This window comes from Phyllobates terribilis, unplaced genomic scaffold (genome assembly GCF_046119375.1).
Source record: "Phyllobates terribilis strain yellow unplaced genomic scaffold, ASM4611937v1 Scaffold_7__3_contigs__length_470593459, whole genome shotgun sequence".
Taxonomy (NCBI): Eukaryota; Metazoa; Chordata; class Amphibia; order Anura; family Dendrobatidae; genus Phyllobates; species Phyllobates terribilis.
In genome coordinates, this window is record NW_027362767.1 from 257,462,446 (window position 1) to 257,606,624 (window position 144,179).

The 144,179-nt window shown below is 49.5% G+C and overlaps 3 protein-coding genes across 5 annotated transcripts; 2 read left to right on the forward strand and 1 right to left on the reverse strand.

The window, feature by feature from the left end:
* The first annotated feature begins 13,749 nt into the window (after positions 1–13,749).
* Positions 13,750–80,217, forward strand: HDAC6 (histone deacetylase 6). Of its 3 annotated transcripts, none has more exons than XM_073640434.1 (29): positions 13,750–13,886; positions 64,820–64,937; positions 65,081–65,206; positions 66,185–66,270; positions 66,752–66,836; positions 66,915–66,955; positions 67,039–67,135; positions 71,502–71,599; positions 72,011–72,115; positions 72,189–72,257; positions 72,519–72,645; positions 73,005–73,070; positions 73,167–73,226; positions 73,312–73,401; positions 74,038–74,144; positions 74,368–74,435; positions 74,624–74,816; positions 74,892–75,020; positions 75,191–75,359; positions 75,487–75,629; positions 76,477–76,545; positions 76,623–76,815; positions 76,904–77,053; positions 77,261–77,435; positions 77,503–78,062; positions 78,469–78,570; positions 78,637–78,783; positions 79,312–79,440; positions 79,668–80,217. In XM_073640434.1, the coding sequence occupies exons 2-29, from the start codon at positions 64,872–64,874 to the stop codon at positions 79,731–79,733; spliced, it is 3,516 nt and encodes a 1,171-aa protein (XP_073496535.1). In that variant the 5' UTR covers positions 13,750–13,886; positions 64,820–64,871; the 3' UTR covers positions 79,734–80,217. The 3 variants fall into 3 exon arrangements, with proteins under 3 accessions (XP_073496535.1, XP_073496538.1, XP_073496537.1); XM_073640437.1 differs by having other exon boundaries at positions 65,084–65,206; XM_073640436.1 differs by lacking the exon at positions 13,750–13,886 and adding an exon at positions 13,991–14,012.
* A 16,903-nt stretch (positions 80,218–97,120) lies between these two features.
* Positions 97,121–112,325, forward strand: LOC141153127 (LHFPL tetraspan subfamily member 3 protein-like). Its single transcript, XM_073637815.1, has 4 exons — positions 97,121–97,273; positions 101,570–101,956; positions 102,175–102,411; positions 112,185–112,325. The coding sequence occupies exons 2-4, from the start codon at positions 101,578–101,580 to the stop codon at positions 112,205–112,207; spliced, it is 639 nt and encodes a 212-aa protein (XP_073493916.1). The 5' UTR covers positions 97,121–97,273; positions 101,570–101,577; the 3' UTR covers positions 112,208–112,325.
* A 13,777-nt stretch (positions 112,326–126,102) lies between these two features.
* PCSK1N (proprotein convertase subtilisin/kexin type 1 inhibitor) lies at positions 126,103–134,703 on the reverse strand. The gene is made up of 3 exons (XM_073640438.1): positions 134,518–134,703; positions 128,331–128,917; positions 126,103–127,671 (listed from the first exon to the last, which is right to left on the reverse strand). The coding sequence occupies exons 1-3, from the start codon at positions 134,581–134,583 to the stop codon at positions 127,374–127,376; spliced, it is 951 nt and encodes a 316-aa protein (XP_073496539.1). The 5' UTR covers positions 134,584–134,703; the 3' UTR covers positions 126,103–127,373.
* Positions 134,704–144,179: the final 9,476 nt, after the last annotated feature.

Below are 144,179 nucleotides of genomic sequence, written 5' to 3' on the forward strand. Positions count from 1 at the left end.
AGGGTCCGCAGAGGCCTCCGCCACCATAGGGACCCAGTGCAAGAGAAAGTACACAACAGGGTCCGCAGAGGCCTCCACCACCATAGGAACCCAGTGTAATAGAAAGTACACCGTAGGGTCCGCAGAGGCCTCCGCCACCATAGGGACCCAGTGTAAGAGAGAGTACACCGCAGGCTCCGCAGAGGCCTCCGCCACCATAGGGACCCAGTGAAAGAGAGAGTACACCGCAGGGTCCGCAGAGGCCTCCGCCACCATAGGGACCTAGTCTAAGAGAGAGTACACCGCAGGCTCCGCAGAGGCCTCTGCCACCATAGGGACCCAGTGTAAGAGAGAGTACACCACAGGGTCCGCAGAGGCCTCCTCAACCATAGGGACTCAGTGTAAGAGAAAGTACACCGCAGGGTCCGCAGAGGCCTCCGCCACCATAGTGACCCAGTGTAAGAGAAAATACACCGCAGGGTCCGCAGAGGCCTCCGCCACCATAGGGACCCAGTGTAAGAGAAAGTGCTCCGCAGAGGCCTCCGCCACCATAGGGTCCCAGTGTAAGAGAAAGTACACCACAGGATCCACAGAAGCCTCCGCCACCATAGGGACCCAGTGTAAGAGAGAGTACACCGCAGGATCCGCAGAGGCCTCCGCCACCATATGGAACCAGTGTAAGAGAGAGTACACCGCAGGGTCCGCAGAGGCCTCCGCCACCATAGGGACCCAGTGTAAGAGAGAGTACACCGCAGGCTCCGCAGAGGCCTCTGCCACCATAGGGACCCAGTGTAAGAGAGAGTACACCACAGGGTCCGCAGAGGCCTCCTCAACCATAGGGACTCAGTGTAAGAGAAAGTACACCGCAGGGTCCGCAGAGGCCTCCACCACCATAGGGACCCAGTGTAAGAGAAAATACACCGCAGGGTCCGCAGAGGCCTCCGCCACCATAGGGACCCAGTGTAAGAGAAAGTGCTCCGCAGAGGCCTGCGCCACCATAGGGTCCCAGTGTAAGAGAAAGTACACCACAGGGTCCACAGAAGCCTCTGCCACCATAGGGACCCAGTGTAAGAGAGTACACCGCAGGGTCCGCAGAGGCCTCCGCCACCTTAGGGACTCAGTGTAAGAGAAAGTACACCGCAGGGTCCGCAGAGGCCTCCGCCACCATAGGGACCCAGGGTAAGAGAGAGTACACCGCAGGATCCGCAGAGGCCTCCGCCACCATAGGGACCCAGTGTAAGAGAGAGTACACCGCAGGGTCCTCAGAGGCCTCCGCCACCATATGTAACCAGTGTAAGAGAGAGTACACCGCAGGGTCCGCAGACGCCTCCGCCACCATAGGGACCCAGTGTAAGAGAAAGTACACCGCAGGGTCCGCAGAGGCCTCCGCCACTATAGGGACCTAGTGTAAGAGAAAGTGCTCCGCAGAGGCCTCCGCCACCATAGGGTCCCAGTGTAAGAGTAAGTACACCACAGGGTCCGCAGAGGCCTCCGCCACCATAGGGACCCAGTGTAAGAGAGAGTACACCGCAGGGTCCACAGAGGTCTCCGCCACCATAGGGACTCAGTGTAAGAGAAAGTACACCGCAGGGTCCGCCGAGGCCTCCGCCACCATAGGGACCCAGTGTAAGAGAGTACACCACAGGGTCCGCAGAGGCCTCCGCCACCATAGGGACTCAGTGTAAGAGAGAGTACACCGCAGGGTCCGCAGAGGCCTCCGCCACCATAGGGACCTAGTGTAAGATAGAATACACCGCAGGGTCCGCAGAGGCCTCCGCCACCATAGGGACCCACTGTAAGGGAAAGTGCTCCGCAGAGGCCTCCGCCACCATACGGAACCAGTGTAAGAGAAAGTACACCACAGGGTCTGCAGAGGCCTCCACCACCATAGTGACCCAGAGTAAGAGAGAGTACACCGCAGGGTCCGCAGAGGCCTCCGCCACCATAGGAACCCAGTGTAAGAGAAAGTACACCGCAGGGTCCGCAGAGGCCTCCGCCACCATAAAGACCCAGTGTAAGAGAAAGTACACCGCAGGGTCCGCAGAGGCCTCCGCCAACATAGGAACCCAGTGTAATAGAAAGTACACCGCAGTGTCCGCAGAGGCCTCCGCCACCATAGGGACCCAGTGTAAGAGAGAGTACACAGCAGGCTCCAGCAGAAGCCTCCGCCACCATAGGGACCCAGTGTAAGAGAGAGTACACCGCAGGCTCCGCAGAGGCCTCTGCCAACATAGGGACCCAGTGTAAGAGAGAGTACAGCACAGGGTCCGCAGAGGCCTCCTCAACCATAGGGACTCAGTTTAAGAGAAAGTACACCGCAGAGTCCGCAGAGGCCTCCACCACCATAGGGACCCAGTGTAAAAGAAAAAAGTATACGGCAGGGTCGGCAGAGGCATCCGCCACCATAAGGACCCAGTGTAAGAGAAAGTACACCGCAGGGTCCGCAGAGGTCTCCGCCACCATAGGAACCCAGTATAAAAGAAAGTACACCGCAGGCTCCGCAGAGGCTTCCGCCACCATGGGGACCCAGTGTAAGAGAGAGTACACCGCAGGCTCCGCAGAGGCTTCCGCCACCATAGGGACCCAGTGTAAGAGAGAGTACACCGCAGGGTCTGCAGAGGCTTCCGCCACCTAGGGACCCAGTGTAAGAGAAAGTACACCGCAGGGTCCGCAGAGGCCTCCGCCACCATAGGGACCCAGTGTAAGAGAGAGTACACCGCAGGGTCCGCAAAGGCCTCCGCCACCATAGGGACCCAGTTTAAGAGAGAGTACACCACAGGCTCCGCAGAGGCCTCCGCCACCATAGGGACCCAGTGTAAGAGAGAGTACACCGCAGGCTCCGCAGAGGCCTCCGCCACCATAGGGACCCAGTGTAAGAGAGAGTACACCGCAGGCTCCGCAGAGGCCTCCGCCACCCTAGGGACCCAGTGTAAAAGAGAGTACACCGCAGGTTCCGCAGAGGCCTCCTCAACCATAGGGACCCAGTGTAAGAGAAAGTACACCGCAGGGTCCGCAGAGGCCTTCGCCACCATAGGGACCCAGTGTAAGAGAAAGTACACCGCAGGGTCCGCAGAGGCCTCCGCCACCATTGGGACCCAGTGTAAGAGAGAGTACACCACAGGCTCCGCAGAGTCCTCCGCCACCATAGGGACCCAATGTAAGAGAAAGTACACCGCAGGGTCCGCAGAGGCCTCCGCTACCATAGGGACCCAGTGTAAGAGAGAGTACACCGCAGGCTCCGCAGAGTCCTCCGCCACCATAGGGACCCAGTGTAAGAGAGAGTACACCGCAGGCTCCGCAGAGGCCTCCACCACCATAGGGACCCAGTGTAAGAGAAAGTACACCGCAGGGTCCGCAGAGGCCTCTGCCACCATAGGGACCCAGTGTAAGAGAAAGTGCTCCGCAGAGGCCTCCGCCACCATAGGGACCCCGTGTAAGTGATAGTACACCGCAGGGTCTGCAGAGGCTTCCACCACCTAGGGACCCAGTGTAAGAGAAAGTACACCAAAGGGTCCGCAGAGGCCTCCGCCACCATAGGGACCCAGTGTTGGAGAGAGTACACCGCAGGGTCTGCAAAGGCCTCCGCCACCTAGGGACCCAGTGTAAGAGAAAGTACACCGCAGGGTCCGCAGAGGCCTCCGCCACCATAGGGATCCAGTGTAAGAGAGTGTACATCGCAGGGTCCGCAAAGGCCTCCGCCACCATAGGGACCCAGTTTAAGAGAGAGTACACCGCAGGCTCCGCAGAGGCCTCCGCCACCAGATAGACCCAGAGTAAGAGAGAGTACACCGCAGGCTCCGCAGAGGCCTCCGCCACCATAGGGACCCAGTGTAAGAGAGAGTACACCGCAGGCTCCGCAGAGGCCTCCACCACCATAGGGACCCAGTGTAAGAGAAAGTACACCGCAGGGTCCGCAGAGGCCTCTGCCACCATAGGGACCCAGTGTAAGAGAAAGTGCTCCGCAGAGGCCTCCGCCACCATACGGACCCAGTGTAAGAGAGAGTACACCGCAGGCTCCGCAGAGGCCTCCGCCACCATAGGGACCCAGTGTAAGAGAGAGTACACCGTAGGGTCCGCAGAGGCCTCCGCCACCATAGGGACCCAGTGTAAGAGAAAGTACACCGCAGGGTCCGAAGAGGCCTCCGCCACCATAGGGACCAAGTGTAAGACAGAGTACACCACAGGGTCCGCAGAGGCCTCCGCCACCATAGGGACCCAGTGTAAGAGAGAGTACACCGCAGGCTCCGCAGAGGCCTCCGCCACCCTCGGGACCCAGTGTAAGAGAGAGTACACCGCAGGCTCCGCAGAGGCCTCCGCCACCATAGGGACCCAGTGTAAGAGAAAGTACACCGCAGGGTCCGCAGAGGCCTCTGCCACCATAGGGACCCAGTGTAAGAGAAAGTACACCGCAGTGTCCGCAGAGGCCTCCGCGAATATAGGATCCCAGTGTAAGAGAGAGTACACCGCAGGTTCCGCAGAGGCCTCCTCCACCATAGGGACCCAGTGTAAGAGAGAGTACACCGCAGGCTCCGCAGAGGCCTCCTCCACCATAGGGACCCAGTGTAAGAGAGTACACCGCAGGCTCCGCAGAGGCTTCCGCCACCATAGGGACCCAGTGTAAGAGAGAGTACACCGCAGGGTCCGCAGAGGCCTCCGCCACCATAGGGACCCAGTGTAAGAGAGAGTACACCGCAGGGTCCGCAGAGGCCTCCGCCACCATAGGGACCCAGTGTAATAGAAAGTACACCGCAGGCTCTGCAGAGGCCTCCTCCACCATAGAGACCCAGTGTACGAGAGAGTACACCACAGGGTCCGCAGAGGCCTCCGCCACCATAGGGACCCAGTGTAAGAGAGAGTACACCGCAGGCTCCGCAGAGTCCTCCGCCACCATAGGGACCCAGTGTAAGAGAGAGTACACCGCAGGGTCCGCAGAGGCCTCCACCACCATAGGGACCCAGTGTAAGAGAAAGTACACCGCAGGGTCCGCAGAGGCCTCTGCCACCATAGGGACCCAGTGTAAGAGAAAGTACACCGCAGTGTCCGCAGAGGCCTCCGCGAATATAGGAACCCAGTGTAAGAGAGAGTACACCGCAGGTTCCGCAGAGGCCTCCTCCACCATAGGGACCCACTGTAAGAGAGAGTACACCGCAGGCTCCGCAGAGGCCTCCTCCACCATAGGGACCCAGTGTAAGAGAGTACACCGCAGGCTCCGCAGAGGCCTCCACCACCATAGGGACCCAGTGTAAGAGAGAGTACACCGCAGGGTCCGCAGAGGCCTCCGCCACCATAGGGACCCAGTGTACGAGAGAGTACACCACAGGGTCCGCAGAGGCCTCCGCCACCATAGGGACCCAGTGTAAGAGAGAGTACACCGCAGGCTCCGCAGAGTCCTCCGCCACCATAGGGACCCAGTGTAAGAGAGAGTACACCGCAGGGTCCGCAGAGGCCTCCACCACCATAGGGACCCAGTGTAAGAGAGAGTACACCGCAGGCTCCAGCAGAAGCCTCCGCCACCATAGGGACCCAGTGTAAGAGAGAGTACACCGCAGGCTCCGCAGAGGCCTCTGCCAACATAGGGACCCAGTGTAAGAGAGAGTACAGCACAGGGTCCGCAGAGGCCTCCTCAACCATAGGGACTCAGTTTAAGAGAAAGTACACCGCAGAGTCCGCAGAGGCCTCCACCACCATAGGGACCCAGTGTAAAAGAAAAAAGTATACGGCAGGGTCGGCAGAGGCATCCGCCACCATAAGGACCCAGTGTAAGAGAAAGTACACCGCAGGGTCCGCAGAGGTCTCCGCCACCATAGGAACCCAGTATAAAAGAAAGTACACCGCAGGCTCCGCAGAGGCTTCCGCCACCATGGGGACCCAGTGTAAGAGAGAGTACACCGCAGGCTCCGCAGAGGCTTCCGCCACCATAGGGACCCAGTGTAAGAGAGAGTACACCGCAGGGTCTGCAGAGGCTTCCGCCACCTAGGGACCCAGTGTAAGAGAAAGTACACCGCAGGGTCCGCAGAGGCCTCCGCCACCATAGGGACCCAGTGTAAGAGAGAGTACACCGCAGGGTCCGCAAAGGCCTCCGCCACCATAGGGACCCAGTTTAAGAGAGAGTACACCACAGGCTCCGCAGAGGCCTCCGCCACCATAGGGACCCAGTGTAAGAGAGAGTACACCGCAGGCTCCGCAGAGGCCTCCGCCACCATAGGGACCCAGTGTAAGAGAGAGTACACCGCAGGCTCCGCAGAGGCCTCCGCCACCCTAGGGACCCAGTGTAAGAGAGAGTACACCGCAGGTTCCGCAGAGGCCTCCTCAACCATAGGGACCCAGTGTAAGAGAAAGTACACCGCAGGGTCCGCAGAGGCCTTCGCCACCATAGGGACCCAGTGTAAGAGAAAGTACACCGCAGGGTCCGCAGAGGCCTCCGCCACCATTGGGACCCAGTGTAAGAGAGAGTACACCACAGGCTCCGCAGAGTCCTCCGCCACCATAGGGACCCAATGTAAGAGAAAGTACACCGCAGGGTCCGCAGAGGCCTCCGCTACCATAGGGACCCAGTGTAAGAGAGAGTACACCGCAGGCTCCGCAGAGTCCTCCGCCACCATAGGGACCCAGTGTAAGAGAGAGTACACCGCAGGCTCCGCAGAGGCCTCCACCACCATAGGGACCCAGTGTAAGAGAAAGTACACCGCAGGGTCCGCAGAGGCCTCTGCCACCATAGGGACCCAGTGTAAGAGAAAGTGCTCCGCAGAGGCCTCCGCCACCATAGGGACCCCGTGTAAGTGATAGTACACCGCAGGGTCTGCAGAGGCTTCCACCACCTAGGGACCCAGTGTAAGAGAAAGTACACCAAAGGGTCCGCAGAGGCCTCCGCCACCATAGGGACCCAGTGTTGGAGAGAGTACACCGCAGGGTCTGCAAAGGCCTCCGCCACCTAGGGACCCAGTGTAAGAGAAAGTACACCGCAGGGTCCGCAGAGGCCTCCGCCACCATAGGGATCCAGTGTAAGAGAGTGTACATCGCAGGGTCCGCAAAGGCCTCCGCCACCATAGGGACCCAGTTTAAGAGAGAGTACACCGCAGGCTCCGCAGAGGCCTCCGCCACCAGATAGACCCAGAGTAAGAGAGAGTACACCGCAGGCTCCGCAGAGGCCTCCGCCACCATAGGGACCCAGTGTAAGAGAGAGTACACCGCAGGCTCCGCAGAGGCCTCCACCACCATAGGGACCCAGTGTAAGAGAAAGTACACCGCAGGGTCCGCAGAGGCCTCTGCCACCATAGGGACCCAGTGTAAGAGAAAGTGCTCCGCAGAGGCCTCCGCCACCATACGGACCCAGTGTAAGAGAGAGTACACCGCAGGCTCCGCAGAGGCCTCCGCCACCATAGGGACCCAGTGTAAGAGAGAGTACACCGTAGGGTCCGCAGAGGCCTCCGCCACCATAGGGACCCAGTGTAAGAGAAAGTACACCGCAGGGTCCGCAGAGGCCTCCGCCACCATAGGGACCAAGTGTAAGACAGAGTACACCACAGGGTCCGCAGAGGCCTCCGCCACCATAGGGACCCAGTGTAAGAGAGAGTACACCGCAGGCTCCGCAGAGGCCTCCGCCACCCTCGGGACCCAGTGTAAGAGAGAGTACACCGCAGGCTCCGCAGAGGCCTCCGCCACCATAGGGACCCAGTGTAAGAGAAAGTACACCGCAGGGTCCGCAGAGGCCTCTGCCACCATAGGGACCCAGTGTAAGAGAAAGTACACCGCAGTGTCCGCAGAGGCCTCCGCGAATATAGGATCCCAGTGTAAGAGAGAGTACACCGCAGGTTCCGCAGAGGCCTCCTCCACCATAGGTACCCAGTGTAAGAGAGAGTACACCGCAGGCTCCGCAGAGGCCTCCTCCACCATAGGGACCCAGTGTAAGAGAGTACACCGCAGGCTCCGCAGAGGCTTCCGCCACCATAGGGACCCAGTGTAAGAGAGAGTACACCGCAGGGTCCGCAGAGGCCTCCGCCACCATAGGGACCCAGTGTAAGAGAGAGTACACCGCAGGGTCCGCAGAGGCCTCCGCCACCATAGGGACCCAGTGTAATAGAAAGTACACCGCAGGCTCTGCAGAGGCCTCCTCCACCATAGAGACCCAGTGTACGAGAGAGTACACCACAGGGTCCGCAGAGGCCTCCGCCACCATAGGGACCCAGTGTAAGAGAGAGTACACCGCAGGCTCCGCAGAGTCCTCCGCCACCATAGGGACCCAGTGTAAGAGAGAGTACACCGCAGGGTCCGCAGAGGCCTCCACCACCATAGGGACCCAGTGTAAGAGAAAGTACACCGCAGGGTCCGCAGAGGCCTCTGCCACCATAGGGACCCAGTGTAAGAGAAAGTACACCGCAGTGTCCGCAGAGGCCTCCGCGAATATAGGAACCCAGTGTAAGAGAGAGTACACCGCAGGTTCCGCAGAGGCCTCCTCCACCATAGGGACCCACTGTAAGAGAGAGTACACCGCAGGCTCCGCAGAGGCCTCCTCCACCATAGGGACCCAGTGTAAGAGAGTACACCGCAGGCTCCGCAGAGGCCTCCACCACCATAGGGACCCAGTGTAAGAGAGAGTACACCGCAGGGTCCGCAGAGGCCTCCGCCACCATAGGGACCCAGTGTACGAGAGAGTACACCACAGGGTCCGCAGAGGCCTCCGCCACCATAGGGACCCAGTGTAAGAGAGAGTACACCGCAGGCTCCGCAGAGTCCTCCGCCACCATAGGGACCCAGTGTAAGAGAGAGTACACCGCAGGGTCCGCAGAGGCCTCCACCACCATAGGGACCCAGTGTAAGAGAAAGTACACCGCAGGGTCCGCAGAGGCCTCTGCCACCATAGGGACCCAGTGTAAGAGAAAGTACACCGCAGTGTCCGCAGAGGCCTCCGCGAATATAGGAACCCAGTGTAAGAGAGAGTACACCGCACTTTCCGCAGAGGCCTCCTCCACCATAGGGACCCAGTGTAAGAGAGAGTACACCGCAGGCTCCGCAGAGGCCTCCTCCACCATAGGGACCCAGTGTAAGAGAGTACACCGCAGGCTCCGCAGAGGCCTCCGCCACCATAGGGACCCAGTGTAAGAGAGAGTACACCGCAGGGTCCGCAGAGGCCTCCGCCACCATAGGGACCCAGTGTAAGAGAGAGTACACCGCAGGGTCCGCAGAGGCCTCCGCCACCATAGGGACCCAGTGTAATAGAAAGTACACCGCAGGCTCTGCAGAGGCCTCCTCCACCATAGGGACCCAGTGTACGAGAGAGTACACCGCAGGGTCCGCAGAGGCCTCCGCGAATATAGGAACCCAGTGTAAGAGAGAGTACACCGCAGGCTCCGCCGAGGCCTCTGTACAGGAAAGAACCGTCTGTATGGTAAAACAAGGCAGTGGCACAGCGGCCAGACGGAGGCCAAAAGAGCCGATTCTGGTCTCCACCTGGTGAATGGGAACTTTGTGGTATACAGCTAGAAAAGCAGCCATCGCACGCTGCACAGTGTGAACTTAGCCTTAGATATAGAGCTCAGCAGACAGTATCATGCATGATAGGATTAGGTATGCAGCTCAGCAGACAGTATCACACAGGATAGGATGAGGAAACTGCTCAGTAGACATTATCACACAGGATAGGATTAGATACACTGCTCAGCAGACAGTATCACAAAGGATAGGATTAGATACACGGCTCAGCAGACAGTATCACATAGGATAGGATTAGATATACACAGCTCAGCAGACAGTATCACACAGGATAGGATTAGATACACAGCTCAGCAGACAGTATCACACAGGATAGGATTAGATACACAGCTCAGCAGACAGTATCACACAGGATAGGATTAGATACACAGCTCAGCAGACAGTATTATACAGGATAGGATAAGATACACGACTCAGCAGACAGTATCACACAGAATAGGATTAGATACACAGCTCAGCAGACAGTATCACACAGGATAGGATTAGATACACGGCTCAGCGGACAGTATCACACAGGATAGGATTAGATACATGGCTCAGCAGACAGTATCACACATGATAGGATTAGATACACGGCTCAGCAGACAGTATCACACAGGATAGGATTAGATACACGGCTCAGCAGACAGTATCACAAAGGATAGGATTAGATACACGGCTCAGCAGACAGTATCACACAGGATAGGATTAGATACACAGCTCAGCAGACAGTATCTTACAGGATAGGATTAGATACATAGTTCAGCAGACAGTATCACACAGGATAGGATTAGATACATGGCTCAGCAGACAGTATCACACAGGATAGGATTAGATACACGGCTCAGCAGACAGTATCACACAGGATAGGATTAGATACACGGCTCAGCAGACAGTATCACACAGGATAGGATTAGATACACGGCTCAGCATACAGTATCACATAGGATAGGATTAGATACACGGCTCAGCAGACAGTATCACACAGGATAGGATTAGATACACGGCTCAGCAGACTATCACACAGGATAGGATTAGATACACGGCTCAGCATACAGTATCACATAGGATAGGATTAGATACACGGCTCAGCAGACAGTATCGCACATGTAGGATTAGATACACAGCAGCCAATTAGTTCTCACTCGGTCCTGGGTACGAGGTATATACCGGAGGACAGCTGTGAATATTGAGCATTGCTGCAGTTATAACACACCGGACCGCGATCATCCCATAAAATGGGGTTTACTAATATGTCTATGGGCAGAGCGCGGTCCTGGAGTATTGGAGCTGCAGACCTGGTCCATATTCTCAGCCTTTCTCCATAATTCCTGGTGCTCAGCGTAAGGCCACGGCCCCACTATCAGTATTTGGTCAGTATTCGGTCAGTATTTTTTCTCAGAGTGGGAGCCAAAACCAGGAGTGGGAGATAAATGCAGAATTGGTGACTTGTTTCTATCACCCACTCCTGGTTTTGGCTCCCACTCCTGAGAAAAAATACTGACCGAATACTGACCGAATACTGATAGTGGGGCCGTGGCCTTACGCTCCAGCTGGTCACCAGAAGCAGGAATCCTGAGGTCTAGCACCACCATCACCACATGTGATATTAGGTGTGATTTCTCCATCACCTCCTCCCCGCAGCCCCTATTCTCTCTGCACTTTGATCAGTCACAGTGGGCAGCGCTCGTTCCCGTTTATATGTGACCTATTACAGATTTAGGAAAGTCCCGGGATTATACAGACACAAGGCAGTGCCGCCGCACACAGAGACGCTCGGAGTGTTTCCCACTAAACGTTTATTATAGGAGGGAGGATCAGAGCCCATATGTTCTGTATACGGACAGACGTACGGTATATATTACACTAACTGACCTGTAATGGAAACTGTCAGCAAACTGACGTATAACAGCAGCCCTTGCCCAGGAGAACAGAGCGGCCGGCAGCATCCTACCACATCCCACCCAAAATAATATACAGTGGCTTCCAAAAGAATTCACCCCCATGGCATTTTTTGTGTTTTGCTACCTCACAACCAGGAATTTCACCGTTTTTTGAGGGTTTTCATCAGTTCATGTAAAGAACATGCCTACAACTGTGAACATTTGCTTTTCTTTACTGTGAAGCAAACAACAAATAGGACAAAATAACTGAAAGCTTCAGTGTGCTTAACTATTCACCCCCCTAAAGTCAGTACTTTGTAGAGCCTCCTTTTGCGGCAATTACAGCTGCAGGTCGCTTTGTATAAGTCTCTATGAGCTTTCCACATCTTGCCACTGGGATTTTTGCCCATTCCGCAAGGCAAAACTGCTCCAGCTCCTTCAAGTTAGATGGTTTCTTCTGGTGAACACCAATCTTCAAGTCTGACCACAGATTATCATTCGGATTAAGGTCTGGACTTTGACTAGGCCACTCCAAAACATTTACACGTTTCCCCTTAAACCACTCGAGTGTTGCTTTAGCAGTATGTTTTGGGTCATTGTGCTGTTGGAAGATGAACCTCCGACCCAGTCTCAAATCACTGACAGACTGAAACAGGTTTTGCTCAAGAATATCCCTGTATTTCGCACCATCCATCTTCCCCTCGACTCAAGCCATTTTGCCTGTTCCTGCTGCTGAAAAACATCCCCACAGCAGGATGCTTCCACCATCATGTTTCACTGTGGGGATGGTGTTATTGGGGAGATGAGCTGTGTTGATTTGGCACCAGACATAGCGATTACTTTGGTGGCCAATAAGTTCAATTTTGGTCTCATCTGACCACAGCACCTTCCTTCATACATTTGGGGAGTATCCCACATGTCTTTTCAAAACAAGCCTTACAATTTTTATGTATAAGTAAAAGCTTTTTTTCTGCCCACTCTTCCATAAAGACCACCTCTATGGAGTGTACGGCTTATTGTGGTAGTATGGACAGATACTCCAGTCTCTGCTTGGGAACTCTGCAGCTCCTTCAGGGTTACCTTTGGTCTCTGTGCTGCCTCTCTGATTAATGCCCTCCTTGCCCAGGCTCAAAGTTTTGATGGGCGGCCCTCTCTTGGCAGGTTTGTTGTGGTACCATGTTCTTTCCATTTGATGATAATTGATTTGATGGTGCTCCGGGGAGATTGGGATTTTTTTTTTTATAACTTAACCTTGACTTGTTCTTCTCAACAACTTTGTCCCTGACTTGTTTGTAGATCTCCTTGGTCTTCATGGTGTTGTTTGGAGATCTCCTTGGTCTTCATGGTGTTGTTTGGAGATCTCCTTGGTCTTCATGGTGTTGTTTGGAGATCTCCTTGGTCTTCATGGTGTTGTTTGGAGATCTCCTTGGTCTTCATGGTGTTGTTTGGAGATCTCCTTGGTCTTCATGGTGTTGTTTGGAGATCTCCTTGGTCTTCATGGTGTTGTTTGGAGATCTCCTTGGTCTTCATGGTGTTGTTTGGAGGTCTCCTTGGTCTTCATGGTGTTGTTTGGAGATCTCCTTGGTCTTCTTGGTGTTTGGCTAGTGGTGCCTCTTGTTAATGGTGTTGCAGCCTCTGTGGCCTTTCAGAAAAGGTAAAGTGTATATACTGACAGACCATGTGACATTAGATTGCACACAGGTGGACGTCCTGTCACTAAGCATGGGACTTATGAAGGGAATTGCTTGCACCAGAAATGTTTAGGGGCTTATTCACAAAAGGGCTGAATACATATGCACATGACAATTTTTAGTTATTTGATCTCATAAATGTAATTTGTGCCTATATTTTTCTCACTTCACCAACTTAGACTATTTAGTGCTGATGCATCACACACAAATCGGATTACAAAAATATTTAAACACAGGTTGTAATGTAATAAAATAGGTAAAAAGCCAATGTGTGATATTGGATGAACAGAATCTCAGATATACGAGATAACACGCAATCACGTGTAATAATAGCCGGAATGATATAACCGGTATATACGAAAGTATGAGGTCATATATAGGAAATGACCTAGTATCAAACAATGATCGGCATATAATAATAATATAAGGGATAATAGGTCTGGTATATGATGATACCAGATAATAGATAATAATAGTAAATAATTTATCAGATAATACTTGATATGTGATAATATATAGTAATATATAAGCTATGAATAAATAAACAGCCCAGATATTTATATTATGATGTAAATGGGGCTGAATTTACACCAAATTTAACCAACTCCGAATAACTAGCTATGTAATACTGTATAACATGAGCTCATGTAATAACAGAACCCAGCAGATAACGTGTAATAATCTGAGGTGATATAACAGATGAGATCACGTGACACCATCATACGGAATCACAGACGATAACACAATAACATTTGGGAGTTGTCAGCCCGCGTGACGTCACCTCAGCACTGAAAGGGGTGTGGTTTGTATCACGTGCTCTGGAAGTGACGTCACCCACCGGCAGCGGAGGACTTTGAAACTATCGGTTAGTGAGTGCGCAGCTCGTAGCAACGGCCGCCGGAATCCGAGCTGCGGTACTGCCCTGCCGTCCGCCACTGTACAGACCTGGCAGCAGGACGTTAGTGGCATCGCTGCGCTGTCCTTCTACATAGTGAGGGTCTTGTCATGAAGGGTCAATCAGAAAAGACCATGGTGGAAATTTGTAAAATGTGCCAGCTGTGCTGCAGGGTAAAGCATGGTGGAGATAGATTTAGACTCCAACCGATCGATCGTACAGCTGAGCCTGTATCACTAATCATAGCTGTGTTCTGATACGGCATAGCTGCAGTGTAAAGTATGAGGGACAGTGAGATTTTGGTGAGTGCGGACGTGGATTCAGCCTATTGTAGAGGAGAAGACTGGGCCGCTATACAGGGTGAGAGGGGACACGGGCCATGAATAAGAGCTGTATACAGTGAGGTGTGCTCCTGCTATACAGGGTGAGAGGGGACACGGTCCAGGAATAAGAGCTGTATACAGTGAGGTGTGCGCCCGCTATACAGGGTGAGAGGGGACACGGTCCATGAATAAGAGCTGTATGCAGTGAGGTGTGCGCCCGCTATACAGGGTGAGAGGGGACACGGGCCATGAATAAGAGCTGTATACAGTGAGGTGTGCACCCGCTATACAGGGTGAGAGGGGACACGAGCCAGGAATAAGAGCTGTATACAGTGAGGTGTGCACCCGCTATACAGGGTGAGAGGGGACACGAGCCAGGAATAAGAGCTGTATACAGTGAGGTGTGCACCCGCTATACAGGGTGAGAGGGGACACGAGCCAGGAATAAGAGCTGTATACAGTGAGGTGTGCACCCGCTATACAGGGTGAGAGGGGACACGGGCCAGGAATAAGAGCTGTATACAGTGAGGTGTGCGCCCGCTATACAGGGTGAGAGGGGACACGGTCCATGAATAAGAGCTGTATACAGTGAGGTGTGTGCCCGCTATACAGGGTGAGAGGGGACACGAGCCAGGAATAAGAGCTGTATACAGTGAGGTGTGCGCCCGCTATACAGGGTGAGAGGGGACACGGGCCATGAATAAGAGCTGTATACAGTGAGGTGTGCGCCCGCTATACAGGGTGAGAGGGGACACGGGCCAGGAATAAGAGCTGTATACAGTGAGGTGTGCACCCGATATACAGGGTGAGAGGGGACACGAGCCAGGAATAAGAGCTGTATACAGTGAGGTGTGCGCCTGCTATACAGGGTGAGAAGGGACACGAGCCAGGAATAAGAGCTGTATACAGTGAGGTGTGCGCCTGCTATACAGGGTGAGAGGGGACACGAGCCAGGAATAAGAGCTGTATACAGTGAGGTGTGCGCCTGCTATACAGGGTGAGAGGGGACACGAGCCAGGAATAAGAGCTGTATACAGTGAGGTGTGCGCCTGCTATACAGGGTGAGAGGGGACACGAGCCAGGAATAAGAGCTGTATACAGTGAGGTGTGCACCCGCTATACAGGGTGAGAGGGGACACGAGCCAGGAATAAGAGCTGTATACAGTGAGGTGTGCTCCTGCTATACAGGGTGAGAGGGGACACGAGCCAGGAATAAGAGCTGTATACAGTGAGGTGTGCGCCTGCTATACAGGGTGAGAGGGGACACGGGCCAGGAATAAGAGCTGTATACAGTGAGGTGTGCACCCGCTATACAGGGTGAGAGGGGACACGAGCCAGGAATAAGAGCTGTATACAGTGAGGTGTGCGCCTGCTATACAGGGTGAGAGGGGACACGAGCCAGGAATAAGAGCTGTATACAGTGAGGTGTGCGCCCGCTATACAGGGTGAGAGGGGACACGAGCCAGGAATAAGAGCTGTATACAGTGAGGTGTACGCCCGCTATACAGGGTGAGAGGGGACACGAGCCAGGAATAAGAGCTGTATACAGTGAGGTGTGCACCCGCTATACAGGGTGAGAGGGGACACGAGCCAGGAATAAGAGCTGTATACAGTGAGGTGTGCGCCTGCTATACAGGGTGAGAGGGGACACGAGCCAGGAATAAGAGCTGTATACAGTGAGGTGTGCGCCCGCTATACAGGGTGAGAGGGGACACGAGCCAGGAATAAGAGCTGTATACAGTGAGGTGTGCGCCTGCTATACAGGGTGAGAGGGGACACGGGCCAGGAATAAGAGCTGTATACAGTGAGGTGTGCACCCGCTATACAGGGTGAGAGGGGACACGAGCCAGGAATAAGAACTGTATACAGTGAGGTGTGCGCCTGCTATACAGGGTGAGAGGGGACACGAGCCAGGAATAAGAGCTGTATACAGTGAGGTGTGCGCCCGCTATACAGGGTGAGAGGGGACACGAGCCAGGAATAAGAGCTGTATACAGTGAGGTGTGCGCCTGCTATACAGGGTGAGAGGGGACACGAGCCAGGAATAAGAGCTGTATACAGTGAGGTGTGCACCCGCTATACAGGGTGAGAGGGGACACGAGCCAGGAATAAGAGCTGTATACAGTGAGGTGTGTGCCCGCTATACAGGGTGAGAGGGGACACGAGCCAGGAATAAGAGCTGTATACAGTGAGGTGTGCGCCCGCTATACAGGGTGAGAGGGGACACGGGCCAGGAATAAGAGCTGTATACAGTGAGGTGTGCGCCCGCTATACAGGGTGAGAGGGGACACGAGCCAGGAATAAGAGCTGTATACAGTGAAGTGTGCGCCCGCTATACAGGGTGAGAGGGGACACGGGCCAGGAATAAGAGCTGTATACAGTGAGGTGTGCGCCCGCTATACAGGGTGAGAGGGGACACGATCCATGAATAAGAGCTGTATACAGTGAGGTGTGCGCCCGCTATACAGGGTGAGAGGGGACACGAGCCAGGAATAAGAGCTGTATACAGTGAGGTGTGCGCCTGCTATACAGGGTGAGAGGGGACACGGGCCAGGAATAAGAGCTGTATACAGTGAGGTGTGCGCCCGCTATACAGGGTGAGAGGGGACACGAGCCAGGAATAAGAGCTGTATACATTGAGGTGTGCGCCCGCTATACAGGGTGAGAGGGGACACGAGCCAGGAATAAGAGCTGTATACAGTGAGGTGTGCGCCCGCTATACAGGGTGAGAGGGGACACGAGCCAGGAATAAGAGCTGTATACAGTGAGGTGTGCGCCCGCTATACAGGGTGAGAGGGGACACGGGCCAGGAATAAGAGCTGTATACAGTGAGGTGTGCGCCCGCTATACAGGGTGAGAGGGGACACGGTCCATGAATAAGAGCTGTATACAGTGAGGTGTGCGCCCGCTGTACAGGGCGAGAGGGGACACGGGCCAGGAATATGAGCTGTATACAGTGAGGTGTGTGCCCGCTATACAGGGTGAGAGGGGACACGAGCCAGGAATAAGAGCTGTATACAGTGAGGTGTGCGCCCGCTGTACAGGGTGAGAGGGGACACGGGCCAGGAATATGAGCTGTATACAGTGAGGTGTGTGCCCGCTATACAGGGTGAGAGGGGACACGGGCCAGGAATATGAGCTGTATACAGTGAGGTGTGTGCCCGCTATACAGGGTGAGAGGGGACACGGGCCAGGAATATGAGCTGTATACAGTGAGGTGTGTGCCCGCTATACAGGGTGAGAGGGGACACGGGCCAGGAATAAGAGCTGTATGCAGTGAGGTGTGCGCCCGCTGTACAGGGCGAGAGGGGACACGGGCCAGGAATAAGAGCTGTATGCAGTGAGGTGTGCTCCCGCTGTGCAGGGTGAGAGGGGACACGGGCCAGGAATAAGAGCTGTATGCAGTGAGGTGTGCTCCCGCTATACAGGGTAAGAGGGGACACGGGCCAGGAATAAGAGCTGTATGCAGTGAGGTGTGCGCCCGCTATACAGGGTGAGAGGGGACATGGTCCATGAATAAGAGCTGTATACAGTGAGGTGTGCTCCCGCTGTACAGGGTGAGAGGGGACACGAGCCAGCAATAAGAGCTGTATACAGTGAGGTGTGCTCCCGCTATACAGGGTGAGAGGGGACACGGGCCATGAATAAGAGCTGTATACAGTGAGGTGTGCGCCCGCTATACAGGGTGAGAGGGGACACGGGCCATGAATAAGAGCTGTATACAGTGAGGTGTGCACCCGCTATACAGGGTGAGAGGGGACACGGGCCATGAATAAGAGCTGTATACAGTGAGGTGTGCGCCCGCTATACAGGGTGAGAGGGGACACGGGCCAGGAATAAGAGCTGTATACAGTGAGGTGTGCGCCCGCTATACAGGGTGAGAGGGGACACGCGCCATGAATAAGAGCTGTATACAGTGAGGTGTGCGCCCGCTATACAGGGTGAGAGGGGACACGGGCCATGAATAAGAGCTGTATACAGTGAGGTGTGCACCCGCTATACAGGGTGAGAGGGGACACGGGCCATGAATAAGAGCTGTATACAGTGAGGTGTGCGCCCGCTATACAGGGTGAGAGGGGACACGGGCCATGAATAAGAGCTGTATACAGTGAGGTGTGCGCCAGCTATACAGGGTGAGAGGGGACACGGGCCATGAATAAGAGCTGTATACAGTGAGGTGTGCGCCCGCTGTACAGGGTGAGAGGGGACACGGGCCATGAATAAGAGCTGTATACAGTGAGGTGTGCACCCGCTATACAGGGTGAGAGGGGACACGGGCCATGAATAAGAGCTGTATACAGTGAGGTGTGCGCCCGCTATACAGGGTGAGAGGGGACACGGGCCATGAATAAGAGCTGTATACAGTGAGGTGTGCACCCGCTATACAGGGTGAGAGGGGACACGGGCCAGGAATAAGAGCTGTATGCAGTGAGGTGTGCGCCCGCTATACAGGGTGAGAGGGGACACGGGCCAGGAATAAGAGCTGTATACAGTGAGGTGTGCGCCTGCTATACAGGGTGACAGGGGACACGGGCCATGAATAAGAGCTGTATACAGTGAGGTGTGCGCCCGCTATACCGGGTGAGAGGGGACACGGGCCATGAATAAGAGCTGTATACAGTGAGGTGTGCGCCCGCTATACAGGGTGAGAGGGGACACGGTCCATGAATAAGAGCTGTATGCATTGATGTGTGCGCCCGCTATACAGGGTGAGAGGGGACACGGGCCATGAATAAGAGCTGTATACAGTGAGGTGTACGCCCGCTATACAGGGTGAGAGGGGACACGGTCCATGAATAAGAGCTGTATACAGTGAGGTGTGCGCCCGCTATACAGGGTGAGAGGGGACACGGTCCAGGAATAAGAGCTGTATACAGTGAGGTGTGCGCCTGCTATACAGGGTGAGAGGGGACACGCGCCATGAATAAGAGCTGTATACAGTGAGGTGTGCGCCCGCTGTACAGGGTGAGAGGGGACACGGGCCATGAATAAGAGCTGTATACAGTGAGGTGTGCGCCTGCTATACAGGGTGAGAGGGGACACGGGCCATGAATAAGAGCTGTATACAGTGAGATGTGCGCCCGCTGTACAGGGTGAGAGGGGACACGCGCCATGAATAAGAGCTGTATACAGTGAGGTGTGCGCCTGCTATACAGGGTGAGAGGGGACACGGGCCATGAATAAGAGCTGTATACAGTGAGGTGTGCGCCCGCTATACAGGGTGAGAGGGGACACGCGCCATGAATAAGAGCTGTATACAGTGAGGTGTGCGCCCGCTATACAGGGTGAGAGGGGACACGAGCCAGGAATAAGAGCTGTATACAGTGAGGTGTGCGCCCGCTATACAGGGTGAGAGGGGACACGAGCCAGGAATAAGAGCTGTATACAGTGAGGTGTGCGCCCGCTATACAGGGTGAGAGGGGACACGGGCCAGGAATAAGAGCTGTATACAGTGAGGTGTGCGCCCGCTATACAGGGTGAGAGGGGACACGGTCCATGAATAAGAGCTGTATACAGTGAGGTGTGCGCCCGCTGTACAGGGCGAGAGGGGACACGGGCCAGGAATATGAGCTGTATACAGTGAGGTGTGTGCCCGCTATACAGGGTGAGAGGGGACACGAGCCAGGAATAAGAGCTGTATACAGTGAGGTGTGCGCCCGCTGTACAGGGTGAGAGGGGACACGGGCCAGGAATATGAGCTGTATACAGTGAGGTGTGTGCCCGCTATACAGGGTGAGAGGGGACACGGGCCAGGAATATGAGCTGTATACAGTGAGGTGTGTGCCCGCTATACAGGGTGAGAGGGGACACGGGCCAGGAATAAGAGCTGTATGCAGTGAGGTGTGCGCCCGCTGTACAGGGCGAGAGGGGACACGGGCCAGGAATAAGAGCTGTATGCAGTGAGGTGTGCTGCCGCTGTGCAGGGTGAGAGGGGACACGGGCCAGGAATAAGAGCTGTATGCAGTGAGATGTGCTCCCGCTATACAGGGTAAGAGGGGACACGGGCCAGGAATAAGAGCTGTATGCAGTGAGGTGTGCGCCCGCTATACAGGGTGAGAGGGGACATGGTCCATGAATAAGAGCTGTATACAGTGAGGTGTGCTCCCGCTGTACAGGGTGAGAGGGGACACGAGCCAGCAATAAGAGCTGTATACAGTGAGGTGTGCACCCGCTATACAGGGTGAGAGGGGACACGGGCCATGAATAAGAGCTGTATACAGTGAGGTGTGCTCCCGCTATACAGGGTGAGAGGGGACACGGGCCATGAATAAGAGCTGTATACAGTGAGGTGTGCGCCCGCTATACAGGGTGAGAGGGGACACGGGCCATGAATAAGAGCTGTATACAGTGAGGTGTGCACCCGCTATACAGGGTGAGAGGGGACACGGGCCATGAATAAGAGCTGTATACAGTGAGGTGTGCGCCCGCTATACAGGGTGAGAGGGGACACGGGCCAGGAATAAGAGCTGTATACAGTGAGGTGTGCGCCCGCTATACAGGGTGAGAGGGGACACGCGCCATGAATAAGAGCTGTATACAGTGAGGTGTGCGCCCGCTATACAGGGTGAGAGGGGACACGGGCCATGAATAAGAGCTGTATACAGTGAGGTGTGCACCCGCTATACAGGGTGAGAGGGGACACGGGCCATGAATAAGAGCTGTATACAGTGAGGTGTGCGCCTGCTATACAGGGTGAGAGGGGACACGGGCCATGAATAAGAGCTGTATACAGTGAGGTGTGCGCCAGCTATACAGGGTGAGAGGGGACACGGGCCATGAATAAGAGCTGTATGCAGTGAGGTGTGCGCCCGCTGTACAGGGTGAGAGGGGACACGGGCCATGAATAAGAGCTGTATACAGTGAGGTGTGCACCCGCTATACAGGGTGAGAGGGGACACGGGCCATGAATAAGAGCTGTATACAGTGAGGTGTGCGCCCGCTATACAGGGTGAGAGGGGACACGGGCCATGAATAAGAGCTGTATACAGTGAGGTGTGCACCCGCTATACAGGGTGAGAGGGGACACGGGCCAGGAATAAGAGCTGTATGCAGTGAGGTGTGCGCCCGCTATACAGGGTGAGAGGGGACACGGGCCAGGAATAAGAGCTGTATACAGTGAGGTGTGCGCCTGCTATACAGGGTGACAGGGGACACGGGCCATGAATAAGAGCTGTATACAGTGAGGTGTGCGCCCGCTATACCGGGTGAGAGGGGACACGGGCCATGAATAAGAGCTGTATACAGTGAGGTGTGCGCCCGCTATACAGGGTGAGAGGGGACACGGTCCATGAATAAGAGCTGTATGCAGTGATGTGTGCGCCCGCTATACAGGGTGAGAGGGGACACGGGCCATGAATAAGAGCTGTATACAGTGAGGTGTACGCCCGCTATACAGGGTGAGAGGGGACACGGTCCATGAATAAGAGCTGTATACAGTGAGGTGTGCGCCCGCTATACAGGGTGAGAGGGGACACGGTCCAGGAATAAGAGCTGTATACAGTGAGGTGTGCGCCTGCTATACAGGGTGAGAGGGGACACGCGCCATGAATAAGAGCTGTATACAGTGAGGTGTGCGCCCGCTGTACAGGGTGAGAGGGGACACGGGCCATGAATAAGAGCTGTATACAGTGAGGTGTGCGCCTGCTATACAGGGTGAGAGGGGACACGGGCCATGAATAAGAGCTGTATACAGTGAGGTGTGCGCCCGCTGTACAGGGTGAGAGGGGACACGCGCCATGAATAAGAGCTGTATACAGTGAGGTGTGCGCCTGCTATACAGGGTGAGAGGGGACACGGGCCATGAATAAGAGCTGTATACAGTGAGGTGTGCGCCCGCTATACAGGGTGAGAGGGGACACGCGCCATGAATAAGAGCTGTATACAGTGAGGTGTGCGCCCGCTATACAGGGTGAGAGGGGACACGAGCCAGGAATAAGAGCTGTATACAGTGAGCTGTGCGCCCGCTATACAGGGTGAGAGGGGACATGGGCCATGAATAAGAGCTGTATACAGTGAGGTGTGCGCCCGCTATACAGGGTGAGAGGGGACACGGTCCATGAATATGAGCTGTATACAGTGAGGTGTGCGCCCGCTATACAGGGTGAGAGGGGACACGGGCCAGGAATAAGAGCTGTATACAGTGAGGTGTGCGCCCGCTATACAGGGTGAGAGGGACACGGGCCAGGAATAAGAGCTGTATGCAGTGAGGTGTGCGCCTGCTATACAGGGTGAGAGGGGACACGGGCCAGGAATAAGAGCTGTATGCAGTGAGGTGTGCGCCTGCTATACAGGGTGAGAGGGGACACGGGCCAGGAATCAGAGCTGTATGCAGTGAGGTGTGCGCCTGCTATACAGGGTGAGAGGGGACACGCGCCATGAATAAGAGCTGTATACAGTGAGGTGTGCGCCCGCTATACAGGGTGAGAGGGGACACGGGCCATGAATAAGAGCTGTATACAGTGAGGTGTGCGCCCGCTATACAGGGTGAGAGGGGACACGGGCCATGAATAAGAGCTGTATACAGTGAGGTGTGCGCCCGCTATACAGGGTGAGAGGGGACACGGTCCATGAATAAGAGCTGTATACAGTGAGGTGTGCGCCCGCTATACAGGGTGAGAGGGGACACGGTCCAGGAATAAGAGCTGTATACAGTGAGGTGTGCGCCTGCTATACAGGGTGAGAGGGGACACGCGCCATGAATAAGAGCTGTATACAGTGAGGTGTGCGCCCGCTGTACAGGGTGAGAGGGGACACGGGCCATGAATAAGAGCTGTATACAGTGAGGTGTGCGCCTGCTATACAGGGTGAGAGGGGACACGGGCCATGAATAAGAGCTGTATACAGTGAGGTGTGCGCCCGCTGTACAGGGTGAGAGGGGACACGCGCCATGAATAAGAGCTGTATACAGTGAGGTGTGCGCCTGCTATACAGGGTGAGAGGGGACACGGGCCATGAATAAGAGCTGTATACAGTGAGGTGTGCGCCCGCTATACAGGGTGAGAGGGGACACGCGCCATGAATAAGAGCTGTATACAGTGAGGTGTGCGCCCGCTATACAGGGTGAGAGGGGACACGAGCCAGGAATAAGAGCTGTATACAGTGAGCTGTGCGCCCGCTATACAGGGTGAGAGGGGACATGGGCCATGAATAAGAGCTGTATACAGTGAGGTGTGCGCCCGCTATACAGGGTGAGAGGGGACACGGTCCATGAATATGAGCTGTATACAGTGAGGTGTGCGCCCGCTATACAGGGTGAGAGGGGACACGGGCCAGAAATAAGAGCTGTATACAGTGAGGTGTGCGCCCGCTATACAGGGTGAGAGGGACACGGGCCAGGAATAAGAGCTGTATGCAGTGAGGTGTGCGCCTGCTATACAGGGTGAGAGGGACACGGGCCAGGAATAAGAGCTGTATGCAGTGAGGTGTGCGCCTGCTATACAGGGTGAGAGGGGACACGGGCCAGGAATCAGAGCTGTATGCAGTGAGGTGTGCGCCTGCTATACAGGGTGAGAGGGGACACGCGCCATGAATAAAAGCTGTATACAGTGAGGTGTGCGCCCGCTATACAGGGTGAGAGGGGACACGGGCCATGAATAAGAGCTGTATACAGTGAGGTGTGCGCCCGCTATACAGGGTGAGAGGGGACACGGGCCATGAATAAGAGCTGTATACAGTGAGGTGTGCGCCCGCTATACAGGGTGAGAGGGGACACGGGCCATGAATAAGAGCTGTATACAGTGAGGTGTGCGCCCGCTATACAGGGTGAGAGGGGACACGGTCCATGAATAAGAGCTGTATACAGTGAGGTGTGCGCCTGCTATACAGGGTGAGAGGGGACACGAGCCAGGAATAAGAGCTGTATGCAGTGAGGTGTGCGCCCGCTATACAGGGTGAGAGGGGACACGAGCCATGAATAAGAGCTGTATACAGTGAGGTGTGCGCCCGCTATACAGGGTGAGAGGGGACACGGGCCATGAATAAGAGCTGTATACAGTGAGGTGTGCGCCTGCTATACAGGGTGAGCGGGGACACGAGCCAGGAATAAGAGCTGTATGCAGTGAGGTGTGCGCCCGCTATACAGGGTGAGAGGGGACACGAGCCATGAATAAGAGCTGTATACAGTGAGGTGTGCGCCCGCTATACAGGGTGAGAGGGGACACGAGCCAGGAATAAGAGCTGTATACAGTGAGGTGTGCACCCGCTATACAGGGTGAGAGGGGACATGGGCCATGAATAAGAGCTGTATGCAGTGAGGTGTGCGCCCGCTATATAGGGTGAGAGGGGACACAGGCCAGGAATAAGAGCTATATACAGTGATGTGTGCTCCCGCTATACAGGGTGAGAGGGGACACGCGCCATGAATAAGAGCTGTATACAGTGAGGTGTGCGCCCGCTATACAGGGTGAGAGGGGACACGCGCCATGAATAAGAGCTGTATACAGTGAGGTGTGCGCCCGCTATACAGGGTGAGAGGGGACACGGGCCATGAATAAGAGCTGTATGCAGTGAGGTGTGCGCCCGCTATACAGGGTGAGAGGGGACACGCGCCATGAATAAGAGCTGTATACAGTGAGGTGTGCGCCCGCTATACAGGGTGAGAGGGGACACGGGCCATGAATAAGAGCTGTATACAGTGAGGTGTGCGCCCGCTGTACAGGGTGAGAGGGGACACGCGCCATGAATAAGAGCTGTATACAGTGAGGTGTGCGCCTGCTATACAGGGTGAGAGGGGACACGGGCCATGAATAAGAGCTGTATACAGTGAGGTGTGCGCCCGCTATACAGGGTGAGAGGGGACACGCGCCATGAATAAGAGCTGTATACAGTGAGGTGTGCGCCCGCTATACAGGGTGAGAGGGGACACGAGCCAGGAATAAGAGCTGTATACAGTGAGCTGTGCGCCCGCTATACAGGGTGAGAGGGGACATGGGCCATGAATAAGAGCTGTATACAGTGAGGTGTGCGCCCGCTATACAGGGTGAGAGGGGACACGGTCCATGAATATGAGCTGTATACAGTGAGGTGTGCGCCCGCTATACAGGGTGAGAGGGGACACGGGCCAGGAATAAGAGCTGTATACAGTGAGGTGTGCGCCCGCTATACAGGGTGAGAGGGACACGGGCCAGGAATAAGAGCTGTATGCAGTGAGGTGTGCGCCTGCTATACAGGGTGAGAGGGGACACGGGCCAGGAATAAGAGCTGTATGCAGTGAGGTGTGCGCCTGCTATACAGGGTGAGAGGGGACACGGGCCAGGAATCAGAGCTGTATGCAGTGAGGTGTGCGCCTGCTATACAGGGTGAGAGGGGACACGCGCCATGAATAAGAGCTGTATACAGTGAGGTGTGCGCCCGCTATACAGGGTGAGAGGGGACACGGGCCATGAATAAGAGCTGTATACAGTGAGGTGTGCGCCCGCTATACAGGGTGAGAGGGGACACGGGCCATGAATAAGAGCTGTATACAGTGAGGTGTGCGCCCGCTATACAGGGTGAGAGGGGACACGGTCCATGAATAAGAGCTGTATACAGTGAGGTGTGCGCCCGCTATACAGGGTGAGAGGGGACACGGTCCAGGAATAAGAGCTGTATACAGTGAGGTGTGCGCCTGCTATACAGGGTGAGAGGGGACACGCGCCATGAATAAGAGCTGTATACAGTGAGGTGTGCGCCCGCTGTACAGGGTGAGAGGGGACACGGGCCATGAATAAGAGCTGTATACAGTGAGGTGTGCGCCTGCTATACAGGGTGAGAGGGGACACGGGCCATGAATAAGAGCTGTATACAGTGAGGTGTGCGCCCGCTGTACAGGGTGAGAGGGGACACGCGCCATGAATAAGAGCTGTATACAGTGAGGTGTGCGCCTGCTATACAGGGTGAGAGGGGACACGGGCCATGAATAAGAGCTGTATACAGTGAGGTGTGCGCCCGCTATACAGGGTGAGAGGGGACACGCGCCATGAATAAGAGCTGTATACAGTGAGGTGTGCGCCCGCTATACAGGGTGAGAGGGGACACGAGCCAGGAATAAGAGCTGTATACAGTGAGCTGTGCGCCCGCTATACAGGGTGAGAGGGGACATGGGCCATGAATAAGAGCTGTATACAGTGAGGTGTGCGCCCGCTATACAGGGTGAGAGGGGACACGGTCCATGAATATGAGCTGTATACAGTGAGGTGTGCGCCCGCTATACAGGGTGAGAGGGGACACGGGCCAGGAATAAGAGCTGTATACAGTGAGGTGTGCGCCCGCTATACAGGGTGAGAGGGACACGGGCCAGGAATAAGAGCTGTATGCAGTGAGGTGTGCGCCTGCTATACAGGGTGAGAGGGGACACGGGCCAGGAATAAGAGCTGTATGCAGTGAGGTGTGCGCCTGCTATACAGGGTGAGAGGGGACACGGGCCAGGAATCAGAGCTGTATGCAGTGAGGTGTGCGCCTGCTATACAGGGTGAGAGGGGACACGCGCCATGAATAAGAGCTGTATACAGTGAGGTGTGCGCCCGCTATACAGGGTGAGAGGGGACACGGGCCATGAATAAGAGCTGTATACAGTGAGGTGTGCGCCCGCTATACAGGGTGAGAGGGGACACGGGCCATGAATAAGAGCTGTATACAGTGAGGTGTGCGCCCGCTATACAGGGTGAGAGGGGACACGGTCCATGAATAAGAGCTGTATACAGTGAGGTGTGCGCCTGCTATACAGGGTGAGAGGGGACACGAGCCAGGAATAAGAGCTGTATGCAGTGAGGTGTGCGCCCGCTATACAGGGTGAGAGGGGACACGAGCCATGAATAAGAGCTGTATACAGTGAGGTGTGCGCCCGCTATACAGGGTGAGAGGGGACACGGGCCATGAATAAGAGCTGTATACAGTGAGGTGTGCGCCTGCTATACAGGGTGAGCGGGGACACGAGCCAGGAATAAGAGCTGTATGCAGTGAGGTGTGCGCCCGCTATACAGGGTGAGAGGGGACACGAGCCATGAATAAGAGCTGTATACAGTGAGGTGTGCGCTCGCTATACAGGGTGAGAGGGGACACGAGCCAGGAATAAGAGCTGTATACAGTGAGGTGTGCACCCGCTATACAGGGTGAGAGGGGACATGGGCCATGAATAAGAGCTGTATGCAGTGAGGTGTGCGCCCGCTATATAGGGTGAGAGGGGACACAGGCCAGGAATAAGAGCTATATACAGTGATGTGTGCTCCCGCTATACAGGGTGAGAGGGGACACGCGCCATGAATAAGAGCTGTATACAGTGAGGTGTGCGCCCGCTATACAGGGTGAGAGGGGACACGCGCCATGAATAAGAGCTGTATACAGTGAGGTGTGCGCCCGCTATACAGGGTGAGAGGGGACACGGGCCATGAATAAGAGCTGTATACAGTGAGGTGTGCGCCTGCTATACAGGGTGAGAGGGGACACGGGCCATGAATAAGAGCTGTATACAGTGAGGTGTGCGCCCGCTATACAGGGTGAGAGGGGACACGGGCCATGAATAAGAGCTGTATACAGTGAGGTGTGCGCCCGCTATACAGGGTGAGAGGGGACACGGGCCATGAATAAGAGCTGTATACAGTGAGGTGTGCACCCGCTATACAGGGTGAGAAGGGGACACGGGCCATGAATAAGAGCTGTATACAGTGAGGTGTGCACCCGCTATACAGGGCGAGAGGGGACATGGGCCATGAATAAGAGCTGTATACAGTGAGGTGTGCGCCCGCTGTACAGGGCGAGAGGGGACATGGGCCATGAATAAGAGCTGTATACAGTGAGGTGTGCGCCCGCTGTACAGGGCGAGAGGGGACACGGGCCAGGAATAAGAGCTGTATACAGTGAGATGTGCGTCCGCTATACAGGGTGAGAGGGGACACTGTCCATGAATAAGAGCTGTATACAGTGAGATGTGCGCCCCCTATACAGGGTGAGAGGGGACACGGGCCATGAATAAGAGCTGTATACAGTGAGGTGTGCGCCCGCTATACAGGGTGAGAGAGGACACGGTCCATGAATAAGAGCTGTATACAGTGAGGTGTGCGCCCGCTATACAGGGTGAGAGGGGACACGGGCCAGGAATAAGAGCTGTATACAGTGAGGTGTGCGCCCGCTATACAGGGTGAGAGGGGACATGCGCCATGAATAAGAGCTGTATACAGTGAGGTGTGCGCCTGCTATACAGGGTGAGAGGGGACACGGGCCATGAATGAGAGCTGTATGCAGTGAGGTGTGCGCCCGCTGTGCAGGGTGAGAGGGGACACGGGCCAGGAATAAGAGCTGTATGCAGTGAGGTGTGCGCCCGCTATACAGGGTGAGAGGGGACACGGTCCATGAATAAGAGCTGTATACAGTGAGGTGTGCTCCCGCTATACAGGGTGAGAGGGGACACGGGCCATGAATAAGAGCTGTATACAGTGAGGTGTGCGCCCGCTATACAGGGTGAGAGGGGACACGGGCCATGAATAAGAGCTGTATACAGTGAGGTGTGCACCCGCTATACAGGGTGAGAGGGGACACGGGCCATGAATAAGAGCTGTATACAGTGAGGTGTGCGCCCGCTATACAGGGTGAGAGGGGACACGGGCCAGGAATAAGAGCTGTATACAGTGAGGTGTGCGCCCGCTATACAGGGTGAGAGGGGACACGCGCCATGAATAAGAGCTGTATACAGTGAGGTGTGCGCCCGCTATACAGGGTGAGAGGGGACACGGGCCATGAATAAGAGCTGTATACAGTGAGGTGTGCACCCGCTATACAGGGTGAGAGGGGACACGGGCCATGAATAAGAGCTGTATACAGTGAGGTGTGCGCCCGCTATACAGGGTGAGAGGGGACACGGGCCATGAATAAGAGCTGTATACAGTGAGGTGTGCGCCAGCTATACAGGGTGAGAGGGGACACGGGCCATGAATAAGAGCTGTATACAGTGAGGTGTGCGCCCGCTGTACAGGGTGAGAGGGGACACGGGCCATGAATAAGAGCTGTATACATTGAGGTGTGCACCCGCTATACAGGGTGAGAGGGGACACGGGCCATGAATAAGAGCTGTATACAGTGAGGTGTGCGCCCGCTATACAGGGTGAGAGGGGACACGGGCCATGAATAAGAGCTGTATACAGTGAGGTGTGCACCCGCTATACAGGGTGAGAGGGGAAACGGGCCAGGAATAAGAGCTGTATGCAGTGAGGTGTGCGCCCGCTATACAGAGTGAGAGGGGACACGGGCCAGGAATAAGAGCTGTATACAGTGAGGTGTGCGCCTGCTATACAGGGTGACAGGGGACACGGGCCATGAATAAGAGCTGTATACAGTGAGGTGTGCGCCCGCTATACCGGGTGAGAGGGGACACGGGCCATGAATAAGAGCTGTATACAGTGAGGTGTGCGCCCGCTATACAGGGTGAGAGGGGACACGGTCCATGAATAAGAGCTGTATGCAGTGATGTGTGCGCCCGCTATACAGGGTGAGAGGGGACACGGGCCATGAATAAGAGCTGTATACAGTGAGGTGTACGCCCGCTATACAGGGTGAGAGGGGACACGGTCCATGAATAAGAGCTGTATACAGTGAGGTGTGCGCCCGCTATACAGGGTGAGAGGGGACACGGGCCATGAATAAGAGCTGTATACAGTGAGGTGTGCGCCTGCTATACAGGGTGAGAGGGGACACGCGCCATGAATAAGAGCTGTATACAGTGAGGTGTGCGCCCGCTGTACAGGGTGAGAGGGGACACGGGCCATGAATAAGAGCTGTATACAGTGAGGTGTGCGCCTGCTATACAGGGTGAGAGGGGACACGGGCCATGAATAAGAGCTGTATACAGTGAGGTGTGCGCCCGCTGTACAGGGTGAGAGGGGACACGCGCCATGAATAAGAGCTGTATACAGTGAGGTGTGCGCCTGCTATACAGGGTGAGAGGGGACACGGGCCATGAATAAGAGCTGTATACAGTGAGGTGTGCGCCCGCTATACAGGGTGAGAGGGGACACGCGCCATGAATAAGAGCTGTATACAGTGAGGTGTGCGCCCGCTATACAGGGTGAGAGGGGACACGAGCCAGGAATAAGAGCTGTATACAGTGAGCTGTGCGCCCGCTATACAGGGTGAGAGGGGACATGGGCCATGAATAAGAGCTGTATACAGTGAGGTGTGCTCCCGCTATACAGGGTGAGAGGGGACACGGTCCATGAATATGAGCTGTATACAGTGAGGTGTGCGCCCGCTATACAGGGTGAGAGGGGACACGGGCCAGGAATAAGAGCTGTATACAGTGAGGTGTGCGCCCGCTATACAGGGTGAGAGGGACACGGGCCAGGAATAAGAGCTGTATGCAGTGAGGTGTGCGCCTGCTATACAGGGTGAGAGGGGACACGGGCCAGGAATAAGAGCTGTATGCAGTGAGGTGTGCGCCTGCTATACAGGGTGAGAGGGGACACGCGCCATGAATAAGAGCTGTATACAGTGAGGTGTGCGCCCGCTATACAGGGTGAGAGGGGACACGGGCCATGAATAAGAGCTGTATACAGTGAGGTGTGCGCCCGCTATACAGGGTGAGAGGGGACACGGGCCATGAATAAGAGCTGTATACAGTGAGGTGTGCGCCCGCTATACAGGGTGAGAGGGGACACGGTCCATGAATAAGAGCTTTATACAGTGAGGTGTGCGCCTGCTATACAGGGTGAGAGGGGACACGAGCCAGGAATAAGAGCTGTATGCAGTGAGGTGTGCGCCCGCTATACAGGGTGAGAGGGGACACGAGCCATGAATAAGAGCTGTATACAGTGAGGTGTGCGCCCGCTATACAGGGTGAGGGGGGACACGGGCCATGAATAAGAGCTGTATACAGTGAGGTGTGCGCCTGCTATACAGGGTGAGAGGGGACACGAGCCAGGAATAAGAGCTGTATGCAGTGAGGTGTGCGCCCGCTATACAGGGTGAGAGGGGACACGAGCCATGAATAAGAGCTGTATACAGTGAGGTGTGCGCCCGCTATACAGGGTGAGAGGGGACACGAGCCAGGAATAAGAGCTGTATACAGTGAGGTGTGCACCCGCTATACAGGGTGAGAGGGGACATGGGCCATGAATAAGAGCTGTATGCAGTGAGGTGTGCGCCCGCTATACAGGGTGAGAGGGGACACAGGCCAGGAATAAGAGCTATATACAGTGAGGTGTGCTCCCGCTATACAGGGTGAGAGGGGACACGCGCCATGAATAAGAGCTGTATACAGTGAGGTGTGCGCCTGCTATACAGGGTGAGAGGGGACACGGGCCATGAATAAGAGCTGTATACAGTGAGGTGTGCACCCGTTATACAGGGCGAGAGGGGACACGGTCCATGAATAAGAGCTGTATACAGTGAGGTGTGCGCCCGCTATACAGGGTGAGAGGGGACACGAGCCAGAATAAGAGCTGTATACAGTGAGGTGTGCACCCGCTATACAGGGTGAGAGGGGACACGAGCCAGGAATAAGAGCTGTATACAGTGAGGTGTGCGCCCGCTATACAGGGTGAGAGGGGACACGCGCCATGAATAAGAGCTGTATACAGTGAGGTGTGCGCCTGCTATACAGGGTGAGAGGGGACACGGGCCATGAATAAGATCTGTATACAGTGAGGTGTGTGCCCGCTGTACAGGGTGAGAGGGGACACGGGCCATGAATAAGAGCTGTATACAGTGAGGTGTGCGCCCGCTATACAGGGTGAGAGGGGACAAGGGCCATGAATAAGAGCTGTATACAGTGAGGTGTGCGCCCGCTGTACAGGGTGAGAGGGGACACGGGCCATGAATAAGAGCTGTATGCAGTGAGGTGTGCGCCCGCTATACAGGGTGAGAGGGGACACGAGCCAGGAATAAGAGCTGTATACAGTGAGCTGTGCGCCCGCTATACAGGGTGAGAGGGGACATGGGCCATGAATAAGAGCTGTATACAGTGAGGTGTGCGCCCGCTATACAGGGTGAGAGGGGACACGGTCCATGAATATGAGCTGTATACAGTGAGGTGTGCGCCCGCTATACAGGGTGAGAGGGGACACGGGCCAGGAATAAGAGCTGTATACAGTGAGGTGTGCGCCCGCTATACAGGGTGAGAGGGACACGGGCCAGGAATAAGAGCTGTATGCAGTGAGGTGTGCGCCTGCTATACAGGGTGAGAGGGGACACGCGCCATGAATAAGAGCTGTATACAGTGAGGTGTGCGCCTGCTATACAGGGTGAGAGGGGACACGCGCCATGAATAAGAGCTGTATACAGTGAGGTGTGCGCCCGCTATACAGGGTGAGAGGGGACACGCGCCATGAATAAGAGCTGTATACAGTGAGGTGTGCGCCTGCTATACAGGGTGAGAGGGGACACGCGCCATGAATAAGAGCTGTATACAGTGAGGTGTGCGCCCGCTATACAGGGTGAGAGGGGACACGGGCCATGAATAAGAGCTGTATACAGTGAGGTGTGCGCCCGCTATACAGGGTGAGAGGGGACACGGTCCATGAATAAGAGCTGTATACAGTGAGGTGTGCGCCTGCTATACAGGGTGAGAGGGGACACGAGCTAGGAATAAGAGCTGTATGCAGTGAGGTGTGCGCCCGCTATACAGGGTGAGAGGGGACACGAGCCATGAATAAGAGCTGTATACAGTGAGGTGTGCGCCTGCTATACAGGGTGAGAGGGGATACGGGCCATGAATAAGAGCTGTATACAGTGAGGTGTGCACCCGCTATACAGGGTGAGAGGGGAAACGGGCCAGGAATAAGAGCTGTATGCAGTGAGGTGTGCGCCCGCTATACAGAGTGAGAGGGGACACGGGCCAGGAATAAGAGCTGTATACAGTGAGGTGTGCGCCTGCTATACAGGGTGACAGGGGACACGGGCCATGAATAAGAGCTGTATACAGTGAGGTGTGCGCCCGCTATACCGGGTGAGAGGGGACACGGGCCATGAATAAGAGCTGTATACAGTGAGGTGTGCGCCCGCTATACAGGGTGAGAGGGGACACGGTCCATGAATAAGAGCTGTATGCAGTGATGTGTGCGCCCGCTATACAGGGTGAGAGGGGACACGGGCCATGAATAAGAGCTGTATACAGTGAGGTGTACGCCCGCTATACAGGGTGAGAGGGGACACGGTCCATGAATAAGAGCTGTATACAGTGAGGTGTGCGCCCGCTATACAGGGTGAGAGGGGACACGGGCCATGAATAAGAGCTGTATACAGTGAGGTGTGCGCCTGCTATACAGGGTGAGAGGGGACACGCGCCATGAATAAGAGCTGTATACAGTGAGGTGTGCGCCCGCTGTACAGGGTGAGAGGGGACACGGGCCATGAATAAGAGCTGTATACAGTGAGGTGTGCGCCTGCTATACAGGGTGAGAGGGGACACGGGCCATGAATAAGAGCTGTATACAGTGAGGTGTGCGCCCGCTGTACAGGGTGAGAGGGGACACGCGCCATGAATAAGAGCTGTATACAGTGAGGTGTGCGCCTGCTATACAGGGTGAGAGGGGACACGGGCCATGAATAAGAGCTGTATACAGTGAGGTGTGCGCCCGCTATACAGGGTGAGAGGGGACACGCGCCATGAATAAGAGCTGTATACAGTGAGGTGTGCGCCCGCTATACAGGGTGAGAGGGGACACGAGCCAGGAATAAGAGCTGTATACAGTGAGCTGTGCGCCCGCTATACAGGGTGAGAGGGGACATGGGCCATGAATAAGAGCTGTATACAGTGAGGTGTGCTCCCGCTATACAGGGTGAGAGGGGACACGGTCCATGAATATGAGCTGTATACAGTGAGGTGTGCGCCCGCTATACAGGGTGAGAGGGGACACGGGCCAGGAATAAGAGCTGTATACAGTGAGGTGTGCGCCCGCTATACAGGGTGAGAGGGACACGGGCCAGGAATAAGAGCTGTATGCAGTGAGGTGTGCGCCTGCTATACAGGGTGAGAGGGGACACGGGCCAGGAATAAGAGCTGTATGCAGTGAGGTGTGCGCCTGCTATACAGGGTGAGAGGGGACACGCGCCATGAATAAGAGCTGTATACAGTGAGGTGTGCGCCCGCTATACAGGGTGAGAGGGGACACGGGCCATGAATAAGAGCTGTATACAGTGAGGTGTGCGCCCGCTATACAGGGTGAGAGGGGACACGGGCCATGAATAAGAGCTGTATACAGTGAGGTGTGCGCCCGCTATACAGGGTGAGAGGGGACACGGTCCATGAATAAGAGCTTTATACAGTGAGGTGTGCGCCTGCTATACAGGGTGAGAGGGGACACGAGCCAGGAATAAGAGCTGTATGCAGTGAGGTGTGCGCCCGCTATACAGGGTGAGAGGGGACACGAGCCATGAATAAGAGCTGTATACAGTGAGGTGTGCGCCCGCTATACAGGGTGAGGGGGGACACGGGCCATGAATAAGAGCTGTATACAGTGAGGTGTGCGCCTGCTATACAGGGTGAGAGGGGACACGAGCCAGGAATAAGAGCTGTATGCAGTGAGGTGTGCGCCCGCTATACAGGGTGAGAGGGGACACGAGCCATGAATAAGAGCTGTATACAGTGAGGTGTGCGCCCGCTATACAGGGTGAGAGGGGACACGAGCCAGGAATAAGAGCTGTATACAGTGAGGTGTGCACCCGCTATACAGGGTGAGAGGGGACATGGGCCATGAATAAGAGCTGTATGCAGTGAGGTGTGCGCCCGCTATACAGGGTGAGAGGGGACACAGGCCAGGAATAAGAGCTATATACAGTGAGGTGTGCTCCCGCTATACAGGGTGAGAGGGGACACGCGCCATGAATAAGAGCTGTATACAGTGAGGTGTGCGCCTGCTATACAGGGTGAGAGGGGACACGGGCCATGAATAAGAGCTGTATACAGTGAGGTGTGCACCCGTTATACAGGGCGAGAGGGGACACGGTCCATGAATAAGAGCTGTATACAGTGAGGTGTGCGCCCGCTATACAGGGTGAGAGGGGACACGAGCCAGAATAAGAGCTGTATACAGTGAGGTGTGCACCCGCTATACAGGGTGAGAGGGGACACGAGCCAGGAATAAGAGCTGTATACAGTGAGGTGTGCGCCCGCTATACAGGGTGAGAGGGGACACGCGCCATGAATAAGAGCTGTATACAGTGAGGTGTGCGCCTGCTATACAGGGTGAGAGGGGACACGGGCCATGAATAAGATCTGTATACAGTGAGGTGTGTGCCCGCTGTACAGGGTGAGAGGGGACACGGGCCATGAATAAGAGCTGTATACAGTGAGGTGTGCGCCCGCTATACAGGGTGAGAGGGGACAAGGGCCATGAATAAGAGCTGTATACAGTGAGGTGTGCGCCCGCTGTACAGGGTGAGAGGGGACACGGGCCATGAATAAGAGCTGTATGCAGTGAGGTGTGCGCCCGCTATACAGGGTGAGAGGGGACACGAGCCAGGAATAAGAGCTGTATACAGTGAGCTGTGCGCCCGCTATACAGGGTGAGAGGGGACATGGGCCATGAATAAGAGCTGTATACAGTGAGGTGTGCGCCCGCTATACAGGGTGAGAGGGGACACGGTCCATGAATATGAGCTGTATACAGTGAGGTGTGCGCCCGCTATACAGGGTGAGAGGGGACACGGGCCAGGAATAAGAGCTGTATACAGTGAGGTGTGCGCCCGCTATACAGGGTGAGAGGGACACGGGCCAGGAATAAGAGCTGTATGCAGTGAGGTGTGCGCCTGCTATACAGGGTGAGAGGGGACACGCGCCATGAATAAGAGCTGTATACAGTGAGGTGTGCGCCTGCTATACAGGGTGAGAGGGGACACGCGCCATGAATAAGAGCTGTATACAGTGAGGTGTGCGCCCGCTATACAGGGTGAGAGGGGACACGCGCCATGAATAAGAGCTGTATACAGTGAGGTGTGCGCCTGCTATACAGGGTGAGAGGGGACACGCGCCATGAATAAGAGCTGTATACAGTGAGGTGTGCGCCCGCTATACAGGGTGAGAGGGGACACGGGCCATGAATAAGAGCTGTATACAGTGAGGTGTGCGCCCGCTATACAGGGTGAGAGGGGACACGGTCCATGAATAAGAGCTGTATACAGTGAGGTGTGCGCCTGCTATACAGGGTGAGAGGGGACACGAGCTAGGAATAAGAGCTGTATGCAGTGAGGTGTGCGCCCGCTATACAGGGTGAGAGGGGACACGAGCCATGAATAAGAGCTGTATACAGTGAGGTGTGCGCCTGCTATACAGGGTGAGAGGGGATACGGGCCATGAATAAGAGCTGTATACAGTGAGGTGTGCGCCTGCTATACAGGGTGAGAGGGGACACGAGCCAGGAATAAGAGCTGTATGCAGTGAGGTGTGCGCCCGCTATACAGGGTGAGAGGGGACACGAGCCATGAATAAGAGCTGTATACAGTGAGGTGTGCGCCCGCTATACAGGGTGAGAGGGGACACGAGCCAGGAATAAGAGCTGTATGCAGTGAGGTGTGCGCCCGCTATACAGGGTGAGAGGGGACACAGGCCAGGAATAAGAGCTGTATACAGTGAGGTGTGCACCCGCTATACAGGGTGAGAGGGGACATGGGCCATGAATAAGAGCTGTATGCAGTGAGGTGTGCGCCCGCTATACAGGGTGAGAGGGGACACAGGCCAGGAATAAGAGCTATATACAGTGAGGTGTGCTCCCGCTATACAGGGTGAGAGGGGACACGCGCCATGAATAAGAGCTGTATACAGTGAGGTGTGCGCCCGCTATACAGGGTGAGAGGGGACACGCACCATGAATAAGAGCTGTATACAGTGAGGTGTGCGCCCGCTATACAGGGTGAGAGGGGACACGGGCCATGAATAAGAGCTGTATACAGTGAGGTGTGCGCCTGCTATACAGGGTGAGAGGGGACACGGGCAATGAATAAGAGCTGTATACAGTGAGGTGTGCGCCCGCTATACAGGGTGAGAGGGGACACGGGCCATGAATAAGAGCTGTATACAGTGAGGTGTGCGCCCGCTATACAGGGTGAGAGGGGACACGGGCCATGAATAAGAGCTGTATACAGTGAGGTGTGCGCCCGCTGTACAGGGTGAGAGGGGACACGGGCCATGAATAAGAGCTGTATACAGTGAGGTGTGCACCCGCTATACAGGGTGAGAGGGGACACGGGCCATGAATAAGAGCTGTATACAGTGAGGTGTGCGCCTGCTATACAGGGCGAGAGGGGACACGGTCCATGAATAAGAGCTGTATACAGTGAGGTGTGCACCCGCTATACAGAGTGAGAGGGGACACGGTCCATGAATAAGAGCTGTATGCAGTGAGGTGTGCGCCCGCTATACAGGGTGAGAGGGGACACGGGCCAGGAATAAGAGCTGTATACAGTGAGGTGTGCGCCTGCTATACAGGGTGAGAGGGGACACGGTCCATGAATAAGAGCTGTATACAGTGAGGTGTGCGCCTGCTATACAGGGTGAGAGGGGACACGGGCCAGGAATAAGAGCTGTATGCAGTGAGGTGTGCTCCCGCTGTACAGGGTGAGAGGGGACACGGGCCATGAATAAGAGCTGTATACAGTGAGGTGTGCGCCCGCTATACAGGGTGAGAGGGGACACGAGCCAGGAATAAGAGCTGTATACAGTGAGGTGTGCGCCTGCTATACAGGGTGAGAGGGGACACGGGCCATGAATAAGAGCTGTATACAGTGAGGTGTGCGCCCGCTATACAGGGTGAGAGGGGACACGAGCCATGAATAAGAGCTGTATACAGTGAGGTGTGCGCCTGCTATACAGGGTGAGAGGGGACACGGTCCATGAATAAGAGCTGTATACAGTGAGGTGTACGCCCGCTATACAGGGTGAGAGGGGACACGGTCCATGAATAAGAGCTGTATACAGTGAGGTGTGCGCCCGCTATACAGGGTGAGAGGGGACACGGGCCATGAATAAGAGCTGTATACAGTGAGGTGTGCGCCTGCTATACAGGGTGAGAGGGGACACGGGCCATGAATAAGAGCTGTATACAGTGAGGTGTGCGCCCGCTATACAGGGTGAGAGGGGACACGGTCCATGAATAAGAGCTGTATACAGTGAGGTGTGCGCCCGCTATACAGGGTGAGAGGGGACACACGCCATGAATAAGAGCTGTATACAGTGAGGTGTGCGCCCGCTGTACAGGGTGAGAGGGGACACGGGCCAGGAATAAGAGCTGTATGCAGTGAGGTGTGCGCCTGCTATACAGGGTGAGAGGGGACACGGGCCATGAATAAGAGCTGTATACAGTGAGGTGTGCGCCTGCTATACAGGGTGAGAGGGGACACGGGCCATGAATAAGAGCTGTATACAGTGAGGTGTGCGCCTGCTATACAGGGTGAGAGGGGACACGGGCCATGAATAAGAGCTGTATACAGTGAGGTGTGCGCCTGCTATACAGGGTGAGAGGGGACACGGTCCAGGAATATGAGCTGTATACAGTGAGGTGTGCGCCCGCTATACAGGGTGAGAGGGGACACGGTCCATGAATAAGAGCTGTATACAGTGAGGTGTGCGCCCGCTGTACAGGGTGAGAGGGGACACGCGCCATGAATAAGAGCTGTATACAGTGAGGTGTGCGCCCGCTGTACAGGGTGAGAGGGGACACGGGCCATGTATAAGAGCTGTATACAGTGAGGTGTGCGCCTGCTATACAGGGTGAGAGGGGACACGGGCCATGAATAAGAGCTGTATACAGTGAGGTGTGCGCCCGCTATACAGGGTGAGAGGGGACACGAGCCAGGAATAAGAGCTGTATACAGTGAGGTGTGCTCCCGCTATACAGGGTGAGAGGGGACACGAGCCAGGAATAAGAGCTGTATACAGTGAGGTGTGCACCCGCTATACAGGGTGAGAGGGGACACGCGCCATGAATAAGAGTTGTATACAGTGAGGTGTGCACCTGCTATACAGGGTGAGAGGGGACACGGGCCATGAATAAGAGCTGTATACAGTGAGGTGTGCGCCCGCTATACAGGGTGAGAGGGGACACGGGCCATGAATAAGAGCTGTATACAGTGAGGTGTGCGCCCGCTATACAGGGTGAGAGGGGACACGGTCCATGAATAAGAGTTGTATACAGTGAGGTGTACGCCCGCTATACAGGGTGAGAGGGGACACGGTCCATGAATATGAGCTGTATAGAGTGAGGTGTGCGCCCGCTATACAGGGTGAGACGGGACACGAGCCAGGAATAAGAGCTGTATACAGTGAGCTGTGCGCCCGCTATACAGGGTGAGAGGGGACATGGGCCATGAATAAGAGCTGTATACAGTGAGGTGTGCGCCCGCTATACAGGGTGAGAGGGGACACGGTCCATGAATATGAGCTGTATGCAGTGATGTGTGCGCCCGCTATACAGGGTGAGAGGGGACACGGGCCATGAATAAGAGCTGTATACAGTGAGGTGTGCGCCCGCTATACAGGGTGAGAGGGGACACGGTCCATGAATAAGAGTTGTATACAGTGAGGTGTACGCCCGCTATACAGGGTGAGAGGGGACACGGTCCATGAATATGAGCTGTATAGAGTGAGGTGTGCGCCCGCTATACAGGGTGAGACGGGACACGAGCCAGGAATAAGAGCTGTATACAGTGAGCTGTGCGCCCGCTATACAGGGTGAGAGGGGACATGGGCCATGAATAAGAGCTGTATACAGTGAGGTGTGCGCCCGCTATACAGGGTGAGAGGGGACACGGTCCATGAATATGAGCTGTATACAGTGAGGTGTGCGCCCGCTATACAGGGTGAGAGGGGACACGGGCCAGGAATAAGAGCTGTATGCAGTGAGGTGTGCACCTGCTATACAGAGTGAGAGGGGACACGAGCCAGGAATAAGAGCTGTATACAGTGAGGTGTGCACCCGCTATACAGGGTGAGAGGGGACACGGGCCAGGAATAAGAGCTGTATACAGTGAGGTGTGCGCCCGCTATACAGGGTGAGAGGGGACACGGGCCAGGAATAAGAGCTGTATGCAGTGAGGTGTGCGCCTGCTATACAGGGTGAGAGGGGACACGGGCCAGGAATAAGAGCTGTATACAGTGAGGTGTGCGCCTGCTATACAGGGTGAGAGGGGACACGGGCCATGAATAAGAGCTGTATACAGTGAGGTGTGCGCCTGCTATACAGGGTGAGAGGGGACACGGGCCATGATTAAGAGCTGTATACAGTGAGGTGTGCGCCCGCTATACAGGGTGAGAGGGGACACGGGCCATGAATAAGAGCTGTATACAGTGAGGTGTGCGCCTGCTATACAGGGTGAGAGGGGACACGGGCCATGAATAAGAGCTGTATACAGTGAGGTGTGCGCCCGCTATACAGGGTGAGAGGGGACACGGGCCATGAATAAGAGCTGTATACAGTGAGGTGTGCGCCCGCTGTACAGGGTGAGAGGGGACACGGGCCATGTATAAGAGCTGTATACAGTGAGGTGTGCGCCTGCTATACAGGGTGAGAGGGGACACGGGCCATGAATAAGAGCTGTATACAGTGAGGTGTGCGCCCGCTATACAGGGTGAGAGGGGACACGAGCCAGGAATAAGAGCTGTATACAGTGAGGTGTGCTCCCGCTATACAGGGTGAGAGGGGACACGAGCCAGGAATAAGAGCTGTATACAGTGAGGTGTGCACCCGCTATACAGGGTGAGAGGGGACACGCGCCATGAATAAGAGTTGTATACAGTGAGGTGTGCGCCTGCTATACAGGGTGAGAGGGGACACGGGCCATGAATAAGAGCTGTATACAGTGAGGTGTGCGCCCGCTATACAGGGTGAGAGGGGACACGGGCCATGAATAAGAGCTGTATACAGTGAGGTGTGCGCCCGCTATACAGGGTGAGAGGGGACACGGGCCATGAATAAGAGCTGTATACAGTGAGGTGTGCGCCCGCTATACAGGGTGAGAGGGGACACGGGCCATGAATAAGAGCTGTATACAGTGAGGTGTGCGCCCGCTATACAGGGTGAGAGGGGACACGGGCCAGGAATAAGAGCTGTATGCAGTGATGTGTGCGCCCGCTATACAGGGTGAGAGGGGACACGGGCCATGAATAAGAGCTGTATACAGTGAGGTGTACGCCCGCTATACAGGGTGAGAGGGGACACGGTCCATGAATATGAGCTGTATAGAGTGAGGTGTGCGCCCGCTATACAGGGTGAGACGGGACACGAGCCAGGAATAAAAGCTGTATACAGTGAGCTGTGCGCCCGCTATACAGGGTGAGAGGGGACATGGGCCATGAATAAGAGCTGTATACAATGAGGTGTGCGCCCGCTATACAGGGTGAGAGGGGACACGGTCCATGAATATGAGCTGTATACAGTGAGGTGTGCGCCCGCTATACAGGGTGAGAGGGGACACGGGCCAGGAATAAGAGCTGTATGCAGTGAGGTGTGCACCTGCTATACAGGGTGAGAGGGGACACGAGCCAGGAATAAGAGCTGTATACAGTGAGGTGTGCACCCGCTATACAGGGTGAGAGGGGACACGGGCCAGGAATAAGAGCTGTATACAGTGAGGTGTGCGCCCGCTATACAGGGTGAGAGGGGACACGGGCCAGGAATAAGAGCTGTATGCAGTGAGGTGTGCGCCTGCTATACAGGGTGAGAGGGGACACGGGCCAGGAATAAGAGCTGTATACAGTGAGGTGTGCGCCTGCTATACAGGGTGAGAGGGGACACGGGCCATGAATAAGAGCTGTATACAGTGAGGTGTGCGCCTGCTATACAGGGTGAGAGGGGACACGGACCATGAATAAGAGCTGTATACAATGAGGTGTGCGCCCGCTATACAGGGTGAGAGGGGACATGGGCCATGAATAAGAGCTGTATACAATGAGGTGTGCGCCCGCTATACAGGGTGAGAGGGGACACGGGCCATGAATAAGAGCTGTATACAGTGAGGTGTGCGCCTGCTATACAGGGTGAGAGGGGACACGGGCCATGAATAAGAGCTGTATACAGTGAGGTGTGCGCCCGCTATACAGGGTGAGAGGGGACACGGGCCATGAATAAGAGCTGTATACAGTGAGGTGTGCGCCCGCTATACAGGGTGAGAGGGGACACGGGCCATGAATAAGAGCTGTATACAGTGAGGTGTGCGCCCGCTATACAGGGTGAGAGGGGACACGGTCCATGAATATGAGCTGTATACAGTGATGTGTGCGCCCGCTATACAGGGTGAGAGGGGACACGAGCCAGGAATAAGAGCTGTATACAGTGAGCTGTGCGCCCGCTATACAGGGTGAGAGGGGACATGGGCCATGAATAAGAGCTGTATACAGTGAGGTGTGCGCCCGCTATACAGGGTGAGAGGGGACACGGTCCATGAATAAGAGTTGTATACAGTGAGGTGTACGCCCGCTATACAGGGTGAGAGGGGACACGGTCCATGAATATGAGCTGTATAGAGTGAGGTGTGCGCCCGCTATACAGGGTGAGACGGGACACGAGCCAGGAATAAGAGCTGTATACAGTGAGCTGTGCGCCCGCTATACAGGGTGAGAGGGGACATGGGCCATGAATAAGAGCTGTATACAGTGAGGTGTGCGCCCGCTATACAGGGTGAGAGGGGACACGGTCCATGAATATGAGCTGTATACAGTGAGGTGTGCGCCCGCTATACAGGGTGAGAGGGGACACGGGCCAGGAATAAGAGCTGTATGCAGTGAGGTGTGCACCTGCTATACAGAGTGAGAGGGGACACGAGCCAGGAATAAGAGCTGTATACAGTGAGGTGTGCACCCGCTATACAGGGTGAGAGGGGACACGGGCCAGGAATAAGAGCTGTATACAGTGAGGTGTGCGCCCGCTATACAGGGTGAGAGGGGACACGGGCCAGGAATAAGAGCTGTATGCAGTGAGGTGTGCGCCTGCTATACAGGGTGAGAGGGGACACGGGCCAGGAATAAGAGCTGTATACAGTGAGGTGTGCGCCTGCTATACAGGGTGAGAGGGGACACGGGCCATGAATAAGAGCTGTATACAGTGAGGTGTGCGCCTGCTATACAGGGTGAGAGGGGACACGGGCCATGATTAAGAGCTGTATACAGTGAGGTGTGCGCCCGCTATACAGGGTGAGAGGGGACACGGGCCATGAATAAGAGCTGTATACAGTGAGGTGTGCGCCTGCTATACAGGGTGAGAGGGGACACGGGCCATGAATAAGAGCTGTATACAGTGAGGTGTGCGCCCGCTATACAGGGTGAGAGGGGACACGGGCCATGAATAAGAGCTGTATACAGTGAGGTGTGCGCCCGCTGTACAGGGTGAGAGGGGACACGGGCCATGTATAAGAGCTGTATACAGTGAGGTGTGCGCCTGCTATACAGGGTGAGAGGGGACACGGGCCATGAATAAGAGCTGTATACAGTGAGGTGTGCGCCCGCTATACAGGGTGAGAGGGGACACGAGCCAGGAATAAGAGCTGTATACAGTGAGGTGTGCTCCCGCTATACAGGGTGAGAGGGGACACGAGCCAGGAATAAGAGCTGTATACAGTGAGGTGTGCACCCGCTATACAGGGTGAGAGGGGACACGCGCCATGAATAAGAGTTGTATACAGTGAGGTGTGCGCCTGCTATACAGGGTGAGAGGGGACACGGGCCATGAATAAGAGCTGTATACAGTGAGGTGTGCGCCCGCTATACAGGGTGAGAGGGGACACGGGCCATGAATAAGAGCTGTATACAGTGAGGTGTGCGCCCGCTATACAGGGTGAGAGGGGACACGGGCCATGAATAAGAGCTGTATACAGTGAGGTGTGCGCCCGCTATACAGGGTGAGAGGGGACACGGGCCATGAATAAGAGCTGTATACAGTGAGGTGTGCGCCCGCTATACAGGGTGAGAGGGGACACGGGCCAGGAATAAGAGCTGTATGCAGTGATGTGTGCGCCCGCTATACAGGGTGAGAGGGGACACGGGCCATGAATAAGAGCTGTATACAGTGAGGTGTACGCCCGCTATACAGGGTGAGAGGGGACACGGTCCATGAATATGAGCTGTATAGAGTGAGGTGTGCGCCCGCTATACAGGGTGAGACGGGACACGAGCCAGGAATAAAAGCTGTATACAGTGAGCTGTGCGCCCGCTATACAGGGTGAGAGGGGACATGGGCCATGAATAAGAGCTGTATACAGTGAGGTGTGCGCCCGCTATACAGGGTGAGAGGGGACACGGTCCATGAATATGAGCTGTATACAGTGAGGTGTGCGCCCGCTATACAGGGTGAGAGGGGACACGGGCCAGGAATAAGAGCTGTATGCAGTGAGGTGTGCACCTGCTATACAGGGTGAGAGGGGACACGAGCCAGGAATAAGAGCTGTATACAGTGAGGTGTGCACCCGCTATACAGGGTGAGAGGGGACACGGGCCAGGAATAAGAGCTGTATACAGTGAGGTGTGCGCCCGCTATACAGGGTGAGAGGGGACACGGGCCAGGAATAAGAGCTGTATGCAGTGAGGTGTGCGCCTGCTATACAGGGTGAGAGGGGACACGGGCCAGGAATAAGAGCTGTATACAGTGAGGTGTGCGCCTGCTATACAGGGTGAGAGGGGACACGGGCCATGAATAAGAGCTGTATACAGTGAGGTGTGCGCCTGCTATACAGGGTGAGAGGGGACACGGACCATGAATAAGAGCTGTATACAATGAGGTGTGCGCCCGCTATACAGGGTGAGAGGGGACACGGGCCATGAATAAGAGCTGTATACAATGAGGTGTGCGCCCGCTATACAGGGTGAGAGGGGACACGGGCCATGAATAAGAGCTGTATACAGTGAGGTGTGCGCCTGCTATACAGGGTGAGAGGGGACACGGGCCATGAATAAGAGCTGTATACAGTGAGGTGTGCGCCCGCTATACAGGGTGAGAGGGGACACGGGCCATGAATAAGAGCTGTATACAGTGAGGTGTGCGCCCGCTATACAGGGTGAGAGGGGACACGGGCCATGAATAAGAGCTGTATACAGTGAGGTGTGCGCCCGCTATACAGGGTGAGAGGGGACACGGTCCATGAATATGAGCTGTATACAGTGAGGTGTGCGCCCGCTATACAGGGTGAGAGGGGACACGAGCCAGGAATAAGAGCTGTATACAGTGAGCTGTGCGCCCGCTATACAGGGTGAGAGGGGACATGGGCCATGAATAAGAGCTGTATACAGTGAGGTGTGCGCCCGCTATACAGGGTGAGAGGGGACACGGGCCAGGAATAAGAGTTGTATATAGTGAGGTGTGCGCCCGCTATACAGGGTGAGAGGGGACACGGGCCAGGAATAAGAGCTGTATACAGTGAGGTGTGCGCCTGCTATACAGGGTGAGAGGGGACACGGGCCACGAATAAGAGCTGTATACAGTGAGGTGTGCACCCGCTATACAGGGTGAGAGGGGACACGCGCCATGAATAAGAGTTGTATACAGTGAGGTGTGCGCCTGCTATACAGGGTGAGAGGGGACACGGGCCATGAATAAGAGCTGTATACAGTGAGGTGTGCGCCCGCTATACAGGGTGAGAGGGGACACGGGCCATGAATAAGAGCTGTATACAGTGAGGTGTGCGCCCGCTATACAGGGTGAGAGGGGACACGGGCCATGAATAAGAGCTGTATACAGTGAGGTGTGCGCCCGCTATACAGGGTGAGAGGGGACACGGGCCATGAATAAGAGCTGTATACAGTGAGGTGTGCGCCCGCTATACAGGGTGAGAGGGGACACGGGCCATGAATAAGAGCTGTATACAGTGAGGTGTGCGCCCGCTATACAGGGTGAGAGGGGACACGGACCAGGAATAAGAGCTGTATGCAGTGATGTGTGCGCCCGCTATACAGGGTGAGAGGGGACACGGGCCATGAATAAGAGCTGTATACAGTGAGGTGTACGCCCGCTATACAGGGTGAGAGGGGACACGGTCCATGAATATGAGCTGTATAGAGTGAGGTGTGCGCCCGCTATACAGGGTGAGACGGGACACGAGCCAGGAATAAGAGCTGTATACAGTGAGCTGTGCGCCCGCTATACAGGGTGAGAGGGGACATGGGCCATGAATAAGAGCTGTATACAGTGAGGTGTGCGCCCGCTATACAGGGTGAGAGGGGACACGGTCCATGAATATGAGCTGTATACAGTGAGGTGTGCGCCCGCTATACAGGGTGAGAGGGGACACGGGCCATGAATAAGAGCTGTATACAGTGAGGTGTGCGCCCGCTATACAGGGTGAGAGGGGACACGGGCCATGAATAAGAGCTGTATACAGTGAGGTGTGCGCCCGCTATACAGGGTGAGAGGGGACACGGTCCATGAATATGAGCTGTATACAGTGAGGTGTGCGCCCGCTATACAGGGTGAGAGGGGACACGAGCCAGGAATAAGAGCTGTATACAGTGAGCTGTGCGCCCGCTATACAGGGTGAGAGGGGACATGGGCCATGAATAAGAGCTGTATACAGTGAGGTGTGCGCCCGCTATACAGGGTGAGAGGGGACACGGGCCAGGAATAAGAGTTGTATATAGTGAGGTGTGCGCCCGCTATACAGGGTGAGAGGGGACACGGGCCAGGAATAAGAGCTGTATACAGTGAGGTGTGCGCCTGCTATACAGGGTGAGAGGGGACACGGGCCAGGAATAAGAGCTGTATACAGTGAGGTGTGCACCCGCTATACAGGGTGAGAGGGGACACGCGCCATGAATAAGAGTTGTATACAGTGAGGTGTGCGCCTGCTATACAGGGTGAGAGGGGACACGGGCCATGAATAAGAGCTGTATACAGTGAGGTGTGCGCCCGCTATACAGGGTGAGAGGGGACACGGGCCATGAATAAGAGCTGTATACAGTGAGGTGTGCGCCCGCTATACAGGGTGAGAGGGGACACGGGCCATGAATAAGAGCTGTATACAGTGAGGTGTGCGCCCGCTATACAGGGTGAGAGGGGACACGGGCCATGAATAAGAGCTGTATACAGTGAGGTGTGCGCCCGCTATACAGGGTGAGAGGGGACACGGGCCATGAATAAGAGCTGTATACAGTGAGGTGTGCGCCCGCTATACAGGGTGAGAGGGGACACGGACCAGGAATAAGAGCTGTATGCAGTGATGTGTGCGCCCGCTATACAGGGTGAGAGGGGACACGGGCCATGAATAAGAGCTGTATACAGTGAGGTGTACGCCCGCTATACAGGGTGAGAGGGGACACGGTCCATGAATATGAGCTGTATAGAGTGAGGTGTGCGCCCGCTATACAGGGTGAGACGGGACACGAGCCAGGAATAAGAGCTGTATACAGTGAGCTGTGCGCCCGCTATACAGGGTGAGAGGGGACATGGGCCATGAATAAGAGCTGTATACAGTGAGGTGTGCGCCCGCTATACAGGGTGAGAGGGGACACGGTCCATGAATATGAGCTGTATACAGTGAGGTGTGCGCCCGCTATACAGGGTGAGAGGGGACACGGGCCAGGAATAAGAGCTGTATGCAGTGAGGTGTGCACCTGCTATACAGGGTGAGAGGGGACACGAGCCAGGAATAAGAGCTGTATACAGTGAGGTGTGCACCCGCTATACAGGGTGAGAGGGGACACGGGCCATGAATAAGAGCTGTATACAGTGAGGTGTGCGCCTGCTATACAGGGTGAGAGGGGACACGGGCCATGAATAAGAGCTGTATACAATGAGGTGTGCGCCCGCTATACAGGGTGAGAGGGGACACGGGCCATGAATCAGAGCTGTATACAGTGAGGTGTGCGCCTGCTATACAGGGTGAGAGGGGACACGGGCCATGAATAAGAGCTGTATGCAGTGAGGTGTGCGCCTGCTATACAGGGTGAGAGGGGACACGGGCCAGGAATAAGAGCTGTATGCAGTGAGGTGTGCGCCTGCTATACAGGGTGAGAGGGGACACGGGCCATGAATAAGAGCTGTATACAGTGAGGTGTTGAATAAGAGCTGTATACAGTGAGGTGTGCGCCTGCTATACAGGGTGAGAGGGGACACGGGCCATGAATAAGAGCTGTATACAGTGAGGTGTGCGCCCGCTATACAGGGTGAGAGGGGACACGGGCCATGAATAAGAGCTGTATACAGTGAGGTGTGCGCCTGCTATACAGGGTGAGAGGGGACACGGGCCATGAATAAGAGCTGTATACAGTGAGGTGTGCGCCCGCTATACAGGGTGAGAGGGGACACGGGCCATGAATAAGAGCTGTATACAGTGAGGTGTGCGCCCGCTGTACAGGGTGAGAGGGGACACGGGCCATGTATAAGAGCTGTATACAGTGAGGTGTGCGCCTGCTATACAGGGTGAGAGGGGACACGGGCCATGAATAAGAGCTGTATACAGTGAGGTGTGCGCCCGCTATACAGGGTGAGAGGGGACACGAGCCAGGAATAAGAGCTGTATACAGTGAGGTGTGCTCCCGCTATACAGGGTGAGAGGGGACACGAGCCAGGAATAAGAGCTGTATACAGTGAGGTGTGCACCCGCTATACAGGGTGAGAGGGGACACGCGCCATGAATAAGAGTTGTATACAGTGAGGTGTGCGCCTGCTATACAGGGTGAGAGGGGACACGGGCCATGAATAAGAGCTGTATACAGTGAGGTGTGCGCCCGCTATACAGGGTGAGAGGGGACACGGGCCATGAATAAGAGCTGTATACAGTGAGGTGTGCGCCCGCTATACAGGGTGAGAGGGGACACGGGCCATGAATAAGAGCTGTATACAGTGAGGTGTGCGCCCGCTATACAGGGTGAGAGGGGACACGGGCCATGAATAAGAGCTGTATACAGTGAGGTGTGCGCCCGCTATACAGGGTGAGAGGGGACACGGACCAGGAATAAGAGCTGTATGCAGTGATGTGTGCGCCCGCTATACAGGGTGAGAGGGGACACGGGCCATGAATAAGAGCTGTATACAGTGAGGTGTACGCCCGCTATACAGGGTGAGAGGGGACACGGTCCATGAATATGAGCTGTATAGAGTGAGGTGTGCGCCCGCTATACAGGGTGAGACGGGACACGAGCCAGGAATAAGAGCTGTATACAGTGAGCTGTGCGCCCGCTATACAGGGTGAGAGGGGACATGGGCCATGAATAAGAGCTGTATACAGTGAGGTGTGCGCCCGCTATACAGGGTGAGAGGGGACACGGTCCATGAATATGAGCTGTATACAGTGAGGTGTGCGCCCGCTATACAGGGTGAGAGGGGACACGGGCCAGGAATAAGAGCTGTATGCAGTGAGGTGTGCACCTGCTATACAGGGTGAGAGGGGACACGAGCCAGGAATAAGAGCTGTATACAGTGAGGTGTGCACCCGCTATACAGGGTGAGAGGGGACACGGGCCAGGAATAAGAGCTGTATACAGTGAGGTGTGCGCCCGCTATACAGGGTGAGAGGGGACACGGGCCAGGAATAAGAGCTGTATGCAGTGAGGTGTGCGCCTGCTATACAGGGTGAGAGGGGACACGGGCCAGGAATAAGAGCTGTATGCAGTGAGGTGTGCGCCTGCTATACAGGGTGAGAGGGGACACGGGCCATGAATAAGAGCTGTATACAGTGAGGTGTGCGCCTGCTATACAGGGTGAGAGGGGACACGGGCCATGAATAAGAGCTGTATACAATGAGGTGTGCGCCCGCTATACAGGGTGAGAGGGGACACGGGCCATGAATAAGAGCTGTATACAGTGAGGTGTGCGCCTGCTATACAGGGTGAGAGTGGACACGGGCCATGAATAAGAGCTGTATACAGTGAGGTGTGCGCCCGCTATACAGGGTGAGAGGGGACACGGGCCATGAATAAGAGCTGTATACAGTGAGGTGTGCGCCCGCTATACAGGGTGAGAGGGGACACGGGCCATGAATAAGAGCTGTATACAGTGAGGTGTGCGCCCGCTATACAGGGTGAGAGGGGACACGGTCCATGAATATGAGCTGTATACAGTGAGGTGTGCGCCCGCTATACAGGGTGAGAGGGGACACGAGCCAGGAATAAGAGCTGTATACAGTGAGCTGTGCGCCCGCTATACAGGGTGAGAGGGGACATGGGCCATGAATAAGAGCTGTATACAGTGAGGTGTGCGCCCGCTATACAGGGTGAGAGGGGACACGGGCCAGGAATAAGAGCTGTATACAGTGAGGTGTGCGCCTGCTATACAGGGTGAGAGGGGACACGGGCCAGGAATAAGATCTGTATACAGTGAGGTGTGCGCCTGCTATACAGGGTGAGAGGGGACACGGTCCATGAATAAGAGCTGTATGCAGTGAGGTGTGCGCCTGCTATACAGGGTGAGAGGGGACACGAGCCAGGAATAAGAGCTGTATACAGTGAGTTGTGCGCCCGCTATACAGGGTGAGAGGGGACACGAGCCAGGAATAAGAGCTGTATGCAGTGAGGTGTGCGCCCGCTATACAGGGTGAGAGGGGACACGGGCCATGAATAAGAGCTGTATACAGTGAGGTGTGCGCCCGCTATACAGGGTGAGAGGGGACACGGGCCATGAATATGAGCTGTATACAGTGAGGTGTGCGCCCGCTATACAGGGTGAGAGGGGACACGAGCCAGGAATAAGAGCTGTATGCAGTGAGGTGTACGCCCGCTATACAGGGTGAGAGGGGACACGAGCCATGAATAAGAGCTGTATACAGTGAGGTGTGCGCCTGCTATACAGGGTGAGAGGGGACACGAGCCATGAATAAGAGCTGTATACAGTGAGGTGTGCGCCTGCTATATAGGGTGAGAGGGGACACGGTCCATGAATAAGAGCTGTATGCAGTGAGGTGTGCGCCTGCTATACAGGGTGAGAGGGGACACGGGCCAGGAATAACAGCTGTATACAGTGAGGTGTGCGCCTGCTATACAGGGTGAGAGGGGACACGAGCCAGGAATAAGAGCTGTATACAGTGAGGTGTGCACCCGCTATACAGGGTGAGAGGGGACACGGGCCAGGAATAAGAGCTGTATACAGTGAGGTGTGCGCCTGCTATACAGGGTGAGAGGGGACACGGGCCATGAATAAGAGCTGTATACAGTGAGGTGTGCGCCCGCTATACAGGGTGAGAGGGGACACGGGCCATGAATAAGAGCTGTATACAGTGAGGTGTGCGCCCGCTCTACAGGGTGAGAGGGGACACGGGCCATGAATAAGAGCTGTATACAGTGAGGTGTGCGCCTGCTATACAGGGTGAGAGGGGACACGGTCCATGAATATGAGCTGTATACAGTGAGGTGTGCGCCCGCTATACAGGGTGAGAGGGGACACGCGCCATGAATAAGAGCTGTATACAGTGAGGTGTGCGCCCGCTATACAGGGTGAGAGGTGACACGGGCCATGAATAAGAGCTGTATACAGTGAGTTGTGCGCCCGCTGTACAGGGTGAGAGGGGACACGAGCCATGAATAAGAGCTGTATACAGTGAGGTGTGCGCCCGCTATACAGGGTGAGAGGGGACACGGGCCAGGAATAAGAGCTGTATGCAGTGAGGTGTGCGCCCGCTATACAGGGTGAGAGGGGACACGAGCCATGAATAAGAGCTGTATACAGTGAGGTGTGCGCCTGCTATACAGGGTGAGAGGGGACACGGGCCATGAATAAGAGCTGTATACAGTGAGGTGTGCGCCCGCTATACAGGGTGAGAGGGGACACGGTCCATGAATAAGAGCTGTATGCAGTGAGGTGTGCGCCTGCTATACAGGGTGAGAGGGGACACGAGCCAGGAATAAGAGCTGTATACAGTGAGGTGTGCACCCGCTATACAGGGTGAGAGGGGACACGGTCCATGAATATGAGCTGTATACAGTGAGGTGTGCGCCCGCTATACAGGGTGAGAGGGGACACGAGCCAGGAATAAGAGCTGTATGCAGTGAGGTGTGCGCCCGCAATACAGGGTGAGAGGGGACACGAGCCATGAATAAGAGCTGTATACAGTGAGGAGTGCGCCTGCTATACAGGGTGAGAGGGGACACAGGCCAGGAATAAGAGCTGTATACAGTGAGGTGTGCTCCCGCTATACAGGGTGAGAGGGGACACGGGCCATGAATAAGAGCTGTATACAGTGAGGTGTGCGCCCGCTATACAGGGTGAGAGGGGACACGCGCCATGAATAAGAGCTGTATACAGTGAGGTGTGCGCCCGCTATACAGGGTGAGAGGGGACACGGTCCATGAATAAGAGCTGTATACAGTGAGGTGTGCTCCCGCTGTACAGGGCGAGAGGGGACACGGTCCATGAATAAGAGCTGTATACAGTGAGGTGTGCTCCCGCTGTACAGGGTGAGAGGGGACACGGTCCATGTATAAGAGCTGTATACAGTGAGGTGTGCGCCCGCTATACAGGGTGAGAGGGGACACGAGCCAGGAATAAGAGCTGTATACAGTGAGGTGTGTGCCCGCTATACAGGGTGAGAGGGGACACGGGCCATGAATAAGAGCTGTATACAGTGAGGTGTGCGCCCGCTATACAGGGTGAGAGGGGACACGGGCCATGAATAAGAGCTGTATACAGTGAGGTGTGCGCCCGCTATACAGGGTGAGAGGGGACACGGGCCATGAATAAGAGCTGTATACAGTGAGGTGTGCGCCCGCTATACAGGGTGAGAGGGGACACGGTCCATGAATATGAGCTGTATACAGTGAGGTGTGCGCCCGCTATACAGGGTGAGAGGGGACACGAGCCAGGAATAAGAGCTGTATACAGTGAGCTGTGCGCCCGCTATACAGGGTGAGAGGGGACATGGGCCATGAATAAGAGCTGTATACAGTGAGGTGTGCGCCCGCTATACAGGGTGAGAGGGGACACGGGCCAGGAATAAGAGTTGTATATAGTGAGGTGTGCGCCCGCTATACAGGGTGAGAGGGGACACGGGCCAGGAATAAGAGCTGTATACAGTGAGGTGTGCGCCTGCTATACAGGGTGAGAGGGGACACGGGCCAGGAATAAGAGCTGTATACAGTGAGGTGTGCGCCTGCTATACAGGGTGAGAGGGGACACGGTCCATGAATAAGAGCTGTATACAGTGAGGTGTGCGCCCGCTATACAGGGTGAGAGGGGACACGAGCCATGAATAAGAGCTGTATACAGTGAGGTGTGCGCCCGCTATACAGGGTGAGAGGGGACACGGGCCATGAATATGAGCTGTATACAGTGAGGTGTGCGCCCGCTATACAGGGTGAGAGGGGACACGAGCCAGGAATAAGAGCTGTATGCAGTGAGGTGTACGCCCGCTATACAGGGTGAGAGGGGACACGAGCCATGAATAAGAGCTGTATACAGTGAGGTGTGCGCCTGCTATACAGGGTGAGAGGGGACACGAGCCATGAATAAGAGCTGTATACAGTGAGGTGTGCGCCTGCTATACAGGGTGAGAGGGGACACGGTCCATGAATAAGAGCTGTATGCAGTGAGGTGTGCGCCTGCTATACAGGGTGAGAGGGGACACGGGCCAGGAATAACAGCTGTATACAGTGAGGTGTGCGCCTGCTATACAGGGTGAGAGGGGACACGAGCCAGGAATAAGAGCTGTATACAGTGAGGTGTGCACCCGCTATACAGGGTGAGAGGGGACACGGGCCAGGAATAAGAGCTGTATACAGTGAGGTGTGCGCCTGCTATACAGGGTGAGAGGGGACACGGGCCATGAATAAGAGCTGTATACAGTGAGGTGTGCGCCCGCTATACAGGGTGAGAGGGGACACGGGCCATGAATAAGAGCTGTATACAGTGAGGTGTGCGCCCGCTCTACAGGGTGAGAGGGGACACGGGCCATGAATAAGAGCTGTATACAGTGAGGTGTGCGCCTGCTATACAGGGTGAGAGGGGACACGGTCCATGAATATGAGCTGTATACAGTGAGGTGTGCGCCCGCTATACAGGGTGAGAGGTGACACGGTCCATGAATATGAGCTGTATACAGTGAGGTGTGCGCCCGCTATACAGGGTGAGAGGGGACACGCGCCATGAATAAGAGCTGTATACAGTGAGGTGTGCGCCCGCTATACAGGGTGAGAGGTGACACGGGCCATGAATAAGAGCTGTATACAGTGAGTTGTGCGCCCGCTGTACAGGGTGAGAGGGGACACGAGCCATGAATAAGAGCTGTATACAGTGAGGTGTGCGCCCGCTATACAGGGTGAGAGGGGACACGGGCCAGGAATAAGAGCTGTATGCAGTGAGGTGTGCGCCCGCTATACAGGGTGAGAGGGGACACGAGCCATGAATAAGAGCTGTATACAGTGAGGTGTGCGCCTGCTATACAGGGTGAGAGGGGACACGGGCCATGAATAAGAGCTGTATACAGTGAGGTGTGCGCCCGCTATACAGGGTGAGAGGGGACACGGTCCATGAATAAGAGCTGTATGCAGTGAGGTGTGCGCCTGCTATACAGGGTGAGAGGGGACACGAGCCAGGAATAAGAGCTGTATACAGTGAGGTGTGCACCCGCTATACAGGGTGAGAGGGGACACGGTCCATGAATATGAGCTGTATACAGTGAGGTGTGCGCCCGCTATACAGGGTGAGAGGGGACACGAGCCAGGAATAAGAGCTGTATGCAGTGAGGTGTGCGCCCGCAATACAGGGTGAGAGGGGACACGAGCCATGAATAAGAGCTGTATACAGTGAGGAGTGCGCCTGCTATACAGGGTGAGAGGGGACACGGGCCAGGAATAAGAGCTGTATGCAGTGAGGTGTGCGCCTGCTATACAGGGTGAGAGGGGACACGGGCCATGAATAAGAGCTGTATACAGTGAGGTGTGCGCCTGCTATACAGGGTGAGAGGGGACACGGGCCATGAATAAGAGCTGTATACAATGAGGTGTGCGCCCGCTATACAGGGTGAGAGGGGACACGGGCCATGAATAAGAGCTGTATACAGTGAGGTGTGCGCCTGCTATACAGGGTGAGAGTGGACACGGGCCATGAATAAGAGCTGTATACAGTGAGGTGTGCGCCCGCTATACAGGGTGAGAGGGGACACGGGCCATGAATAAGAGCTGTATACAGTGAGGTGTGCGCCCGCTATACAGGGTGAGAGGGGACACGGGCCATGAATAAGAGCTGTATACAGTGAGGTGTGCGCCCGCTATACAGGGTGAGAGGGGACACGGTCCATGAATATGAGCTGTATACAGTGAGGTGTGCGCCCGCTATACAGGGTGAGAGGGGACACGAGCCAGGAATAAGAGCTGTATACAGTGAGCTGTGCGCCCGCTATACAGGGTGAGAGGGGACATGGGCCATGAATAAGAGCTGTATACAGTGAGGTGTGCGCCCGCTATACAGGGTGAGAGGGGACACGGGCCAGGAATAAGAGCTGTATACAGTGAGGTGTGCGCCTGCTATACAGGGTGAGAGGGGACACGGGCCAGGAATAAGATCTGTATACAGTGAGGTGTGCGCCTGCTATACAGGGTGAGAGGGGACACGGTCCATGAATAAGAGCTGTATGCAGTGAGGTGTGCGCCTGCTATACAGGGTGAGAGGGGACACGAGCCAGGAATAAGAGCTGTATACAGTGAGTTGTGCGCCCGCTATACAGGGTGAGAGGGGACACGAGCCAGGAATAAGAGCTGTATGCAGTGAGGTGTGCGCCCGCTATACAGGGTGAGAGGGGACACGGGCCATGAATAAGAGCTGTATACAGTGAGGTGTGCGCCCGCTATACAGGGTGAGAGGGGACACGGGCCATGAATATGAGCTGTATACAGTGAGGTGTGCGCCCGCTATACAGGGTGAGAGGGGACACGAGCCAGGAATAAGAGCTGTATGCAGTGAGGTGTACGCCCGCTATACAGGGTGAGAGGGGACACGAGCCATGAATAAGAGCTGTATACAGTGAGGTGTGCGCCTGCTATACAGGGTGAGAGGGGACACGAGCCATGAATAAGAGCTGTATACAGTGAGGTGTGCGCCTGCTATACAGGGTGAGAGGGGACACGGTCCATGAATAAGAGCTGTATGCAGTGAGGTGTGCGCCTGCTATACAGGGTGAGAGGGGACACGGGCCAGGAATAACAGCTGTATACAGTGAGGTGTGCGCCTGCTATACAGGGTGAGAGGGGACACGAGCCAGGAATAAGAGCTGTATACAGTGAGGTGTGCACCCGCTATACAGGGTGAGAGGGGACACGGGCCAGGAATAAGAGCTGTATACAGTGAGGTGTGCGCCTGCTATACAGGGTGAGAGGGGACACGGGCCATGAATAAGAGCTGTATACAGTGAGGTGTGCGCCCGCTATACAGGGTGAGAGGGGACACGGGCCATGAATAAGAGCTGTATACAGTGAGGTGTGCGCCCGCTCTACAGGGTGAGAGGGGACACGGGCCATGAATAAGAGCTGTATACAGTGAGGTGTGCGCCTGCTATACAGGGTGAGAGGGGACACGGTCCATGAATATGAGCTGTATACAGTGAGGTGTGCGCCCGCTATACAGGGTGAGAGGGGACACGCGCCATGAATAAGAGCTGTATACAGTGAGGTGTGCGCCCGCTATACAGGGTGAGAGGTGACACGGGCCATGAATAAGAGCTGTATACAGTGAGTTGTGCGCCCGCTGTACAGGGTGAGAGGGGACACGAGCCATGAATAAGAGCTGTATACAGTGAGGTGTGCGCCCGCTATACAGGGTGAGAGGGGACACGGGCCAGGAATAAGAGCTGTATGCAGTGAGGTGTGCGCCCGCTATACAGGGTGAGAGGGGACACGAGCCATGAATAAGAGCTGTATACAGTGAGGTGTGCGCCTGCTATACAGGGTGAGAGGGGACACGGGCCATGAATAAGAGCTGTATACAGTGAGGTGTGCGCCCGCTATACAGGGTGAGAGGGGACACGGTCCATGAATAAGAGCTGTATGCAGTGAGGTGTGCGCCTGCTATACAGGGTGAGAGGGGACACGAGCCAGGAATAAGAGCTGTATACAGTGAGGTGTGCACCCGCTATACAGGGTGAGAGGGGACACGGTCCATGAATATGAGCTGTATACAGTGAGGTGTGCGCCCGCTATACAGGGTGAGAGGGGACACGAGCCAGGAATAAGAGCTGTATGCAGTGAGGTGTGCGCCCGCAATACAGGGTGAGAGGGGACACGAGCCATGAATAAGAGCTGTATACAGTGAGGAGTGCGCCTGCTATACAGGGTGAGAGGGGACACAGGCCAGGAATAAGAGCTGTATACAGTGAGGTGTGCTCCCGCTATACAGGGTGAGAGGGGACACGGGCCATGAATAAGAGCTGTATACAGTGAGGTGTGCGCCCGCTATACAGGGTGAGAGGGGACACGCGCCATGAATAAGAGCTGTATACAGTGAGGTGTGCGCCCGCTATACAGGGTGAGAGGGGACACGGTCCATGAATAAGAGCTGTATACAGTGAGGTGTGCTCCCGCTGTACAGGGCGAGAGGGGACACGGTCCATGAATAAGAGCTGTATACAGTGAGGTGTGCTCCCGCTGTACAGGGTGAGAGGGGACACGGTCCATGTATAAGAGCTGTATACAGTGAGGTGTGCGCCCGCTATACAGGGTGAGAGGGGACACGAGCCAGGAATAAGAGCTGTATACAGTGAGGTGTGTGCCCGCTATACAGGGTGAGAGGGGACACGAGCCATGAATAAGAGCTGTATACAGTGAGGTGTGCGCCCGCTGTACAGGGTGAGAGGGGACACGAGCCATGAATAAGAGCTGTATACAGTGAGGTGTGCACCCGCTATACAGGGTGAGAGGGGACACGGGCCAGGAATAAGAGCTGTATGCAGTGAGGTGTGCGCCTGCTATACAGGGTGAGAGGGGACACGGGCCATGAATAAGAGCTGTATACAGTGAGGTGTGCGCCTGCTATACAGGGTGAGAGGGGACACGGGCCATGAATAAGAGCTGTATACAGTGAGGTGTGCGCCCGCTATACAGGGTGAGAGGGGACACGGGCCATGAATAAGAGCTGTATACAGTGAGGTGTGCGCCCGCTATACAGGGTGAGAGGGGACACGGGCCATGAATAAGAGCTGTATACAGTGAGGTGTGCGCCCGCTATACAGGGTGAGAGGGGACACGGTCCATGAATATGAGCTGTATACAGTGAGGTGTGCGCCCGCTATACAGGGTGAGAGGGGACACGAGCCAGGAATAAGAGCTGTATACAGTGAGCTGTGCGCCCGCTATACAGGGTGAGAGGGGACATGGGCCATGAATAAGAGCTGTATACAGTGAGGTGTGCGCCCGCTATACAGGGTGAGAGGGGACACGGGCCAGGAATAAGAGTTGTATATAGTGAGGTGTGCGCCCGCTATACAGGGTGAGAGGGGACACGGGCCAGGAATAAGAGCTGTATACAGTGAGGTGTGCGCCTGCTATACAGGGTGAGAGGGGACACGGGCCAGGAATAAGAGCTGTATACAGTGAGGTGTGCGCCTGCTATACAGGGTGAGAGGGGACACGGTCCATGAATAAGAGCTGTATACAGTGAGGTGTGCGCCCGCTATACAGGGTGAGAGGGGACACGAGCCATGAATAAGAGCTGTATACAGTGAGGTGTGCGCCCGCTATACAGGGTGAGAGGGGACACGGGCCATGAATATGAGCTGTATACAGTGAGGTGTGCGCCCGCTATACAGGGTGAGAGGGGACACGAGCCAGGAATAAGAGCTGTATGCAGTGAGGTGTACGCCCGCTATACAGGGTGAGAGGGGACACGAGCCATGAATAAGAGCTGTATACAGTGAGGTGTGCGCCTGCTATACAGGGTGAGAGGGGACACGAGCCATGAATAAGAGCTGTATACAGTGAGGTGTGCGCCTGCTATACAGGGTGAGAGGGGACACGGTCCATGAATAAGAGCTGTATGCAGTGAGGTGTGCGCCTGCTATACAGGGTGAGAGGGGACACGGGCCAGGAATAACAGCTGTATACAGTGAGGTGTGCGCCTGCTATACAGGGTGAGAGGGGACACGAGCCAGGAATAAGAGCTGTATACAGTGAGGTGTGCACCCGCTATACAGGGTGAGAGGGGACACGGGCCAGGAATAAGAGCTGTATACAGTGAGGTGTGCGCCTGCTATACAGGGTGAGAGGGGACACGGGCCATGAATAAGAGCTGTATACAGTGAGGTGTGCGCCCGCTATACAGGGTGAGAGGGGACACGGGCCATGAATAAGAGCTGTATACAGTGAGGTGTGCGCCCGCTCTACAGGGTGAGAGGGGACACGGGCCATGAATAAGAGCTGTATACAGTGAGGTGTGCGCCTGCTATACAGGGTGAGAGGGGACACGGTCCATGAATATGAGCTGTATACAGTGAGGTGTGCGCCCGCTATACAGGGTGAGAGGTGACACGGTCCATGAATATGAGCTGTATACAGTGAGGTGTGCGCCCGCTATACAGGGTGAGAGGGGACACGCGCCATGAATAAGAGCTGTATACAGTGAGGTGTGCGCCCGCTATACAGGGTGAGAGGTGACACGGGCCATGAATAAGAGCTGTATACAGTGAGTTGTGCGCCCGCTGTACAGGGTGAGAGGGGACACGAGCCATGAATAAGAGCTGTATACAGTGAGGTGTGCGCCCGCTATACAGGGTGAGAGGGGACACGGGCCAGGAATAAGAGCTGTATGCAGTGAGGTGTGCGCCCGCTATACAGGGTGAGAGGGGACACGAGCCATGAATAAGAGCTGTATACAGTGAGGTGTGCGCCTGCTATACAGGGTGAGAGGGGACACGGGCCATGAATAAGAGCTGTATACAGTGAGGTGTGCGCCCGCTATACAGGGTGAGAGGGGACACGGTCCATGAATAAGAGCTGTATGCAGTGAGGTGTGCGCCTGCTATACAGGGTGAGAGGGGACACGAGCCAGGAATAAGAGCTGTATACAGTGAGGTGTGCACCCGCTATACAGGGTGAGAGGGGACACGGTCCATGAATATGAGCTGTATACAGTGAGGTGTGCGCCCGCTATACAGGGTGAGAGGGGACACGAGCCAGGAATAAGAGCTGTATGCAGTGAGGTGTGCGCCCGCAATACAGGGTGAGAGGGGACACGAGCCATGAATAAGAGCTGTATACAGTGAGGAGTGCGCCTGCTATACAGGGTGAGAGGGGACACAGGCCAGGAATAAGAGCTGTATACAGTGAGGTGTGCTCCCGCTATACAGGGTGAGAGGGGACACGGGCCATGAATAAGAGCTGTATACAGTGAGGTGTGCGCCCGCTATACAGGGTGAGAGGGGACACGCGCCATGAATAAGAGCTGTATACAGTGAGGTGTGCGCCCGCTATACAGGGTGAGAGGGGACACGGTCCATGAATAAGAGCTGTATACAGTGAGGTGTGCTCCCGCTGTACAGGGCGAGAGGGGACACGGTCCATGAATAAGAGCTGTATACAGTGAGGTGTGCTCCCGCTGTACAGGGTGAGAGGGGACACGGTCCATGTATAAGAGCTGTATACAGTGAGGTGTGCGCCCGCTATACAGGGTGAGAGGGGACACGAGCCAGGAATAAGAGCTGTATACAGTGAGGTGTGTGCCCGCTATACAGGGTGAGAGGGGACACGAGCCATGAATAAGAGCTGTATACAGTGAGGTGTGCGCCCGCTGTACAGGGTGAGAGGGGACACGAGCCATGAATAAGAGCTGTATACAGTGAGGTGTGCACCCGCTATACAGGGTGAGAGGGGACACGGGCCAGGAATAAGAGCTGTATGCAGTGAGGTGTGCGCCTGCTATACAGGGTGAGAGGGGACACGGGCCATGAATAAGAGCTGTATACAGTGAGGTGTGCGCCTGCTATACAGGGTGAGAGGGGACACGGGCCATGAATAAGAGCTGTATACAGTGAGGTGTGCGCCCGCTATACAGGGTGAGAGGGGACACGGGCCATGAATAAGAGCTGTATACAGTGAGGTGTGCGCCCGCTATACAGGGTGAGAGGGGACACGGGCCATGAATAAGAGCTGTATACAGTGAGGTGTGCGCCCGCTATACAGGGTGAGAGGGGACACGGTCCATGAATATGAGCTGTATACAGTGAGGTGTGCGCCCGCTATACAGGGTGAGAGGGGACACGAGCCAGGAATAAGAGCTGTATACAGTGAGCTGTGCGCCCGCTATACAGGGTGAGAGGGGACATGGGCCATGAATAAGAGCTGTATACAGTGAGGTGTGCGCCCGCTATACAGGGTGAGAGGGGACACGGGCCAGGAATAAGAGTTGTATATAGTGAGGTGTGCGCCCGCTATACAGGGTGAGAGGGGACACGGGCCAGGAATAAGAGCTGTATACAGTGAGGTGTGCGCCTGCTATACAGGGTGAGAGGGGACACGGGCCAGGAATAAGAGCTGTATACAGTGAGGTGTGCGCCCGCTATACAGGGTGAGAGGGGACACGGGCCAGGAATAAGAGCTGTATACAGTGAGGTGTGCGCCCGCTATACAGGGTGAGAGGGGACACGGTCCATGAATAAGAGCTGTATACAGTGAGGTGTGCGCCCGCTATACAGGGTGAGAGGGGACACGGTCCATGAATAAGAGCTGTATACAGTGAGGTGTGCGCCCGCTATACAGGGTGAGAGGGGACACGAGCCATGAATAAGAGCTGTATACAGTGAGGTGTGCGCCCGCTATACAGGGTGAGAGGGGACACGGGCCATGAATATGAGCTGTATACAGTGAGGTGTGCGCCCGCTATACAGGGTGAGAGGGGACACGAGCCAGGAATAAGAGCTGTATGCAGTGAGGTGTACGCCCGCTATACAGGGTGAGAGGGGACACGAGCCATGATTAAGAGCTGTATACAGTGAGGTGTGCGCCTGCTATACAGGGTGAGAGGGGACACGAGCCATGAATAAGAGCTGTATACAGTGAGGTGTGCGCCTGCTATACAGGGTGAGAGGGGACACGGGCCATGAATAAGAGCTGTATACAGTGAGGTGTGCGCCCGCTATACAGGGTGAGAGGGGACACGGGCCATGAATAAGAGCTGTATACAGTGAGGTGTGCGCCCGCTATACAGGGTGAGAGGGGACACGGGCCATGAATAAGAGCTGTATACAGTGAGGTGTGCGCCCGCTATACAGGGTGAGAGGGGACACGGGCCATGAATAAGAGCTGTATACAGTGAGGTGTGCGCCCGCTATACAGGGTGAGAGGGGACACGGTCCATGAATATGAGCTGTATACAGTGAGGTGTGCGCCCGCTATACAGGGTGAGAGGGGACACGCGCCATGAATAAGAGCTGTATACAGTGAGGTGTGCGCCCGCTATACAGGGTGAGAGGGGACACGGGCCATGAATAAGAGCTGTATACAGTGAGTTGTGCGCCCGCTGTACAGGGTGAGAGGGGACACGAGCCATGAATAAGAGCTGTATACAGTGAGGTGTGCGCCCGCTATACAGGGTGAGAGGGGACACGGGCCAGGAATAAGAGCTGTATGCAGTGAGGTGTGCGCCCGCTATACAGGGTGAGAGGGGACACGGGCCATGAATAAGAGCTGTATGCAGTGAGGTGTGCGCCTGCTATACAGGGTGAGAGGGGACACGGTCCATGAATAAGAGCTGTATACAGTGAGGTGTGCGCCTGCTATACAGGGTGAGAGGGGACACGAGCCAGGAATAAGAGCTGTATACAGTGAGGTGTGCGCCCGCTATACAGGGTGAGAGGGGACACGGGCCATGAATAAGAGCTGTATACAGTGAGGTGTGCGCCCGCTATACAGGGTGAGAGGGGACACGGGCCATGAATAAGAGCTGTATACAGTGAGGTGTGCGCCCGCTATACAGGGTGAGAGGGGACACGGGCCATGAATAAGAGCTGTATACAGTGAGGTGTGCGCCCGCTATACAGGGTGAGAGGGGACACGGTCCATGAATATGAGCTGTATACAGTGAGGTGTGCGCCCGCTATACAGGGTGAGAGGGGACACGAGCCAGGAATAAGAGCTGTATACAGTGAGCTGTGCGCCCGCTATACAGGGTGAGAGGGGACATGGGCCATGAATAAGAGCTGTATACAGTGAGGTGTGCGCCCGCTATACAGGGTGAGAGGGGACACGGGCCAGGAATAAGAGTTGTATATAGTGAGGTGTGCGCCCGCTATACAGGGTGAGAGGGGACACGGGCCAGGAATAAGAGCTGTATACAGTGAGGTGTGCGCCTGCTATACAGGGTGAGAGGGGACACGGGCCAGGAATAAGAGCTGTATACAGTGAGGTGTGCGCCTGCTATACAGGGTGAGAGGGGACACGGTCCATGAATAAGAGCTGTATACAGTGAGGTGTGCGCCCGCTATACAGGGTGAGAGGGGACACGAGCCATGAATAAGAGCTGTATACAGTGAGGTGTGCGCCCGCTATACAGGGTGAGAGGGGACACGGGCCATGAATATGAGCTGTATACAGTGAGGTGTGCGCCCGCTATACAGGGTGAGAGGGGACACGAGCCAGGAATAAGAGCTGTATGCAGTGAGGTGTACGCCCGCTATACAGGGTGAGAGGGGACACGAGCCATGATTAAGAGCTGTATACAGTGAGGTGTGCGCCTGCTATACAGGGTGAGAGGGGACACGAGCCATGAATAAGAGCTGTATACAGTGAGGTGTGCGCCCGCTATACAGGGTGAGAGGGGACACGGGCCATGAATAAGAGCTGTATACAGTGAGGTGTGCGCCCGCTATACAGGGTGAGAGGGGACACGGGCCATGAATAAGAGCTGTATACAGTGAGGTGTGCGCCCGCTATACAGGGTGAGAGGGGACACGGGCCATGAATAAGAGCTGTATACAGTGAGGTGTGCGCCCGCTATACAGGGTGAGAGGGGACACGGTCCATGAATATGAGCTGTATACAGTGAGGTGTGCGCCCGCTATACAGGGTGAGAGGGGACACGCGCCATGAATAAGAGCTGTATACAGTGAGGTGTGCGCCCGCTATACAGGGTGAGAGGGGACACGGGCCATGAATAAGAGCTGTATACAGTGAGTTGTGCGCCCGCTGTACAGGGTGAGAGGGGACACGAGCCATGAATAAGAGCTGTATACAGTGAGGTGTGCGCCCGCTATACAGGGTGAGAGGGGACACGGGCCAGGAATAAGAGCTGTATGCAGTGAGGTGTGCGCCCGCTATACAGGGTGAGAGGGGACACGGGCCATGAATAAGAGCTGTATGCAGTGAGGTGTGCGCCTGCTATACAGGGTGAGAGGGGACACGGTCCATGAATAAGAGCTGTATACAGTGAGGTGTGCGCCTGCTATACAGGGTGAGAGGGGACACGAGCCAGGAATAAGAGCTGTATACAGTGAGGTGTGCGCCCGCTATACAGGGTGAGAGGGGACACGGGCCATGAATAAGAGCTGTATACAGTGAGGTGTGCGCCCGCTGTACAGGGTGAGAGGGGACACGGGCCAGGAATAAGAGCTGTATACAGTGAGGTGTGCACCCGCTATACAGGGTGAGAGGGGACACGGGCCAGGAATAAGAGCTGTATACAGTGAGGTGTGCGCCCGCTGTACAGGGCGAGAGGGGACACGGTCCATCAGCCCGGGCCGGAGGCAGCTGACGAGGTGCATTCCTCCCACATTCTGACCCATCTCTTCTCTGTCCTGCAGGTCCAAGGGGCTGTGACGTTGTGTCCTTACTTTCCTAAATGACGAGGAGACCATGTCCTCTCCTCGAGATCGGACAACACCCAGAGGACAAGGAACAGCCGGCTCCCCCTCCAGCTCGGTACGTCCCGTATATGATGAGGGTTCTTCACTGTGGTGCACTATATGGCAGAACAGCTTATTATGTGCCGCTGTGTAGTGTCACCTCTCTCCCCTGTACACGGACGACGCATCACTCACCTCTTCACTGCCTTAATTTCCTAGAAGAAGCCTGGAAAGAAGGGGCAGCCGTCCTCCCCAGGTGGTCCTAGTCTACAGGAGATAAAGAAGAGGGGCTACCACATGAGGAAGACCCCAGAGAGACAGCTCTGTGACCAGCTGGATGGACTGGTGAGTGACAAAACCGATATATGCTTCTAGTACGTGGAGTCAGTATATACAAACACAGCTGTTATATGCTGCGTTACACTCCAGAGCTGCACTCACTATTCTGCTGGTGCAGTCACTGTGTACATACGTCACTTATACTGTACTGATCCTGAGTTACCTCCTGTATTATACTCCAGAGCTGCACTCACTATTCTGCTGGTGCAGTCACTGTGTACATACATTTATGATCCTGCGTTATATCGTGTATTATACTCCAGAGCTGCACTCACTATTCTGCTGGTGCAGTCACTGTGTACATACATAACATTACTTATCCTGTACTGATCCTGCGTTACATCCTGTATTATACTCCAGAGCTGCACTCACTATTCTGCTGGTGCAGTCACTGTGTACTTACATTACTGATCCTGTACTGATCCTGCGTTACATCCTGTATTATACCCCAGAGCTCCACTCACTATTCTGCTGGTACAGTCACTGTGTACATACATTACATTACTGATCCTGAGTTACATCCTGTATTATACTCCAGAGCTGCACTCGCTATTCTGCTAGTGCAGTCACTGTGTACATACATTACATTACTGATCCTGAGTTACATCCTGTATTATACTCCAGAGCTGCACTCACTATTCTGCTGGTGGAGTCACTGTTCGTTAGGCTTCAGAGCTAAAATCCTCTTTGTTCTGAATGTTGTCTGCACAGAGCTTTCTCTTGTGGTTTCCTTCAATCATAAATCTCAGCATTCCCTTATATAAACTCATCTAAGTTGTTACGGCCATATTTGACTAAACACTCTGCTGTTTCCAATAACAACCAGCAGAATAGTGAGTGCAGCTCTGGAGTAAAACAGGATGTAACTCCGCACGGGATTAGAAATGCAAGTGTGGTATCTGCTCAGTGGAGCCCCCTAGGTTATCTGACTGCCTGTCTTACATGTTCCTGTGTTCTGACTATGTTTCTTCTCTTCCCTCCCAGCACCTGGATACAGAGTCTCCCGCAGTGGGAACAGGCCTGGTTTATGACGACCGAATGACACAGTTCTTCTGTCTCTGGGATGACACGTAATATGCTGCGCAGGATTTTTTCTACTCCTGTTATCACTATGTTGCATTTAGATCCAACATTTTACGGGACTGAATCTATTAATATGTCTGTGTGTGGGAAGAGTTCTGTTCTTCTGATTCACAAATGCAAGTCTGCTGCATAGCCATTCTGTGTGCAGCCACCACTAGGGGGAGCTCCCTGTATACAGAGATACATGCGATTCTGTCTGCAGTCACCACTAGGGGGATCTCCCTGTATATAAAGATACATGATAAGATTCTGTCTGCAGCCACCACTAGGAGGAGCTCCCTGTATACAGAGATACATGATATGATTCTGCCTGCATCCACCACTAGGGGGAGCTCACAATGCATGCTGCGCTATCACTGAGTTCAGTGTATAATTAGTATGCAGTGTGCTCCCCCTAGAGGTGACTGCAGGCAGACAGAATTTAATCGATGAACTCTATGGCCATGCATTTTGTTCCTTCTTTACCAGGTTTCCTGAGTGTCCTGCTCGTCTTTTGGCGGTGAAGGAGAAGCTGGTGGAGTATGGGCTGGTGGAGCGCTGCATATCGGTGCCGGTGAGTGTTGATGTCTGCTCAGTAGAGTTTAATTAGAAATAAAGAGACATGACTGTGACCATGTGCCGATCTCTGCAGGCGCGGGAAGCATCGGAGGAGGAGCTCTCGCTGGTTCACAGGTGCGTGATCAGTGAGTTTGCCAGTCCAAGAGCTATGGAAACTGGAAGATGAATTTTATTTTTTCCTGTCTATTAATTTTCAGCACAGACTATGTAGAGTTAATGAAATCCACGCAGAAAATGACAGAGGAAGAGCTGCGAGCGCTGTCAGACAAGTATGACTCTGTCTGCCTGCACCCGGTGAGGCTGCGCCTACTTCATACACACAGTGGGGAAAATAAGTATTTGATACACTGCCGAGTTTACAAGTTTTCCCACCTATAAAGAATGGAGAGGTCTGTGATTTTTATTGTAGATACACTTCACCTGTGAGAGACAGAATCTAAAAATAAAATCCAGAAAATGACATTACATGATTTTTACATAATTAATTTGCATTTTATTGCATGAAATAAGTATGTTATCACCTACCAACCAGCAAGAATTCTGGCTCTCACGGACCTGTTAGTTTTTCTTTAAGAAGCCCTCCTACTCTGCACTCGTTACTTGTATTAATTCCATCTGTTTGAACTCGTTACATGTATAAAAGACACCTGTCCACACACACAATCACACTCCAACCTCTCCACCATGGCCAAGACCAAAGAGCTGTCTAAGGACACCAGGGACAAAATTGTAGACCTGCACAAGGCTGGGATTGGCTACAGGACAATAGGCAAGCAGCTTGGTGAGAAGGAAACAACTGTTGGCCCAATTATTAGAAAATGGAGCAAACACAAGATGACTCTAAGTCTCCCTCGGTCTGGGGCTCTGTTCAAGATCTCACCTCGTGGGGTAAGGATGATTCTGAGAAAGGTCAGGAATCAGCCCAGAACTACATGGGAGGACCTGGTCAATGACCTGAAGAGAGCTGGGACCACAGTCTCAAACATTACTGTTAGTAACACACTACGCCGTCATGAAATCCTGCAGTGCACGCAAGGTCCCCTGCTCACACCAGCACATGTCCAGGCCTGTTTGAAGTTCGCAAATGACCATCTGGATGATCCAGAAGAGATATGGGAGAAGGTCATGTGGTCAGAGGAGACCAAAATAGAACTTTTTGGTATCGACTTCACTCATCGTGTGTGGAGGAAGACGAAGGATGAGTACAACCCGAAGAACACCGTCCCAACCGTGAATCATTGTGGGGGAAACATCATACTTTGTGGGGGTGCTTGTTGGCAAAGGGGACAGGACGACTGTACTGTATTGAAGGGAGGATGGATGGGGTCATGTATCAAGAGATTTTGACCAACAACCTCCTTCCGTCAGTAAGAGCATTGAAGATGGGTCGTGGCTGGGTCTTCCAGCATGACAATGACCCGAAACACACAGCCAGGGTAACTAAGGAGTGGCTCCGCAAGAAGCATTTCAATGTCCTGGAGTGGCCTAGCCAGTCTCCAGCCCTGAACCCAATAGAAAATCTTTGGAGAGAGCTGAAACTCAATGTTTCCCAGCGATAGTCCCGAAACCTGAAAGATCTGGAGATCTGTATGGAGGAGTCAAAATCCCTGCTGCAGTGTGTGCAAACCTGGTGAAGAACTACAGGAAACGTCTGACCTCTGTAACTGCAAACAAAGGTTTCTGGACCAAATATTAAGTTCTGTTTTTCTATTGTATCAAATACTTATTTCATGCAATAAAATGCAAATTAATTATGTAAAAATCATACAATGTGATTTTCTGGATTTTATTTATAGATTCTGTCTCTCACAGGTGAAGTGTATCTACAATAAAAATTACAGACCTCTTCATTTTTTATAGGTGGGAAAACCTGCAAAGTCAGCAGTGTATCAAATACTTATCTTCCCTACTATAATGGTAAATTCACTCTATACCTGTATTATACCCCAGAGCTGCGCTCACTATTCTGCTGGTACAGTCTCTGTGTACATAGATTACATTACTGATCCTGTACTGATCCTGAGTTACATCCTGTATTATACTCCAGAGCTGCACTCACTATTCTGCTGGTGCAGTCACTGTGTACATACATTACATTACTGATCCTGAGTTACATCCTGTATTATACTCCAGAGCTGCACTCACTATTCTGCTGGTGCAGTCACTGTGTACATACATTACATTACTGATCCCGAGTTACATCCTGTATTATACTCCAGAGCTGCACTCACTATTCTGCTGGTGCAGTCACTGTGTACATACATTACATTACTGATCCTGTACTGATCCTGAGTTACATCCTGTATTATACCTCAGAGCTGCACTCCCTATTCTGCTGGTGCAGTCACTGTGTACATACATTACATTACTGATCCTGAGTTACATCCAGTATTATACTTCAGAGCTGCACTCACTATTCTGCTGGTGCAGTCACTATGTACATAGATTACATTACTTATCCTGTACTGATCCTGAGTTACATCCTGTATTATACCCCAGAGCTGCACTCACTATTCTGCTGGTGCAGTCACTGTGTACATACATTACATTACTGATCCTGTACGGATCCTGAGTTACCTCCTGTATTATACTCCAGAGCTGCACTCACTATTCTGCTGGTGCAGTCACTATGTACATACATTACATTACTGATCCTGTATTATACCCCAGAGCTGCACCCACTATTCTGCTGGTGCATTCACTGTGTACATACATTACTTATCCTGTACTGATCCTGAGTTGCATCCTGTATTATACCCCAGAGCTGCACTCACTATTCTGCTGGTGCAATCACTGTGTGCATACATTACATTACTTATCCTGTACTGATCCTGAGTTACATCCTGTATTATACTCCAGAGCTGCACTCACTATTCTGCTGGTGCAATCACTGTGTGCATACATTACATTACTGATCCTGTACTGATCCTGAGTTACATCCTGTATTATACCCCAGAGCTGCACTCACTATTCTGCTGGTGCAGTCACTGTGTACATACATTACATTACTGATCCTGTACGGATCCTGAGTTACCTCCTGTATTATACTCCAGAGCTGCACTCACTATTCTGCTGGTGCAGTCACTATGTACATACATTACATTACTGATCCTGTATTATACCCCAGAGCTGCACTCACTATTCTGCTGGTGCATTCACTGTGTACATACATTACTTATCCTGTACTGATCCTGAGTTGCATCCTGTATTATACCCCAGAGCTGCACTCACTATTCTGCTGGTGCAATCACTGTGTGCATACATTACATTACTTATCCTGTACTGATCCTGAGTTACATCCTGTATTATACTCCAGAGCTGCACTCACTATTCTGCTGGTGCAATCACTGTGTGCATACATTACATTACTGATCCTGTACTGATCCTGAGTTACATCCTGTATTATACCCCAGAGCTGCACTCACTATTCTGCTGGTGCAGTCACTGTGTACATACGTTACATTACTGATCCTGTACGGATCCTGAGTTACCTCCTGTATTATACTCCAGAGCTGCACTCACTATTCTGCTGGTGCAGTCACTATGTACATACATTACATTACTGATCCTGTATTATACCCCAGAGCTGCACTCACTATTCTGCTGGTGCATTCACTGTGTACATACATTACTTATCCTGTACTGATCCTGAGTTGCATCCTGTATTATACCCCAGAGCTGCACTCACTATTCTGCTGGTGCAATCACTGTGTGCATACATTACATTACTTATCCTGTACTGATCCTGAGTTACATCCTGTATTATACTCCAGAGCTGCACTCACTATTCTGCTGGTGCAATCACTGTGTGCATACATTACATTACTGATCCTGTACTGATCCTGAGTTACATCCTGTATTATACCCCAGAGCTGCACTCACTATTCTGCTGGTGCAGTCACTGTGTACATACATTACATTACTGATCCTGTACTGATCCTGAGTTACATCCAGTATTATACTTCAGAGCTGCACTCACTATTCTGCTGGTGCAGTCACTATGTACATACATTACATTACTGATCCTGTACTGATCCTGAGTTACATCCTGTATTATACCCCAGAGCTGCACTCACTATTCTGCTGGTGCAGTCACTGTGTGCATACATTACATTACTTATCCTGTACTGATCCGGAGTTACCTCCTGTATTATACTCCAGAGCTGCACTCACTATTCTGCTTGTGCAGTCACTGTGTACATACATTACTTATCCTGTACTGATCCTGAGTTACATCCTGTATTATACCCCAGAGCTGCACTCACTATTCTGCTGGTGCAGTCACTGTGTACGTACATTACATTACTGATCCTGAGTTACATCCTGTATTATACTCCAGAGCTGCACTCACTATTCTGCTGGTGCAGTCACTGTGTACATACATTACATTACTTATCCTGTACTGATCCTGAGTTACATTCTGTATTATACTCCAGAGCTGCACTCACTATTCTGCTGGTGCAATCACTGTGTGCATACATTACATTACTGATCCTGAGTTACCTCCTGTATTATCCTTCAGAGCTGCACTCACCATTCTTCAGGCTGTCAAGGTGAAGGGGTGCTGTTATTTTCCGGCTTGCCCCCCAGTGTCCTGTCAGTAATAGTTAATACCCCAGGTCTCCTGTAATCTGCTGCTCTTCTTCTGATTAACCCTTAGATGTCCTTCTCTGCTTCCCGTGTGGCCGCCGGTTCGGTGCTGCAGTTGGTTGATAGGGTCGTGAGCAGGGAGATCCGTAACGGTTTGGCGGTGGTGCGGTAAGTGATACTGATGTACTACAATGTGCAATATTAGGGGCGGAGAGTGCGAAGCCATTATTACAGGGGGTAATGTGAAGGGGTGGTCGCCCCTTTGCTGCCCCTTGTCTCCGTGGTTACAGACTGCAAACAATCCCTGTAGTCACATTCTGGTCCCTTCCACTGTCTGCAGGTCACGAGGAAGAATAAGGAGTGGAATAACCAACTACTCAGGGTTTGTTTGTAGTCTGTAACCATGGAGACACATAGGTCTGCACAGGGGCTGTGTACACACAACCGTATGTTGTGTTAGATTAGGCTTTTTTTGTCAAAGTTGCTCCATTTTTTTTATTTTGGATGATGAGAGCAATAAAAATGTTGGGTGCAAAAGTCCACACACCCCTTTACCAATATGTCTTCCCCCTTTCACAGGCCCCCCGGGCACCATGCCTTCACGGACCAGATGAACGGTTACTGCATGTTTAACCAGCTGGCCATCGCTGCCAGATACGCTCAGCACCATCACGGGGTTAAGCGGTGAGTACGGGGAGCGTTGGTGACACTGAGATTGTCCCGGCCGTCAGACTCTTACCTGCGTCCTCCTCTCCAGGGTGCTCATTGTGGACTGGGACATTCATCATGGACAAGGCACGCAGTTTATATTTGAGGATGACCCCAGGTTTGTATATGGCTGGGTGTTATTTCATTGATCACCACTAGAGGGAGCTCACTGCACACTGTTCCCACATAGAGCTGAATTGTTGACGCTGTACACGGGCTGCTCCGGAGCTCCCCCCAGTGTTGGCCGCAGACAGAAGTTTATTATGTAACTCTTCATCTGTGCTGGGGTTGGAGCATAATAACCGCCATATTTGGGCCAAATCAAGGACATTTAGTCTGACTTGTCCCTTCCTGACCTCATGTCTCTTCCTCCGTTTAGTGTCCTTTATTTTTCTATCCATCGCTATGAAAATGGAGAATATTGGCCGCATCTGGCGGAGTCTTCCAGCGCTGCTGTGGGGAAGGAGAGGGGCGAGCAGTATAACATAAATGTGCCGTGGAATAAGGTATGAATGAGGCTGGGGTCATAGTTGACCATTTTGCCTCTGCCTGGGATGCCCTTAAAGGGGTTATCTTTAAGATAGGATATCAATATCACGTGGATAGGGGTCCTGCTTCCACACTCGCTGCCGTTCAGCTGAGCATGTGACAGCGAGCAGGGGGCTCCCCTTCATCGTGTACCTGGCACAGCGCTGTAATGTTAGTAGTGGCCATGCCTGGTACTGCAGCTCAGTGTTATGGGGCTGTCTGCTGTACCTGGAGCCTCCACCACAGGAGCATGGCGCCTGATCTGCAGGGTGCCAGGTGCTGGACCTCCTCTGTGACCTCACCCATCCTACCCCTTAATGCTTTCTGTACCCCGCAGACCGGAATGAGTGACGCGGATTTCATCACGGCCTTTCTGCACCTCCTCCTACCCGTCTCCTACGAGGTCGGTACACAGGAATCGGGGGATCAGAACTAGTGCAAATCACTTTCTGTGGACAGCTTCGTTTTTTTTCCTAATTTTTCCCCAATTTTTTTGTAGTTCCAGCCTCAGCTTGTGTTGGTCGCAGCCGGATACGACTCCGTGGTGGGAGATCCGAAGGTAATGAGGGGCAAGATGGTGCAAACTACAGGTGCTTGTGGCCTGGGCTGTGATTTTTAGTGTAATACATTGTACCCTCTCACAGGGGGAGATGTCCGCCACCCCAGCATGCTTCTCACACCTCACCCACATGCTGATGTGTATGGCCGAAGGAAGACTCGTGCTCGCTCTGGAGGTGAGAAATGGTGTTTGCCCAAAGTCAGCGCTCCCAGCAAGCTAATAGGAATCAGCCTCCAGAGCTGCACTCACTATTCTGCTAACACAGGATGTAACTCAGGATCAGTAATGTAATTTTATGTACACAGTGACTGCACCAGCAGAATAGTGAGTGCTGCTCTAGGGTATAATACAGGATGTAACTCAGGAGCAGTACAGGATCAGTAATGTATGTACACAGTGACTGCACCAGCAGAATAGTGAGTGCAGCTCTGGAGTATAATACAGGATGTAACTCAGGATCAGTACAGGATAAGTAATGTAATGTATGTACACAGTGACTGCACCAGCAGAATAGTGAGTGCAGCTCTGGAGGCTAACACAGGATGTACCTCAGGATCAGTACCGGATAAGTAATGTAATGTAATGTATGCACACAGTGACTGCACCAGCAGAATAGTGAGTGCAGCTCTGGAGTATAATACAGGATGTAACTCAGGATCAGTGCAGGATAAGTAATGTATGTACACAGTGACTGCATCAGCAGAATAGTGAGTGCAGCTCTGGAGTATAATGCAGGATGTAGCTCCGGGTAGGTAATATAATGGCTTGGTGACATGTTGCTTTCTTAGATCTTTTGGTCCGTTCCTCACAGGGAGGTTACAACCATCGTTCCCTGGCAGAAGCTGCCTGCTCCTCATTGAAGGTTCTTCTCGGGGACCCGTGCCCGATCCTGTGTCGGCCTTTCTCGCCCTGTGAGAGGTGAGCGGTTCCTTATGTCCTGTGTTCAGGGTGATTGCTCTGTAGAGATGATCGTCTAGCGGATGCTTTAGGAAACGCTTCTCCCGGGGACAGGGACAATCAGGCAGAGCTCTTGTCTGATATTGTGATAATCACGTCCCCATACAGATTAGGTGACTCACGTGGTTACAGGTGTGGGGGCAGGGATCTGCTGACAATCGCTGATCACCATTGATTTCCGCAGTGCTCTGGACTCCATCTCTGGCACCATCTCTGTCCACAGGAAGTACTGGCGGTGTCTGCAGGGTCAGGGTGAGTTACTTTTGCCTTTATGGAGGTCTATAATCATGTGAAGGGGGTAACCATCATTCTGAGCACATCTGTGTTTCGGAGAAGTAGTTGTCACGTCTCCTTCCCCATCCCCCGCGTTACCTGCGTCTCCAGACAGCATGGCTCCTCTACAGTTATCCTTCTGTCTTACATCTTCGTTGCGGCTCTAGATTTAACCTTAAAGCTCGAGACTGGAAGTAATAAAGCAACCACAGAGGACAACAGCGGCGCAGAGTCGGGAGAAGACGACCTGACAAAGACGCTAGATGCCGCCATGCGGGAGGTGATGAGGAAGATGCCGCCGTCGCGCACTGGGCTGGTGTATGACGAGCAGATGATGGAGCACTACAACATGTGGGACAGGTGAGAGATGCCATGATGCGCTGTACACTCTGCCCCTGTGATCGGCGCCATGTTTAAGGTCGTCCTTCTTTGCAGCGGTCACCCTGAGCTCCCGCAGAGAATTGCTCGGATATTCAAGCGGCACAAGGAGATGGGGCTGGTAGATCGCTGCACGCGGCTTCCGCATCGCATGGCGACTGCTAAGGAGCTACAGATGTGCCATAGGTAGGTGGACGGCGACCTACTTGTATCCTGCATTAAAGGGAAACTGTCAGCAAGAAGGATAGATGCACTGTCCTGCTATGCTTCTAGTAACGGCATTATTGGGCGTCCGCCTGCTGGGAACCCCGCTGGTCGGGCATTTAAGGGTCACGTTTTCTGTCCTTACTCTGCAGCCTCTCCTACATTCAGAAGATTGAGGGAAGCTCTCGAATGAAACCGAGGGACCTGCACAAGACGGGCTCCGAGTACAACTCTGTCTACATCAACAACAGGTCCCATCACAGCGCCTGCCTGGCTGCAGGCTCCACGTTCAGTGTGGTGGAGGCCGTAGTAAAGGGGGAGGTGAGACCCTGACTCCATGTATGGATGCCCCCTCGTACAGAATATGCACCTCCGCTGGTCGTCCCCCCACCTTCCCAGTCATCTCTGGTCGCTGCCCCCTCTGCATCACGTGTTGCTTTGTGTACAGGTCCAAAATGGAGTTTGCATTGTCCGCCCTCCCGGGCACCATGCCGAGCCGGGTGCCGCCTGTGGGTTTTGCTTCTTTAACAATGTTGCCTTGGCGGCACGATACGCCCAAAGTCTGCAAAGCCCGTCAGAGCCTCCGCTAAGGTAAAGTCTAAAGGTTTAACATAGGTTTTATGTAACTTAGACTTAAAGGGGAGGTTGTCAGAGGTCACCCCATGCAAAATGCCAGCTGGGTGCCGCTCACTCCTGGCAGTGCCCACACCAGTCAGGCGTTTGTTCTGCAGTGGTAATATAGGTTTACATTGCGGTCTTTTAGATCAATGGTCATCCTTGTGGAATGAGGACAGCCTGAGTCCTCCAGGATATATGAGATCATCATTCTGGCTCCTAGACGGGGTCCCATGTGGGGGCTCCTCGCTTTCTGATGCCCATGTACCCAAATGAGTCATTAGGATCAGGCTTATCTTCATGAGAAAACCCCTTTAATCATGGCGTCCAAGTTCTGCATTGTTCTATACTATTGTTTCCGTTCCTCACCAATGCCAAGATCTCTGCTTGCAGTCAATGAAATAGGAGGGTTTGTAACTTCTGAGTTTTCAGTCTTTCACTGTGAGAGTGAAAAAATATGAGAAATAAATCAGGGCTCTTACCTTAAAGTCAGAGATGGGAGCGTCTGCGGGACCCAGCATGTCCATACATTACATGGTCAGGCCATTGATTTAATGAGATTTGTGTAATGCCATGTCTTACCTGTGGGGGCAGTGCAGGAAGACTGAATACTTGCTGTCTGGATCGCTGACCGGGTACAGCTGACCGGCTGAGGTGATACTGTATGTTAGACAAGCAAACCTCCAGCAAAAAGTGATTTTTCGATGTGGAGAATCCTTTAAGATTTATTTACCTAAATTCGGACCCCCCCCTTCCCTTTAGTTGTCATTTATTAGAGTGTTACCGCCCCTTTTAGGGCTGATCTTCTCCTGTCTCCTCACAGGGTGATGATTCTGGACTGGGACATCCACCACGGAAACGGGACTCAGCACATGTTCCAGGAGGACCCGAGGTGAGTTGTGCCCCCGCTTCCCAGTGCTCCGCGTAGATCTCTACCCCCGGGATTCACCGTCCATTACCCTTCGCCAGCGTCCTGTACGTGTCGCTCCACCGCTACGATGACGGCACCTTCTTCCCTTGCTCTGAGGATGCCGCGCTCAACAAGGTCGGAAGCGGCCCGGGCGAAGGATTCAACGTGAACATCCCCTGGAACGGTGGAAAGATGGGCGACGTGGAGTACATCCTGGCCTTCCACAGAATCGTCATGCCCATCGCTTACGAGGTGAGGGAGAATGATGGCGGAGGGAGGTACAAACCGTATCCCAAGTGTTCTGATGAGAGTTGACCTCTTCTTCCTCCTTTATCTTCAGTTCAACCCACAACTTGTTTTGGTCTCTGCGGGATTTGATGCCGCCCGTGGTGACCCGCTCGGAGGCTACCGCGTCAGTCCAGAGGGCTATGCCCACATGACGCATCTGCTGATGGGCCTGGCCTGGGGCAAAGTGGTGCTAGTGCTTGAGGTAAGTGCTCGGCCAATGGAGATCCTCAATTATAATTTCCCTGCAAGAAAAGCAGCGATCAGCAGCGATCCCCAGGCAATAAGTGTTCAGTTTCCCTGCAGCACCACCACAGGAGAAGTGTGGTATTACACTAGTCCTATTGTTGATGCGGGATCCCCCATAGCTGTATGGAGTAGGGGTTCCGTCTTATTAACTCTTTTTTTTTAGGGTGGATACAACCTGACATCGATCTCTGACTCCATGTCCATGTGTACCCGGACGCTGCTGGGTGATCCCCCTCCCATTATATCTGACCTGCACGCCCCACGTCCTGCCGCCCTACACGCCATCTCAAGTGTGCTGGGGGTACAGCAGAAGTACTGGCGTAGCCTGCGGATAAACTGTAAGTGACGGGGGGAGGGGAAGACCAGGTTGGAGCATTACGTTAATGTCTTCTGGTGGCTTTTCAGCTGGACCTTCTGTGCCGTCCAAGGTGGAGGTCCTGCCGTCACGTAAGGACGGGGAGCCTGCACTGTTGTCACCCCATCGTGGCAGTCTTGGTAAGCCTATTGTGTCCACGCCGTCTCCTTTGAAGCCGGATCTGGAGGACTTCCTATCAGAGCAGTCGCCAACGATGGCCGGGGGCAGGTCCCCAAGAGGCAGAACTGTTGAGTTCCAGGATGCAGACCCCATTACTAAGGAGAAGTTCGGAGGGGACATCGTGGCATCCATGAAGGAAGATCCTGCCTCCAGTCCTGCTCCTCAGGAACAACTATACGAGGAGGACAAGAACATGGAAGCAGGACCTGATCAGTCCTATGATGGAGACACTCTGGAGCTGGTCATAGAGCTGCATGTGTCCGACAAGACCTCGGAGAAGCAGAGGTCCATGCCTGCGGTCGGGAGTTCGGTGGAGGATCTCTTAAGAGACTTGCACTTGGAAGATGTCAAGTCTCCTGATAACGACAGCATGCTAGTTGGAGGAGCGAGGAAGGAGACCTCGATGGGGAGACAGTCAACGGGAGCTCAGGTACAGTCCGCCTGGAGTATACCCATGTGGAGGTGGTAGGGTGGCCCCACATCACCTGCACCAAGGTCTCTGGTGTTCATGGATTGCATAGATATCGCTTTTCAATGTGCTCTTATTGAGCGGTTCCCTTTAAGTTCTGGACATCCCCTTTAAGAACTAAAAGTACAGGTGTGAGTCTCCACCACTGTCCCCTCCAGGCGTAGACATGCGGCTCCACATTCATCCTTCATGTACGTGAGTCCGCGTGGGCGCCCTCCTGCTTCTGACAACCGTATTGAGGATCCCTAAATGCAGCACAGATCAGTTGTCGGATGCCCATTTATCTTTAGTTCTGCCCCACGGTCCCGCTCACCCCACACATACATTGAGGGGTAGAACTTCTCAGTACCAGGTCCATTCTCTCCAGTCTGCAGATAAGCAGCCGGACCGGGCGCTGCTCGCTGACTCTCCCGGGGGAGATCGTTTCCCGTCCTATGAAGCAGACATGGACCCGTCCCTCGGATTCTCTGTAAGTAGGGATTTGTCTGGTATTTGGTGCCACCGCCGGGGTCATACGACTTCTCTCTGTTGGCAGGGGGAGCTGTTCAGCGTGATGCCCCTGCCCTGGTGTCCTCACCTGGAGTCAGTACGTGCGCTGCCCTCTGGTGGACTGGACGTGACGGAGCCGTGCGCGGTGTGCGGCACACATATGGAGAACTGGGTCTGTCTTACGTGTTACCAGGTGAGGATTAATGGCGGCGTTCCTGTTTACTAGACTTCTGCTTGCTGTCATTGAATAAAATCATGATTACGTCGCAAAGCTGAAACTGCATCCTGACCCTTACTACTCACAGCTGAGGGTTTGCTACAGTCGTTTCCAAACGAGAAAATCCTCTGAGCTGAACAAACCAATATTCATTTTTTTTAATTTGTACCGATACATTGTAACAAACTGACAGGACGGTTGCAGTGCTCGGTTGGCAGAGGATCGGATCTGTCCTGGTTTCCAGTCTGGCCCGCACAGATGTCTCTCAGGTCTCGGTCGTTTGTTACAGTGTGTCGGGGCAGTCTGGAGGCCATGCACAGAGGATTATCTAGACTTTAGCTGGGTGAGAAGCACTGGGAACATTTAACCACCAGTAACAGAGACACCTCATTCATTGACAGCAAGCAGACATGTTGATTCAGTCTTGCCGAACTTTTCAGGAAGTAAAGATGAGAAAGTGCTGAGGATCCGGGCGGGCGGGTCTCACCCTTGTGTGTCCTGCAGGTCCTGTGCGGGAGATATGTCTCACGGCACATGATGAGTCACGGAGCTTCGTCCGGCCACAGCGTGGTGCTGAGCTTCTCTGACTTCTCCGTCTGGTGCTATAGCTGTGACGCCTACATTCACAATGAGGTGAGTGCACCTGGGGGCCCTGACGCGCGCTCAGCCAAGCCTGCGTGGTATGCTAACTGTGAGGGAGATAAGCAGCTGCCACAGATGACTGGCGCCACTGATCTTCCCTGGAACCATTGGGCCAGACTCATTGCAGAACTGCCCGCCGCTGTAACGAGCTCTGCATCGGTGTCCACTTCCGCTCACTGACAGGAAGCGCTGAGCAGCTTTGTCTTTGTTTCCTACAGGTTCTCATTCCAGCTAAGCAGTCCGCCTACCACTGCAAGTTCGGTGAGGAAATGCCCGGAGCGTAAAGCAAACGGAGAGCATTGGCCCGGAGGGGCAACAGCGCCACGGCTGGGATCACTGTGTACCCCCTTCACCCTCCTTACTTATTAACCCCTTGCTATAAAGATGTTCTGAAGTATTTACTTATCCGTCCAGATACTGAGATGCCTCAAACTGTGTATGAAAAGTTCTGCATCTTTGTAATGTGCTTTATGCTTGCTGTCAGTGAATGGCATCCAGACACTGAGGACCGTTACATACCTAATATTTCATTCAGCTGAGGGTTTGTTACAGTGCCATCCAGTCTAAACAATCCAAGGTCAGTTTTACCAACTTTTCCTGCACTGATACAGTGTAACAAAATGTCAGCGCTGGAAAGAGACTTGTGCTACTTAATGCGTTTAGTGCACACAGACTGGAGAAAATTGTAGCAAACCCTCCGCTGTGGGATTTAACAAAAAAAAAAAAATGCCATTCACTGACTGCAAGCAGAGATTGGGAGAATGGTGAGGAGCGGATACCTTAATAGGCCCTTTAAAGAGACTGGTGTCATATACCTGTAGATGTCAACTGGGCGTGGCGGTTTGACGCTGACCCTCCGCCGTCTCTGCTCCCTTTATGGTTATTTAATAAATTTATATGTTTAATCAGACACAGTGATGCTGTCTTGTGTATTTTTACCGCTAAACTCTGTGAGGTGTCATAGCCTATCACAACCACTAGATGGCGCTGATCCTGTTTTAGGAGAAGCTGCACCAGGATGTCGGCTTTGCCTGTGCAGGTTCCGTGCTCAGTGGGTGTTACCTGTGACATTGCTGCGCTCCTTTCACTCTGTCGTCTCCTGTGTACTTGTGCCGCTGCCTCCTTACTCCCAGTGACGCGACTACACGCCGGGATGTCTGAAATCTCCACACCGATCAGCCAGAACATTAAAACCACTGACAGGTGATGTGAAAAAGCAATGGCAAGCAGGGCAACTGAGCAACCGACAAGGACCAAAGTGGGAGAAACGAGGTCAGAGCATCTCCAAAACGGCAGCTGTTGTGGGGTGTTCTCTGTATACGGCGGCTCTTGTGGGGTGCTCCCGGTATACGGCGCGTCTTGTGGGGTGTTCCCGGTATACGGCGGGTCTTGTGGGGTGTTCCCGGTATACGGCGGGTCTTGTGGGGTGTTCCCGGTATACGGCGGGTCTTGTGGGGTGTTCCCGGTATACGGCGGGTCTTGTGGGGTGTTCCCGGTATACGGCAGGTCTTGTGGGGTGTTCCCGGTATACGGCGGGTCTTGTGGGGTGTTCCCGGTATACGGCGGGTCTTGTGGGGTGTTCCCGGTATACGGCGCGTCTTGTGGGGTGTTCCCGGTATACGGCGGGTCTTGTGGGGTGTTCCCGGTATACGGCAGGTCTTGTGGAGTGTTCCCGGTATACGGCGGGTCTTGTGGGGTGTTCCCGGTATACGGCGGGTCTTGTGGGGTGCTCCCGGTATACGGCGGATCTTGTGGGGTGTTCCCGGTATACGGCGGATCTTGTGGGGTATTCCCGGTATACGGCGGATCTTGTGGGGTGTTCCCGGTATACGGCGGGTCTTGTGGGGTGTTCCCGGTATACGGCGGGTCTTGTGGGGTGCTCCCGGTATACGGCGGATCTTGTGGGGTGCTCCCGGTATACGGCGGATCTTGTGGGGGTGTTCCCGGTATACGGCGGATCTTGTGGGGTGTTCCCGGTATATGGCGGATCTTGTGGGGTGTTTCCGCTATACGGCGGGTCTTGTGGGGTGTTTCCGCTATACGGCGGATCTTGTGGGGTGTTCCCGGTATACAGCGTGTCTTGTGGAGTGTTCCCGGTATACGGGAGGTCTTGTGGGGTGTCTCCGGTATATAGCGGGTCTTGTGGAGTGTTCCCGGTATATAGCGGGTCTTGTGGGATGTTCCCGGTATACGGTGGGTCTTGTGGGGTGTTCCCGGTATATAGCGGGTCTTGTGGGGTGCTCCCGGTATACGGCGGGTCTTGTGGGGGTGTTCCCGGTATACGGCAGGTCTTGTGGAGTGTTCCCGGTATACGGCGGGTCTTGTGGGGTGTTCCCGGTATACGGCGGGTCTTGTGGGGTGCTCCCGGTATACGGCGGATCTTGTGGGGTGCTCCCGGTATACGGCGGATCTTGTGGGGTGTTCCCGGTATACGGCGGATCTTGTGGGGTGTTCCCGGTATACGGCGGGTCTTGTGGGGTGCTCCCGGTATACGGCGGGTCTTGTGGGGTGCTCCCGGTATACGGCGGATCTTGTGGGGTGCTCCCGGTATACGGCGGATCTTGTGGGGGTGTTCCCGGTATACGGCGGATCTTGTGGGGTGTTCCCGGTATATGGCGGATCTTGTGGGGTGTTCCCGGTATACGGCGGGTCTTGTGGGGTGTTCCCGGTATACGGCGGGTCTTGTGGGGTGTTCCCGGTATACGGCGGGTCTTGTGGGGTGCTCCCGGTATACGGCGGATCTTGTGGGGTGCTCCCGGTATACGGCGGATCTTGTGGGGTGTTCCCGGTATATGGCTGGTCTTGTGGGGTGTTTCCGCTATACGGCGGGTCTTGTGGGGTGTTTCCGCTATACGGCGGGTCTTGTGGGGTGTTTCCGCTATACGGCGGGTCTTGTGGGGTGTTTCTGCTATACGGCGGATCTTGTGGGGTGTTCCCGGTATACGGCGGATCTTGTGGGGTGTTTCCGCTATACGGCGGGTCTTGTGGGGTGTTTCCGCTATACGGCGGGTCTTGTGGGGTGTTTCTGCTATACGGCGGGTTTTGTGGGGTGTTTCCGCTATACGGCGGGTTTTGTGGGGTGTTCCCGGTATACGTCAGGGCTTGTAGGGCGTTCCTAGCTATGGCGAATCTCTCTGTATGCTATGTTTAGTACCGGCCAAAAGTAAACCACAGCAGGACAACAGACTGACCGTCATGGCCCCCGCTGGTCCACAGAGGCACCACAGTCTATAATGGAGCAGCGTTATCTGACTAATCCGGAGAAGACGCTGAAATGACCTGATCCCATCAGTTCCTGGCGGCTCAGCCTGAGATCAGGCCGTGTACAGGCAGCTTTAGGAGGGCAGTGACTCCGTGCCGATGATATAACGGGTCAATGTGCCATAAATATCTGCCCTCAGATAACACTTGCTGGCAATGCTAAGGAGAAGCGCTGTCAGCAGTCACCTCGGCTGCTCCTTGTCATCGTTACAGGAGGGGTCCTGACGCCATCTTCCCTGCAGCCCAGTAAGCGCCGGACTCCATGGATTCTGTTTTATGTGAATTAGAAATATGTTGTGATAAGTAATCCACCGCCAGCTCGAAAATATCCGCACGATCGTCCTACAGAGTAATGGGAGGACGTTACATCGACATGCTAGTTGATAGATGGACATTAATGTGGGTGGTGAACGGGCCAAGTGTTGTCATGGGGATGCTGGAGCAGATATATACCTATATAGGGCAATGACAGGACACCGATGACACCACATACATTAAAGGTTTATTTAAAGAAGCCCTGCTCCCCCCATCAAAGGTTTTATCCTCTTAATATATTGCAGTTAATTCTTCTATTTTTTCCTCTGCTCTGTGTAGAAACAGGAAGTCTCTTGTCCCCTGCATTTATCATTCCCCTCTTCAACTCCTGACCCAGCTGCTCCCTCCTCCCCCTGCCAGGGACTTTTGCAGTGACTCATGACTCATACAGGGAAAATTGACTTCCTGTTTCTACATTGAGCTTAGAAGGATTCAGCTCGTCAGTTTTTAATCACATGATGCCATAGACCTAATGGAAAAGAGAAGAATCATCTGGATAGAAAGGCAAAATGAGCAATTGTAAGTACACAGCTCTATATAATATGATGATTGCGCTATATTAAGAGGATAAAAACTTTGATGGGAGGAGTGCTTCTTTAATGTACAAGAAGCAGCCATGTGTTTGTATAAGGAAGGTGAGCGCAAAAGCAGTGTGTAGCATAGAGGATTTCATAGGCAATATATGATGAGCAGAAGAAACGTTATAAACAGTAGTGTTCAAAATACTAGCAGTCCAATATGACTAGCCAGATTAATCACTATTTTTGGTATAAATATTCCCACATGTCAAACAATTTACCAACTGATGCAGTAGATTCTAAGAAAACCAATAGACTCAGCATTCATGATCTGCAGGTTTTTCAGTCTGTGTATTTGAATAATTAAATGAAAGGGGATGTGTTCAAAATAATAGCAGTGTGGAGTTCAATCAGTGAGGTCAATCATTCTGTGAAGAAACAGGTGTGAATCAGGAAACACTTATTTAAGGGTGAAGCCAGCACATGTTGTACATGCATTTCTCCTTGAAAGCCTGAGAAAATAGAATTAGTCCTTACCGGTAATTTGTTTTCTAGGAGCCTTCCACGACAGCATTGGAGGATGTCGTCCACACCCTATTGGGGGACAGGAACACAGAGGTTAAAAGCCCCTCCCCACCGTCAATCCCCAGTGTTTTACCAAGATCACCTGAAAAAATGGTTATATGGTTTATATGGAAATCCAAGAATCGGGTAGGGAGGGAAATTCGTGCTGTCGTGGAAGGCTCCTAGAAAACGAATTACCAGTAAGGACTAATTCTATTTTCTCAAAAACGCCTTCCGCGACAGTATTGGAGGAATACCAACAATATTTCATTAGGGAGGGACCATAGCTTGTAGAACTTTCCTACCAAAGGCTAAATCCCTATTGGATGGTAGATCTAATCAATAATGTTTGGAGAAAGTGTGAAGGGAAGCTCATGTAGCTGTCCTGTAAATCTGCTCTAAAGATGCGCCTGCTTTCTTGGCCCATGAGGCTGATGTGGACCTGGTAGTCCTGAAGGCACATTCTATCGGAGGATCTAGCTGTTGGTTGATGTAGGCTCCGCTGATGGCTTTCTTGATCCAGTTAGCTATAGTGGATTTGGCTGCCTTCTTTCCTCTGTTATGCCCTGAATGCTGGATAAATAGGTTATGATCTAATCTCCAGGATTCAGTTTGTTGAAGATAATGAAGAACGATTCTGCGGACATCTAGAAGATGAAACTCTGCTTCCTTTGAATTAGAAGGGTTCTGGCAGAAGGAGGGAAGGATGATTTCCTGGGAATGATGAAAATCCGAAACTACCTTTGGGAGAAAAGAAGGGTCCAGACGAAGTGTAATTCTATCCTCGCCCACAATCATGTAAGGTTCTCTGATGGAGAGAGCCTGCAGTTCTCCCACTCTTCTAGCTGAAGTGATGGCCACTAAAAAGGCAGTCTTGTGAGAGAGAGACTGTATTGTGCTAGAGGATAGAGGTTTGAAGGGAGAGAGAGTTATACCCTTAAGAACTACATTTAGATCCCAGTTTGGGACATGAACCTTAATTCTTGGGTGAAGTCTTAGTGCCGATGTCATGAATCTCTTGACCCATCTGTGAGAGGCCAGATCTTGATCGAACACCGCACTTAGGGCTGACATCTGGACTTTAAGTGTACTAGGTTTAAGTCCCAACTCTAATCCATTCTGAAGAAAATCAAGGATTCGAGCGATGTTAGGGTGCAAGGGATCAGGAGCATACCAAAATAGAAATTTTTCCATATTTTGCCATATATTGCATTGATTACTGTTTTTCTACTCTGTTGAAGAGTCCTTACCACCTTTTCCGAGAGACCTTTGGATTTTAGGATCTAGGCTTCAGTAACCAGGCTGCAAGGTTTAGCCACTGAGGGTTTGGGTAGAATAGGGGGCCCTGTGAGAGAAGGTTGTTGAGTTGAGGAAGTGTCACCGGACCTTCCAGGCAAAGACCTGTGATGGCTTCAAACAAAGGCCTTTTGGGCCATAGAGGGGCCACTAGAATTGCAGTTACTTTCTTTAACCGGATCTTCTGGATAGTTCTTGATAGTAGTAGGATCGGAGGAAACACATAAACCAGATTGAAATGCCAGGGATGAGCTAATGCATCCAGTTCCATGGCATTGTCTCTTCTGTCCAGAGAAAAGAAGAGAGGAACCTTTGCGTTCATCCGACTGGCAAACAGGTCCACCTCGGGAAGGCCCCACTTTGCTACTACTGACTGGAACACCTGATGATTTAAGGCTCCATTCTCCTGGCTGGATGTCCTTTCTGCTTAGAAAGTTTGCCTGAGTATTGTTTGAGCCCTTCAGGTGAGTTGCTGAAAGCGATAGGAGATGTCGTTCTCCCCAAGAAAATATTCGACCTGCGACTTGTTTTAGACTGTCTACCTTCGTGCCTCCCTGATGACGAAGGAAGGCGACTGGAGTCACATTGTCCGAGAGCACTTTGATGTGAGACCCTCGGACCAAGTTGGCTGCGGCTCTGAGTGTTTCGTCTACTGCCTTCAACTCCCTGAAGTTGGAGGATTTGACACTTGTCTCGTGGCTCCATCTGCCTTGAAACGGAGTCTGGGCCACCATGGCCCCCTTAACCTCGTATGCTGGTGTCGGTAGTAACTGTAATTAGAGGGTCTTGGGTCCAAGAGATCCCCTTCCGAAGATTCCTGGAGTTTTAGCTACCAAGCAAGAGAAGCTCTCACCCGACCGGGGGTTCTGGTCCGTTTGTTTAACGAGTCCCTCTGTTCCAGGATATGATCCTGGAGGAATCTTGAGTAGAGATGAGCGGTGTTCGACTAGAACTGTTCGCCAATCTCAAATTCGAGCTGTTTTGGGCGGTGTTCGAGTTGTTCGACGAACCCGAACGATTTGCAAAAAATTCGGCTGTTCGAGGTTATGTTCGATAACTGTTCGTGCACCAAAAGCGTGTCCTGCATGTCTGGCGCTATTTAGAGGGATTGTCTGCCACTCACTGTAATGCCACAGCCATGGTGGTTGTGGCATTACAGTGATTGCCCAAATCGATGGGAACAGTGCCAACAGTGAAACATGAAAAGCCGGCAATTCAGCAGCGGCATACACCTGTACCCGACAATTTAGAACCGAAAGAATAGAGCTTCACACATAGATTAGATAGATATAAACATGTCAGCCACATATATACGAAGTACAGTGAAAGTGCTGCTTACTGTACTTGTCATTTAGCGTAAAGGATTTATCAAAAAAAATAATAGTGTTTTCATGCACCGTCTCTTTAAAAAAGCCGGCCGGCAATTCAGCAGCGGTACCCGACAATTTATAACAGACAGAATAGAGCTTCACACATAGATTAGATAGATAGAAACATGTCAGCCACATATATACGAAGTACAGTGACAGTGTTGCTTACTGTACTTGTCATTTAGCGTAAAGGATTTATCAAAAAAAATAATAGTGTTTTCATGCACCGTCTCTTTAAAAAAGCCGGCCGGCAATTCAGCATCTGTACCCGACAATTTATAACAGACAGAATAGAGCTTCACACATAGATTAGATAGATAGAAACATGTCAGTCACATATATAAGAAGTACAGTGATAGTGTTGGTTACTGTACTTGTCATTTAGTATTAAAATAAAGGATTTATTATTAAAAAAATTGGCGTGGGGTTCCCCTTAATTTTAGGCTCTAGCGGAGGTTAAGCAGACGGCTGGGGCAGATGTTTGAGACCTGGGAAGGGGGTAATACCCACGGAGCTTCCCAGGCTACTAATATCAGCCCCCAGCTGAATACATAGCCTTTACTAGCTATTAAAATGGGGGACCCCCCAAAAAAAATGACGTGGGGTCCCCCCTAATTTAATAGCTAGCAAAGGCTAGGCAGACAGCTGGGGGCTGATATTAATAGCCCAGGAAGGGAGCCATGAATATTGGTCCCCTCCCAGGCTAGAAACACCAGCCGTCAGCCGCCCCAGAAATGGCGCATTCATAGGATGCGCCAATTCTGGCACTTAGCCTCACTCTTCCACGCTGCCCTGGTGCGGTGGCAGGGGGTAATAGGGTTGGGGTTGATGTCAGCTTATAATGCCAGCTGACATCAAGCCCAGGTTAGTAATGGAGAGGCGTCTATAAGACACCCCCATTACTAACCCCATAGTCAAAGTTAAAAAAAACACAAACACCCAGAATAAAGTCCTTTAATTGAAATAAAGACACAATCCTTTATTGTTCTAAATTAAACCATACTTACCATCACGCCCATTCCAGCTGAAGCCAACGATCTCCTGCAATAAAAGAAAAATAATAAAGCAACCTCATCCTTACCTTTCCATGGTTCCCACGACAGCTTCAGCTCTGCTACATCGAGATGACAGGCTGGACCGCAGCAGAACGCTGCCATCCAGCCTCTCATCCCGCAGACACTGAGAAGCGCAGGCATGCTTGCGCTGCTCAGCGTCTCTCTGTGACGACATCCAGATGAGCCGAGTTCATGTCCAATGAACTCGGCTCACCTCATGCACGTCACTGACAGCGTGGGAAAATTCTCACGCTGAAGCGGTGAGTGCAGGAGAATTCTCCCACGCTGTCAGTGACGTGCATAAGGTGAGCTCATGTCCAATGAACTCAGCTCACCTCCTGCACGTCACTGACAGCGTGGGAGAATTCTCCTGCACTCAGCGCTTCAGTGTGAGAATTCTCCCACGCTGAAGCGCTGAGTGCAGGAGAATTTTCCCACGCTGTCAGTGACGTGCATGAGGTGAGCCGAGTTCATTGGACATTAACTCGGCTCATCTGGATGCCCTCACAGAGAGACACTGTGGAGCGCAAGCAAGCCTGCGCTTCTCAGTGTCTGCGGGATGACAGGCTGGATGGCAGCGTTCTGCTGCGGTCCAGCCTGTCATCTCGATGTAGCAGAGCTGAAGCTGTCATGGGAACCATGGAAAGGTAAGGATGATGTTGCTTTATTATTTTTCTTTTATTTCAGGAGATCGTTGGCTTCAGCTGGAATGGGCGTGATGGTAAGTATGGTTTAATTTAGAACAATAAAGAATTGTGTGTTTATTTCAATTAAAGGACTTTTTTCTGGGTGTTGTGTTTTTTTTAAATACTTTACTAGAAATTCATGGTGGTCATGTCTAATATTGGCGTGACCCCATGAATTTCGGGCTTAGGGCCAGCTGATAATGCCAAGCTGGCCCTAACCCCTTTATTACCCAGTGAGCCACCGCATCAGGGCCCTGGATGAGTTGGGTACAGCGCCAGAAGATGGCGCTTCTATGAACGCGCCATTTTCCGGGGTGGCTGCGGACTGCAATTTGCAGCGGGTGGGGCCCAGAAAGCTTGGGCCTCCCTGCGCTGCGGATTCCAGCCCCCAGCTGCCTAGTTGTACCTGGCTGGACACAAAAACAGGGCGAAGCCCCACGTCAATTTTCTTTAAATTATTTCATGAAATAATTAAGAAAAAAAGGGCTTCCCTATATTGTTGTGTCCGGCCAGGTACAAATAGGCAGCTGGTGGATGGGGGCAGCGCGTTCCTGCCTGCTGCACCTGACTGGACACAAATATAGTGCGAAGCCCCACGTCAATTTTTTTTTAAATTATTTCATGAATTTCCTGAAATAATTTAAAAAAATTGAAGTGGGGCTTCGCACTATATTTGTGTCCAGCCATTTACAGCAGGCAGGAACGGGCTGCCCCCATCCACCAGCTGCCTATTTGTACCTGGCCGGACACAACAATATAGGGAAGGCCTTTTTTTCTTAATTATTTCATGAATTTCATGAAATAATTAAAAAAAAAGTACGTGGGGCTTCGCCCTATTTTTGTGTCCAGCCAGGTACAACTAGGCAGCTGGGGGCTGGAATCTGCAGCGCAGGGAGGCCCAAGCTTTCTGGGCCCCCCCCCCGCTGCAAATTGCAGTCCGCAGCCACCCCGGAAAATGGCGCGTTCATAGAAGCGCCATCTTCTGGCGCTGTACCCAACTCATCCAGGGCCCTGGTGCGGTGGCTCACTGGGTAATAAAGGGGTTAGGGCCAGCTTGGTATTATCAGCTGGCCCCAAGCCCAAAATTCATGGGCTCACGCCAGTATTAGACATGACCGCCATGAATTTCTAGTAAAGTATTTAAAAAAAACACAACACCCAGAAAAAAGTCCTTTAATTGAAATAAAGACACAATTCTTTATTGTTCTAAATTAAACCATACTTACCATCACACCCATTCCAGCTGAAGCCAACGATCTCCTGCAATAAAAGAAAAATAATAAACCAACCTCATCCTTACCTTTCCATGGTTCCCACGACAGCTTCAGCTCTGCTACATCGAGATGACTGGCTGGACCGCAGCAGAACGCTGCCATCCAGTCTGTCATCCCACAGACACTGAGAAGCGCAGGCATGCTTGCGCTCCTCACTGTCTCGCTGTGACGGCATCCAGATGAGCCGAGGTCATGTCCAATGAACTCGGCTCACCTCATGCACGTCACTGACAGCGTGGGAAAATTCTCACGCTGAAGTGCTGAGTGCAGGAGAATTCTCCCACGCTGTCAGTGATGTGCATGAGGTGAGCTCATGTCCAATGAACTCAGCTCACCTCCTGCACGTCACTGACAGCGTGGGAAAATTCTCCTGCAATCAGCGCTTCAGCGTGAGAATTTTCCCACGCTGTCAGTGACGTGCATGAGGTGAGCCGAGTTCATTGGACATGAACTCGGCTCATCTGGATGTCGTCACAGAGAGACGCTGAGCAGCGCAAGCAAGCCTGCGCTTCTCAGTGTCTGCGGGATGAGAGGCTGGATGGCAGCGTTCTGCTGCGGTCCAGCCTGTCATCTCGATGTAGCAGAGCTGAAGCTGTCGTGGGAACCATGGAAAGGTAAGGATGAGGTTGCTTTATTATTTTTCTTTTATTGCAGGAGATCGTTGGCTTCAGCTGGAATGGGCGTGATGGTAAGTATGGTTTAATTTAGAACAATAAAGGATTGTGTCTTTATTTCAATTAAAGGACTTTATTCTGGGTGTTTGTGTTTTTTTTAACTTTGACTATGGGGTTAGTAATGGGGGTGTCTTATAGACGCCTCTCCATTACTAACCTGGGCTTGATGTCAGCTGGCATTATAAGCTGACATCAACCCCAACCCTATTACCCCCTGCCACCGCACCAGGGCAGCGTGGAAGAGCGAGGCTAAGTGCCAGAATTGGCGCATCCTATGGATGCGCCATTTCTGGGGCGGCTGACGGCTGGTGTTTCTAGCCTGGGAGGGGGCCAATATTCATGGCTCCCTTCCTGGGCTATTAATATCAGCCCCCAGCTGTCTGCCTAGCCTTTGCTAGCTATTAAATTAGGGGGGACCCCACGTCATTTTTTTTGGGGGGTCCCCCATTTTAATAGCTAGTAAAGGCTATGTATTCAGCTGGGGGCTGATATTAGTAGCCTGGGAAGCTCCGTGGGTATTACCCCCTTCCCAGGCTTCAAACATCTGCCCCAGCCGTCTGCTTAACCTCCGCTAGAGCCTAAAATTAAGGGGAACCCCACGCCAATTTTTTTTAATAATAAATCCTTTATTTTAATACTAAATGACAAGTACAGTAACCAACACTATCACTGTACTTCATATATATGTGACTGACATGTTTCTATCTATCTAATCTATGTGTGATGCTCTATCTTTCTGTTCTAAATTGTCGGGTACCGCTGCTGAATTGCCGGCCGGCTTTTTTAAAGAGACAGTGCATGAAAACACTATTATTTTTTTAAATAAATCCTTTACACTAAATGACAAGTATAGTAAGCAACACTATCACTGTACTTATTATATATGTGACTGACATGTTTCTATCTATCTAATCTATGTGTGAAGCTCTATTCTTTCTGTTCTAAATTGTCGGGTACAGATGCTGAATTGCCGGCCGGCTTTTTTAAAGAGACGGTGCATGAAAACACTAATATTTTTTTTAATAAATCCTTTACACTAAATGACAAGTGCAGTAACCAACACTGTCACTGTGCTTCTTATATGTGTGACTGACATGTTTCTATCTATCTAATCTATGTGTGATGCTCTATTCCTTCTTGTCTAAATTGTCGGGTACCGGTGTATGCCGCTGCTGAATTTGCCGGCCGGCTTTTTTAAAGAGAGTGTCTTCTGAGCAGTTTGTCAGCTTTTGGACACCTTTGCAGGTGTTTTCTATGTGTTTCTATGTGTTTTTGTTTGCCTGCCATTGGTTTTAACGGTGTTCGACGGTGTTCTAAGGTGTTCGACGAACAGTTCGACGAACAGTTCCTCGAACATCCCGGTGTTCGAGGAACCGAACCGAACCCGAACACTACGGGGGTGGCTCAACACTACTCAACACTAATCTTGAGTGGGCCTGGGCCCATGGTACCGACTGGATACATGCTGTCATTGTCCCCAACAAGGACATTGCCGTTCTCACTGTTGGGTTCTCCCGGTGTCTGAAATTTGAGACCTTGTTTCTTAGGGCTATTTGATGTTCCAATGGAAGAAAAGAGGTTTGTTTGATGGAGTCTAGCATGACACCCAGGAATTTTCTCCTTGATGAAGGAAGGAGTTCCGATTTTTTGAGGTTTATAATCAAGCCTAGCGAGCGGAGAGTGTCCAAGGTCACGGATACATGAAGATTGAGGGTCTCCACTGAAGGGGCGATGATGAACATGTCGTCCAGGTATGGGATTATACAGACACCCTGCTTTTGTATGAGCGTGATTACTTCTGCCATAATCTTTGTAAACACTCTGGGTGCTGAGGAGATGCCAAATGGTAGTACATTGTACTGGTAGTGATTTATTATATTGTCCCGGGAGATTGCGAAGCGCAGGAACTTCCTGTGTAACGGATGGATCGGTACATGGTAGTATGCATCCTTCAAATCTATTGTTGCCATCACATAATTTTTTCCTATTAATGGGATAATTGATCTTATGGATTCCATCTTGAATCTCCTGTACATGTATTTGATATGATGGTTCAGGGACTTTAAATTGATTATGATGCGTGGGGAACCCGAAGGTTTCCGTATTAGGAACAGCTTTGAGTAATGACCCGACCCCTCCCAGCCGGGGGGAACTGGAGATATTACTCCGGAGTATAGAAGGTTCTGTAGACCAACTGATAATAGATCCTGAGCTCCCCAGGACGGAAGGGTAGTAACCCTCAGGACTTGAGAGGGACGTGTATCAAATTCCAACATGAGACCCTCCTTGATGGTATCGAGGATCCACTGGCAGGATGATATTGCCTGCCACTGAGGGAAGAAATCCGAGAGATGACCCCCGACACGGATCACGTCATTGTTTCTCCTGCTGCTGGTGCTGTTGTTGGGGCACCAGGATGTTGCGTCCTTTGCCTCCTTTGGGATAGCCCCAGCGCCCAGATTTTCCCTTCCCTTTATATTGGGAAGGAGGATTCTGAGATAGTCGAAAGGAACGTTTCCTAGCTTGTTTTTTCTCAGGAAGGATTTTCTTCCTATCCGAGGCCTTTTCTAGGATATCATCCAGGTCTGGTCCAAACACATATTTTCCTTGAAAGGGGATGGAGCAGAGCTTCACCTTTGGAGGTAACATCCCCACTCCATGTTTTAAACCACAGAGCGCGGCGAGCGGTATTGGATAGAACTGCAGCTCTAGCCGCAATCCGGACTGACTCAGCCGAGGCATCCGCCAAGAAGCCTGTGGCTTTTTGAAGGAGGGGAATGGAGTCTAGTAGATCTTCTCTAGATGTGCCTCGTGACAGATGGTCTTCTAGTTGGGCCAGCCACTTGAAAAGGGATCTGGCAACACAGGTTGACGAGATGTTGACCTTAAGGGATGCGGAGGAAGTTTCCCAAGATTTTTTGAGGACATTTTCAATCTTCCGATCTAAGGGGTCCTTTAATTGGGAGGAGTCCTCAAAGGGGAGAGAGGTTTTTCACCACCCTTGCCACCTGGATAAAAAATAAAATAAATTCAGCTCACCTGGTTCTCACATGCTCCTGGTGCAGGGAAGCCTAGTAACGTGTGGTCTCACGTAGAAACAGTATAAATGTAAGAAAAAACTGGCTTCTAGGAAAAAATTTCCAAAATTTTTTTTTTATTTTTTTTTTATTGATAGAAAAATAGTTCAGATCAGTTCAGGTAATAAGATAAAAATTCAATGGATAAATCACATCATAGGATCCAGCTACGCGTTTCGAGCATGACACTATGCTCTTTGTCAAAGCTTTGACAAAGAGCATAGTGTCATGCTCGAAACGCATAGCTGGATCCTATAATGTGATTTATCCATTGAATTTTTATCTTATTACCTGAACTGATCTGAACTATTTTTCTATCAATAAAAAAAAAAATAAAAAAAAAATTTTGGAAATTTTTTCCTAGAAGCCAGTTTTTTCTTACATTTATACTGTTTCTACGTGAGACCACACGTTACTAGGCTTCCCTGCACCAGGAGCATGTGAGAACCAGGTGAGCTGAATTTATTTTATTTTTTATCCAGGTGGCAAGGGTGGTGAAAAACCTCTCTCCCCTTTGAGGACTCCTCCCAATTAAAGGACCCCTTAGATCGGAAGATTGAAAATGTCCTCAAAAAATCTTGGGAAACTTCCTCCGCATCCCTTAAGGTCAACATCTCGTCAACCTGTGTTGCCAGATCCCTTTTCAAGTGGCTGGCCCAACTAGAAGACCATCTGTCACGAGGCACATCTATCACGAGGCATATCTTATTACCTGAACTGATCTGAACTATTTTTCTATCAATAAAAAAAAAAAATGTTGGAATTTTTTTCCTGGAAGCCAGTTTTTTCTTACATTTATACTGTTGCCACCTGGATGTCTGCTTTAGGACTGTCCCATGTAAACTCATCACCTTCCAGCGGAAATCTATGTTTTAATTCCGAGGGGGTGGAGAGACTGCTTTCTGGGGCTTCCCATTCCTGTTTAATGAGATCTCTAATGACCTCATTAATTGGGAATCCAGTCTGCTTTTTAGATTTAAGACCCCTAAACATCTCGTTTTGAACGGAATAGGGAACTTCAACCTCCTCTATTCCCATAGTGCCCCTGACGGAGTCAATCAACTCTCCTAAATTGTCCAAGGAGAAATAATATCTTCCCGTCTCCATCTTTCTGGCAGAGCTTAATGATTCTCTGTCTTCAAGATCCTCAGAGTCGGAGCTACTGGCCTCTATGGAAAATACCTCCGAGTCAAACTCCTGAATCTTCCTCTTCTTAGGGAGAGAGGGCCTAGAGGAGGAGGAGTAGATGGGCAAGGCCCAAATGGAAGCCTGGACCTCCTGTCTGACAACCTGGACCTCTTGTCTAACAAAAGACCTAAGCTCCTCAATTAATGAGGGATTTTCTTCCTTGACTATTCTGTCCGTACAGGGTTGGCACAACTTCTTCCTATGGGATGAGTGCAGCTTTTTTGCGCAGATGCCACATCTACGGGGTTGGAGCTTATCCGTCTTAGGAGCGGGGGCCTTGTCTTCCTAAGCGAGAGGAAGAGAAGGGGTACCCATGTAACTAGATAGAGGGGAACTAGTGTCAAGTTAAAAGGAAGAGAGACTAGGTTAACCCCTTAGTGACCAACACTGGTACTACTTACTGTAGCCAGTGCTGGGCTCTGCAAATGCAGGGATGCTAGGTCTGTCACCCTCCATGGTGGAGATAGCCTTACCTGGTGACATCTTCAGGTGGGTTTTTATAGGTAAAAACCGTGCCCCCAGCAAGGAACCTCGGTTCCCTCCCCCTTCCGGTCACCTCCCGGTCTCTGTTGGCTCCGTGACGCGCTCAATACTCATGCGTTCCAGCGTGGAACGCAAAACGCCGGAAGTGACAAGGACCTGCGGTGACACCACTTCCTGCGTGCGCCCAGACCGCCGGAAGAAAGGGGGAGATACCGGAGAGCTGAAGCAGGCCTCCAGTATGAAGATCCCCGGCCTGCTTTACCCTCTGTGGGGTGCAGGAAGACCGGGGCCGTCCCAAACGGGAGCAGCATGGAGGGAGGAGGCGCACCCCGACCGACCGCTGCCCGGCAAGTATACTTCTTTACCTAATGCCACCCTGCTGGCCGGACAGCACTGAAGGACCTCTCCATGCCCCAAGGGGGACAGGAAAACACTGGTGATTGACGGTGGGGAGGGGCTTTTAACCTCTCTGTGTTCCAGTCCCCCAATAGGATGTGGACGACATCCTCCAATGCTGTCGTGGAAGGCTTTTTGAGAAATATGGGTCGTTCAAGACATTGTTCAGCCGAACAGCGTACTTTGATTAAAAATTTGATTGGAGAAGGTAAAAGTTATAAAGAAGTGCAGACAATGATAGGCTGCTCAGCTAAAATGATCTCCAGTGCTTTAAAATGGAAAGCAAAATCAGAGAGATGTGGAAGAAAACAGAAGATTACCATTTGAATGGATCAAAGAATAGCCAGAATGGCAAAGGCTCAGCCAACGATCAGCTCCAGGATGAGCAAAGACAGTCTCAAGTTACCTGTGAGGACTGTGACAGTTAGAAGACGCCTGTGTGAAGCTCATCTCTTAGCAAGATGTCTCCCACAAAGTCGCACTGTTAAAAAACAGACATGTACTGAAGCGGATACAATTTGCCAAAGAACATATCAACTGTCCTAAAGAGAAATGGAGAAACATTTTGTGGACTGATGAAAGTAGAATTGTTCTTTTTGGTTCCAAGGGCCACAGACAGTTCGTCAGACGAGCCATAAACTATGCATTCAGCCACAGTACACTCTGAAGACAGTGAAGCATGGTGGTGCAAGCCTAATGATATGGCATGTTTTTCTTACTACGGTGTCGAACCTATTTACCGCATACCAGGGATCATGGACCAGTTTGTATATATTAAAATACTTGAAGAGGTCATGTTGCCTTACGCTGAAGAGGATATGCCCCTGAAATGGGTGTTTGAACAAGACAACGACCCTAAACACACCAGTAAATGAGCAAAATCTTGGTTCCAGTCAAACAAAATTGAGGTTATGGAGTGACAAGCCCAATCCCAGGACCTTAATCCTATAGAACACTTGTGGGGTGACATCAAAAATGCAGTTTCTGAGGCAAAGCCAACAAATGGCGACAAATTGTGGGACGTAGTCAAAGCATCCTGGGCTGGAATAACAGGTGACAGGTGGCAGAAGTTGGCTGACTCTGTGCAACATAGATGTGAAGCAGTTCTAAAAAACTGTGGGTATACAACTAAATATTAGATTAGTGATTCACAGGAATATTAAATCCTCAAAAAAAGAGACATATTGTGAGTTTATAAAGACAAATGCAGACACTGCTATTTTTTAGAACAGCCCTATGTTCATGGTTTGTTATTTTCTGTAAAGTAGTTAAAAATTCTATACATTTCTCTTCATGTTTTGAATTAGAAAACAGTGTGCAATGTTCCCAATGCTGGAAATAAAAACTAGTATAAAGATTTTGTGCTTAGCTCATGTTTTTGAGCACACTGCTATTATTTTGAACACTACTGTACCGGAGTAGAAGCAATATATACTTATGTGAGCTATTTAGAGAGAGATTGTAGCTGCATCTCTAAAGGGTTAATATATCAGTCCAATTTCCATGGTAAGTATGGCGGCCATATCTGCTGCTATCACTGCAGGGAGATATGTGGCTGCTGTACAGAGGAGGAGGATGTGTTCTGCAGAGAAGGGGAGGGGAGAATCCGCTGCTGCTCACAGCACCGACTGCAGAAGTGATGCCCTGAAGCCTGGAGGCACCAGCAGGTGAGTGACGCTGCCGGACACATCCCCCTATAACAGTGCCCCCATTATGTGCTGGATGTAGGGTGCAGCACAGTGCGGCTGATGGGAAGGTTCTAGGTCAGGTATCGGTGTATGGAGGGAGCTGGAGAGAACACAGAAGAAAGGATTCTTAGATTATATATCTGTTCATAGCAGTTCAGGTGTCCATATATTTATAGCAGGGAGAGGTTCTAGATCAGTTATTTGTAATGAGGAGGGGAATGGGTTCTAGATCCGTTATTTGTAGTGAGGAGGGGAATGGGTTCAGATGAGAAATATTCTGGGTCAAGTATCTGTATTGGAGGGGACGAATTAGATTCCCACCAATATAAAAGTATATAGATTCAAGTTATCTCAATAAGAGGTCGGTTCTAGATAAGGTATTTATAGCAAGGATGGGATGGGTTCTAGATCGAGTATTTGTAGCGAGAATGGGATGGGTTCTAGATTGGGTATTTATAGCGAGGAGGGGATGTGTTCTTGTTCGGGTATTTGTAGTGAGGAGGGGATGGGTTCTAGATCGGGTATTTGTAGCGAGGAAGGGATGGGTTCTAGATCGGGTATTTGTAGCAAGGAAAGGGTGGGTTCTAGATCGGGTATTTGTAGTGAGGAGGGGATGGGTTCTAGATCATGTATTTGTAGTGAGGAGGGGATGGGTTCTAGATCGGGTATTTGCAGTGAGGAGGGGATGGGTTTCTATATCAGGTGTTTGTAGTGAGGAGGGGATGGGTTCTAGATCGGGTATTTGTAGTGAGGAGGAGGTGGGTTCTAGATCGGGTGTTTGTAGTGAGGAGGGGATGGGTTCTAGATCAGGTGTTTGTAGTGAGGAGGGGATGGGTTCTAGATTGGGTATTTGTAGTGAGCGCATTTTCTAAGTTATGGATCTGCTTAAGGAAAGATGCATGTTCTAAATCTTGTTTCTGTATAGAGTTACAAGCAGGTTCTAGGTCCTGCATCCACATAGAGTGAGGAGGGGATTGTGGTTTACATTTTTATAAAGAGGAAGAGACAGTTTCTGAATCATGCATACATATATGGTATATTTAAACCAATATTAAATCCTCATAGAAGTGAGAAAACATCAAGCCACATCAAATGAGGAGACATATAACCCATATAAGAAAATCAGAGACCAAAAAGTATATAGAAAAAATATATAATAAAGTTGTAATAAAATAAATAATAATAAAATTTGCATTTTTTCTATATACTTTTTGGCCTCTGATATTTTTATATAGGTTACATGCATACATATAGTAAAGGAAGAAGGTTTTGGGTCATGTATCTGAATAGAGAGGAGGCAGGTTCTAGGCCATACATTTGTATGGCGGAAGAGACTGTTTTTTTTGGTTATTTATCTACAGTCATGGCCGAAAGTGTTGGCACCCATGAAGTAATTGCACTCAAAACCCCAAAAATAGTCTGGACAAAATTGTTGGCACCCTCAACTTAATATTTGGTTGCACAGCCTTTGGAATAAATAACTGTAATCAATCTCTTCCTATAACCATCAACAGCTTCTTACACCTCTCAGCTGGAATTATGGACACCTCTTCTCTTATAAACTGCTCCAGGTCTCTCATATGTAAAGGCGTCTCCTCCCAACAGAAATTGTAAAATCTCTCTACAGGTGATCAATGGGATTTAGATCCAGACTCATTGCTGTCACTTCAGAACTCTCCAGCGCTTTGTTTCCATCCATTTCTGGGTGCTTCTTGAAGTATGTTTGGGGTCGTTGTCCTGCTGGAAGACCCATGTCCTAGGACGCAAACCCAGCTTTCTGACATTGGGCACTACATTGCAACCCAAAATCCGTTGGTAATCTTCAGATTTTATGATGCCTTGCACACAGTCAAGGCACCCAGTGCCAGAGGCAGCAAAACAACCCCAAAACATCTTTGAACTTCCACCATATTTGACTGTAGGTACTATGTTCTTTTCTTTGTAGGCCTCATTCCATTTTCGGTAAACAGTAGAATAATGTGCTTTACCAAAAAGCTCAATCTTGATCTTATCTGTCCACAAGACACTTTCCCAGAAGGCTTTTGGCTTACTCACGTACATTTTGGCAAACTGCAGTCTAGCTTGTTTGTCTCTGTGTCAGCAGTGGGGTCCTCCTGGGTCTCCTGCCATAGCATTTCATTTCATTCAAATGTGGATGGAAAATTCGGGCTGACACTGATGCCCCCTGAACTTGCAGGACAGCTTGAATTTCTTTGGAACGTGATTGGGGCTGCTTATCCATAATCTGGACTATCCTGTGTTGTAACCTTTCATCACATTTTCTCTGCCGTACACCTCCAGGGAGATTAGCTACAGTGCCATGGTTTGTAAACTTCTTGATTATGTTGCGTACCGTGGACAAAGGAACATCAAGATCTCTGGAGATGGACTTGTAACCTTGAGATTGTTGATATTGTTCAACAATTTTGGTTCTCAAGTCCTCAGACAGTTCTCTTCTCCTCTTGCTGTCCTCCATGCTTAGTGTGGCACACATAGACATACAATGCAAAGATTGAGTCAACTTCTCCCCTTTTTATCTGGTTTCAGGTATGATCTTCATATTGCTCACACTTGTTACTTGCCGCAGGTGAGTTTGAACGGGCATCACAAGCTTGAAACAAAGTTGTTTACCCACAATATTAGAAAGGTGGCAACAATTTTGTCCGGCCCATTTTTGGGATTTTGTGTGAAATGATGTCCAATTTGCCTTTTTTTCTTGCGTTGTTCCAATACACATAAACATGTATAATAAAACGTGTGTGATTGTAATAATTTTCTGGGAGATATACGTCGTTTTCTGGAACAATTTCAAGAGTGCCAACACTTTCGGCCATGACTGTATATAGTGGCAAAGGCAGGTCTGGGTCTTGTAACTGTATAGAGGCTGCAGGTTCTAGGTCATGCAACTATATAGCAGAGACAGGTTCTAGGTCATGTAACTATATAGAAGAGACAGAGTCTGGGTCATGTAACTGTATAGAGGCTGCAGATTCTAGGTCATGTAACTATATAGAGGAGGGAACAGTTTCTGGATCATGTAACTGTATAGAGGCTGAAGGTTCTAGGTCATGTAACTGTATAGAGGAGGGAACAGTTTCTGGATCATGTAACTGTATAGAGGCTGAAGGTTCTAGGTCATGTAACTGTATAGAGGAGGGAACAGTTTCTGGATCACGTAACTATAGAGGCTGAAGGTTCTAGGTCATGTAGCTGTATAGAGGAGGAGGCAGGTTCTGGATCATGTAACTGTATAGAGGAGGAGCCAGGTTCTGAATCATGTAACTGTATAGAGGCTGAAGGTTCTAGGTCATGTAACTGTATAGATGAAGAGTCGGGTTCTGAATCATGTAACTGTATAGAGGCTGAAGGTTCTAGATCATGTAACTGTATAGAGGAGGAGGAGGCAGGTTCTGGATCATGTAACTATAGAGTCTACAGGTTCTAGGTCATGTAACTATAGAGGAGGGGGCAGGTTCTGGATCATGTAACTATGGAGGCTGAAGGTCCTAGATCATGTAACTGTATAGAGGAGGAGGCAGGTTCTGGATCATGTAACTGTATAGAGGCTGAAGGTTCTAGATCATGTAATTGTATGGAGGAGGGAACAGTTTCTGGATCACGTAACTGTATAGAGGCTGAAGGTTCTAGGTCATGTAACTGTATAGAGGCTGAAGGTTCTAGATCATGTAACTGTATAGAGGAGGAGGCAGGTTCTGGATCATGTAACTATAGAGTCTACAGGTTCTAGGTCATGTAACTATAGAGGAGGGGGCAGGTTGTGGATCATGTAACTATGGAGGCTGAAGGTTCTAGATCATGTATCTGTATAGAGGAGGAGGAGGCAGGTTCTGGATCGTAACTATAGAGTCTACAGGTTCTAGGTCATGTAACTATAGAGGAGGAGGCAGGTTCTGGATCATGTAACTGTATAGAGGCTGAAGGTTCTAGATCATGTAACTGTATAGAGAAGGAGGCAGGTTCTGGATCATGTAACTGTATAGAGGCTGAAGGTTCTAGATCATGTAACTATAGAGGAGGAGGCAGGTTCTGGATCATGTAACTGTATAGAGGCTGGCTGAAGGTTCTAGGTCATGTAACTGTATAGAGGAGGAGGCAGGTTCTGGATCATGTAACTGTATAGAGTCTACAGGTTCTAGCTCATGTAACTGTATAGAGGAGGAAGGTGGTTCTGGATCAGTAATGTATATGAAGGAGACGTATTCTGCGTTTAGATACCTGATATAAAATCCTTTCTGTATTTTCCTGCCCCTGTAGGTTCTCCCATGGATCCCCCTGGACACATCCATTTATACGAAACAGCTTTTGTCCAGAACGGTCGGGCAGTCACCGTTTTATGGGCGTCCTGCACCCTGTTTCTTGGGATCCTGGAGATTGTTGTCCTCCTGCAGCCCACCTGGGTATTAGGTGGGGAGGGCAGCGGACATTTTGGACTGTACCAGGTGTGCGCGGAGTCAGATTGGGGTACAGAATGTCGGGGTCCTGATGGCGTCCTGGAACCTCTCCCACCGTTCCAGACAGCGGCCGGCTTCATGCTGGGGGCTCTGCTGCTGGTCCTGCTCAGCCTGGCCTCCATCGTCCTGCTGTGGTTCTGTCACTCGGGCAGCGTCTACAAACTCTGCGCCTGGCTGCAACTGACCGCTGGTAATGGACGGGTGGGGGGGTCTCCATCTCAGGACGATTTCCATTAGTTTGATTTTATATTTAGCTTGCGGAGGATTGTCTATGCTGGACACAAGTGTCGCACACCCTCAGCCGGCGCATACACCCTGCATATCTTCATTCACTGACAGCAAGCAGAGGTTTTATAAATGGCAGAAGTGTTACCTCCTCATTGATTTAGTCTCTGTGTCTCTCCTTAGCTTTCTGCCAGGGGCTGGCCTGCATCCTCTTCCCTGACGGCTGGGACTCGCCCGCTGTGCGCCCCTTTTGTAACTACCGCTCAGACAGATACCAGTTGGGCACGTGCTCGGTGCACTGGGGCTTTATTCTGGCCATACTAGGAACCTTCGACTGTCTGGTCCTGTCTATTTTGGGGTTCACCCTCGGGAAACGTCATGATGCTTTGAACCCCAGTGATGTCAAACCCGGCAAGAAAGGTAAGAGAAAAATTAAAGGGGTTTGACCACTATGGAAATCTCGCCCACAATGATACATGATGTCCCCTTAATGAAGGACTGTAAGCCCGAGATCGCTGTATAGAGTGTAGGAGCCTGCTGTGTTATACAGCCGGCACCCGAGAGAAACTACTCTCATCAGAGCCTGCTCCCATCACGGCAGTTTAACCTCTCAGATGCTGCTGTCAATCACAACAGCATCATTTTGGAGGTTAGAAACATGAGGGTCACTTTTGGCATCCATGGCCCCCCTGCGACACGATCACTGGTAATTATACAATGCACTGCACTACTACAGTATAACAGTGTATTCTGTAGGTAAAACAACAATGTAGGTAAAAAAAGTTCTATGGACTTCAAAATAAAGCAAAACTCCAGCTCACCCCGCAAAAACACAACAAAAAAACAAGCCCTGACACAAATCCAAAAAAACGTTATGGGTCACAGAATATGGCGACCAATGATACATTTATTTTGCAAGTTTTTTTTACTTATTTTTTTAAGTAGTGAAATTAAAAAGCAAAAAAAAAAAAACAATAGAAGTTTGGTATCACCATAAGAGTAATGACTCGCACAAAACAAGTCAATGGCAGAATTGTTTCAGTAACTCTCCATAACTTTTGCTCCGGCTTTTCAGGACATTGTACAGTAAAATGAACGGTGCCATTCAAAACTACAACTCATCCTGCTAATAACAAGCCTTCATGCAGGCATGGGGATGGAAAAATAACAAAATGAAAAGTTATGGCTCTTAGAAAAACCAGGAGGAAATAAATGAAATCACAAAAAAATAATTGCCCTCTCCTTCAAGGGTTAATTTTTGCTGCCTTATTCTACCACTAGGGGGAGCTCATTAGATACATATTTGTTTAGTTTCTATTGTAATCATGTACAGCAAGCTCCCCCTAATGGTGGTCACAAACCACTGCCAGGAATGGAGAAATGCGCATCTAGAACATCTTCCCCCTTCACTTCCTGTTTTTTTTGCTCCTCTCTTCATTTATAGCAATAATTAGCTAATATTAGTGTAGTAACTTCCCCAAAGAGCCGCAGAGCATCACCCAGTATTTGTATTGCAGAGCATTGCCCAGTAAAGGCACCGCAGAGCATTGCCCAGTATATGCACCGTAGAACATCGCCCAGTATATGCACCGCAGAACATCGCCCAGTATATGCACCGAAGAGCATCGCTCAGTATATGTACTGCAGAGTATCGCCCAGTATATGTACCGCAGAGCATCGCCCAGTATATGTACTGCAGAGTATCGCCCAGTTTATGTACCGCAGAGCATCACCCAGTATATGTATTGCAGAGCATCGCTCAGTATATGCAACGCAGAGCAGCACCCAGTATATGTATTGCAGAGCATCGCTCAGTATATGCAACGCAGAGCATCACCCAGTATATGTATTGCAGAGCATTGCCCAGTAAAGGCACCGCAGAGCATCGCCCAGTATATGCACCGCAGAACATCGCCCAGTATATGCACCGAAGAGCATCGCTCAGTATATGTACCGCAGAGCATCGCCCAGTATATGTACTGCAGAGTATCACCCAGTATATGTACCGCAGAGCATCTCCCAGTATATGTACTGCAGAGCATCACCCAGTATATTTACCGCAGAGCATCTCCCAGTATATGTACTGCAGAGTATCGCTCAGTATATGCAACGCAGAGCAGCACCCAGTATATGTATTGCAGAGCATCGCTCAGTATATGCAACGCAGAGCAGCACCCAGTATATGTATTGCAGAGCATCGCTCAGTATATGCAACGCAGAGCATCACCCAGTATATGTATTGCAGAGCATTGCCCAGTAAAGGCACCGCAGAGCATCGCCCAGTATATGCACCGCAGAACATCGCCCAGTATATGCACCGAAGAGCATCGCTCAGTATATGTACCGCAGAGCATCGCCCAGTATATTTACTGCAGAGTATCACCCAGTATATGTACCGCAGAGCATCTCCCAGTATATGTACTGCAGAGCATCACCCAGTATATTTACCGCAGAGCATCTCCCAGTATATGTACTGCAGAGTATCGCTCAGTATATGCAACGCAGAGCAGCACCCAGTATATGTATTGCAGAGCATATCTCAGTATATGCAACGCAGAGCAGCACCCAGTATATGTATTGCAGAGCATCGCTCAGTATATGCAACGCAGAGCATCACCCAGTATATGTATTGCAGAGCATTGCCCAGTAAAGGCACCGCAGAGCATCGCCCAGTATATGCACCGCAGAACATCGCCCAGTATATGCACCGAAGAGCATCGCTCAGTATATGTACCGCAGAGCATCGCCCAGTATATGTACTGCAGAGTATCACCCAGTATATGTACCGCAGAGCATCTCCCAGTATATGTACTGCAGAGCATCACCCAGTATATTTACCGCAGAGCATCTCCCAGTATATGTACTGCAGAGTATCGCCCAGTATATGTAACACAGAGCATCGCCCAGTATATGTACCGCAGAACATTGCCCAATATATGTACTGCAGAGCATCGCCCAGTATATGTACCGCAGAGCATCGCCCAGTATATGTACTGCAGAGCATATCCCAGTATATGCACTGCAGAGCATCGCCCAGTATATGTACCGCAGATCATCTCCCAGTATATGTAACACAGAGCATCGCCCAGTATATGTACCGCAGAACATTGCCCAATATATGTACTGCAGAGTATCGCCCAGTATATGTAACACAGAGCTTCGCCCAGTATATGTAACGCAGAGCATCGCCCAGTACATGTAACGCAGAGCATCACCCAGTATATGTATTGCAGAGCATCGCACAGTATATGCAACGCAGAGCATCGCCCAGTATATGTATCGCAGAGCATTGCCCAGTATATGTACCGCAGAGCATTTCCCAGTATATGTACCGCAGATCATCTCCCAGTATATGTATTGCAGAGCATCAACCAATATATGTATTGCAGAGCATCGCTCAGTATATGCAACGCAGAGCATCACCCAGTATATGTACCGCAGAGTATCTCCCAGTATATGTATCGCAGAGCATCTCCCAGTATATGTATCGCAGAGCATCGCTCAGTATATGTACCGCAGAGCATCGCCCAGTATATGTACCGCAGAGCATCTCCCAGTATATGTACCGCAGAGCATCTCCCAGTATAACTATTTTGTATAAGTGACAAGTATACCTAGAAGAATTGATGAAGGCAAAGGGCAGTCACCAAATATTGTTAAATTTAGATTTCTCTTTTGTTCATTCACTTTGCATTTTATTAAATTATAAAAGTAAATTATTACCACTTCTATGTATGAAAGTTCTCTCAGGCTGCGTGCCCACTATGCGTTTTCAAGCGTTTTTGCTGCGGAATTTCCGCAGCGAAAACGCTTAAAAAACGCTTGGTAATACGTGCCCCATGGTCCCCAATGATAATCCACATGTGCTGTGCACATGCTGCGGAAATTTCTGCTGCGGATTATCATTGCGGAAAAATCCACAGCATGTCCATTAATTTTGCGGACAAACAGCGTAAACACCGCCATTGACTTGCATTGGATCGCTTAATATAAGCATGATCACATGTGCCCATACGGATATCATACAGTTCAATGTGTGGATGGTACCAGGGTTTGGAGAAGAGGAGACTCTCTTCCAGACTCGGGTACGATAGAACCTGTAAAAAAAAGAATTTAAAAAAAAAAATAAAGATTATACTTACCTTCCGATGGCCCCTGGTCTCCTCAGTGATGCGTCCGGTCTCTTACACAGCTCGCGATGGTCTAAAAGGACCTGCGGTGACGTCATTTAGTCATGTGACAGGTCAAGAGACCGCTGACGTTGGCTGTCGCGTGACCTGTCACATGACTAAATGACGTCACCGCAGGTCCTTTTAGACCACCACGAGACACCGGGGAGACCGGACGCAGCGGAGAAAAGACCGGGGGCCATCAGAAGGTAAGTATAATCTTTATTTTATTTTTACCATTTTTATTCTTTTTTTTTAACTATTACTTGGTCACACTATATAAATCCATGCCAGTTGCATGGATTTATATAGTGTGACCAAGTTGTCAAGCACTTTCCAAGTGATGCTAAAATCGCTTGATAACCCGCATGCAAAAACGCTTGACAAACGCTTCTACCTGGCGGGAAAAACGCATGTAAAATCCGCATGTGTTTTTCCTGCCAGGGAGAAGCGGAAAAAATATGCCGCATTACTGCATCATGGGCACATAGCCTTACTGTGCAGCACTTTTCCACACCTGCCTAAAACTTTTGCACAGTACTGTATATATACACTGTATGTAGTGCACTGTAGAACATAATATAGACCTTTCAAAAAGCATCTCTTAAGGTACAGTATTATAGTAGTTATATTCTTATACATAGGAGCAGAATTATAGTAGTTATATTCTTGTACATAGAGGCAGTATTATAGTAGTTATATTCTTGTACATAGGAGCAGAATTATAGTAGTTATATTCTTGTACATAGGAGCAGTATTATAGTAGTTATAATCTTGTACGTAAGGGTAGTAATATAGTAGTTATATTCTTGTACATAGGGGCAGTATTATAGTAGTTATATTCTTGTACATAGGAGCAGTATTATAGTAGTTATAATCTTGTACGTAAGGGTAGTAATATAGTAGTTATATTCTTGTACATAGGGGCAGTATTATAGTAGATATATTCTTGTACATAGAGGCAGTATTATAGTAGTTATATTCTTGTACATAGAGGCAGTATTATAGTAGTTATATTCTTGTACATAGGGGGCAGTATTATAGTAGTTATATTCTTGTACATAGGAGCAGTATTATAGTAGTTATATTCTTGTACATAGGAACAGTATTATAGTAGTTATATTCTTGTACATAGGAGCAGTACTATAGTAGTTATATTCTTGTACATAGGGGGCAGTATTATAGTAGTTATATTCTTATACATAGGGGCAGAATTATAGTAGTTATATTCTTGTACATAGGGGGCAGTATTATAGTAGTTGTATTCTTGTACATAGGGGGCAGTATTAGAGTAGTTATATTCTTGTACATAGGAGGCAGTATTATAGTAGTTGTATTCTTGTACATAGGGGACAGTATTATAGTAGTTATATTCTTGTACATAGGGGGCAGTATTATAGTAGTTGTATTCTTGTACATAGGGGCAGTATTATAGTAGTTATATTCTCGTACATAGGGGGCAGTATTATAGTAGTTATATTCTTGTACATAGGGGGCAGTATTATAGTAGTTATATTCTTGTACATAGGGGGCAGTATTATAGTAGTTATATTCTTGTATATAGGGGCAGTATTACAGTAGTTATATTACTGTACATAGGAGCAGTATTATAGTAGTTATATTCTTGTACATAGGGGGCAGTATTATAGTAGTTATATTCTTATACATAGGAGCAGAATTATAGTAGTTATATTCTTGTACATAGGGGCAGTATTATAGTAGTTATATTCTTGTACATAGGAACAGTATTATAGTAGTTATATTCTTGTACATAGGGGCAGTATTATAGTAGTTATATTCTTATACATAGGAGCAGAATTATAGTAGTTATATTCTTGTACATAGGGGGCAGTATTATAGTAGTTGTATTCTTGTACATAGGGGGCAGTATTAGAGTAGTTATATTCTTGTACATAGGGGGCAGTATTATAGTAGTTGTATTCTTGTACATAGGGGACAGTATTATAGTAGTTATATTCTTGTACATAGGGGGCAGTATTATAGTAGTTGTATTCTTGTACATAGGGGCAGTATTATAGTAGTTATATTCTCGTACATAGGGGGCAGTATTATAGTAGTTATATTCTTGTACATAGGGGGCAGTATTATAGTAGTTATATTCTTGTACATAGGGGGCAGTATTATAGTAGTTATATTCTTGTATATAGGGGCAGTATTACAGTAGTTATATTACTGTACATAGGAGCAGTATTATAGTAGTTATATTCTTGTACATAGGGGGCAGTATTATAGTAGTTATATTCTTGTACAGGGGGGCAGTATTATAGTAGTTATATTACTGTACATAGGAGCAGTATTATACTAGTTATATTCTTGTACATAGGGGCAGTATTATAGTAGCTATATTCTTATACATAGGGGGCAGTATTATAGTAGTTATATTCTTGTATATAGGGGCAGTATTACAGTAGTTATATTACTGTACATAGGAGCAGTATTATAGTAGTTATATTCTTGTACATAGGGGGCAGTATTATAGTAGCTATATTCTTGTACATAGGGGGCAGTATTATAGTAGTTATATTCTTGTATATAGGGGCAGTATTATAGTAGTTATATTCTTGTACATAGGGGGCAGTATTATAGTAGTTATATTCTTGTACATAGGAGCAGTATTATAGTAGTTGTATTCTTGTACATAGGAGCAGTATTATAGTAGTTATATTCTTGTACATAGGAGCAGTATTATAGTTGTTATATTCTTATGCTTAGGAGCAGTATTTTAGTAGTTATATTCTTGTACATAGGGGGCAGTATTATAGTAGTTATATTCTTGTACATAGGAGGCAGTATTATAGTAGTTGTATTCTTGTACATAGGGGGCAGTATTATAGTAGTTATATTCTTATACATAGGAGCAGTATTATAGTAGTTATATTCTTGTACATAGGGGGCAGTATTATAGTAGTTATATTCTTGTATATAGTATCAGTATTATAGTAGTTATATTCTTGTACATAGGGAGCAGTATTATAGTAGTTATATTCTTGTACATAGGGGGCAGTATTATAGTAGTTATATTCTTGTACATAGGGGGCAGTATTATAGTAGTTATATTCTTGTACATAGGGACAATATTATAGTACAGTCATGGCCAAAAGTTTTGAGAATGACACCAAAATTATATTTTCACATGATCTTCTGGCCTCTGGTTTTTATTAGTGTTTGTCTGATGTTTATATCACATACAGAAATATAATTGCAATCATATTATGAGTACCAATAGGTTATATTGACAGTTAGAATGAGTTAATGCAGCAAGTCAATATTTGCAATGTTGCCCCTTCTTCTTCAAGGCCTCTGTAATTCTCCCTGGCATGCTCTCAATCAACTTTTGGACCAAATCCTGACTGATAGCAGTCCATTCTTGCATAGTCAATGCTTGCATTTTGCCAGAATTTGTTGGTTTTTGTTTGTCCACCCGTCTCTTGATGATTGACCACAAGTTCTCAATGGGATTAAGATCTGGGGAGTTTCCAGGCCATGGACCCAAAATCTCTATGTTTTGTTCTATGAGCCATTTAGTTATCACCTTTGCTTTATGGCAAGGTGCTCCATCATGCTGGAAAAGGCATTGTTGGGTGCCAAACTGCTGTTAAGCTGATCACTCTTTGACATTCAGGAGTATATGCAAATTGCCATTACAAAAAATGAAGCAGTAAACTTTGGAAAAATTACTATTTGTCTCATTCTCAATACTTTTGGCCATGATTCTAGTTATATTCTTGTACATGGGGGCAGTATTATAGTAGTTATATTCTTGTACATAGGAGCAGTATTATAGTAGTTATATTCTTGTACATAGGGGACAGTATTATAGTAGTTATATTCTTGTACATAGGAGCAGTATTATAGTAGTTACATTCTTGTACATAGGGGACAGTATTATAGTAGTTATATTCTTGTACATAGGAGCAGTATTATAGTAGTTATATTCTTATATTGTACATAGGGGCAGTATTGTAGTAGTTATATTCTTGTACATAGGGGGCAGTATTATAGTAGTTATATTCTTGTACATAGGGAGCTGTATTATAGTAGTTATATTCTTGTACATAGGAGCAGTATTATAGTTGTTATATTCTTGTATATAGTAGCAGTATTATAGTAGTTATATTATTGTACATAGGGGGCAGTATTATAGTATTGTCTTGTACATAAGAGCAGTATTATAATAGTTATATTCTTGTACATAGGAGGCATTATTATAGTAGTTACATTCTTGTATATAGGGGGCAGTATTATAGTAGTTATATTCTTGTACATAGGGGCAGTATTATAGTAGTTATATTCTTGTACATAGGAGCAGTATTATAGTAGTTATATTCTTATATTGTACATAGGGGCAGTATTATAGTAGTTATATTCTTGTACATAGGGGGCAGTATTATAGTAGTTATATTCTTGTACATAGGGAGCTGTATTATAGTAGTTTTATTCTTGTACATAGGAGCAGTATTATAGTTGTTATATTCTTGTATATAGTAGCAGTATTATAGTAGTTATATTATTGTACATAGGGGGCAGTATTATAGTATTGTCTTGTACATAAGAGCAGTATTATAATAGTTATATTCTTGTACATAGGAGGCATTATTATAGTAGTTACATTCTTGTATATAGGGAGCAGTATTATAGTAGTTATATTCTTGTACATAGGGGGCAGTATTATAGTAGTTATATTCTTGTACATAGGAGCAGTATTATAGTAGTTATATTCTTATATTGTACATAGGAGCAGTATTATAGTAGTTATATTCTTGTACATAGGGGGGCAGTATTATAGTAGTTATATTCTTGTACATAGGAGCAGTATTATAGTAGTTATATTCTTGTACATAGGGGGGCAGTATTATAGTAGTTATATTCTTGTACATAGGAGCAGTATTATAGTAGTTATATTCTTGTACATAGGAGGCATTATTATAGTAGTTACATTCTTGTATATAGGGAGCAGTATTATAGTAGTTATATTCTTGTACATAGGGGGCAGTATTATAGTAGTTATATTCTTGTACATAGGGGCCAGTATTATAGTAGTTATATTCTTGTACATAGGGGCAGTATTATAGTAGTTATATTCTTGTATATAGGGAGCAGTATTATAGCAGTTATATTCTTGTACATAGGGAGCAGTATTATAGTAGTTATATTCTTGTACATAGGGGCAGTATTATAGTAGTTATATTCTTGTACATAGGAACAGTATTATAGTAGTTATATTCTTGTACATAGGAGCAGTATTATAGTAGTTATATTCTTGTACATATAGAGGGCAGTATTATAGTAGTTATATTCTTGTACATAGGGGCAGTATTATAGTAGTTATATTCTTGTACATAGGGACAATATTATAGTAGTTATATTCTTGTACATGGGGGCAGTATTATAGTAGCTATATTCTTGTACATAGGAGCAGTATTATAGTAGTTATATTCTTGTACATTGGAGCAGTACTACAGTAGTTATGTTCTTGTACATAGGGGGCAGTATTATAGTAGTTATATTCTTGTACATAGGGGGCAGTATTATAGTATCGTGTTGTACATAAGGGCAGTATTATAGTATGTGGTCTGGTCTTTCTTTGAGAGCTGGTATGAGTCATATTATTGTCCTTGTAATTCATTTCCATTCCTCTGCTGTCCTTGCACTTTCTGAGGCTGGCTGCATTACGCACAGCACGGAATAGATAATAATTAGATCTTGGTGACTCAGCAGAGAAGGAACTTCTGGATCGAGGGCCATTAAAATATAATGTCACCAGCTTATATCCACTAGTCCTTGACTCGTCCTCGTCTATCTCTTTATATTCAGCAGTCTCTAGACTTAGACTCGGGGACCACTTTCCGGCCTCCGCAGGTGCAGTCACAAGCTTTCCTGGAATCCTGAACGGCTCGTTCACTTACCTATACACTGATGCATGTAATGAGATGTCTTCACCACTTAGAAGCCCCGGATATCTGTATCCTTCTTATTGGTAACCTCCATTTCTCTTTTTTCCAGGGTTCATTTCAGACACCCCCTGATGACTGACATGACCGTGTGGATGAGCCACCGCTTTTGGATTTTCAGTGTTTGTCGATATCTGTGCCGATAATGTAAAAATGTTTTTTATTTTGTAATATTAAATTATTTCTTCCGTGTCGTCAGTGCACAGTGTGAATTATATCCACTGGAGTTCTGTTTTCCTCTGCTCTGTCCCACAAAGAGGCGGGGCTGCTGCAGATTTCAATAAAATGGTAGTTCCTGTATAGAAAGAGGGCGGAGCTTAAAGGGGTTTTCCACTTCAAGAAAAGTGGATCCCAAACACTTTTGTGTACGTAAAATAATAAGAAAAGCAAGTTATCACCCTTCCCTGGTCAAATGCCGGCTTTCCACCGCTGCTCCGGTCTCAGTGTTTTGGTTGCAGCAGTCACATCATGTGGACAGTGCACTTCACCTCTGCAGCTAATCACTTAGCTCGGCAGCCCATACTATCTGCATAGGGCTCAGTGATTGGCTGCAGCGGTGATGTGACCTGTCGCCATGATGTCACTGCTCTAGCCAAAACACTGAGACCAGATGAAAAAGGGTGGGACAGAAGGTGATGTCGGTGCCACCGCAGTGCAGGAGTCAGGACGTTCATTGCCTGTGACTGCGCCGGTTTTGGGGCTTATATTTGTTTAGGGGTTCAGGCGTGGAATTTGTATTAGTTTAGGTGGTCTGTTTTGGGGTCTGTCTACTCGGCAACAGTTATAAATTTGCTAGTACAATCCAGAGACCCGAGCTGAAAAAGGAGTTGTGGCTTATAAAAAAACCCCTCTATCCTGGGAAAGAGAAAAAGAGGGTGAAATACTGCGAAGCAGGTACATAAACTATTGACTAAGTCAGTTCCCTAACCTCGCCCCATTCTTTATATGCACCCACACAGATATATTGCTCCTGATGAGGCTCATTAGTGTTCTCATACAGTATGACACTGATTTTATGGCCACAACAGTGCCCCCACACACAGTATAATGCCCACACAGTCCCTCAATACAGTACAATCCCCCCACACCGTATGATTGCCCCCACACACATAGTAGGATGCCCACACAGCCCCTCAACACAGTATGATTCCCACCCACACAGTGTGATGCCACCACAGACCCCCTCACGCAGTATGATGCACCCCCAATGCAGTATGATACCCGCAATACAGTATGATGCCCGCAATACAGTATGATGCCCCCCATTACAGTATGGTGCTCCAACACAGTATGATGCCCCCACAGTATTGCCCCCCAGACCAATATAATGATTGCCCCTACAACCACTGACAAACTATGATGGCCCTACCAGGGGAGAACACTGACAGCAGAGGGCCCTTGTGCAATCTCTCCCTACAACGACAGATTATAACCCCTGGCAAAAATTATGGAATCACCGGGCTTGGAGGATGTTCATTCAGATGTTTAATGTTGTTGAAAAAAAGCAGATCACAGACATGGCACAAAACTAAAGTCATTTCAAATGGCAACTTTAGGGCTTTAAGAAACACTAAAAGAAATCAAGATAAAAAATGTGGTACTCAGTAGGGGTAATCTTTTTCAGACCAAGCAGAGGGAAAAAATTATGGAATCACTCAATTCTGAGGAAAAATTATGGAATCACCCTGTAAATTTTCATTTCCAAAACTAACACTTGCATCAAATTAGATCTGCTCGTTAGTCTGCATCTAAAAAGGAGTGATCACACCTTGGAGAGCTGTTGCACCAAGTGGACTGACATGAATCATGGCTCCAACACCAGAGATGTCAATTGAAACAAAGGAGAGGATTATCAAACTCTTAAAAGAAGGTAAATCATCACGCAATGTTGCAAAAGATGTTGGTTGTTCACAGTCAGCTGTGTCTAAAATCTGGACCAAATACAAACATGGGAAGGTTGTTGAAGGCAAACATACTGGTAGACCAAGGAAGACATCAAAGCGTCAAGACCGGAAACTTAAAGCAATATGTCTCCAAAACAGGAAATGCACAACAAAACAAATGAGGAATGAATGGGAGGAAACTGGAGTCAATGTCTGTGACCGAACTGTAAGAAACCGCCTAAAGGAAATGGGATTTACATACAGAAAAGCTAAACAAAAGCCATCATTAACACCTAAACAGAAAAAAACAAGGTTACAATGGGCTAATGAAAAGCAATTGTGGACTGTGGATGACTGGATGAAAGTCATATTCAGTGATGAATCGCGAATCTGCATTGGGCAAGGTGATGATGCTGGAACTTTTGTTTGGTGCCGTTCCAATGAGATTTATAAAGATGACTGCATGAAGAGAACATGCAAATTTCCAAAGTCATTGATGATATGTGTCTGCATGGCAGGTAAAGGCACGGGGGAGATGGCTGTCATTACATCTATCTATATAATTGTCTTATCCCGTCTGTCTGTCTGTCCAGGAAATCCCGCGTCGCTGATTGGTTCGGCCGCGGCCAATCAGCAACGCGGCATTTCACAAAAAGATGGCGGCCGTTAGCGGCTGATCTGCCGCACGGAGGTGAGCGGCGATGCAGCCGGGAGATGAAGCCGGCTGCTCGCAGCATACGTCCCCCGACCGGAGGCGCCACTGACCCCCATGCGGCTACTGTCGGGAGATCAGCGGCTACGGCCGCTTATCTCCGGACGGTAAAAGTGACGCCCCTCCCCTCTCCTCCCCTCCTCTACTCTCTCCTCCCCTCCTCTCCTCCCCTCTCCTCCTGTCCCTCCCCCTGCTCGCTCAGGACCCCGGCACTCGGCGCCATACTTACCCCTCCCCTCTCCTCCTCTCCCCTCCCCTCTCCTCCTCTCCCCTCCCGCCCCCCGCCCCGCTCGCTCAGGACCCCGGCACCTGGCGCCATACTTACTCCTCCCCATGCCTGCGCAGCAGCTCCTGTGTCTTCCGCTGCTGCTGTGTGACGTGTCAGGTCAAAGGGCACGGTGACGTCTTTACACCGCGCTCTCTCCTGACCGGTCACAGCGAACATGCGGGCTACGCTGGAGTCCTGAGGAGCAGCTGACAAGTGAGGTGAGTATTGGATTTTTTTATTTTTTTTTATTGTATGGGGCCATAGGGCATTAAATGGTGGGGTGGGGAAGTGTGACATCGAGGAGGGGCCATTATAAGGGAAGGGGGATGTGACATTCTCCATGGGGCACTATGGGGGGGATGTGACATCCTGCATGGGGTATTATATAGGGGGGATGTGACATCCTGCATGGGGCATTATAAGGGAGGGGGGGATGTCACATCCTGCATGGGGCACTATGGGGGGGATGTGACATCCTGCATGGGGTATTATAAGGGAGGGGGGCATGTCACATCCAGCATGGGGCATTATAACGGACGGGGGATGTGACATCCTGCATGGCGCATTATATGGGGGGGGGAGTCACATCCTTCATGGGGCATATTCTAGAATACCCGATGCGTTAGAATCGGGCAACCATCTAGTCTTCAATAAATACCAAAGTTTACATTGATATTTTGGACTGTTTTCTTATCCCATCAATTGAAAGGATGTTTGGGGATCATGACATCATTTTTCAAGATGATAATGCATCCTGCCATAGAGCAAAAACTGGGAAAACATTCCTTGAAAGAAGACACATAAGGTCAATGTCATGGCCTGCAAATAGTCCAGATCTCAATCCAATGAAATCCAATTGAAAATCTTTGGTGGAAGTTGAAGAAAATGGTCCATGACAATGCTCCATCCTGCAAAGCTGATCTGGCAACTGCAATCAGAGAAAGTTGGAGCCAGATTGATGAAGAGTACTGTTTGTCACTCATTAAGTCCATGCCTCAGAGACTGCAAGCTGTTATTAAAGCCAGAGGTGGTGCAACAAAATACTAGTGATGTATTGGAGTGTTCTTTTGTGTTTGTTTTTCATGATTCCAGAATTTTTTCCTCAGAATTGAGTGATTCCATAATTTTTTTCCCTCTGCTTGGTCGGAAAAAAATTACCCTTACTGAGTACCACATTTTTTTATCACAATTTCTTTTAGTGTTTCTTAAAGCCCTAAAGTTGCCATTTGAAATGACTTTAGTTTTGTGCCATGTCTATGATCAGCTTCTTTTCAACAACATTAAACAACTGAATGAACATCATCCGAGCCCGGTGATTCCATAATTTTTGCCAGGGGTTGTACAAATAGCCATAATATTCATATATTTACAGACACACCAATTGGTAATCTGACTGACCCTCGGATGTGCAGGTTGATGTACCATGGATGCACAAGCGGATTATTTTGTACCTGTGACACTAATTTCAAAACCACACAAAAAGTCACGACATTGGAATAGGAAACGTGGATTTCCCATTAAAAACATTGAATGTCGGATAATACAAGGATTTTGTTTGGAATATGCAACAAAATCTGCACAAAAGGCAATGTGAACATACACTTAAATATATCTATATATATCAAACACACACATATACCACTATGCACAAACAATACCATTATATAGTATATGCACACACATTACTCCTATACACTGTGTACACATAATACCATTATATAGTGTACTCACATACATTACTCCTATATACTGTGTACACATAATACCATTATATAGTGTACTCACATACATTACTCCTATATACTGTGTACACATAATACCATTATATAGTATACTCACATACATTACTGCTATATACTGTGTACACATAATACCATTATATAGTGTACTCACATACATTACTCCTATATACTGTGTACACATAATACCATTATATAGTATACTCACATACATTACTGCTATATACTGTGTACACATAATACCATTATATAGTGTACTCACATACATTACTCTTATATACTGTGCACACATAATACTGTTATATAATGGACTCACATACATTACTCCTATATACTGTGCACACATAATACCGTTATATATTGTACTCACATACATTACTCTTATATACTGTGCACACGTAATACTGTTATATAGTGTACTTACATACATTACTCCTATACACTGTGCACACGTAATACTGTTATATATTGTATTCACATACAGTACAGACCAAAAGTTTGGACACACCTTCTCCTTTAAAGATTTTTCTGTATTTTCATGACTATGAAAGTTGTACATTCACACTGAAGGCATCAAAACTATGAATTAACACATGTGGAATTATATACTTAACAAAAAAGTGTGAAACAACTGAAAATATGTCTTATATTCTAGGTTCTTCAAAGTAGCCACCTTTTGCTTTGATGACTGCTTTGCACACTCTTGGCATTCTCTTGATGAGCTTCAAGAGGTAGTCACCGGAAATGGTTTTCACTTCACAGGTGTGCCCTGTGAGGTTCAATAAGTGAGATTTCTTGCCTTATAAATGGGGTTGGGACCATCAGTTGTGTTGTGCAGAATTCTGGTGGATACACAGCTGATAGTCCTACTTGAATAGACTGCTAGAATTTGTATTATGGCCAGAAAAAAGCAGCTAAGTAAAGAAAAACGAGTGGCCATCATTACTTTAAGAAATGAAGGTCAGTCAGTCCGAAAAATTGGGAAAACTTTGAAAGTGTCCCCAAGTGCAGTTGCAAAAACCATCAAGCGATACAAAGAAACTGGCTCACATGAGGACCGCCACAGGAAAGGAAGACCAAGAGTCACCTCTGCTTCTGAGGATAAGTTTATCAAAGTCACCAGCCTCAGAAATCGCAGGTTAACAGCAGCTCAGATTAGAGACCAGGTCAATGCCACACAGAGTTCTAGCAGCAGACACATCTCTACAACAACTGTTAAGAAGAGACTTTGTGCAGCAGGCCTTCATGGTAAAATAGCTGCTAGGAAACCACTGCTAAGGACAGGCAACAAGCAGAAGAGGCTTGTTTGGGCTAAAGAACACAAGGAATGGACATTAGACCAGTGGAAATCTGTGCTTTGGTCTGATGAGTCCAAATGTGAGATCTTTGGTTCCAACCACCGTGTCTTTGTGTGACGCAGAAAAGGTGAACGGATGGACTCTACATGCCTGGTTCCCACCGTGAAGCATGGAGGAGGAGGTGTGATGGTGTGGGGGTGCTTTGCTGGTGACACTGTTGGGGATTTATTCAAAATTGAAGGCATACTGAACCAGCATGGCTACCACAGCATCTTGCAGTGGCATGCTATTCCATCCGATTTGCATTTAGTTGGACCATCATTTATTTTTCAACAGGACAATGACCCCAAACACACCTCCAGGCTGTGTAAGGACTATTTGACCAAGAAGGAGAGTGATGGGGTGCTACGCCAGATGACCTGGCCTCCACAGTCACCAGACCTGAACCCAATCGAGATGGTTTGAGGTGAGCTGGACCGCAGAGTGAAGGCAAAAGGGCCAACAAGTGCTAAGCATCTCTGGGAACTCCTTCAAGATTGTTGGAAGACCATTTCCGGTGACTACCTCTTGAAGCTCATCAAGAGAATGCCAAGAGTGTGCAAAGCAGTCATCAAAGCAAAAGGTGGCTACTTTGAAGAACCTAGAATATAAGACATATTTTCAGTTGTTTCACACTTTTTTGTTAAGTATATAATTCCACATGTGTTAATTTATAGTTTTGATGCCTTCAGTGTGAATGTACAATTTTCATAGTCATGAAAATACAGAAAAATCTTTAAATGAGAAGGTGTGTCCAAACTTTTGGTCTGTACTGTACATTACTCCTATATACTGTGCACACATAATACTGTTATATATTGTATTCACATACATTACTCCTATATACTGTGCACACATAATACCATTATATAGTGTACTCACATACATTACTCCTATACACTGCACACATAATACTGTTATATAGCGTACTCACATACATTACTCCTATATACTGTGCACACATAATACCGTTATATAGTGTACTCACATACATTACTCCTATATACTGTGCACACATAATACCGTTATATAGTGTACTCACATACATTACTCCTATATACTGTGCACACATAATACTGTTATATATTGTACTCACATACATTACTCCTACATACTGTGTACACATAATACCATTATATAGTGTACTTACATACATTACTCCTATATACTGTGCACACATAATACCATTATATAGTGTACTCACATACATTACTCTTATATACTGTGCACACATAATACCATTATATAGTGTACTTACATACATTACTCCTATATACTGTGCACACATAATACCATTATATAGTGTACTCACATACATTACTCCTATATACTGTGCACACATAATACTGTTATATATAGTACTCACATACATTGCTCCTATATACTGTGCACACATAATACTGTTATAAATTGTACTCACATACATTACTCCTATACACTGCACACATAATACTGTTATATAGTGTACTCAAATACATTACTCCGATATACTGTGCACACATAATACCGTTATATAGTGTGCTCACATACATTACTCCTATACACTGCACACATAATACTGTTATATAGCGTACTCACATACATTACTCCTATATACTGTGCACACATAATACCGTTATATAGTGTACTCACATACATTACTCCTATATACTGTGCACACATAATACTGTTATATATTGTACTCACATACATTACTCCTATACACTGCACACATAATACCATTATATAGTGTACTCAAATACATTACTCCGATATACTGTACACACATAATACCGTTATATAGTGTACTCACACACATTACTCTTATACACTGCACACATAATACTGTTATATACAGTTGTGCTGAAAAGTTTACATACCCCGGCAGAATTTTTCCTCTCTTCGCCTTGTTTCAGAGAATATGAATGATAACAAAAAAACATTTTCTCCACTCATGGTTATTGGTTGGGTGAAGCCATTTATTGTCAAACTACTGTGTTTTCTCTTTTTAAATTTTAATGACAACCAAAAACATCCAAATGACCCTGATCAGAAGTTCCCATACCCCAGTTCTTAATACCGTGTATTGCCCCCTCTAACATCAATGAGAGCTTGAAGTCTTTTGTGGTAGTTGTGGATGAGGTTCTTTATTTTCTCGGATGGTAAAGCTGCCCATTCTTCTTGCCAAAAAGCCTCCAGTTCCTGTAAATTCCTGGGCTGTCTAGCATGAACTGCGCGCTTGAGATCTCCCCAGAGTGGCTCAATGATATTGAGGTCAGGAGATTGAGATGGCCACTCCAAAACCTTCACTTTGTTCTTCTGTAGCCAATGACAGGTCGACTTGGCCTTGTGTTTTGGATCGTTGTCATGTTAGAACGTCCAAGCACATCCCATGCGCAGCTTCCGGGCTGATGAGTGCAAATTTGCCTCCAGTATTTCTGATAACGTGCTGCATTCATCTTTCCTTCAACTTTTACCAAGTTTCCTGTGCCTTTGTAGCTCACACATCCCCAAAACATCAGCGATCCACCTCCGTGCTTTACTGTAGGAATGGTGTTCCTCTCATCATAGGCCTTGTTGACCTCTCTCCAAATGTAACATTTATGGTTGTGGCCAAAAAGTTAAATTTTGGTCTCATCACTCCAAATTACCTTGTTCCAGAAGTTTTGAGGCTTGGCTCTGTGCAGTTTGGTGTATTGTAGGCGAGATACTTAGCGGCATTTGCGCAGTAATGCCTTTCTTCTGGCGACTCGACCATGCAGCCCATTTTTCTTCAAGTGTCTCCTTATTGTGCATCTTGAAACAGCCACACTGCTAGTTTTCAGAGAGTCCCGAATTTCACCTGATGTTATTTGTGGGTTTTTCTTTGAATTCCGAACAATTTTCCCGGCAGTTGTAGCCAAATTTTTTGTTGGTCTACCAGACCGTGGTTTGGTTTTTACAGAGCCCCTGATTTTCCATTTGTTAATCACAGTTTGAACGCTGCTGACTGGCATTATCAATTCCTTGGATATTTTTTTGTATCCCTTTCCTGTGTTATACAGTTCAACTACCTTTTCCTGTAGATCCATTGTCAATTATTTTGCTTTCCCCATGACTCACAATCCAGAAACGTCAGTGGCTGGATGAAAGATGCAAGAGTCTGTCTGGATCCCAGAAACTCACTCAACTTTTATGCACATACACTGATTACAAGCAAACAGGTCATAGGTGAGGATGTTACCTTTAGTAGCCATTCAAACCCATTTGTGTCAAATTCTGTGCATGTTATCAGGCCCAAATCACCAGGGTATGTGAACTTTTGATCAGGGTCATTTGGATGTTTTTGGTTGTCATTAAGATTTAAAAAGAGAAAACACAGTAGTTTGACAATAAATGGTTTCACTCAACCAATAACCATGAGTGGAGAAAAAGCTTTTTTTGTTATCATTCATATTCTCTGAAACAAGGCCAAGAAAGAAAAATTCTGCCGGGGTACGTAAACTTTTGAGCACTATAGGAGTAATGTACTCAAATACATTACTCCTATATACTGTGCACACATAATACCGTTATATAGTGTACTCACATACATTACTCCTATACACTGCACACATAATACTATTATATAGTGTACTCACATACATTACTCCCACGTATAGTACACACATAATACTGTTATATAGTGTACTCACATACATTACTCCTATACACTGCACACATAATACTGTTATATAGTGTACTCACATACATTACTCCCACGTATAGTACACACATAATACTGTTATATAGTGTACTCACATACATTACTCCTATACTCTGCACACATAATACTATTATATAGTGTACTCACATACATTACTCTCACGTATAGTACACACGTAATACTGTTATATAATGTACTCACATACATTACTCCTATATACTGTGCACACATAATACTATTATATAGTGTACTCACATACATTACTCCTACACACTGTGCACACATAATACCGTTATATAGTGTACTCGAATACATTACTCAAATACACTGTTCAGATATAACACCATTATATCGTGTACTTGCATACATAACTCCAATGTATTGTACACACATAATACTATTATATAGTGTACTCACATACATTACTCCTACACACTGTGCACACATAATACCGTTATATAGTGTACTCGAATACATTACTCAAATACACTGTTCAGATATAACACCATTATATCGTGTACTTGCATACATAACTCCAATGTATTGTACACACATAATACCGTTATATAGTGTACTCACATACATTACTCCTATACACTGTGCGCACATATACATATATTGGAAGCAATCCTGACTCCCTGGCATCCATCTATTTTTGTTAAATGCACTAAAAATAGGAAAACCATGACAAGAAGAGAACCTAATACCACCATACACATCACAGTCTGGGCACCATGTGCAACAAATGACAGTATAAACTCTGCAGTTTATAAAACGTTCCTGCAAAACCAGAATATGTGAATAAACCCTCCCAGTATCTGACACACAAGACTCATGCCCTCCCTTACACCTTCCATATTGTATATAGTACATACACACTAACACATGCACTCACCTGGGCTGTATCTCATGCAGAGTCTCCTGGAGCAGCCAGGACCTTCCTCCCCCAACCCAGGACATTCAGCCATCACCGGGACAGAGCACAGAACAGAGGACTGTGACCCAAGCTTCCTCCTCTACTGACCGGATCCGCAGAACCCAAATTGATGATTTCTTCCTACAACCTCTCCTCTCCCCTCCTGTGCTGACTGCCTACCTGCACACAGACACATAATACATAGGAACCTAAACAAAGTATGATGTCACCACATCCCCCACACAGTATGATGCCCTCACAGCCCCCCACATAGAATGTTGATGGCCACTCACATAAAGTATAATAGTCCCATGGCTACCCACATATTATCATGTCCATATAGGCTCGTTACACAGTATGATGGCCCCCATAACACATAGTATGATGACCTCACAGCCCCCCACGTAGCATGATGGCCCCTCACACAATGTATAATAAATCCACGGCTCCCCACATATTATCATGTCCATATAGGCTTGTTACACAGTATGATGGCCCCCATAACACATAGTATGATGACCTCACAGCTCCCCACGTAGCATGATGGCCCCTCACACAATGTATAATAAATCCACAGCTCCCCACATATTATCATGTCCATATCGGCCATTCATACAGTATGATGGCCCCAACAGCCCATCACACGAAGTTTAATGCCCCCACACAGTATGATGGCCCCCATAACACATAGTATGATGCCCTTACAGCCCCACACATAGTATGATGGCCCCTCACACAAAGTATAATACTTCCACGGCTCCCCACATATTATCATGTCGATACCGGACCCTCACACAATATAATGGCCCCCACAGTCCATCACACAAAGTTTAATTCCCCCACACAGTATGATGGCCCCCATAACACATAGTATGATGCCCTCACAGCCCCCCACATAGTATGATGCCCCCTCACACAAAGTATAATACTCCCACGTCTCCCCATACATTATCATGTGCACACCGGCCCCTCACACAGTATGATGGCCCCCACGGCCCATCACACAAAGTTTAATACCCCCACAAACTCCCCACACAGTATGATGCTCCCACAGTACATTACCCCAATACACAGTATAATGCCCCCAGTGCCCCCACAGTGGCCTTCATACAAGCATCCCACTTGCCTGTTCCTCAGCGCCTGAGCTGCTCTCTGCTGCCCTGTCCCATGACCTGAAGGTCCGTCCAATCTCTACATGAACGGAATGATGTAGCAAAGATCCAAAGGATCCTGCTCCACCATTGTGTTCTACTGTGTCTGTGTCTTAAGGACAGAAACGGAGTAGAAGTTACGACATACCCCAGTGACAGCTCCCCAAATTTGGGACTGTCCTGCTGGATCTGGGACAGTTGGGAGGTACAGTGGCATCTAAGAGGTTGCAAATGGGGTGCCAATGGCACTGTCATGTCAACCAGGGGCCTACTGAAGGCCTCGGTGTCAGCCATATATGTAAATTCTTATAACTCCCATCTATAAAATAAAAAAAAAAATAACATTTTTGGTGTTGCTGCAGGCGTCAGTGTCCAAACTGACAAAATATTAGAATATTTATCCAGTATGGTGAAAGCCAAAATAAATAAAAAAATCAACATGGATTTTTTTTGCCTTCAAGAAACATGGAGTAAAAAAAAATCCGAAAGTCATACAGACCCCAAAATGGAAATGATAGATGTGAAGAGCGGCCCACCGAGACTGGGAGCATGAAAGGTCGCCGGCCTGCAGACGCACCGCCTGCGGTGTACACGTCTTGGGTTGGCATCACATGATATATGATATACAGTGGGTATGGAAAGTATTCAGACCCCTTTACATTTTTCACTCTTGGTTTCATTGCAGCCATTTGGTAAATTCTAAAAAGTTAATTTTTTTTCTCATTAAAGTACACTCTGCACCCCATCTTGACTGAAAAAAAACAGAAATGTAGAAATTTTTGCAAATTTATTAAAAAAGAAAGACTGAAATATCACATGGTCATAAGTATTCAGACCCTTTGCTCAGACACTCATATTTAAGTCACACGCTGTCCATTTCCTTGTGATCCTCCTTGAGATGGTTCTACTCCTTCATTGGAGTCCAGCTGTGTTTAATTAAACTGACAGGACTTGATTTGGAAAGGCACACACCTATCTATATAAGACCTCACAGCTCACAGTGCATGTCAGACCAAATGAGAATCATGAGCTCAAAGGAACTGCCCAAGGAGCTTAGAGACAGAATTGTGACAAGGCACAGATCTGGCCAAGGTTACAAAAGAATTTCCGCATTACTCAAGGTTCCTAAGAGCACAGTGGCCTCCATAATCCTTAAATGGAAGAAGTTTGGGACCACCAGAAGCCTTCCTAGACCTGGCCATCCAGCCAAACTGAGCAATCGTGGGAGAAGAGCCTTGGTGAGAGAGGTAAAGAAGAACACCAAGATCACTGTGGCTGAGCTCCAGAGATGCAGTAGGGAGATGGGAGAAAGCTCCACAAAGTAAATTACCATTGCAGCCCTCCACCAGTCGGGCCTTTATGGCAGAGTGGCCCGACGGAAGCCTCTCCTCAGTGCAAGACATATGAAAGCCCGCATAGAGTTTGCTCAAAAATACACGAAAGACTCCCAGACTATGATAAATAAGATTCTCTGACCTGATGAGATGAAGATAGAACTTTTTGGTGATAATTCTAAGCAGTATGTGTGGAAAAAAACAGGCACTGCTCATCACCTGCCCAATACAATCCCAACAGTGAAACATGGTGGTGGCAGCATCATGCTGTGGGGGTGTTTTTCAGCTGCAGGGACAGGACGACTGGTTGCAATTGAAGGAAACATGAATGCGGCCAAGTACATAGATATCCTGGATGAAAACCTCTTCCAGAGTGCTCTGGACCTCACACTTGGCCAAAGGTTCACCTTCCAACAAGACAATGACCCTAAGCACACAGCTAAAATAACAAAGGAGTGGCTTCAGAACAACTCTGTGACCATTCTTGACTGGCCCAGCCAGAGCCCTGACCTAAACCCAATTGAGCATCTCTGGAGAGACCTGAAAATGGCTGTCCACCAACGTTCACCATCCAACCTGACGGAACTGGAGAGGATCTGCAAGGAAGAATGGCAGAGGATCCCCAAATCCAGGTGTGAAAAACTTGTTGCATCATTCCCAAGAAGACTCATGGCTGTACTAGCTCAAAAGGGTGCTTCTACTCAATACTGAGCAAAGGGTCTGAATACTTATGACCATGTGATATTTCAGTTTTTCTTTTTTAATAAATTTGCAAAATTTCTACATTTCTGTTTTTTTTCAGTCAAGATGGGGTGCAGAGTGCACTTTAATGAGAAAAAAATGAACTTTTTAGAATTTACCAAATGGCTGCAATGAAACAAAGAGTGAAAAATTTAAAGGGGTCTGAATACTTTCCATACCCACTGTACATGTGTTGTACCGCGTCACACGGGAGGAAGAGCCGGGTATGGATACACCATTTTATTTGCCTGCAGAGCAATATACAATAAGTGACATCTCTTTACTGCTCAGTGCACATCTATGCGATAAGCGAGGATAGAAAAATAACACACATTAAAAACTGGGACACAGAGCAGGGCGACGATGGATGGGGGACATGGCGGGGGCATATATATATAGAGATGGGTCTGGTAGTACTGGGACCAGTGCTGTGGATATTGGGGAAGAAACATTCTGGAGACAGCAGGCCTCATGTATCTGAGGTTCCATGTTGTCCATAGCAACCAATCAGAGTCCACATTTCATTTCTACCAGGCAGTTTACAAAATGAAAGCTGAGTTCTGATTGGTTGCTATGGACTCTAAGAGCACTTTGCCCTGGAGATGGTTTTGATCCATTAGGCCCATGTTATGCTGGTAGTATAAGGACAGATGTGTGTGGGGGGCACTAAAACCCCCTGCAGCAGCTTTTTGGGAGATAGTTTCAGGATTGGATATGTGGAAATAAATACATCAAGGTGCCAAGATTTCAATGGTATCTTACATTCTTCTTTTCTAGGTCTGAGTAGATGCAATGCCTGCCAATTTAAAGGGTAACTCCACTTTTGAAGTACTTTCACTAAACACTAGGAATTTTCCGTGTTAGCGATTCCCCTTTCTGGGCGTTGTTTTTTTTTAATTGTCGGAGAGCAATCACCAACAGTTATGATGCCTCTTATCTCTGATCTTAAAGCCTTTTATCAAGCTTCTAGATCTCCACGAAGGTCACTGGACAACCCCTTTACATTTTTTTTCAATATTGTTCTACTTTATGGTCTTATCATTCCCTCTTCCATGGACAGCAATTCAAAAGTGGAGTTGCCCTTTAAGACAGTCCATGTGGTCTATCCATCCTTAGGGACCGGTGGGTTTGGGTTATGACCTAATGGAAATAATCTAACGTTCAATATGAACACTGTGGGTTCTTCATACTGGGGGTTCATAAAAATCCAAGATGGCGCTCTCTCGTAGGTGCCATTGTGGTGGATGGTGGATAGAAGGCCCACTCGAGTATTTTTGTTGTCTCTGTTGGGCATGGGTCGTACATTCTGCAAGGCTCGGGCCAGTGGACAAGCTGGGACCCCATGGTGGTCATCCGGTCCAATGACTGAGCGGGAGACCAACATGGCAGAAAGTCACAGCCTCCGACCCATGGGTGGATGGACAGATACAGATATGTGGTGTCACATGAGGAATCTATGTGTAGGATGAGCAGGAGGTGGGGGCTTATGTGGACGGTTATTCGGGGAAATACTTCAGCAGTTGCTCCGTAACCCTTTGATCAGTAAAATGTTGGGGACGGCTCTGAATATCGAGGTTACTTTCCATCCGCTTCCTGTGGAGCAGCCCATTAGAGGAGTAGTCAGGGACTGCGGTGTCGGTGTCCAGTCGTTTGACACGCAGCAGATTGGCTGGGGTGTCCTCATCATCATGGTCGTCATCCAACGAGCGCCGCATGCGTCGAGGGACACTTGGTGGCAGGCGCTGAGACATTTCAGCCTCGTTCATTGCAGATAGGACACGAGTTACAAGGTACCTGTGAAAGCAATGGAAAAAACACCATAATAAAATAGTGCATGCATAAATACTCTGTGCTGATGGGAAACCTTGCTCCTTATGCTATGAAGCTTTGTTGTCCCTCTCCTTGCATGTGGTCCCTGACATACTATATGCCATCACATACATATGGAGAAGTTACAACCAAGTTCCAAGGGATCAGCATGACCCCCTCCTGATACTCTCTGTGCTGCTGGGTGACTTCATGTCTTTTATTTATCACTGACTGCTCATACTAAACTAGAGTCACATTTCTGTAGTTTTGATGAGTTGCAGCGTTGGGGGCGCTATTGCACTGTTGTCTATGGAAAATACTTGCAGCGAATAGTGGAGAAAAGTGGTACTGCAAGTTACAAATTAAGTAACTAATTGTAATGAAATGTAAAATGGCAAAACACGACTGGTTTTACCCAGGGATAACTAAGCTAGAACATCAATTACTGATTTTATAATCTGAAGCAATTATTATAACGAAATGTGTATCTCCTTTAAACCGCCCCACTGACACCGTTAGTCATTAAGTGATGTTACTACCCAATCTTGGTGGCATCATTAGTTCCCGACTGACATCCAGGGCAGTGTCACTCTACCCACAGCCACCAGTTAAACAGTATTGGTGCTTTGTATACTGACTCTTACCTTAACATCTCCTCGTCCATGGGATATCCATCTTCGTTGGTCTCTTCTGGTTGAAGGTGTAAAGCTGGACCTTCATATGCCCGATTCTGCCTGTAATGACTCTGTGCCATCTGGTTTCTTGAGATTTGTGGTCTTGTCCGACTGGCCACTGCTGCAGTGTCATCGTAGTCTGGGTACGGCCTCTGATATTCTGATATGTCTGATGGAACAGGACCTGGAAAACCCTGTAGTTGGTCAACGTAGGCCTTACCTTGGTTGATCTGATTCCACAAGTGCAGGAGGTTGGCCAGATACATGGCCTCCTTATCTCTCCTTTGCCCTTCTTCTACCAGCTGTTGGAGGGAGGGGCTATCATGGGTGGGTTCAACTCTTCGGAGGTTGCCCATTCTCTCCAAGGCTCGGGCGAGAAGTTCTTCTTGAGGGTAGGCCGCCAATCTGGCAAGCATTGCTTGGCTTAGGTCAGGGTATAAAGGCTTGTTACGGACTGGTTCTGAGGGCATGTAGGACATCATGTCAGCCTCATAAGGAAGGCTTCTTCTGACCCTTCGAGCAACTCCAAAATCATCATGGCTCAGGACACCCAGAGGCTGGATGCGTAAACAAAAGGGCAATAAGGGAAAGCGCTGTGAGTGAGTTTCTATGCTCTCCTTCATGTTGTGTTATAATCCATAGAAATGCATTTAGGGTTCAGCCCTGAGGGACATTACAACAATTATGGAGCACCATCGAAAAAATGGCCTAACATTACTGCCCTGAAGAGCTTAGAGTCAGAAAGGAAGTCTACCTGGACAATAAGTCATCCTGACACGGTACACTGAGGAGGAAGGGCCCAGAGCCAAATGAACTGGACACTAAATGTTAGTGTATGGCACTAATATGTAAGCACTGTATGGTGCTATTATACAGTGCCTACAAGTAGTATTCAACCCCCTGCAGATTTAGCTGGTGTGATAAGATGCAAATAAGTTAGAGCCTTCAATCTGCAAACGAGAGTAGGTTTTATGAACAGAAGCATAAATCTTACAAACCAAAAAGTTATGTTGCTCAGTTGAATTTTATTAAATTTTAAACATAAATGTGTGGGTCAATTATTATACAACCCCTATGTTTAATATTTTGTGGAATAACCCTTGTTTGCAATTACAGCTAATAATCGTCTTTTATAAGACCTGATCAGGCCGGCACAGGTCTGTGGAGTTATCTTGGCCCACTCCTCCATGCAGATCTTCTCCAAGTTATCTAGGTTCTTTGGGTGTCTCATGTGGACTTTATTCTTGAGCTCCTTCCACAAGTTTTCAATTGGGTTAAGGTCAGGAGACTGACTAGGCCACTCCAACACCTTGACTTTTTCCCTCTTGAACCAGGCCTTGGTTTTCTTGGCTGTGTGCTTTGGGTCGTTGTCTTGTTGGAAGATGAAATTACGACCCATCTTAAGATCCTTGATGGAGGAGCGGAGGTTCTTGGAGCGGAGGTATCTCCAGGTAGGCCGTGCTATCCATCTTCCCATGGATGCGGACCAGATGGCCAGGCCCCTTGGCTGAGAAACAGCCCCACAGCATGATGCTGCCACCACCATGCTTGACTGTAGGGATGGTATTCTTGGGGTCGTATGCAGTGCCATCCAGTCTCCAAACGTCACGTGTGTGGTTGGCACCAAAGGATCTCGATCTTGGTCTCATCAGACCATAGAACCTTGAACCAGTCTGTCTCAGAGTCCTCCAAGTGATCATGAGCAAACTGTAGACGAGCCTTGACATGACGCTTTGAAAGTAAAGGTACCATACAGGCTCGTCTGGAACGGAGACCATTGCGGTGGAGTACGTTACTTATGGTATTGACTGAAACCAATGTCCCCACTGCCATGAGATCTTCCCGGAGCTCCTTCCTTGTTGTCCTTGGGTTAGCCTTGACTCTTCGGACAAGCCTGGCCTCGGCACGGGAGGACATTTTAAAGGCTGTCCAGGCCGTGGAAGGCTAACAGTAGTTCCATAAGCCTTCCACTTACGGATGATGCTCCCAACAGTGGAGACAGGTAGGCCCAACTCCTTGGAAAGGGTTTTGTACCCCTTGCCAGCCTTGTGACCCTCCACGATCTTGTCTCTGATGGCCTTGGAATGCTCCTTTGTCTTTCCCATGTTGACCATGTCTGAGTGCTGTTCACAAGTTTGGGGAGGGTCTTAAATAGTCAGAAAAGGCTGGCAAAAGAGATCTTTAATCCACACATGTGAAGCTCATTATTCTTGGTGCTTGAACTACTTCTTAATACTTTAGGGGGACCAAACAGAATTCTTGTGGTTTGAGGGGTTGAATAATAAATGACACTCTGAATTAACTTTTAACGTTTTAAAAAACAAAAAAAAAACAACAAAATTTGCTGCAGTGCATTTCCCACTTCCAGGCTGATCTACAGTACAAATGTCACAATGCCAAGTTAATTCCGCATGTGTCAACCAGCTAAATCTGCAGGGGGTTGAATACTACTTGTAGGCACTGTATATGCAATATGTGACACTGTTATATGGACACTATATGGCACTGCTGTGTAAGCACTGTGTGGTGATATTATTTATACACTATGTAGCACTGTTGTGTGGACATAATATGGCACTGTTATGCAAGCACTGTATGGTGGTATTATTTACGAAAGTCCATAGCACTGTTGTATAGACACTATGGCACTATTATGTAAGCACTGTATGGTGGTATTATGTATGCACTACGTAACACTGTTATATGGATACTGTAAGGCACTATTATGTAAGCACTTGAATGATAGTTTTTTTGGACACTATACAGGGCCGGTTTTAGACAAAGTGGGGCCCGAGGCAAAAGTTTAAAGTGGGTCCCCAAATGCTGACATATTGCCTCATCACACAGAAACATTTGCATCGCATTTACATGGATTGAGTTCAGGCCGTTAAACGAGCGTGATCGACAATATTGGAGTCCTTCGGTGCTGGTTTCCCGGCCTCTTTACACCGGCTGAGGAAGAATAATGGGGACAGCACAATCACTAATAGATCATTCTGTCCTCATAAACATCATGTTATCAGCAGCATATCTGCAGTTTGCACCAGGCTCTGTGCTGCTGAGAACAATGATTTTTGTTCCGGCATAAACAATCCAATCACCCGATGAATGACCAGCATTTTGCTCGTTCATTGGGCAATTGCTGATGTTTACATCTATGGACTCCCATCTGTGCCACTGGTATAAATGTAGATGCTAAACACACACAGTATGTGACACGTGTACACAATCTGCATGTTACACACACAAATATATACACATAGTACACACACACATATACAAAGAGCACATACATACACATACATGTATACACAGAGCACATACGTACAGTCACGTACGTACATACAGATACATGTACACAGAGCACCTACATACCGACGCATGCATACACGGAGAATATACATACATACAGACACATACATGAATGGAACACATACATACCGACACATGCATGAAAGGAGCACATATATACTGTCACATGTATGAATGTAGTACATACATACAGAGACATAGTATAATGGACCTCGCAAAGCCCTTCAAACAGTATAATTGGCCTCCACACAGCCCTACAAACTGTATAATGGCCCCTACCCAATATGATGAACCCCACACAAACCTTCACACTGTATAATTGCTTGCATACAATATAATGCCCCCCACATAGCCCTCCATATAGTATAATGGCACCCACGTAGCCCTCCAAATATTATAATGGCCTACACCTGGCCCTCCAAATATTATAATGGTCCACACACAGTCCTCCATATAGTATAATGGGCCCCACATTGCCTTCCATATAGTATTATGTACCCCCATAGTCCTCCATATAGTATAATGTACTCCCCATAGGCCTCCTTATAGTATAATGCACCCCATAATCCTCCATATAGTACAATGCACCAAATAGTCCTCCATATAGTATAATGCACACCCCATAGTCCTCCATATAGTATAATGCACTCCCCATAGTCCTCCATATTGTATAATGCACCACATATTCCTCCATATAGTAAAATGCACCCAATAGTCCTTCATATAGTATAATGCACTCCCCATAGTCCTCCATATAGTGCAATGCACCCCATAATCCTCCATATAGTACAATGCACCCAATAGTTCTTCATATAGTATAATGCACTCCCCATAGTCCTCCATATAGTATAATGCATTCCCCATAGTCCTCCATATTGTAAAATGCACCACATATTCCTCCATATAATATAATGCACTCCCCATAGTCCTCCATATAGTATAATGCACCCCATAATCCTCCATATAGTATAATGCATCCCATAGTCCTCCATATAGTATAATGCACCCCCATAGTTCTCCTGCAATTGCCCAGTTTTCAGCCCCCTAATGCCGGCCCTGACTCTATAGCACTTTCATATGGATACTAAATGGTGTTATACAAACAATGCATTGTGGTAATATTTGGGCATTTTATGGTTGTATGTGATATCTGTATGGATATTATACGACACTAAGCATTGTATGGTGATATTATTTATGCACCATATAGCATGCTTATATGGATACTGTAGGATACTATTAGGCAAGCACTGCACTGTGGTATAATTTGGGCACTACTGTATATGGCATTCCTATATGGACAATGTTTCGCACCATTATGTAAACATCATGTGGTGCTATTAATTATGCACTTTATCGCACTTTTATATGGCACTATTATGTAGGCACTGTATGGTGATATTATTTGGGCACTTTATAGAAATAGACTAACAAAACCGCCAATAATGTGAGGGATATAATTAGCGTCTAACAATCAAAAATCCTCACCCAATACAAAAATAACCTTTATTAATGACAATTAAAAGGAAACTCAAAAGACAATTCCCGAAACAAAATAATATACAGTATATGTAATATGGTAATATATGTATGTAATATGGTACTATATATCTGTACCATGGTACTATACATATGTAATACTGTACTATGTATCTGTAATATGCTACTATATATCTGTAATACGGTACTATGTATCTGGAATATGGTACTATATATCTGTAATACGGTACTATGTATCTGTAATATGCTACTATATATCTGTAATACGGTACTATGTATCTGTAATATGGTACTATATATCTGTAATACAGTACTATGTATCTGTAATACGGTACAGTATATCTGTAATACGGTACTATGTATCTGTAGTAAGGTACTATGTATCTGTAATATGGTACTATATATCTGTAATACGGTACTATGTATCTGTAATACGGTACTATGTATCTGTAGCATGGTACTATATGTATGTAATATGGTACTATATATCTGTAATACGGTACTATTTATCTGTAATATGGTACTATATATCTGTAGCATGGTACAATACATATGTAATACGGTAGGGCGCTATATTTGCAGGGCCCCGGCAGATCCCCAGTCCTGTTGTTGGCGGCTTCCTCTAATTAGCACAAATCACCCACTAATTCTTGGCGTATCTGTATCTCTGACTAATATCGCAGCCGCCCCAGGAGAAAATGTCATTACTGATAATGAGGTAACGCAGCTGTATGGGCTCTGAGGACATTATAGTCCATATACACACACCAGGCTGGAGGGTAGGGCTGAGTCATATGGTGGGGGTCTGTAATGACATGAAGGGAACTGATTAGATGATAGACATGAAGAGGTCTCATCATGAGGGTCACCATGATCAGAGGAGGATGGGGCAGCGACTCCGTGTCTCATGGATATGAGGGGTATCGCCGCCTGCCCATAGCCGTGCCATGGAGATGTTCCCACCGCCTGGAGGTCTTCTCTTCTCATCATCCCAGATCACCCAATGAGCTGGGGTGGGGGGGATCCTGAGCTAGAGGATCTTATGAGCAACCAAGAATTGCCAAAAACAGTCCATCAGGGCTGTCCTGTCCCATGGGCACCGCAGACCATGGAATGATCGTCAGATGAGGTCTACGGGTAACTTAACTCCTCGCCTTCAGGAGCTCGGGGAAATCATAGAACTGAGAGAAGATGACGCAAAGAGACCCCAGGGAGCGATCACAAAGACGGATGGAAAGGAGGATGGGAGCGGAAAAGGAGGAATAGAGACGGAGGAGAAGCGATGAAGGATGAGAAGGACAGAGGGACAGGAGACATCAGACCAGATAAAGAGAGAGACACTCACCTTACTGAGAGCGCCCGGGACAGACAGACAGACAGTGACAGCCACCAACAGGATACAGGGGCCCATCCTGACAGAAGACGCTGCCCTGATACGAGAATGCTGTTACTGCTGGATGGAGGGACCGGGATCTGACGGAGAATATGGGGGGAGGGAGAGCACCACCCCCATGCTGCATTGCACAGCATCCGAGGGAAGCAGGGAGGGGGCTCAGGCTGTGGGAAGGTGTGCACCTACACCCAGACCACCTGCCCCTTATACACAGGTAGCCTGAGACGGGGCTGACAGCTACCCATCATATACAGACATGAGGGGAGATCAATGATCATTGCCATATAGCGGAGAGGAGCCATCAGCTCCCCCTAATATACAGAGATCAGACCTGTCACCTCCTCCTAATATAAAGAGATCAGACCTGTCACCTCCTCCTAATATACAGTGATCAGACCTGTCACCACCTCCTAATATACAGAGATCAGATCTGTCACCACCTCCTAATATACAGATCTCAGACCTGTCACCTCCTAATATACAGAGATCAGACCTATCACCTCCTCCTAAAATACAGAGATCAGACCTGTCACCTCCTCCTAATATACAGAGATCAGACTAATCACATCCTCCTAATATACAGAGATCAGACCTGTCACCTCCTCCTAATATACAGAGATCAGACCTGTCACCTCCTTCTAATATACACAGATCAGACCTGTCACCTCCTCCTAATATACAGAGATCAGACCTGTCACCTCCTCCTAATATACAGTGATCAGACCTGTCACCTCCTCCTAATATACAGTGATCAGACCTGTCACCTCCTCCTAATATACAGAGATCACACCTGTCACCTCCTCCTAATATACAGAGATCAGACCTGTCAGCTCCTCCTAATATACAGAGATCACACCTGTCACCTCCTAATATACAGAGATCAGACCTGTCACCTCCTAATATGCAGAGATCAGACCTGTCACCTACTAATATGCAGAGATCAGACCTGTCACCTCCTAATATGCAGAGATCAGATCTGTCACCTTCTAATATGCAGAGATCAGATCTGTCACCTTCTAATATGCAGAGATCAGACCTGTCACCTCCTCCTAATATACAGAGATCAGACCTGTCACCTCCTCCTAATATACAGAGATCAGACCAATCACCTCCTCCTAATATACAGAGATCAGACCTGTCACCTCCTCCTAATATACAGAGATCAGACCTGTCACCTCCTCCTAATATACAGAGATCAGACCTGTCACCTCCTCCTAATATACAGAGATCAGACCTGTCACCTCCTTCTAATATACACAAATCAGACCTGTCACCTCCTCCTAATATACAGAGATCACACCTGTCACCTCCTCCTAATATACAGTGATCAGACCTGTCACCTCCTCCTAATATACAGTGATCATACCTGTCACCTCCTCCCAATATACAGAGATCACACCTGTCACCTCCTAATATACAGAGATCAGACCTGTCACCTCCTAATATACAGAGATCAGACCTGTCACCTCCTAATATACAGAGATCAGACCTGTCACCTCCTCCTAATATACAGAGATCACACCTGTCACCTCCTAATATACAGAGATCAGACCTGTCACCTCCTAATATACAGAGATAAGAACTGTCACCTCCTAATATACAGAGATCAGACCTGTCACCTCCTAATATGCAGAGATCAAACCAGTCACCTCCTAATATGCAGAGATCAGACCTGTCACCTCCTAAAATGCAGAGATCAGATCTGTCACCTTCTAATATGCAGAGATCAGATCTGTCACCTTCTAATATGCAGAGATCAGACCTGTCACCTCCTCCTAATATACAGAGATCAGACCTGTCACCTCCTCCTAATATACAGAGATCAGACCTGTCACCTCCTCCTAATATACAGAGATCAGACCTGTCACCTTCTCCTAATATACAGAGATCAGACCTGTCACCTCCTCCTAATATACAGAGATCAGACCTGTCACCTCCTCCTAATATACAGAGATCAGACCTGTCACCTCCTCCTAATATACAGAGATCAGACCTGTCACCTTCTCCTAATATACAGAGATCAGACCTGTCACCTCCTCCTAATATACAGAGATCAGACCTGTCACCTCCTCCTAATATACAGAGATCAGACCTGTCACCTCCTCCTAATATACAGAGATCAAAACTGTCACCTCCTCCTAATATACAGAGATCAGACCTGTCACCTCCTCCTAATATACAGAGATCAGACATGTCACCTCCTCCTAATATACACAGATCACACCTGTCACCTCCTCCTAATATACAGAGATCAAACCTGTCACCTCCTCCTAATATACAGAGATCAGACCTGTCACCTCCTAATATGCAGAGATCAGACCTGTCACCTCCTAATATACAGAGATCAGACCTGTCACCTCCTAATATACAGAGATCAGACGTGTCACCTCCTCCTAATATGCAGAGATCAGACCTGTCACCTCCTAATATGCAGAGATCAGATCTGTCACCTTCTAATATGCAGAGATCAGATCTGTCACCTTCTAATATACAGAGATCAGACCTGTCACCTCCTCCTAATATACAGAGATCAGACCTGTCACCTCCTCCTAATATACAGAGATCAGACCTGTCACCTCCTCCTAATATACAGAGATCAGACCTGTCACCTCCTCCTAATATACAGAGATCAGACCTGTCACCTCCTCCTAATATACAGAGATCAAACCTGTCACCTCCTCCTAATATACAGACATCAGACCTGTCACCTCCTCCTAATATATAGAGATCAGACCTGTCACCACCTCCTAATATACAGAGATCAGACCTGTCACCTCCTCCTAATATACAGAGATCAGACCTGTCACCTCCTCCTAATATACAGAAATCAGACCTGTCACCTCCTCCTAATATACAGAGATCAGACCTGTCACCTCCTAATATACAGAGATCACACCTGTCACCTCCTCCTAATATACAGAGATCAGACCTGTCACCACCTCCTAATATACAGAGCTCAGACCTGTCACCTCCTAATATACAGAGATCAGACCTGTCACCTCCTCCTAATATACAGAGATCAGCCCTGTCACCTCCTCCTAATATACAGAGATCAGACCTGTCACCTCCTCCTAATATACAGAGATCAGACCTGTCACCTCCTCCTAATATACAGAGATCAGACCTGTCACCTCCTCCTAATATACAGAGATCAGACCTGTCACCTCCTCCTAATATGCAGAGATCAGACCTGTCACCTCCTCCTAATATAAAGAGATCAGACCTGTCACCTCCTCCTAATATACAGAGATCAGACCTGTCACCTCCTCCTAATATACAGAGATCAGACCTGTCACCTCCTCCTAATATACAGAGATCAGACGTGTCACCTCCTCCTAATATACAGAGATCAGACCTGTCACCTCCTCCTAATATACAAAGATCAGACCTGTCACCTCCTCCTAATATGCAGAGATCAGACCTGTCACCTCCTCCTAATATAAAGAGATCAGACCTGTCACCTCCTCCTAATATACAGAGATCAGACCTGTTACCTCCTCCTAATATACAGAGATCAGACCTGTCACCTCCTAATATACAGAGATTACACCTGTCACCTCCTCCTAATATACAGAGATCAGATCTGTCACCACCTCCTAATATACAGATCTCAGACCTGTCACCTCCTAATATACAGAGATCAGACCTATCACCTCCTCCTAAAATACAGAGATCAGACCTGTCACCTCCTCCTAATATACAGAGATCAGACCAATCACATCCTCCTAATATACAGAGATCAGACCTGTCACCTCCTCCTAATATACAGAGATAAGACCTGTCACCTCCTTCTAATATACAGAGATCAGACCTGTCACCTCCTTCTAATATACAGAGATCAGACCTGTCACCTCCTCCTAATATACAGAGATCACACCTGTCACCTCCTCCTAATATACAGTGATCAGACCTGTCACCTCCTCCTAATATACAGAGATCACACCTGTCACCTCCTCCTAATATACAGAGATCAGACCTGTCAGCTCCTCCTAATATACAGAGATCACACCTGTCACCTCCTAATATACAGAGATCAGACCTGTCACCTCCTAATATACAGAGATCAGACCTGTCACCTCCTAATATGCAGAGATCAGACCTGTCACCTACTAATATGCAGAGATCAGACCTGTCACCTCCTAATATGCAGAGATCAGATCTGTCACCTTCTAATATGCAGAGATCAGATCTGTCACCTCCTCCTAATATACAGAGATCAGACCTGTCACCTCCTCCTAATATACAGAGATCAGACCTGTCACCTCCTCCTAATATACAGAGATCAGACCTGTCACCTCCTCCTAATATACAGAGATCAGACCTGTCACCTCCTCCTAATATACAGAGATCAGACCTGTCACCTCCTCCTAATATACAGTGATCATACCTGTCACCTCCTCCTAATATACAGAGATCACACCTGTCACCTCCTCCTAATATACAGAGATCACACCTGTCACCTCCTAATATACAGAGATCAGACCTGTCACCTCCTAATATGCAGAGATCAAACCAGTCACCTCCTAATATGCAGAGATCAGACCTGTCACCTCCTAAAATGCAGAGATCAGATCTGTCACCTTCTAATATGCAGAGATCAGATCTGTCACCTTCTAATATGCAGAGATCAGACCTCTCACCTCCTCCTAATATACAGAGATCAGACCTGTCACCTCCTCCTAATATACAGAGATCAGACCTGTCACCTCCTCCTAATATACAGAGATCAGACCTGTCACCTCCTCCTAATATACAGAGATCAGACCTGTCACCTCCTCCTAATATACAGACATCAGACCTGTCACCTCCTCCTAATATATAGAGATCAGACCTGTCACCACCTCCTATTATACAGAGATCAGACCTGTCACCTCCTCCTAATATACAGAGATCAGACCTGTCACCTCCTCCTAATATACAGAGATCAGACCTGTCACCTTCTCCTAATATACAGAGATCAGACCTGTCACCTCCTCCTAATATACAGAGATCAGACCTGTCACCTCCTCCTAATATACAGAGATCAGACCTGTCACCTCCTCCTAATATACAGAGATCAAAACTGTCACCTCCTCCTAATATACAGAGATCAGACCTGTCACCTCCTCCTAATATACAGAGATCAGACCTGTCACCTCCTCCTAATATACAAAGATCACACCTGTCACCTCCTCCTAATATACAGAGATCAAACCTGTCACCTCCTCCTAATATACAGAGATCAGACCTGTCACCTCCTAATATGCAGAGATCAGACCTGTCACCTCCTAATATACAGAGATCAGACCTGTCACCCCCTCCTAATATACAGAGATCAGACCAATCACATCCTCCTAATATACAGAGATCAGACCTGTCACCTCCTCCTAATATACAGAGAGCAGACCTGTCACCTCCTTCTAATATACACAGATCAGACCTGTCACCTCCTCCTAATATACAGAGATCACACCTGTCACCTCCTCCTAATATACAGTGATCAGACCTGTCACCTCCTCCTAATATACAGTGATCATACATGTCACCTCCTACTAATATACAGAGATCACACCTGTCACCTCCTCCTAATATACAGAGATCAGACCTGTCACCTCCTCCTAATATACAGAGATCAGACCTGTCACCTCCTCCTAATATACAGAGATCAGACCTGTCACCTCCTCCTAATATACAGAGATCAGACCTGTCACCTCCCCCTAATATACAGAGATCAGACCTGTCACCTCCTCCTAATATACAGAGATCAGACCTGTCACCTCCTCCTAATATTCAGAGATCAGACCTGTCACCTCCTCCTAATATACAGAGATCAGACCTGTCACCTCCTCCTAATATACAGAGATCAGACCTGTCACCACCTCCTAATATACAGAGATCAGATCTGTCACCTCCTCCTAATATACAAAGATCAGACCTGTCACCTCCTCCTAATATACAGAGATCAGACCTGTCACCACCTCCTAATATACAGAGATCAGATCTGTCACCTCCTCCTAATATACAAAGATCAGATCTGTCACCTCCTCCTAATATACAGAGATCAGACCTCTCACCTGCTACTAATATACAGAGATCAGACCTGTCACCTCCTCCTAATATACAGAGATCAGACCTGTCACCTCCTAATATACAGAGATCACACCTGTCACCTCCTCCTAATATACAGAGATCAGACCTGTCACCACCTCCTAATATACAGAGCTCAGACCTGTCACCTCCTAATATACAGAGATCAGACCTGTCACCTCCTCCTAATATACAGAGATCAGCCCTGTCACCTCCTCCTAATATACAGAGATCAGACCTGTCAACTCCTCCTAATATACAGAGATCAGACCTGTCACCTCCTCCTAATATACAGAGATCACACCTGTCACCTCCTCCTAATATACAGAGATCAGAACTGTCACCTCCTCCTAATATACAGAGATCAGACCTGTCACCTCCTCCTAATATGCAGAGATCAGACCTGTCACCTCCTCCTAATATAAAGAGATCAGACCTGTCACCTCCTCCTAATATACAGAGATCAGACCTGTCACCTCCTCCTAATATACAGAGATCAGACCTGTCACCTCCTCCTAATATACAGAGATCAGACCTGTCACCTCCTCCTAATATACAGTGATCAGACCTCTCACCTCCTCCTAATATACAGAGATTACACCTGTCACCTCCTCCTAATATACAGAGATCAGATCTGTCACCACCTCCTAATATACAGATCTCAGACCTGTCACCTCCTAATATACAGAGATCAGACCTATCAACTCCTCCTAAAATACAGAGATCAGACCTGTCACCTCCTCCTAATATACAGAGATCAGACCAATCACATCCTCCTAATATACAGAGATCAGACCTGTCACCTCCTCCTAATATACAGAGATCAGACCTGTCACCTCCTTCTAATATACACAGATCAGACCTGTCACCTCCTCCTAATATACAGTGATCAGACCTGTCACCTCCTCCTAATATACAGTGATCAGACCTGTCACCTCCTCCTAATATACAGAGATCACACATGTCACCTCCTCTTAATATACAGAGATCAGACCTTTCAGCTCCTCCTAATATACAGAGATCACACCTGTCACCTCCTAATATACAGAGATCAGACCTGTCACCTCCTACTATACAGAGATCAGACCTGTCACCTCCTAATATGCAGAGATCAGACCTGTCACCTCCTAATATGCAGAGATCAGACCTGTCACCTCCTAATATGCAGAGATCAGATCTGTCACCTTCTAATATGCAGAGATCAGATCTGTCACCTTCTAATATGCAGAGATCAGACCTGTCACCTCCTCCTAATATACAGAGATCAGACCTGTCACCTCCTCCTAATATACAGAGATCAGACCTGTCACCTCCTCCTAATATACAGAGATCAGACCTGTCACCTCCTCCTAATATACAGAGATCAGACCTGTCACCTCCTCCTAATATACAGAGATCAGACCTGTCACCTCCTTCTAATATACACAAATCAGACCTGTCACCTCCTCCTAATATACAGAGATCACACCTGTCACCTCCTCCTAATATACAGTGATCAGACCTGTCACCTCCTCCTAATATACAGTGATCATACCTGTCACCTCCTCCTAATATACAGAGATCACACCTGTCACCTCCTCCTAATATACAGAGATCACACCTGTCACCTCCTAATATACAGAGATCAGACCTGTCACCTCCTAATATGCAGAGATCAAACCAGTCACCTCCTAATATGCAGAGATCAGACCTGTCACCTCCTAAAATGCAGAGATCAGATCTGTCACCTTCTAATATGCAGAGATCAGATCTGTCACCTTCTAATATGCAGAGATCAGACCTCTCACCTCCTCCTAATATACAGAGATCAGACCTGTCACCTCCTCCTAATATACAGAGATCAGACCTGTCACCTCCTCCTAATATACAGAGATCAGACCTGTCACCTCCTCCTAATATACAGAGATCAGACCTGTCACCTCTTCCTAATATACAGACATCAGACCTGTCACCTCCTCCTAATATATAGAGATCAGACCTGTCACCACCTCCTATTATACAGAGATCAGACCTGTCACCTCCTCCTAATATACAGAGATCAGACCTGTCACCTCCTCCTAATATACAGAGATCAGACCTGTCACCTTCTCCTAATATACAGAGATCAGACCTGTCACCTCCTCCTAATATACAGAGATCAGACCTGTCACCTCCTCCTAATATACAGAGATCAGACCTGTCACCTCCTCCTAATATACAGAGATCAAAACTGTCACCTCCTCCTAATATACAGAGATCAGACCTGTCACCTCCTCCTAATATACAGAGATCAGACCTGTCACCTCCTCCTAATATACACAGATCACACCTGTCACCTCCTCCTAATATACAGAGATCAAACCTGTCACCTCCTCCTAATATACAGAGATCAGACCTGTCACCTCCTAATATGCAGAGATCAGACCTGTCACCTCCTAATATACAGAGATCAGACCTGTCACCTCCTAATATACAGAGATCAGACCTGTCACCTCCTCCTAATATGCAGAGATCAGACCTGTCACCTCCTAATATGCAGAGATCAGATCTGTCACCTTCTAATATGCAGAGATCAGATCTGTCACCTTCTAATATACAGAGATCAGACCTGTCACCTCCTCCTAATATACAGAGATCACACCTGTCACCTCCTCCTAATATACAGAGATCAGACCTGTCACCTCCTCCTAATATACAGAGATCAGACCTGTCACCTCCTCCTAATATACAGAGATCAGATCTGTCACCTCCTCCTAATATACAGAGATCAGACCTGTCACCTCCTCCTAATATACAGAGATCAGACCTGTCAGCTCCTCCTAATATACAGAGATCAGACCTGTCACCTCCTCCTAATATACAGAGATCACACCTGTCACCTCCTCCTAATATACAGAGATCAGACCTGTCACCTCCTGCTAATATACAGAGATCAGACCTGTCACCTCCTCCTAATGTACAGAGATCAGACCTGTCACCTCCTCCTAATATACAGAGATCAGACCTGTCACCTCCTCCTAATATACACAGATCACACCTGTCACCTCCTCCTAATATACAGAGATCACACCTGTCACCTCCTCCTAATATACAGACATCAGACCTGTCACCTCCTCCTAATATACACAGATCAGACCTGTCACCTCCTCCTAATATACAGAGATCACACCTGTCACCTCCTCCTAATATACACAGATCAGACCTGTCACCTCCTAATATACAGAGATCACACCTGTCACCTCCTCCTAATATACACAGATCAGACCTGTCACCACCTCCTAATATACAGAGCTCAGACCTGTCACCTCCTAATATACAGAGATCAGACCTGTCACCTCCTCATAATATACAGAGATCAGACCTGTCACCTCCTCCTTATATACAGAGATCAGACCTGTCACCTCCTCCTAATATACAGAGATCAGACCTGTCACCTCCTCCTAATATACAGAGATCAAACCTGCCACATCCTCCTAATATACAGAGATCAGACCTGTCACCTCCTCCTAATATAAAGAGATCAGACCTATCACCTCCTCCTAATATACAGAGATCAGACCTGTCACCTC

Coding starts and splice junctions, on each gene's coding strand:
- HDAC6 (XM_073640434.1), top strand. CDS start 64,872: ATGTCCTCTCCTCGAGATCGGACAACACCCAGAGGACAAGGAACAGCC. Junction 75,360..75,486: donor AGGCCGTAGTAAAGGGGGAG/GTGAGACCCTGA, acceptor CTTTGTGTACAG/GTCCAAAATGGAGTTTGCAT. Junction 77,436..77,502: donor GCGTAGCCTGCGGATAAACT/GTAAGTGACGGG, acceptor GTGGCTTTTCAG/CTGGACCTTCTGTGCCGTCC.
- LOC141153127 (XM_073637815.1), top strand. CDS start 101,578: ATGGATCCCCCTGGACACATCCATTTATACGAAACAGCTTTTGTCCAG. Junction 101,957..102,174: donor CTGGCTGCAACTGACCGCTG/GTAATGGACGGG, acceptor GTCTCTCCTTAG/CTTTCTGCCAGGGGCTGGCC. Junction 102,412..112,184: donor TGTCAAACCCGGCAAGAAAG/GTAAGAGAAAAA, acceptor TCTTTTTTCCAG/GGTTCATTTCAGACACCCCC.
- PCSK1N (XM_073640438.1), bottom strand. CDS start 134,583: ATGGGCCCCTGTATCCTGTTGGTGGCTGTCACTGTCTGTCTGTCTGTC. Junction 128,918..134,517: donor TCCCGGGCGCTCTCAGTAAG/GTGAGTGTCTCT, acceptor TTACGCATCCAG/CCTCTGGGTGTCCTGAGCCA. Junction 127,672..128,330: donor ATGGACGAGGAGATGTTAAG/GTAAGAGTCAGT, acceptor TTGCTTTCACAG/GTACCTTGTAACTCGTGTCC.